Source organism: Moschus berezovskii, chromosome 2 (assembly GCF_049115385.1).
Source record: "Moschus berezovskii isolate FMDL1 chromosome 2, NW_MosBer_1.0, whole genome shotgun sequence".
Classification (NCBI taxonomy): domain Eukaryota; kingdom Metazoa; phylum Chordata; class Mammalia; order Artiodactyla; family Moschidae; genus Moschus; species Moschus berezovskii.
This window is the reverse complement of record NC_142461.1, coordinates 28,781,779-28,902,235: the sequence shown is the minus strand read 5'-3', so window position 1 is coordinate 28,902,235 and position 120,457 is coordinate 28,781,779. Positions and strand designations below refer to the sequence as shown.

Below are 120,457 nucleotides of genomic sequence, written 5' to 3'. Positions count from 1 at the left end.
TGATCTTGAGCTTCTCTCTCATCTCCATTGGAAATGGCATGTGAACTGCTTGTTCCAAACCCGGAGGAGCAAAGGTAATTTATGTCAGCAGAGCTGTGTCAAAACTGCTCTGATCAAAAGCTGACAGCGCTCCGCACCTGGGCAGGCAGTTACAGTGAAGGGAAGCAAAGCTTACCTAGTGCTCTGGCCTGGGTGGACTGGACTCCAGGCAAATCTCAGAGGAGTTAGCCCCCTCACCCCTGGTGGTCTGATGCCCCTATACACCAGTTTATGCCCAGGGAGGGAGCTTGGGCAGACCCAGAGTGTCAGAGTCAGCGCCAATCTCCAGGGACAGTGTAGCCCAGACAGACCCTACGATGTCACGTGGAGGGGAGTGTGGGAATGGGGCGGCAGGAGAGGATGCTGTTCTCAAAAATCCTTAAGGTCCCCTTCTAGGTTTATCTGTCTACCACCAGGAGGCACAGCATAGAAATGACAACCCTAGACTCCTGGGGTTGGGGGGAGTAAGGTGTTTCCAGATTGGTCCTGACTGCCACCATTGGTGGGCCTCTCATAATTGGCTAGCTGGACAGTGAAGCCCATTGCCACTCTGGCTTTATTCAAGGGCACCTCCACAAACACTCACACCCCTTGACTGACTGTGTCCAGGAACGATGTCTCTCCAGGGATTGACCTGAGTGTAAACTGTCCCAGCAGGGAGCTGAGTCTCCTGTCGACCTGAAGCCGTGCCTAGTTCTCCTAGGAGTGAGATGGATAGCCCCTGCTCTGGGAAGGGGATGGGGCCATGCCCAGCTGCCCAGCTCTCTGGGTGCTGAAGTGAGGTGCACCCCAGAGCTGCTCAGCTTTCCCCCGGGGGCTGACCCAGTGGCTGAGCTAGCATCCCAGGCATCCTCAGGCTAAATGACGAGACTGTGTGGGTCAGGGGATGGGGGCTGGGGTTCCCGGGGGCTTGGGGCAGCCATGCCAAAGAAGGCAAGGAGGGGAGCCATGTATAAAACCTGGGCCTGGGGCTGAACAGCTACCTGCACGCCCTGGCCCTGCTGTTTGGAAGGGCATGCCACCTGCCACCCAACTATTCGACCCACGTCCTGAAGTTGAGCCCTCACAGGGGCTAGATCCTCAGGTCAGCCTAGACACTCTCACATAGGGGGATGTTCTGAACCTACAGGGAAAAGGCTAAAATTCGGAATCTCTGTGTCAGCCTAGACCTCTTTGTTTCCTGCTCCCCAGATGTCCAAAGCAGCTCCCGCCAGAAAACCAGCAGCTGTGTTCAGCTCCGCTGCAGCCCCTCCCCCTGGAAGTACGCTGGATATCAACGACCCCCAGGTTCAGAAAGCAGCCATTGGCATCCAGGCCTCTTACCAGGACCACAGGTAAGGGGGAGCTCTGGAGAACCGCTGGAGGAAGGGAGCTGGAGCTGTAGAACGCTCACGACTGCATTTGGGGGATGGGGGTAGACTGAACACTGTATTTGGGGGGTGGGGGAAGACTGAAGCTGAAGCTGAGACTCCAATACTTTGGCCACCTGATGTGAAGACCTGACTCATTGGAAAAGACCCTGATGCTGGGAAAGATTGAAGGTGGGAGGAGATAGATGGATGGTTGGATGGCATCACCAACTCGATGGACAGGAGTTTGAGTAAGCTCCAGGAGTTGGTGATGGACAGGGAAGCCTGGCGTGCTGCAGTCCATGGGGTCGCAAAGAGTCAGACACGACTGAGTGACTGAACTGATACTGACTGAGCACAGTGTCATGTACCTGTAGGGTCACTGGACTGAGAGGAGAGCAGTTTCTGAGGGGTGGAGGGGTGGCTGCCGGAGTAGACAATTTTACTAACAATTCAGGAGCGACTGCCTTCCCTATGCACCCCCACACGTTGAAGGGTCTAGTGTGCTGAGGAGAAGGCAATGACAACCCGCTCCAGTACTCTTACCTGGAAAATCCCATGGACGGAGGAGCCTGGTGGGCTGCAGTCCATGGGGTCGCTGAGTCAGACACGACTGAGCGACTTCACTTTCACTTTTCACTTTCACACATTGGAGAAGGAAATGGCAACCCACTCCAGTGTTCTTGCCTGGAGAATCCCAGGGACGGGGGAGCCTGGTGGGCTGCCGTCTGTGGGGTCGCACAGAGTCGGACACGACTGAAGCGACTTAGCAGCAGCAGCAGCAGCATTGCTGAGGTGGGTGGGGGGGGAGCAAGGGATGCTGTACGGATGGACAGGGCTGCAGGCGGGCCCGGGGCCGTGTCATGAGAGCTTGCAGCCCTGACCTGGACTGTGCGGGTAGGTCCCGGAAGGAGCTGTGCGAGAAGCAGCAGCCGAGAGTGCTGGAGCCGCTGAGGGACGTGGTGCTGCTGATGGAGGGCAGCGCGGCGAAGCTGATTCGCCGCGTTTCGGCTTCCCCTGACCTATTCATCCGCTGGGGCAAGGACTGCCAGGAGCTGCGCGACGGGCCCAAATGTCGTTATGCCTTCAAGGACCCTGACGTAGAGGCACTGGTGGTGAGCGATGGCCAGCTGGCAGATCTGAGCCAGTACAGCATCAACGTAACCAACCCCTTTGGCCAGTGCTCCGACTCGCGCGCATCCTTGTGGAAGGTACTACGCGCCCTGGGGGCAGTGTCACCGCTCGGAGCAGCACCAGCTGGCGGGCGCCCACAGCCTGGTCTGGCTGCGCTTATCGTTGGGCCTCCCCGAGTCCGCATGGGGATGTGGCCCAGCCCCCGCACAGCCTGAGCTGCAGACCAGGGCGCAGCGCCGGCCGCGCGCCTATTCCTTCCCTACCCCCAGAATTCCATCCCATCCAGCCTAAGAAGTCCGCTAAGGGCTTCAGTCACGCTATTCCAGGGCCCCAAGGTCACTGCGAGCCAGAAGCAGAGGCAGGGTTAGAGCCCTGGTCTTCTGGCTCTCAGCCCAGGGCAATTTCCGAGGCACAGCTAGATGTGCGAACATTTCCAGATTTTCAGCCCTAGAATCTCTGTTGATCCTTCTTCATTAACCTCTGCGAAGGGCGGGATTAGTCCCGCTTGACAGTTGAGGAGATGATGCCCCAGCGAGGTTAAAGACCTGCCCAACGGGTATTAGCTGGGGAGGTGATGCCCTGCCTGCTTCATCTCTAGGTCCTTTACTGGGTGGCAGTCCCTCTCCCTTCCTCTAGTTCCAGCGAAGATTCAGAAGGGACCGGATAACAGTAAGGCGCGCAAAGGCGCCAAGGTAACGCTGATTGCCGAGATCCTGGGTGAGCCTGCGCCCGACGTGGGCTGGGCCAAGAACAGGGAAGACATCGAAGAAGACCACAGGTGAGGGCGGGGACTTGCGCAAGGACAGCACCTGGAGCGGGAGCTTGGGCGGGGCGGGGTCCAGAAACTGGCGAGAGTGGGACGGGGGCGGGGAACTGGGCGGCGAAGAATGGAGCTCAGTACCCCGGGCGGAACCCGCGTAAACTGACCCCAGGCCCTGCCCTCCCCTTCTTCCCACCTAGAATGTTCTTTGAGATAGGCAGTACCACCACGACGCTGACTATCCTCCAGGCCACACCTGAGGACAGCGGCAAGTACGAGGTCTACGTGGAGAACACCTCGATGGACCATCCATCGCTCGCGAGGATGTGGCCTGAAAGGAACCCTCAGACCCGTCGCCCTGGCCGGAGCCCCGGGTGGGTGGGTCAGACAACCCTCCTTCATCTTGCTTAATAAAGCTGCTCTCTGACCCTCGGCGTCTATTCTGTTCTTTTGAGACGCCATTTCCCCTGCACTTGCACCCACACTTATTCCAGATCAACACACCAAGGCCACAGAAAGTTGGGATCAGAATGTTTGGAGGGTGCCTAGTCCAGTGGTTCATTTTGCAGACAGTGAATCTGAGATATGACTTCTCTCACGGTCAAAAAGTTCCTGGACTACGAAGTCTATCACTCGTCTTCTCTTCGTTTGCATAGCTCAAGTCCCACCTTCTCCTGTGGGATTTGCACCCTGGCCCCTTCCATCTCAAGGCTGGCCACACTCCCTCAGGTCTCTAGCCTCGCTCTTCCCTGGCACCTAGCTCTCTGCTTTGGCTGATACCTCTGGGCCCTTTCCCAGACAGCTCAGGTTCTAATCTTAAATTCCAATCTCAGTTTCTCAGGCTCCATTCTTCTAATTTGGATCCGCCCCACTAGATTCCTTGGCTACGCCCGCGTGCTCTCCCATAAATCTCACCTCCGGGCTCTTGGTTAGAGAGCAAGAGGATAGTTAAGAACTACAATTCCCGGCAGACTCTGCGAAAGAGTTCTCGCGAGTTGCGAGAAGACACGTGCGCGGAAGAAGCAAGCAGTAGCGGGCGACAGATCTGGAGAAAGGGGACTAGTGGTAAAGGGAGCTGATGGAGGGGCGCCGAAAGGGTTAGAGGGCAGAGGTCTGTAGACCGAGAGCGGCTCGGAGGGCTCGACTGGGTCTCCGTCCTAACGCTGTTGTGTTGGTGCCACAATCTCTGGCTGCGCGAGGCTAGGATTTGTTCGAGTCAGTTGTGGGATTCAGAGGGTCAACAATCAGTTCTCCGAATCCAGAGATTCAGTACTTGTCAGTATCGGTGCTCAGGGCTTGGTAGGTTCGGTGTTTGGGACGCTAAAGGAATCTGTCTTTTGATTCAGGGTTCATCACCTAGAGGTTAGTTTTAGGATTCAGGTTCAGCTTATATAGGTTTATTTTAAATTGGATTTGGGATGCATTATATACGCATCATTGTTAGTTCAGTACTTGGGAGCCATTCTTAGGATTGTAGTTAGATATTTGGGACTCAGGGTCTGAGGTTCAATATTCAGGGTTCACTGTTGGGGTACAGAGCTTACGATCTAGAGTTAGGATGCAACAATTGGGAATTGATGGGTTTGGAGTTTAGGTTTCTTGAGGTTTGAGATCTGAGAAGGGTGTCTCTTGCTGAGTTTATGAGTTGGCTGAATCTGTGGCCAGAGGTGGAAGACTGTTAGGGGTCAAATTGTGGGGTGTGAATTTCAGAATTTGGGTGAATTCATTGTGGGGTTTGAAGGCCAGCTGGAGTCTGGGCTGGGATTTGAGTTGTGTGAAATATATGAGGTGTTGTGTGCCAGGCAGGTGCATATTGAACTTTGGATTTACATCCTTGGAGAGGGTTAAGTGTTGCTATTTGGGGTTTGGGGCCTCCTTGGGGTATGAGTCAGGTTCCTGGGTGGGGGTGTGAGATCTGAGCCTGACTTCTCTGTTGGGATTTGAGGTTTAGGTAGCAGTCGCCATCATGCTCAAAGCTGTGATCCTGATTGGAGGCCCTCAAAAGGGTGAGGAGCCAGGGGAATGAGGGGAGGAGGTTGGGCTGAAGTGGTTGACTGGGTGGGCGCAGAGGGAGGCAGGAAGCTGAAATGTGCTTCTTTATTCTCTCCCAGGGACTCGCTTCAGGCCTTTGTCATTTGAGGTGCCCAAACCCCTGTTTCCTGTGGCGGGGGTGCCTATGATCCAGCACCATATTGAGGCTTGTGCCCAGGTAACCCCATAGGCTCCCCTCTCCCACTTCACTTCCTGCTCATCTCCTTCATGCCATATTTCCCCCTTTTCCAACCATGACCTTCCCACAAGGCATAACTTCAGGGACCACCATTTACAAATGAAAATGTGGATGTTGCCCCCTGGAGTTGTTCTATACAGCTGCCCTCCTGTCTTCCCCTAACCTAGTCTCTCATCTGGCCTTGTGCTCAGATTCCGCTCCTATTTTTAAAGCATGGAATGTGAGATCAGGCAAAAATCTTAGAGACAATTTAATGCTGTAGCTGGGGGAACCTTAATGATAGCAAAGCACAGAACTCATACCTTTGCTCACTGAGGAGCTAGTTTATTGCTTTTGGTATTGAAGCAGGCAGGGTTTTATTTGAATCTAGTTTCTACCTGCTGTAAGGACATGAGCAAATTTCCCAGTCTTTCTGAGCCTTAGTTTCCTTATCTGTAAAAATGGAGATGATTAGACCTGCTTTGTGAGGTGGCAAAGCTTGCAGTCGTGTTTGTAAAGTGCCTTAGTATAGTATAGGCGCTTGATAAATTATATCCTCATCTCAGGCTTAGATTAACAGATGATATATATGGGGGGGATGAATGGGTTATTCTTTAACACAGCTTGGTAGGCAAAATCTTCCCTAGGGTGAGCCCCAATTCAGATGTGAGAGGGCAGGGGATAATAGAATAATAAAAGATGAAAACATCAGGGACTGAGGCTTTCTCCAAACTTCCTCATTGTCCAGAGGAGGAAACAGGCCAGAGTGGTAAAGTGAGTGCCCAGGGGCCTCACAACTGAGAAGGAAACTGTGGTCTCCAGACTTCGCAGCCAGCACCCGGGATTTCTCCCCGTTTTCATTCTTTCCTATCAGATATTTTTTTCTTCCAGCCTCTTCCTTTATCCCCAGGTCCCTGGGATGCAGGAAATTCTGCTCATTGGCTTCTACCAGCCTGACGAGCCCCTTGCCCGGTTCCTGGAAGCTGCCCAGCAGGAGTTTGGCCTCCCCATCAGGTGTCTGTGCACACGGGTGGTGTTGGGCTGGGGGCAGTGCCCTGACCTTCCAGTTCTCGGGAGTGGAGTCCATCTGCTGGGCTTCACCCTCACACACCAGGAGGATTCTTATTGGGGCATCTGTGAATCCCTGAGTTTATTGAGTGTCTCTGTGGATCTCAGGAAGGTGTACCTCTGGGAGCAGGAGGAGTCAGGTACCCAGGCTCCTCTTATCTGTCTCTTCTGATCTCATTGAGCTAGCCCTGGGGTCCCTGGGGACAGGTACCTGCAGGAATTTGCCCCCCTGGGCACAGGGGGCGGTCTCTACCATTTCCGGGACCAGATCCTGGCTGGAGGCCCTGAAGCCTTCTTCGTGCTCAATGCTGACGTCTGCTCCGACTTCCCTTTGAGCGCCATGTTGGATGTCCACAGACACCAGCCACACCCTTTCTTGCTCCTTGGCACCACGGTGAGGGGGCCCCGGGGGGCTGGAAGGTGCCGAGGGAGTGTGATCCAGAAATGTTTCTGGAATGCAGGGTGTTGGGGAGGCAGCCCAGGGGGTTGGACTGGAAACAGGCATCAGGAGGGAGGTGTGCCAGAAACCCCAGGAGCAGTGGAGGTGGCGATGGAGATCCCAAGCCCTTTGGCTGCTCAGCCACAGGGAGCGGGTGAGGGGGTGGCAGCAGCTGTCAGTTCTCACCCTTGCTGAAGCCCTGTCTGCGTGGAGGTGCGTGCCAGGCGCTATAGGAGAGGGAAAGAAAGACAGAGGAAACAGACCCTGCTGCTCTGGAGCTCACAGGTCACTGTCTCGGTGTGTCTGTCTTTCAGGCTAACAGGACACAGTCCCTCAACTATGGCTGCATTGTAGAGAATCCGCAGACACATGAGGTGAGAACAGAAGGGGCTGGCTGGGTGCTTGCTCTGGGAATGAGAAGATGGTGATGAGTGAATGAGGCATGAGATGGGAGATGGGCGTGGGAGGAGGGAGTGAAGGGCCTGTGTGTGTCATCATTCCCCAACCACTTCGCCTCTGGAAAGGCTGCACCACTTTGGGGTGGGCCCCACTCTTGTCAAACAGGTGGGGCATGTCCTTGGTCGTTCCTCTTGTATCCCTTCTAGGGAGATTGCAAGAGTGAAGGCGTCACAGTAGATAAATGATTAGGATGCTATGAGAGCACTAAAAGAGGCCCAACCCAGCCTTGCCTGGCTGGGGGAGGGGAGGGCTACCTGGAGAAGATCTGTTTAGATGAAGGAGACAAGAAGGCATTGCATGTAGAGGGACTGGCATGTGCAAAGGCCCGGAGGCAGGAAACCACATGCGTCTCCAGAATTACGGAAGTCAGAGCATAATCAGCAAGACGGAGAGTCTCTGTCCTTGTTTGTGAAGCTCCCTGAGCCTGACTTTCACGCACCCCTTTTTTTTGTTCCAGCTTTAGTATTAAAAATACATGTACACACATACATGCATGCATAAATTTTATTTTGAAGTTTTGAGCTAGGCGCTAGCTAGGTGTAAGAGAAGTAGAGCTGAAGGACAATCCCTGTTTCTAAGGATCTCAGACTAGTGGGAAACCCAGCCGTCACAAATGATACAAGTGCTGTGTGAGGTGTGGCCAGAGGTCAGGGCTGCCCGGATCTGAGAAGCCAGCTCTGGGGCAGAGTAGACTCACAGTGGGTTTTGAAAGCCTAGTTTTTCAGATGAAGAGACGGGAAGGGGCATTCCTGGAGCAGGTATGCGATAGCATGGAGTTGTGTTCCAGGAACTCTGGGAGGTGGGGGGAGAAAGGCATGTGGTTCAGACTTACCTTGAAGGTGAAGGCCAGTAGCCGGGGGCAGTCTGTGTTGCAGGAGGACCACTCTGGCAGCAGCGAGGACCTGGAGCTCAGGGGGTCTTAGAGGTGGTGGCAGTGGCCTCTCCTCCCCTAACCCCAGCCTACTGTGTCCTCAGGTCCTGCACTATGTGGAGAAGCCCAGCACGTTCGTCAGTGACATCATCAACTGCGGCATCTACCTCTTTTCCCCGGAAGCCCTGAAACCCCTCCGGGATGTCTTCCAGAGAAATCAGCAGGATGGGCAACTGTGAGGCAGGCCCCATGACCCTGTGACTCCCCCCGCCGCCTCCCCCCAGTCAGTGCAGGCTCCACATCCACCCGCTCACCTTCCGTGTCCTTCTTGTCTCCACTTGTCATCTCCAGCCGAGCCTCCCCATCCCTCCCTTCCTAACCTCATTCTGTCCCTCTTCCTTATCCATCTCCGTTCCTCTCTGTCACTGCCTGCCCACTCCCCTTCTGGTCCATTTCTCTCAAGCCCTGAGTGTCCCAGAGATGCCTTTCCGCACAGACGGCAACACACACACATGGGTGCACACAGGCTTGTGTCTGCACGCGCACGTGTACACCCGTACTCTCAGGCCCAGGCTCCCCCTGGCGCACACCTCGAGCCCTGCCCTAGAGCCCTGCTCACCGTCAGCCGCAGCCCGGGTCGTCCTAGGTTGGGCCTGCTCCTTCTGTGGTTCCTTGCCTTCGCTCCCTCCTCCCCGGCCCATCTCCCGTCTCCTGCCTCATTCACGCATCGCCGTCTTCTCACCCCCACCCATCTCTCTGCTTTTCTCTCCATCTCTCCTGGCCTCTCTTTCTGCTGAGCTGGCATCTCCACCATCTCTCTCCCCCTCTTTTCTGTGACTGTCTCTGCCCTCACCAGCTGCCTTCCTCTGGGGTGAGTCTGTCTGTGCTTCATTCCATCTAGTTGAGAGGGAGGGTGGATGGCGGGGAGAGTGGGAAAAGGGGGGGAGAACCTAGGTCTGGTCGAACTCCCTCTGGATGTAGGGCAGGATGGGCAGCAGGTCTGTGCCTGGGGACACAGCAACTCGGGGGGTGCGGGTGGGGAGAGGGGGTGATGTGTGTGAGGATGATGGGAGAGCTTCCTGAGATGTGAGCATCCCTCTGGAGCAGATCTGACCAGACCTGGAGAGGTGGTGGGGTTCACTCTGATCCCTGTCCCCAGGAGATTGTGTTGGCCCCCAGTCGGGCTCAGCTGGGGAACTGACATCAGCATCCCTCCCTCTGTGCCAGGGAGGACTCTTCAGGCCTATGGCCTGGGGCAGGTACCATCCGCCTGGAGCAGGACGTGTTCTCCGCCCTGGCCGGGCAGGGCCAGATCTATGTGCACCTCACTGACGGGATCTGGAGCCAGATCAAGTCCGCAGGGTATGGGAGCGGCCTCTGATGGGGTGGTTGGGTCATCTGAGACTTTGGGGCAGTGGGTGCAGGCCCTGCTGGCCCCTGAGCCCCCGTTCCACTTTCTGGCCCCCAGCTCAGCCCTCTATGCCTCCCGCCTCTATCTGAGCCAGTACCAGCTCACTCACCCAGAACGCCTAGCCACGCACACGCCAGGGGGTCCACGGATTCGAGGTACCCATCTTGCCCCAATCCCTAACCTTTGCTCCCCAGCCCATCCCCCCTCCCCTCTGAGCTGTGCCTCCTGGTCACAGATCCAGAGGTGAAGTCTCAGCCCCACACTCCCTGAACCAGGTGTGGTTTAGGGGCATTTGCCCCCAGTCCTTTCTTCTGCTTCTAGGAAATGTTTACATCCACCCGACGGCTAAGGTGGCCCCGTCAGCGGTGGTAAGCAGTGGCCCTGCCCAGAGGAAGGGAGGAAGGGAGGTGGCCATCAGGATGGGTGGGGCAGTACAGATTCTCCCGAGCTCAGGGTGGGGTCTCTCCTTCGTGCACGGTTTGTAGGGTGGCCTCAAGCAGGTCTCTTTCCCTTTATCTGTTCTGCGAGGGAACTGGATTTGGGGCCCTCCAAGGCCTATGGTTGTGCTTTTTTCCACAGCTGGGCCCCAACGTCTCCATCGGGGAGGGGGTAACCATAGGCGAGGGCGTGCGGCTCCGAGAGAGCATCGTCCTCCACGGAGCCACACTGCAGGTAGGCACCCAGGACCACGCTGCCCCCATGGCGCCCCCAGAGACCAAGCGGAGGGGTGCACCCCATGGGCTCTGCATCTGGCCTCTCACTCCTTTCATGCTGTTTGTCAGGAGCACACGTGTGTTCTGCACAGCATCGTGGGCTGGGGGAGCACCGTGGGGCGCTGGGCCCGTGTGGAGGGTACCCCCAATGACCCCAATCCCAACGACCCCCGAGCCCACATGGACAGTGAGAGCCTGTTCAAGGATGGGAAGCTGCTGCCCGCCATCACTATCCTAGGTATGCTTTCCGGGGCGCTAGGCTGCGAGAAACTTCCCGAGGTGATGGCCATGCCCGGTGGGAGCATTTGTGTGCTTGTGTGTCTGTGTGTGTGTATTTCTTGAGCAAACATTTACCCAGTGTCTGCTGTGTGTCAGGTCCTGTGTGAGTCACAGGGGGCACAGATGGGCAGGGAGGGGTCCCCCCCAACCCCCAGAGGGCGGTGGCCCCCAGCTCATTGCCCCTCCCCTCCCCTCCCCACGGCTTCCCCCTGGTGCCCTGGTCCACACTGCAGGCTGCCGCGTCCGGATCCCTGCTGAGGTGCTCATCCTGAACTCGATTGTTCTGCCACACAAGGAGCTGAGCCGCAGCTTCACCAACCAGATCATCCTCTGAGGGGGCCTGCCGGAAGGCCCCCCTGAACTCCGATCTGCTCCTCTGAGGCTCCTGCCTGCCTGCGTGGCCAGCCTCTGTCCAGGCAGGCTCTTCACACACGCACTTGCGGGGAGCAACGTGGGTGGTCGGAGGACTCGTGGCCTCCCTCTCCACTCCCTAATAAACCCGGGTGAACCCTGGAGCCAGCACGGACTCCGCTTGTGCCTGGGCTGGGGGTGATGGTGGAAGGGGGGCAGCTGAGTCAGGCCCCCCCACATTAGCATTTAAATTGGAGTCGTTGCTGCGGGTTCATGAATAATGAATCTGGAGCCCTGGTAAATTTCCCCCTCCTACTGCCTCAGCCTCTCTGCCGCTCTGGAGGAAGGCCCTCCAGGCTCCTAGCCCGCAGGCCCTGCCTTCACCCCAATGCTGCCTCGCTGTTCCCCTTCACTGGGCCTGGCTCAGGCTCCGGAGTGTAAGGGTTCCAAAGGGAAGGGGGAGGGATTTTGGTTGGCCAGTGGGGTGCAGGCGGCTGGCATGGGGATTGGGCCTGGGAGCCCAGGGCCCAAGGTTGGATCACCTGGTGTCAGGTCTCTTTGGTTCCTGCCCAGTCCCGGCCTGCTTTCCGCTTTGCCAGCTCCATCTGCTCCCAGCTTGGCTTTTGGTGGGATGGGGGGATTCTCCCCCGCCCGAGGCCGCGTCTCTTGTCTTCTAGTCCCTGGCAGGCAGGATGGGCCAGAGCTGCTGCCTTTCTCTCCAGAAGCACAGTGGGAGCTACTCCATTCTGGTAGGGGAGGAGCCCTGGCCACCTCCCACACCCTGGCTCTGCCCTCTTTGGCCGGTGGGTGGGTAGGTGGAGGGTCCTCAGTCTTCCTTCCACATTCCTGGAGCCCCAGAGAAACCCAGCTCTCTCTGGTGTTCACCCGTGACCCCCGTGTGCCCCTCCTGGTGCCCCCCCCTTTCCCCAGCTGTGGGTGCAGAGCTTAGTTGCCAGATGAGCTGGTAATGATCGTAATCTGCTAATTGAGAGGAATCTAATTACCCGAAGAGACTGGGGGGGGGCAGGGCGTGGGTGGGAGGGAGGAGGGGGTCCTGGCAGCCGGCAGGGGTGGCAGGCAGCAGGGTGCCAGGGCCTTTATCAAAGCCCAGGATTTCAGAGCTTCAGAGCTGGGCACTTAGAAAGATGTGCTTTGTCGGGAGCTGGGCTGAGGCTGACCTGGGGATTGGGCTAGGTGGGACCTTCCGGCCCCTGGAGGCCCCTGCAGGCCAAGTCAGAGCACCTGTGAAACAACCCAGGGGTTTCAGCACTCCTGATCTACAATACAGTCTGCCTTGACTCAGCCTCTTGCCTCCTTCCCACTCCTGGTCCCTCCAGTCTCTTGCCTCCAGCCCGGACCTTCTGTCGCCTCTGCGTGGGGTCCGCAGGGGGCTGCAGATGGCTCCTCTAGGCTGGGGTCAGCCCCTGAGGGAAGGGCTGGGAGAGGGGTGGGCCACGGGGCCAGGGCCCAGGTCCCTTCCTCTCCTCCCCCCAGTCCTGACCCTTCTGTTCCGAGTGGTTGGCAGAGGCCATGGCAGCTTCATCATAAATATGATAATTTAATTATTTTCTCAGCAAAACACCGTGAAATCCAATAAGTCTGTGTCAGGCCCTAGCCCCCAGGAACCCCCTCCTGGGCCCAGTGGGGGTGGGGGCAGGGGCAGGGTCAGTGTTAAAAGTGGAGGGGGCTAGTGAAGCTGAGGTCTCTGTGGTGTGCCCCCAACCCCCACCCCCCTGCCCCAGGCAGAGCAGGTCACTTTTGTCTGTGTGCTTGGGTGGAGAGGGACGTCTAAGGAGAGAAGTTCCATTGCTCTCCACCCTCTTCAAGCACAGTCTGTCTGGGAGGGGCCTAGTCCCCCTCCACCCCTAAGGGAACATCCCAGGACCCAGCACGTGGGAGTGTCTGGCCTCCTGAGGGGAGAGTGCTGGGGTCCCCCTTCACTACCTCCAGGACCTCACTGGCCCTGTAGGGGTAGGACGGTGCTGACCCCTGGGGAAAACGGAGGCAACTGGGGTGGGAAGTATGGGATGGGGGGAGGGATGCGGGGGAGGGGGTGCGCTCCTGCCATTAGCGCTTTTTTTTTTTTCTTCAGTTTCCATAAAAAGATTATTCTGTAAAATCAGCGAGGGGGAGCGAGCTGGGGGCCTGGGCGGGGGGCGGGGGGGACGGGTCCCTGGCACCAAGCTGGATGGGGTGACAGGAGAGCTGGGGATGGGGACTGAAGGGACTGAGCGTGGAGAGAAATTTGGATGGGCTTCAGGAGCCAGCCTGGGGGAAGAGGCCGAGCCAAGAACACAGATTGGGGGGAGGCTGGCCAGGGTGGGGTGTGGCGGGGACCGGGCCTCCTTCCCACCCCCGTCTCCATCCCCTCCCCCTGGCACTTAGCAGCCATTATCGGGGGAGCAGATTGCAGCCCCTCCCCCTCTCCGGGAAGCCGGCACAGCTGGGGCCCCGCCACATCTGCCGCATCAGCACGGAGCACAGCTGGGTGTGCCCAGAGCCGCGCTCTCCAAAACACGACGTGGGGGTGGGGGGGCCAGGGAGAGCCCAGACCCCCTGAGACAGACACACTGACACCTCTGCCAACAGACACAGACTCCTGGAGGCGAAGCTACACCCACCGCCACACAGGCTCCCTCGTGCGCAGAGACGGGAGAACTGACAAACATGCAATTACTCTGCCCCGCCCGCCGCCCTCGCCCCTTCCGCCTACTCCTCCCCTTCCTTCCCTCCAGGCTCCCCTCCGCCGACCGGGCCACCTCGGAACCGCCCTCGGCCCTCGTACATAGGGATCAGGGATTTCTCCCTCCCCAGGCACCCTTCAGGAAGGTTTGCAGAACAGGTGGGTTGCGGGTGGTAAGGGGCATCGAGTCTGAGGCTTGAGCTGAGGGAAGCCACTGCCCCTCTCCGTGCCCACGCCCCGACCCACAGAGAAATCCCCCCGGAACACTGGTCCTTGCACCCTGGACGTGAGTGGGGGTCTCCATCCCCCAGTGGGCTGGCGGGGCACACTTGATTGTGGTCAAGGTCCCTGTGACACGGTTTCCACCGGCCGCCTCAAGGAGGCGCTGCGTGTCCTGTCCAAGTTCTAATCAGCTCGCAGGCTCCCAGGGCCGGTCCCTGCCACCCGCCTCCCCGGCAGTCTCCAGTAGCCTCCCACTCCCAAGGAATGCCCCTCTCCGCTCAGCTCTGCTACCCCGACGGGCGCAGCGTACGGGGGCTCCATCAGTGACGGAAAAGTCCCCCACCTCGCAGAGATGAGCAGGAGGACTCCGTCCCCTCCGCACTCCTCAACCGGGCGACGACCACGTCTGGCCTCTGGCTAAATCCTGCCCCCTCGCAGCCCTCGTTTCCCCGCACTCATCTTCTCGGCCCCGGGGTCCGGCCCTCAGCCCTCTCCTCCCCGCCTCCCCCCACCCCGCCCCCGCCCCGGCTCGGGCCCCTCGGAGCTTTAATCCCTCCCGCTGCCGTACCGCCTTATCTGCTCCCAGCAGCTTTCACTGCTGCAAAGCCCTCTCCCCCCTCCTTCCCTGGATCTTCTTCCCCCTCCTTCCGCGTCCTCTCTTCTCTCTGACCACCCCCCACCCCCGGCCTGCCTCTGCCTCTCGGGCCCCTACGATGACTCCTGGCTGCCCCCAGATACGAACGCCAGTGCCCTTGGCCCGCTCTCCAGCCTCAGCTCCGAGGTCGCCAGCTGCCTACCCGGCCCCACATTGGCCTCTCCCCACCCCGGCCCTCCCCTGACAGGCTCCACAGACTTGGTCAGCTTCTGACCAGCCGAGATTTTGCATTTTTCTTCCCTCCCTTCGCTGTCCCCCGCCCCTTGTTCCTCCAACAGCCCCCTCGATCTCAGACGTGGTCCCCATCAACCCACCCCCGTCACCCACTGCCCCCGCTGCCTCGGCCTGGGCAGGACCCCAAACCGGATGCGGGGCTGTCGGTGCCAGCCACAGGAAAGGGGTCCAGAGTACTGGCCCGGCCCTCGGACAGAGCCGGGGGTACCCGGTGCTGGAGGCCGGTGGGGGCAGGGCCCGGCGGCGGGGCGCTAACCCTCTTCAGTTGCCTCAGATCACGTCCGGACCTCCCCACCCCCTTCGCTGGGACTCTCATTAACCGCTTCTCCTGCCTCGTCCGCGGCATAAATAACCCAGATAAATCAGCCGCCGTCCGCCCCCCGCCCCTCGGCCCCCGCACAACCCGTTTGTCACCGCTGCTCGCTCACCAGCCAGGACTGGCCCAGGCCCGGCCTCCGCCCCCCGATCCGTGTCCCTTTCCCACCCACGTCTGTCCCACACTGGCCGGTGCCCTGGGTCCCCAGCAGAGCCAGGCCTGGGACAGGTATCAGCTGGGCTGGGCAGGGTGGCAGGGGGGTGTACTCTGGCAGCTGAGGGTAGCTGGGGCCTGGCTCTAGGACCATTCTGTATAGGAGTTTGGGGGTCATGTCATTTACGAGTGGGGTCACCCAGGCTGGGAGCGTGAGACCCACGAAGGGGACGGCAAGGGGCAAATGCAGCTTAACTTGGGGGGTCCCGGTGGGGAGAAGAGGCAACCCAAGGCCTGGGGGCGCAGGGCTAGATAGCTAGGAACCCCCAAGCTGGATCCTGAGAGGCCTCCAGGTCTACCTTCTGGAGCACTTTGCCCAGATAAAACCTCCATGCCACCTACCAGGGGCTCTGAGTCAGAACCCTCTGGCCCTCCCTCACCTATCCGCCCCCCACATTCCCACGCCCTGCTTGGTCAGGCCGTACAGATGCTAATCTGATCACTGCCTCAGTCCATCCACTGGGCTCTCTCTGTGGGGAAGCCTGCTTCAGCTGGGTGGGGGTGGGTGGAGAACTGGACTGGGGAACAAGTCTGGGCAATGGGACCAGTGGGAGGGCGGGCAGAGGATGCCTGGCTAAGGCTTCACATCCTGACCCTGCCCTCCCCCCTCCCCCCAACTCCTCTCCCCCAACCTGCACCCACGTTCCCACCCCCAGAGTCCCAGGCAGCCCCTCCTCCCTTGCTCACACCCGGCCTGGGTCCCAGCTAGCCACACTTGGCCCTGATGCTCACTGCAGGGGGCAGCTGGTCCCCTGGGAGTGGGTCAGAGAAGCAGAGGGGAAAGGGAAGGGGGAGCTTGGGAGCAGGGCTGGGGGTGGGGGTGGGAAAGAAGCTGGGCTGGGCCCCAGGGACCAGCTGGGCAATGAGCCGGGGAAGCAGCCGGGAGGCTAAATGAGGGAGATTATCACCCAACTGCAGCCGGGCAGAGAGGGAGGCAGGCAGGGAAGCGGGGAGAGGGAGGGGAGAAGGGACGGAGGCCAGAGGGGAAGCGGGTGTAAAGGGGATGGGGGTGGGGGTGACAGGGGAGGCTGGAGGGATGGGCTGGAAGGACATGGAGGGGCTCCCACTGAGCACAGCCATATTCCTGGGATCTGGGAGACTGACTGGTGGGGACTTGGGAACAATTGGAGACAGCTGGCTGTGGGGCAGTGGGGAGGGGGCGCTTGCGGCTCACTGCTGCTCCACTTCGCAGTGGCCTGGAACTCCCCTCACCACCCTCCGCCCCCTGCCTCCCCCCGTACCTCCCCCCACACCGGGTTACCACCCAACTTCACTCCTGCTAGAGTCTGAAGGCTTCCTGACGCACCCTCAGGAGGAAAGGGGTGTGCTTTGGGCTCACGATGGAGACCAGTTATGTTGGGGAGCATGACCTGTGCTCACAGGACGATTTAGTAACACGCACGGAGTCCTGGGCGGCAACCCTGGGGGAGAGCTTGGGGGTAATTCCCCATTTTCTTGGCAGAGCCCCAGACTGAAGTAACTTTAAAAAAGCAATTAAATCACCTTAAAAAAAAAAAGCCAGTAAAGAAAAATCAATACCAGGAGAAAGGGGGAAAAGAGAGGCTGGGGAGGACAAGGAGGTGAGGGAGGAAGGCTGGGAGGGTCTGGTGGTCTACAGGGAGGGGTGAGCGAGGCAGGGGTTAGCGCTGGGGGCTGCCGGTGGTCACTTGGCAACTCTGAGTGCTAACTCAGCAGCTGCTCTCAGTACCAACCCCTGTCCCCTCTGGGACTTGGCCAGATGAAGCCCCTGGCTCCAGGAGTCTGGGCTTCTCAGAGTCAAGGAGCTGGCCCAGCCAAGGGGCCCCTGAGGAAGCTACTTTGATGAGAGGCTGGGGCCAACCCCTGCAGGGTGCCACACAGGGCTGGGGTTGGGGGGGGCTGTGTGTGTGTGTGTGTGTGTGCCATGCTTGGGTGACCTGCAATGGACACCGCCTGACCTGGGCTTGCAGCCAAGGGTGTGCAGAGCCATTCCCTGACCCCCTGGGGAGCCACCCCTGGGCCCCTTTCCGGGGCAGGGCAGGCCTGCCGCAGGGGAGGGGTGGCCGCTGGGCAGCGGGTGGACCTCAGGCTCTAATCCCTGGCTGCTGCCGTTTCCCTCAGATCGATTCCCTTCTCACTTTTTTTTTTCAGCTGCTGGTTCCGCGGCTCGGATCGATGGAGCCACCTTCCCCGCCCCTCTGAGCTTCCTCTCCCTGCTGCTCATTAGCGCCCCGATTAATCAGCCTCCTCCTTTCCTCTAGGGGACAAGTGCTTCCTCTCGATGAGGGCTCTCACTCTCACACAAGCCCCCCATCCCAGGGCACAGGCAGCTCACTGTGACTACCCCACCCTGGGGGTACCCCGGCATCATCCCTTCTGGGCCAGCCACCATGGGCCCCATCCTGCCTCTCCTCCGCAAGGCATGGCCACCCCAGCGCTCCCCTGCCCCTCTGCCTGGCACCCCCTGCGCCTGCTTCTTTAGGATTGCATTCCCTCCAATTCAAACCCAGCACATCTGGGCTCCCTCCAAAACCCCCCTTTGGGCTCTTGCTGACCTCCACGCCATACCCTCTGCCCCACATCATACCTCCTCTGCTCACTGGTCTGGCCACCCAACATGTTCCTTTGGGGAGGCAAAGTGGCCACGGATGCTTATTCCGGCCAGGGTGCCCTCTATCCCAGACACACAAGAGACTGAGTTGGAGATGAAGTGGGGGAGAGGGCGGCTGAAATCGGAGAGCGGGCAGGGGCGTGGTGGATGGATGTTAAGTCCAAAGCAAAGCTCTAAGGAAGTCAAGTATCTTGGTGGAGCCATCACTGACCCCTTGTCTGTCTTGCCTGCCCGTTCTCTCCCCTCCCCTCCCCTCCCTCATTCAAACAAGTGGCCTTCCCAAGGAGTTCCCTGGAAGGTGCTCTGAGTCGGGTAGCGAGGTCAGGTGGTGGTTGGGTGCTGGTGTTAGGAGTCAGGGAGGCCAGGAGGTGAGGGATGCAGTTGGCTGACCCTTCTAGGGGTGTGGTCCAGAAAAGTGGCAGAATAAGCTAAGGACTCTGGGTGCTATCCTCTTCCCTCGTGGCCTGGGAGTGGGGGCCAGGTGGGGACCCCACGTGTGACGAGGGTGTAGCAAGAGTTTGGGGGCCTCCCGATGAGGTCCCAGGCAGGGACCGGAGATCCCTGTCCTGGGCTGGGGGCTGCCCCCCTCCCCTGGCCTGGCTCCTGCCTCCCGTGCCGCCGGTGAAACGCTGTTGACATGTCCTGAATTATTAAGCATGGGGTGGGCTCCGGAGCACATGCTGAGCGGAGCGGCTGGGGCTGCACGGCGTGGCGGAGCAGTGCTCGCTCCCTCGCTCACTCGCTCGCTCGCAGGGACACACGCAGGGGCTGACAGCTGTGCTGGTGCTGATAAGGGAAGCCACAAGGAGACGATCGAGGAGAGAGACAAGCGGCAGCAGAGGCAGCAGAGGCAGAGGCATCATCAGGGCTGCGGAGCTGCTGGGAGTGGGAGTGACTCCCCCACCTCGGGCCCCCACCCTGTCCCCATCCTCTTCCTTGTTTGCCCTGAGTTTAGAAGAGCCGCTGCTGCCACCGTCGCCACTCCGGAGGGCACCGGGGGCTGCTGGCCAGGGAGGGACAGGGGCAGGAAGGCTCCGGCTGGTCCCAGCAGCTGGGGACAGATGCCGATCGAGATTGTGTGCAAAATCAAATTTGCAGAGGAGGATGCGAAACCCAAGGAGAAGGAGGCAGGGGATGAGCAGAGCCTCCTGGGGGCCGCTCAGGGGGCAGCAGCGCCCCGGGACCTGGCCACCTTCGCCAGCACCAGCACTCTGCATGGGCTGGGCCGGGCCTGTGGCCCAGGCCCCCATGGACTGCGGAGAACCTTCTGGGCACTGGCCCTCCTCACCTCTCTGGCTGCCTTCCTGTACCAGGCGGCCGGCCTGGCCCGGGGCTACCTGACCCGGCCTCACCTGGTGGTGATGGACCCCGCTGCCCCAGCCCCGGCGGCCGGCTTCCCCGCCGTCACCCTCTGCAACATCAACCGCTTCCGGCACTCGGCCCTCAGCGACGCCGACATCTTCCACCTGGCCAACCTGACCGGGCTGCCCCCCAAAGACCGGGACGGGCACCGTGCCGCCGGCCTGCGCTACCCGGAGCCCGACATGGTAGACATCCTTAACCGCACCGGCCACCAGCTCGCCGACATGCTCAAGAGCTGCAACTTCAGCGGGCACCACTGCTCTGCCAGCAACTTCTCCGTGGTGAGTCCTGCCAGGCGGCCCGGCCAGCCTGGGGTGGCCGGAGGCTGGCGGTGGGGGTGGCGGTGGCGCGCAGGGCATCCTCGACAGGGCTTCCCCTCCTTCTGCCGCCAGAGGCTGGCCTCATGTCACCCCCCAGCCCGGTGTTTCCCTCGGGGCTCCCCGGCAGGGAGCAGTGGACGCTCCTCGGGGCTTACCGGGCGGCTGCTGCTCCTCCACGGGCTCTCCTCCTGCTGCAGCGCCCAGGTCTGGGGGGCCGGGGGTCCTGGGATGGGCCTGGGGGAGCCCAGAAGCCAGTTGCCTTGCTGGGAAGGGATGCACCAGGCCATGGCCAGACCAACTGACCCCTGCTTTTCTCTTACTCCCCTTTTCTTCTGTGGCCGCTGGATTTTTCTCCCCCACCCCACCAGACAAGGGCAATGGGGAGAGCGTGTCTGGGGGCTCCAGCAAGGGAGGGACTCGGGGCTGCGTCTGGGGGAGCTGGCCCGGCCGGCAGACTGGAGAGGGCCGATCTTCGCGGACACTGGGTGCCAGTGTCTCCCGCTGTCTGTCTGCCTCTCACACACACCCCTTTCACGAACGCCCTCACACATCCCTCTTTCATGCTCCCCTCCAGCTTCTCCCGCTGCCCAGGCCCTCCCTCTGCTTCCTGGGTCTTACTGCTCCCTTGCCTGGCTCTGGCTCTTACACTGAGAATCACTCATTCACTCTTGCGAGCGTGGCTCACCCTCTCTGCTGCCCCCAGCACACACGTGCGTACAGCACACACACACACACGTCCACACACACACCTACTGCATGGGGACGTAGTTCCTGCACACTCTCTCTCACACACTCGGCTACACTCCTCTGCACACCTGCACACCCACGCACGCATCCAGAGAGCTAAGCATCCACGTGTCCACAGCCCAGCCCCTACTCAGCTGCCCAGGACAGGGTCACCCCCTGGATGCCGACCCATCTTGTGACCCCAGCTACCTCAGCCCCTGCTGCCTGTCTCACATATGTGTGAATGCACGCAGACATACACAGACTCTCACGTGGAGGCGTGGAGCTGCCCTCCCATGCACACCTCCCATAATCCAGGTGTGTGAGGTGTGTGTGTGTGTGGGGGGTGTCTTGTACGCTGTCTGTCTGTTGGTGTTCCATTCACCCACAGTCACAGGCTGTCTGTTATTCCTGGGGCTTGAGATGCTGTCCGCAGTCCAGTTTACTCCGGCATTATGTATGTGTGGAGTGTGGGGTGTGTGTTTTCATTCTTGTGACCGTGCCCAGCACATATGCAAATACATGGCATCAACATGGTGCCCATCCAGCCCAGGCTTTAAAGCCAGCCCCAAATGGGGGACTCTTCCTTGTCGTGACTGGGGGGCCCCCACCCAGGGTCTCCTTCACCCACTGCCTCAGTTGCACCAGGAAATATGCTCCAGTCATGTTCCTGCCCCCACCAAGCCTGCAGCCTCGGGGTCCTCCTGCCGTGGGGTGGGGGCAGTTGGGTAGAAATGGAGGAAAGGACGAGAAGGAGGATTGTGCTGAGAGAGGAATGGTGGGGTGGGCGCTAGTGTGGTCCAACCACACACCCCTTCTTCCAGGAAAAATCACTGCTCTCAAAGCGATTGTCCCAAAGGAGTGTGTGAATGTGGCCTCTCGGGTCCGAGGGGCTCCTCCTGCGACATCCCCACCCCTCCGGGTTGGTGGGGAGACAGAGCCCAGTGTCAGCAGGTGTTGTTGGGGCAGAAATCAATGGGGGCTTTGTGTCCCTGAGTGGGAGTTTGTGTCCCAGGCCCCAGTGCGGGGGTGGAAGGAAAAGGGGAAGAGTGATGAAACCTCAGTGGGGAGGGAGAGATGGGGGTCGAGGAAGCAAGGTGAGAGAGGCCAGAGGTTCCTGCCTGGAGGATATGGGAACACGGAGTCCCGGGATCAAAGCTGGTGAGTCCCTTTGAATGTGCGGATGGCCGGGCATGGGTGAGGGTGGATCTCCCACAGGCCCTTTGCGATGGAGAGAAAAGGACTGAAGACTGTGGTTCTCTGCTCTGGATGCAGCAGGGCAGTGCGGGGCAGAGGAGCAGAGCCAGCACTGGGGGAGAGGAATGTCCCTTGGACACACGTGTCCCCCCACCCAGCCTGGGTCCCGTAACCTTCTCCCAAACCCCAACCCCCGTCTGCCAAGTGGAACTCTTCCCTGGACCTGGCATTCTAGGGCTGAGTCCTTATTGCCAGTTTACCATGGTCTGGCATTATGGTTGGGACGGGAGGATCCATGGCAATGGGAAACTGGGGGTGTGCTGTGTGGGCAAGACTGGAGAAGGGGTCTGGAGAGACAAAGACATCAGGCTCTCTGATGGGGACGTGAGGTCACAGTAGACTCTATGGTGAGAATATGGAGCCCACAATGGGGATTTGGGATCCATGGAGGGGAGACGGGTACAGGGATCAGTGATGGGAACCTCCAGCCCACGGCTGCTGAGAAGGTCAATGACAGCGATAGATGGGGTGTGGGTAAGGGGCTGGTGTGTGTTTTCTGCTGCTTTCCCCGTTTTCTCCTTCCCACTCCCCACTCTGCTGTGACCTTTCCTCCGAATCCAAGTTAATAAATGTCACATTTTCCAGCCTATTTTTACTCTGGGTAATGCACCCTCCCCCAGTCCCCTCAGCTGCAGCTCTTGCTTCTGTTACCACTGCCATCGCTCTCACCCCCTGCTGCCTAATGTCCCCTCACCGACTCCCAATCAACACGGAGTTCTGAGCACCTACTATGTGCCAGGCTCTCTGCCAGGTGCTGTGGGGGCAAAGAACAAAGAACGGGGGAGCCCTGGTCCCCAGTCCCTGTCCTCAAGCAGCCTCCAGTCTCGTGGTGGGGCGGGGACGAGGAGACTTCAGAGCTTAACCAACCATGCAAGAGTTAACCAGCCATGCAAGCAGTGTCAGGAGGCGCCAGGATTAATTGCCAAACGAGGTACGCGGATAGTGAGAGCCAAGGTTCGGAGAGGCACTCTGCTGAAGAGGGCTGGGAAGGCTTAAAAGGGATGAGGCAGGCTGGGCTAGGTCTGGGGAGGAGGGGAGAGGGGTGAGAGATGGGAGAGGGCTCCTGGGTGGTGGGGGATGTTCCCACCTCTCCACCCCTACGCCCCTCCACCTAGCTCACCCCATCTCTTCTCTTTCCCGCCTCCCCCCGCTCCGCCTCTCCCAGTCTCATACCAACCCACTCCCACCTCCACCTCCTCCTTCCATCACCACCTATATACTCTACCTCCTCGATCGCTACCACCATCGGCTCCCCCACCCCAGTGTGCCAAGCCCCATCCATACTTTCCCAGGATGCGGTGTGCGCTGAGCCTGCCCACTTACTAGAAGGCAGAAATCACTCTTTCTCCCTGGGCTTCGTTTCTTCAGCTGTAAAATGCAGCTCTAAAACTCAGCATCTCCTCTCATCTGGGGATTGTATGGTGAAGCAATCAAGTGTGTGGGTTCTGGGGCCAGACCGCCTGGATTCGAACCTTGGCTGCGTGGCCTTGGAGAAGTCAGAAAGCTGCTGTGAGCATCCGCTTCTGTATTCGTTAAATACAATAGTAGAACCTAAAAAAAAATTGGGTAGTTGTGATAATCAAAAGAGATGGTTATAAAGGGCTTAGCCCACTGCCTGGCACACACACATGTAGTGAGGCACACCACCCCAGCTCCTGGCCCTCCTTAACCTGACTGCTCCCAGCACCACCTGCTGTTTGCCAACCCGTGTGCTGGCATCTTCGCTGTTCTCCATCACCGAGCCTTGCTCCTCTCCTGACCCTCGAGCCTGCACCCCCACTCTGTCATAGCATCCCTCTGCTCCCCACCCCTTCCCAAGATTCAGGCACGTGTGTGCATGCAAAGGAGTGCACACACTCACGATCTATGCTGACCCACAGAACACTCTGTGATGATGGAAACGTCCTGAATCTGTGCTGTCCACGGTGGTTGTCACTAGCCACATTGGCCAGGGAGCATCTGAGGTGTGATTAGCATGATGGAGGACCAACATTCCATTCAAACAGCTGAGTGTAGCCAGTGACGCGGTATCAGACCATGGGTCTCCAGGTGGTCAAGGGGATGGGGTTCAAGCTGCCAGGTTGGGGAGGGTAGGCTTTCCAACTGGCGTCAAAGGATATGAAGTGGTGGCGGTGGGCTGTGATCGGAAGTCTGGCTGTCTACTAAGGTCCCAGGTTGAGCCAAGGGTGGGGCCTGTGCCTGGGGACATCAAGATGTCTGCTCACCATGTGAGCAGGTACACCTTACTTCCCAGGTGTAGGATGTGACCTTGGTCTTTTCCATTCTGTTGTCTGGAAAACTGAGGCACGGGGAAGGTGGAGAATCCGTGAGGAGGTAGAGGGAGGCCAGCTCATCTCAGTTTGCCCTTTGGGGTCTGGGCAGCCCCCCGGAGGGGCAGATGACTAAGGACCTGTGTGAGCTTCCCTGTCTCTATCCCCTCTCAGACTTCCCTCCCCCTCCCAACCCCCCTTCCCCACGAGCTGGTGACTGCCATGACTATTAATCACTCGCCCTGTTCTCTTCCTCTCTACTAATCAGGCACAATTAGACAAGGCCTCTTCCAGCTGGGCAGTCCCCCTCCCTGCCCTCTTCCCTCCTCCCCCAGCCCCACCCCAGCTGCCATCAGGATGGCTCTGAGGCAGAGGGAGCAGCAAGTCGCCCTCGATCACTCTCTGGCTGCCCCAGCCCCCGGTTGGAGGCTCCTCCACCATCTCCTGCCTTTAGTCCAAGCTTCCACCTGAACCCGCCCCTTCCTCCGTATGGTCAAGTCCGTACCCCCTTCCCTGGTATGGTCAGGCCAGTACTGACAGTCTCTGCACCCGCTCCTTGATTGTGGCAGGGGCTCCTCCGCAGACATCCCAGCTCCATAACTTTGCCTGAAGGCCGCCCCTCCTCGCCCCCTTGACTCAGGAGGGGAGAGGGTTCCGGTTGAGCTTGGTCCAGGCCACTCATCTACTATATGAACTTGCCTCTGACCCTCACTGCCAGTCCAGCCCTCTGTGCCCTCCAGCCCCACCTTCTCCTGAGGCAAGAACCGGGAGAACATTTAACTCAACATCTAGTTCAGGGTTGGTCCTGCCTTTCACCCAGTAGGGAAGGGGGGCGGGTGAGAAGGGAAGGTCACTTACCTCTGAAGGGAGCAGCAGCTTCTCAGCCTCACCTAACTATTGCCCTCGGGTCAGGATGCCTGGTTTTGGGAGTGGGGGTGGGGGGGTCTTCCAGTTTGTCCAGAGAAGCCGAGAGCCTTGACTACTTTAATTAAAAATTTCTTGATTAAAAAAATAATTCCAGGGGCTACCTACAACTTGGACTGCAGAACTCAGTGAGCCTGCCCTCCCCACGGCGGGCCCCATCACTGGCTGCTGCCCCTCTGGCCCACCTGAAGGGGGCGCTCTCAGCCTGGGTACCTCCCATTGGCTAGTGGCGTTGCTGGGGGATTTGAGTGGCGTGGCCCAGGCACCGCGGGCAGGCACTGTTACTGTTACCCAGGGTTGGTCTGCAAGGGCAAAGGGGAGGGCCGGGAGGGCCGTGCCCCACCCGGCCCCACTCAGCAGCCCGGTGGCCTCTTTATTAATCAGGAATCAGCCCCGAGCTGGGCTCATTATTAGCTCAGCTTCTTGTGGCACTGCCGGAAGATGCTGATTAGCATTTGAAGAAATGGCCCCCGCATTTGTGTCTTCCCTCTGTCTCCCCTACCTGTGCTCCTTCCGGGACCCCCACCCCTGCCATTATGTTCCCTCTCCTGGCTGGTGGCAGGGCCGACTCCGCCGCCAAGCGCAGGCTAGGGGCAGAAGAGATCAGGGATTTGGGGCGGGGGGTTGGGGGTCGTGGGGCACGGAGGCAGGAAGACCTCAGGGAGCACTCGGAGTGCAGAGCTTCAGGGCTACTCAGTTTGGGGCCCCCGAGTCGAGAGTTCCACAGGAGGAGGAGGGGGAGTGAAGGCGGGGTGAAGACTCAGGGTGGTCTCGAGAGATGGATAGCCTCCCTGGAGGAGGGGGGTGAGAGGGCAGCTTCAGGCTGAGTTATCAGTGTTTCCCTGCCCTTCCAGGCTCTCCCAGTAATGCCACCTCCTTGGAGCAGTGGGCAGAGAGGGTGGGGACAGTCAGAACCGTGGACAGGAGGCATGAGAGGGTTTTTTTTGGGGGGGGGCGTAAATCCCTCAGGAGGCTTAGGGTCTTGGAGCCATCCCACATGAATGGGCGTGGGAGGACAGAGCCCCCCCCAGGGGTGGAGATCACAGGCTTCAGAGTGCAGTTTTCCAGAAAAGGGAGGGGTGCCTGCAGTTCTTCCCCGGATCCCAGACCCCAGGTCTGGGCTGGCAGCACTGAAAATCCAACCCACCCCCCAAATGTTCACTATGCCCTTGGGACACCCATTTTGAGTCAGAGGGGGAACAGTTCCAGAAAGACAGGCAGAGGCTGCAGCCGCCGAGGCAGCAGCGAGAGAGTTCAGAGAGGAGCCACGGGATGATTAAGGGGAAATGGAGGATTGATTTAGGAGGAAAGATTAAAGGAGCTAAATCCGTGGCGCTTGGCTCAGCGGTGACTAAGCGTGGACAGGATAATAGCTTACAAATGTGTGAAAGGTGTAAATACCAAACGGGGGGAGGGGAGGCGGCTCGGCGGCCAGGGGAGCGGGGCTGGGGGGCTGGGGAGGCCCCCGAAGGGCAGGGGCCCTTCGGGCGATGGCCCCGTGGAAGGCTGGCTCCTCTCCAGTGGGGGTGCAGCGCAAGCAAACGGGGGTGTCGGGGAGCCCGGGTTCCCAGTAGGGGTTCCATTTCGGGGGCACAGCTTCGCCGGCCTGTGCTACCTCCACGTCCCACTCTCGCCCCGCTGAGGATCTGAGGCCGCGGGTTCAAATCCCATCGGAGTCTTTCCGTGGCCCTGGGCACCCCTCCTTCCCCTCTGCAGCCCTCCGCTGGGGCCCCCGCCCGTCCCCGGCCGAGGAGCGCGGCGGGAGGCGGGGTCTCCCTCCGCGGTGGAAGCCTTTGGCGCGGCTGTGTGCGGAGGTCACTTTGCCGAGGAGCCGGGAGCCGGGGGAATGCAAATGAGGCAAACCCAGGAAGGAGAGCGGAGGAGCCCGGAGGAGACGGGAGGGAGGGCGCCCGGGTTCCGTGATGGATGCCTACCCCGCGGGAGGGACGAGGGAGGCGGCGAGGAGCGCCAGGCGGTGGGTGCGGCCCTCTGGGTGCGCGTGGGCCCGGCCTGGATGCTTCGGTGCACCCGCGGGTTTGGGGGCGATGGCACACCCATCGTCTCACCGCCGCTGCCACCTTCTCGTTCCCGGCTCCTGAACTCCCGCCGGGCTACGGGTGCGATTCACTGTGCAAGCAAACTCTTTTAACTACTAACTTTGCATCGAAGCCTGGAACATCAGGGAAGGACTTCGTTACAAATTAAAAATATTCCTGCCTGCAAGACTGGGGCTTCCCTAGTAGCTCAGACTCTAAAAAAAAAATCCTCCTGCAATGCAAGAGATCTGGGGGTTCGATCTCCTGGAGAAGCGAACGGTTACCCACTCCAGTATTCTTGCCTGGAGAATTCCAGGGACGGAGGAGCCTGGCAGGCCACAGTTGATGGGACTGAGCGACTTTTACTTATGCAAGACTGACTTTTTAGGGTTTAAGGCCTATGCGGTCGCTACTGGGAACAGGTCTGGCTGTTTACCTGGGTCCCGGGGGCCGCCCTCTCTCCTTCGCAGTGGAGACACGGCGCTCCCTGAAATTGCCCTGTTCTCCCACGGCCTCACGTGCTCCTGCTACCGGCTCCAGCTCGGCCTCAGCCTGGAGTCGCAAGGCCTTGACTGTCTCGTACTTCTCCACCCCTGCTCATGCATTTACACTTGAACAAACATCGTGCCCATTTCTTGCTAGACTCACAAGCACCTCTACCTTGGAGAAGAAGTCTCCTTGAAAAGTACCTGTAGGGCGGCTGGGGGCTGGGGTGTGCTCCGTCACGGTCCCTGCGGTAGGGGAGAGGGGCAGGTTCATGGGGTGGGGGGTCGTGCGTGCTAAGTCGCTTCAGTCCCCTCCCACTCTTTGCGACCAGGCTCCTCTGTCCTTGGGATTCTCCAAGCAAGAATACTGGAGTGGGTTGCCATGTCCTCCCCCAGGGGATCTTCCCTACCCAGGGATCTCTTATGTCTCCTGCATTGGCAGGTGAGTTCTTTACTACTAGTGCCCCTTAGGAATCCCTTAAGGGGGCGGGGTGGGGGGGTATGCTCCCTGGGTCTGACTGTTCTGTGATCAGATGCCCTTCCTGGGTGGGTGAGTGCTCTTGCTCTGGGAAGCTTGACTCTCCAACCCAAGTTCAATTCCTGTTCCACAGTCACAGAACTTGGATCTGCCCCCCATCACAGCCCACATCCCAGCTACTAACATTTGCTTGTCCCGGGGACTTGGTTTTGTGTGCTTTGTTCTCCACTGTTGTACACCTGGCTTCCAGCATTGGTGCTCAACCAACACTTTTGGAATGAATAAATGCCTCTGGGGCCAAACAGCCAACTCCTCAGGGGCAGAAGCCAGCGATTTTGTTCTCTGAATTATCCCCAACAGCACACACAGTGCCAGGCATACTGTATAGGCTCAAGGGACAGAGTAGGACAGTAAGCCTGATGTGAACGCCCACCACTTCATGAGCTCCTCCTAGTTTTTGGGGCTGTGCAAGGTGTGTATCAGTACACAGTGGCCTTGAGCAGAGTCCCATGCCCCTGACCCAGTCCCCTCCTCTGCTACCCCACCTGCCTCTGGCTTGCTCCTTACCCTCTCCGGTATTCCATTGTTTTGTCTGTAAAATGGAGATGTTAAGACATCTCCAGTAGAGGGTTTTTGTGAGAATTAAGGTCCCTGGGCGGAAAGATCCCCTGGAGGAGGGCATGGCAACCGATGCCAGTATTCTTGCCTGGAGAATCCCATGGACAGAGGAGCCCAGCAGTCCTATAGTCCATCAGTTCAGTCGCTCAGTCGTGTCTGACTCTTTGCGACCCCACAGACTGCTATAGTCCATAGGGTTGCACAGAGTCGGACACGACTGAAATGCCTTAGCATGCATGCACACAAGGAGTTAATTTATATAAAAGGCTTAGGACTGTGCTTGGCACAGAGTAAGCACTGAATAAATGTTAACTGTCGCTATTATTTATGTATTCAATACATTTTCTCTTTTTCATTACACCTCCGACGATGCCTATTATTATTCCCATTTTACAGAAAATAAATGGAGGGTCAGAGAGGTTAAATGACTGAACCCGCATCTCACAGACAGTTCAGGGCTGCTGGCCTGCACCCTCCTCTGGTAGGACAGCTAGATCTCAGAGCCTGGGGGTTTTGCTTTGACAGCATTTCATCCTCGCCCACAACTGCTGAGAGAGCCTTTACCAAGGGGCATTGTGCCCAGTGAGAATGGGCCCCGGAGGGATCCAAGGTCAAGTGGCTGCCCCAGTTGGGCTCCCCCACTTTCTTGAGCACCTTGCATGCATCTCTCTGGACTTACCTCTGATCCTCACTGTGAACCTCAGGAGGAGGAATTACCATTACCCCTTTTACAGAAGAGAAATCTGAGCCTCAGAGAGGTTAAATCACCACCCAAGGTTGTTTGTCCAAGGCTGGTGGCAGAGCCAGGATTTGAATCCTGTTCTGTTAGACTTCAAAATGTGCACCCATTTTTCTACCTTAGGAATCATATGTGGATCCTTTCCCAGCACCACATCCGCTGGCCAATCTCTACCCCAGTTTGGATCTTATTGGTCTCCACAACACCCTTATAACTAATATTGAGGCCTCATGTATGTGATTTTACCTTGCAAATGCCTGTCACCTACTTCATCTCTTTTGAGACTTATAACCAACCTGAGTTAAGGCGAGCAGGAATTTCTATCCCCACTTGACAGATGAGGAAACTGAGGACCAAAGAAGTCAGAAGTCACTTTACTAATCAAGTTACACAGCTGTCACTGGTGGAGCAAGGGCTGGGACCAGGGTCTACTGACCTCCAGGGTGCATAATGGAGGTTAGTGGACAATGCTGGGGCCCAGCGGGGGCTGGGGGCTGGGTACCAGTTCTGAATGTGCCCTCTTTTTTCTATATGCCCTTGGGTATGTCCCTTGCCATCTCTAGGCTTCAGATTTGGCCTTTGTACAATGAGGCTTTGGACTCGGTGACCTCCCAGTTCTGACTAATGCAGACACCCAGGCATTTTGAGTTGGCACTGTCTTCCCTGGCGAGGACAGAGAAGGAGAAGGCTTTGAACCTGGATGCTTGGGCTACCCCTGAGTGAAGCTGGGGTCGAAGAGCCATCTGACCTGGGATGCTAGTCACGGTTCATGGCAGATGAAAATATAACCCCTTCCACTGGCTACCCTGGGCCCCTGGGCACTGTAGGATTAAGGGGAGTTCGTTCCAGGGGCTGAAATGAGAGGCATGGGGCTGGACCACATCAGGGGAGGGCTGATGGAATTTGGAGGGATAAAGCTGCCGTGGAAAAGAGGGGTGGGGGAAGGTGCCAAGACCTTGGCAGAGGCAGGGTGCCCAGAAGGCACTGGAGATAAAGCCCAGGCCGCAGATTAGTGCTGGGATTAGCCCAGCCTCAGCTGCTCCTGGCTGCTTCTTATCTCCTGGAGGCCGGAGCCCTCTCCCCCACCACTCTGAGCCCTGGCCTTGCTAATTGCCTGTTAACCCCATGGGCTCCATGACTGCAGGGAGGATGAGGGGGTGGGAAGGGGTGAGGGCGGATACCAGCCAGCCAGCCAGGGAGAGCTTTTCAAGGCAACCAGAGCTGTGGACAGATGGAACTCAAGGGGCTGAGAGAGAAGCCATTGCTCAGAGGAGCACGCTCTGGACAGGTCTCTCCCAGTCTCTGGTTGTTGGTCGTCATCTGGGGCAGACCTGGAGAAGCGGGCAGGGAGAAGGAGGGAGGTGTGCCTGGGCAGGGACTCTTGGTCAGGGAGGTGGTTTCAGGCCCAGGGAAAAATCAAGAGGAGGAAGACAAGAGTCAGACACTGGATACCTAGTCTAGGGGATAGACAGGGAGAAAAGCAAACAGGTAGAGATGCAGTGGGCAAAAGAACAGAGAGGCAGCGGGGGGTGGGGGGGGTGTAGTCAGGCCAATGGGAAAAAGGCCAGGCCAGGGGGATGGACAGGTGGACAGAGGGCACGGAGCAGAGACACAGGCCAGATGAATAATTGATTAGATGCTGAGGACAGAGAAAGACTCAAGAGGATGCAGAGAGGCTTGAGAGACAAACTGAGATCAGGGGATGGGGAGGTTAGAGAGGCAGACAGACCCAGCCAACCCTGAAGGGGAGGTGGTCTGAGAGGGACAGGCAGAGGGCTGGCAGGAAGTAAGCTGGGGGAGGGGTCCAGGGGTCTGCCTGCAGTGCGGACACAGTCCTGTCTAGAAGCTGTCCAGCCCAGGCCCAGAGGGTCTCCGTGCACGTCCAGGAGGGCAGACCTAGGAATGAGGGTAGAGAGCAAGGGAGGGCCGAGAAGAGGGAGAGCCAGGTGGGAGAAGGAGGTGTTGCTGGGCTGGGAACAGGCTGAGGAGCTGAGGCTAGTGGTGGCAGGTCTGGAAATAGCCCCTCAGTCCATCAGGGCCCATCCTGGCCCAGGACACGCTTCTTTCCGCGGCCGGACTCTGGAGCCTCAACTCCCGTGCACACACCCTCCTCTGGGGCCAGTCCTTGGGGAGAGCGCAGTGGCCAGCCACTGGGACCCTGTGGCTGATCAGCCGTGCCGTCTCCATGGAAGAGGCTGTGAACTGTGCTGCCACCAGGGTTCTGCCACTTAGGAGCCGGCAGGCAGCTCCACCCGCTGCTGCCTGCCTGGCCCAGGGACCGTCTCCAGGGCAACGCTCTGCTCTGTCCAGCAGTGGGGCCTGACCCAGGCGGTGCAGGTGGCCTGGCCCTGCCAGTCTGGCCTGTCCACTCCCTGCAGAACATTGTCCATCAGACCCAGAGTCCTTCCACCCATCTTCCTTTGTCATCTTCTCTCTGCATAGTTGCCTCGAGGGCAGAGATACCAGGTAGCCACACCCATCTGAAGCCACTGGAGCCAAAGCCTTCCCCGGTGGCTCTGCCTGCACAAGGCTGGTCTCAGTGTCATGTAGTCTGTGTGTGTGTGGTGGAAGGATCGGGTAGGGAGGCGGCCCTGGCCCCACCCAGGTTGACTCAAGAGACACAGGTTCGATCCCTGGGTCAGGAAGATCCCCTGGAGGAGGGCATGGCAACCCACTCCAGTGCTCTTGCCTGAAGGATCCCATGTATGGAGGAGGAGGCTGGCAGTCTACAGTCCATGGGGTCGCAAAGAGTCAGACACAACTGAAGCAACTTAGCAGGCACTGAGGATACCAAGACGGTGAAATGGGGGCTCCCAGCCTCAAGGAGTCCAGGGTCCCATGGGAGAGATCATGACAGTGCCCAGGGGTCAGGGTCAGTCGCTGCATTCTTGGGGGCACTTGTGAGCAGCTCCCTACCAGGGTACCCCATGCAGCCCGGTACCTTGTTAAGCTGCCCCACTGGAGCTCACACTGACAAATGGCTGCAGCAGCAAAAGCTGATTCCAGCATCTGCTTGGCTCAAAATAGGACGGGGTGAGTGCTTTGAGAATTGGGGCAAATGCTTACATATTTGCCCCCCTCTGCCTTTCCCACACCACTGAGGATATAGCGATCTTGCCCCCAGCCCTGTTCAAAGCTCTCTTCCCTCTGAGGACATGTTGAGAAAACACAGATCTAGAGTTGGGCTGTCTTGCTGGACTCTGGTCCTTTTGTCTAGGGACTTTTGATCCACAGTGTGGTCTGCAGACCAGCGGGTTGTTAGAAATGCAGAATCTCAGTCCTGCTCCCCAACACACTTTGCTGACTCAGAACCTGCCTTTTAACAAGACCTCTAGGTGCTCGGCATGCACATTAGAGTTTAAGAAGCACTGATCTTGGAGACCTTGGCAAATCAGCCAACCTTGGGACCTCAGTTTCCTCATCTGTAGGATGTCGGGTGGCTGTGAGATTCGCTTGGAATTGGAAAGAGCATGTGAAGCATTGAGCGCAGTGCCTGGGGCAGAGCGAATGCTCTGGGACTGTCAGCCATGCCCACTCCTGCCCCACTGATGGACACACAGCAGGGAGCTGGGGCAGGGGTGTGTGATGGACAGGGTCAATGACGACTGGAACCCAGCAGCAGCTGGCATGGGTGCAGAAGGCGGAGGGGAGGGACAGGTGAGGGACTGAACTGGGAGGCAGCAGATATGGAAAAGAGAATAGGGAAGGTGTAGTTGAGAGTCCCTTGGACTGTAAGGAGATCCAACCAGTCCATTCTAAAGGAGATCAGCCCTGGGTGTTCATTGGAAGGACTGATGCTAAAGCTGAAACTCCAACACTCTGGCCACCTCATGCGAAGAGTTGACTCACTGGAAAAGACTCTGATGCTGGGAGGGATTGGGGGCAGGAGGAGAAGGGGACGAAGAGAATGAGATGGCTGGATGGCATCACCGACTCGATGGGCATGAGTTTGAGTGAACTCCGGGAGTTGGTGATGGACAGGGAGGCCTGGCGTGCTGTGATTCATGGGGTCGCAGAGTCGGACATGACTGAGCGACTGAACTGAACTGAGAGGAGTGAAGTGAATGGGAAGGTGGGATGGAAGAAAAGAGGTTGAGTGTTGAGACTCCAGTCTCATTTCGGCTGGATGGGGCTGGGACAGGGGCTGGGACTTGGGGCAGGGTAGGCTAGGGCTGGGGCAGTTGCCAGCACTGGATGGTGGGAACCCCTGCGTCCTGCATCTATCTAAGTCAGCTCCACCTCTCCCACTGACTAGTCGGGTGACCTTGGGCAACTCATATCACCTTTCTGAGCTGCGGCTTTCTCATCGGTAATCATCAGGCTAATTAAACCTACCTGATACCAGGGTGGCCGAGGAGATGCAACGGGCCAGCTGACGTTGCTGTGTTTTGTAAACTGCAGAGTGCTTGTTCCACGGGTCCTTTTGTTTTGAGAATCTGAGGCGGGGTGCTTGGGTGATAGAACTGTCTGAGAGGGAAGAATTAGCAGGATCATTAACCTAGTAGAGATGGGAGGGTGAGACAAGCCTGCCCCACGGGTGGGGGCACCCCAGGCCCCCAGTTCCTAGAACTCCTCACTCGCACTGCCCTCACCCAGCCTTCCCCTTTCCCTGGAGCGAGGCGTTTAGGAATCCTTTCCCTTACATTGCCTCCTCATGCCTCTGCTCGCGGCTCTCACCAGAGTGAAAATGTCCCCGAGGGGAGGGGGAGACAGATTGAGTGCGCTGACCTCCTTACCCCCAGGGAAGCTGCTGCCTGTGATGGGTTTGACCCGGGGGCTGGTCTCTGTGGGGTGAGCCCGGCAGGGGGGAACTTCCTTCTGCCTCCCTCCCTCAACCTCCCCCCTCCACCCGCCGCCGCTTGAAACTAACTCCCAACGCGCAGCTCTGTCCCCGCCGGAGCCTCGGCTTCCATCTCCGGGTCGCCAGCGCCATCTGGTGTCCATATGGGAAAACTCTCCGCAGAGGAAACCGGGGATGGGCTTCGTCCAGCGCGGGTCGTCTTTTCTTAAAGTATCTCTTGTGCCCTGCACTGGGGATGCTTAACTCACTGCCTCTGGGTAGCATGAAGTCGCGTGAGGGATGATGACCGCTGCTCAGGGTGACAAACAGATAAGCAAGGTTATCTCAGGTCTGGAGGAGTATTTTGAGCAAACCCACAAACACACTGATCAAGGAAGAGTGACACTATGAACATGGGTGTGGCCTATGAGTGTGCACCTGCAGAAGGGACACTTAAGCTCAGGTTTAAAAGATGAGCAGCTGGACCATGCCAGCTGGGTGGAAGGGAGCATTCCAGGAGAGGGAACTGCATGAACAAAGGCCCTGGGAGAGATGTTGCTCCGTAAGTTTGAAAATGTCATGGAGATCTCTTTGCAGGAGAGAGGCAAAGGTCACCTCTCATGGAGACTTTCAGGCAAGGAGGCAACTTGGCTTTATTCTCTGGGGAATGGGAAGCGGTTGTTGGGCTTTAAGATGGCAAGTGACTTGATTGGATCTCTGCAGTTTAGAATGAGCACTCTGGCTACCATGTTGTGAATGGCTTGGCAAAACAAACTTAAACACGCAGACACTCAGTCATGTCTGACTTGGAAGGGAGAGGCAAAGGCAGATGCAGGGACACTAGCTAGGAGCCTGCCGCCATGGCCAGAGGCAGATGATAGTGAAAGTGGGACATGAGATGGAAGGAAACTGGATGGATTCTAAAGAGATTTTGGAAGTAGAACTGCCCAAGATGGCTGCTGGATTAGATGCCTGGTCACCCCTGTTCTGTATCTCAGCAGCCAACTTACTGGGAGAAGGAGATTTCGGGGATTCTGACTCTAGAAACTAGGTTGAGAGCAGGGCCCTTTACTCAGAGGAGGAGGAATCAGGGACAGGATTTGGGAAAACATCAAGAGTTCTGCTATTGATATGTAAAGCTGAAAAAAGTGAAAGTGTTGGTCACTCAGCTGTGCAACCCCATGGACTGTAGCCCACCAGGCTCCTCTGTGCAGAGGATTTACCAGACAAGAATACTGGAATGGGTTTCAGTTTCCTTCTCCAGGGGATCTTCCTGACCCAGGGCAGATTCTTTACTGGCTGAGCCACCAGGGAAGCCCCATTAAGCTGAAGGTGCCTTTTAATCATTGAAGAGAGGATGTCAGTAGAAAAGATGGAACTTGAGGGAGCGGCTGGGCTGTAGTTTGGTTGCTGGGATATAGGACAGGGGTGACCAGGCAGGTCTGGTGGCCCTTATAGACCACCAAAGCTTAAGGGATTGTCTTTCATCCCGCCCCCCACCCCTCCTCTCTCTCACCCCAGGTCTATACTCGCTATGGAAAGTGTTATACCTTCAACGCAGATCCGCAGAGCTCGCTGCCCAGCCGGGCAGGGGGCATGGGCAGCGGCTTGGAGATCATGCTGGACATTCAGCAGGAGGAGTACCTGCCCATCTGGAGAGAGACAAGTACGCAGGCAGGAAAGGGACAGGGGCTCCAGCCGGGGTCCTCTGCCTGCGATGAAGGTTTCCTAAGGACCCCATCTTCACTGTGCAGATGAGACATCGTTTGAAGCAGGCATCCGAGTGCAGATCCACAGCCAGGAGGAGCCACCCTACATCCACCAGCTGGGCTTCGGCGTGTCCCCAGGCTTCCAGACCTTCGTGTCCTGCCAGGAACAGCGGGTGAGCACACCCAGCTGTGTCCTGGGTTGGTCATGGGGTGGGGCCTTTGGGCCCAGAGTGGAGGCTGACCCGATCTGCCCTCCAGGAGCTCACATCCCACCAGCCCTTCCACAGCCTTTGCTGGGGCTGTGGGTACTGGGGGCCAGGTGAGACTTCTGTGTGTGACTCCATTGTGCACTGCCTCTTCAGCTGACTTACCTGCCCCAGCCCTGGGGCAACTGCCGAGCGGAGAGTGGGCTCAAGGAGCCTGAGCTTCAGGGCTATTCAGCCTACAGTGTGTCTGCCTGCCGGCTGCGCTGTGAAAAGGAGGCCGTGCTTCAGCGCTGCCACTGCCGGATGGTGCACATGCCAGGTGGGCACCCCACCCCCACCAGCCCTCCGTGCCACCCTGCCAGGCTCCAGAACCTCTGAGGGCAGAACACTGCTTATGTGCATGGGGGCAGGTGCATGTGTATGACCACATGTGTGCATGTGTCTGCCCACGTGAGGGTACCTGGTATGTGTTTGGGATTTTGTGCATGTTTTCACATAAGCGTTTGTATCTATGCCTGTTACTATGTATCTCTGCATACACGTACTTGTGTAATCTGTACTTGTGTACTTGGACTGTGTGCACGTGCTTCATCACGTGCATGTAAATGCATGTGCACAGTCGTGTCCATGCAAGCGTGCATGGCTTGCACGCATATATGCACAAACACGTGCACATTCATGCAGGCACATATATGTGCAAACACCCACATATGTGCACGTGAACATGTGTGCCCACATTTGGGAATGTGCGCGGTGGAGAGTGGATGGAGCCATAGACTCCAGGAATAATCTTCTCTCCTTTCAGGCAATGAGACCATCTGCCCGCCAAATATCTACATCGAGTGTGCCGACCACACACTGGGTCCGTGCTGCCTTCTCGCCCTGCCTCTCCGCCCCACACCTCTTCATCTCTCTGTCCACCTTTCTCCTCACTGCCCTGGCTCCTCCCCTCCCAGTCCCCTCCTGGGGTTTTTCCTTGGGGCTGAGCCTTATCCTATACCTCCGGGGGTCTGAGGACCTTTGCAGGTGTGGTACTTGGGTAAGCGGAGGCAGCGGGGTGGGAGGGACCTGAGAGTGAGGGGCGGGGCTTCTCGTCTTGGCCCAGCAAACGAGCCTGCCTCCCTGGGAGAGGGAATGACTTCTCCCTCGGTGTGAGGAAAGGTGCGTTGCTGGCTGTCAGTGTGGGCAAGGCAACCGCGTCTGTCCTTAGAGCTCACCTGATCCACACTTCATTCATTCATTTATTCATTCTGCAGATGTTTACAGCCTGCGCTGGTGCCAGAGGTAAGAACGGGAAGGAGAGCCCTGCTCTGTGGTGCTTACTCCCCAGTAGGGGTGTGGACGGGCATCACAATACAGCCCGCCAGTCCTTGCGTAGGGGAACCTCAGCGATTCTGTGGGGCCCCAGCAAAGGCAGGCAGCCCCACCTGGGCAGGCAGGGAGGATTTCCAGAGGAAGTGACGTATGAGCTGAGGCTTGAAGGATGTGGACGAATCAGGCTGGTGAAGAGAGGGACACTTCTAGGCGGTGGGAGCAGCTCTTGCTAAGACTTGTGGCCAGAGAGAGCACGTGTGAGTCTGGGGCCCTGACAGGTCAGTGTGGCTGGAGGGCAGAGAACAAAGGAGGGCGTGGTAAGCGCAGAGGAGGCTCTGGGAAGCCAACAACGGCTTAAGGCCAGGCAAGAATGCCTTCTGCTTTTAAAAGGGGACTCTGATGAGATGCGAGGCTGGAAAGGCGAGGAGGAAGAGAGGAGGAAGACTAGACTCAGGGTGACTGCTCAGGAGCACACTGAGGAATCCAGATGCTGGCCACAGGGGCGGGCTTGAGATCCGGCGGCAGAGTCACACCCTCTCTGTCTTACAACTTCATCTGTCAAAGGGGTGACTGAAGAGTGTTTCATGAAGAAATGGATGTGAATGCGGTTAAGGGGACCACAAGGAGGGGTGAGACTCCACAGAACTGGGGGCACCCAGAGAGTGACCTGTGACTGTCCAAGATGGACAGGAGACAGGAGCCGGGGCCACGAGAGGAGAGATGCAAAGTCTGCCCAAAACCAGAGGGCAGGGAGTCTAGGTGATGCATTTGGCAGAGATCAGCGTCCTGGGACAGAGCAAGGTAGGGAGAGTGGATCTGAAGGGGCGAGCAGAGAAAACCCAGCACACTGAGCACAGGGATCTCGCCCACTGTTCCTCTGTTCGTTCAGTCATCTGCTCATCCATCCATCTGCTCACCCACAGGCATATGTAAAAACACGCATTAATTCCATTCATCCCAGCATCCTCTCCAAGCCCCTCCTGTGCCTGTGGCCTCACGTGATTGCTTTGCTCTGGTTGGTGGACTGAGCCCCTCCCTCTAAGCCACGAGGACCTCTCCGCCCCAGGGGGCTGGGCAGCAGAGGGAGAAGGAAGGTGCTGGGGGTTTTGCCTCTGCCCACTTTATTAGATGGTCTGAAAGTGGACCAGGAAGCCGGTCTCCTCCAGGCAGTGCCAGAGCTGGTCAGAACCGGCCCTCAGTGTGGGCGTGCATACCTCAGGACCACCCCGAGGCTTCCTTCCAACAGCTGGTGGGCCTCTGGGCCATCCTGCCCTCCCCCACTGCACTTGGTGCCTCTGTGTTGCAGACTCCCTGGGTGGGGGCTCCGGAGGCCCGTGTTTCTGTCCTACCCCGTGCAACCTGACCCGCTACGGGAAAGAGATCTCCATGGTCAGGATCCCCAACAGGGGCTCAGCCCGGTACCTGGCAAGAAAATACAATCGCAACGAGACCTACATACGGTATGTGTGTGTGTGTGTGTCTCTGTGTGTGTGATGGAGACCACCCTCAATAGATCTAGTATATGATGGAGGTTAGGAATGGATTGCAGCTTTGTTAATAATGAGCGTTCTGCCAGGAATGCCTTTCAGGACCTTGATCTGTTTTTTCTAACTGACCCCTGCCCACCCTCCAAGTCACATCCTTTGTCTCTGCTTCCAGGGAAGCCCTTCTGAGCCTAAATGCCTTTCATCTGAGCTCCCGCACCACGCTGTCCGTATCTCTATCACTGCATTAACCTGCTGTTTTAGAGCCCTCTGTTTGTGTGTCTTTCTGCCCCAGCAACCTGGGAACTGTTCAGTGCATATCCAGTTCTGTGCAGAGGGAGAGGAACTGGAAAGGATGGGGGAGGAGCCAGGTGGCCCACAGGTGGCCCCACTGAGCCCTGGATCTGGTACCCTGCAGCCAATCTACAAATGCTGAGCATCCTCTGAGTGCCAGGCCCAGCGCTGGGCCCTGTGGGGATAGAGATGATTATAACTCATGTCACAGTTTGTGGATGAGGCCTTGTTTCAAAGTGTTCTTAAGCCCTCAGGAGAGACGACTGCGGTGGGGTAAGGGGAGCAGGAGAGGCATGAGCTGAGCCTCTGTAGACCCCAGGTTTGGGTCCATGAGAAGAGGATGGAGGGGGGAATCTCAGTTAGAGATGTGTGGGATGCTGCGGATACCAGCCTGAGTGTCAGGAAAGCTGTGTGGAGAGAAGCAGATAAGAGCGCAGTTTGGACAAGAATGTACAGTGCAGCAGATCATGGGCAGGCTTGAAAGTCTGAAAGAGGAATTATGGAGTGAACTGCAGGGTAATAGGGAGCCACTGAAGGTTCTATGGGGCTTCTCAGGTGGCGCTAGGGGTAAAGAACCTGCCTGCCAATGCAGGAGACACAAGAGACTCAGGTTTGACCCCTGGGTCAGGAAGATCCCCTGGAGGAGGCCACGGCAACCCATTCCAGTATTCTTGCCTGGAGAATCCGTTGGACAGAGGAGCCTGGCAGGCTATAGTCCATAGGTTTGCAAAGAGTCAGACATGACTGAAGCAACTTAGCATGCACACACGCCCACATACACGAAGGTTCTACAGAGGTACGGGGATGAGGCAAAGTGAATGCTATTTGCTGCTTTAGAGAAGGGTGGAGGGAAGGCAGGCCTGGGAGTTTTGTTTTGTTTTCCCAGGCCTTTTGTTAGCCCTCAGAACACAAAGCTAACAGGAATCTGGGCCTGCTTCTCCTCACAGCCTTTGGGAGCCTGGGGGGTGATCATCAGTTTCTCCGTGTAGGGGCCTCAGATCTGGGTCTGCTGGGTCTGGGATGTCCCGCCAGCTGTCTCCTTGAGACGATGGCCCCTCAAGGATACCCTGCTTCCTGTCTCTGCAGAGAGAACTTCCTGGTTCTCGATGTCTTTTTTGAAGCCCTGACCTCTGAGGCCATGGAGCAGCGAGCAGCCTACGGCCTGTCAGCCCTGCTGGGTGAGCCTGGGCCCCGACTGCACGGGGATGGAGCAGCCCAGCCTCCTTCCTCTGACCCTGCTCTCCTGCTCCCCAGGAGACCTCGGGGGACAGATGGGACTGTTCATCGGGGCCAGCATCCTCACGTTGCTGGAGATCCTTGACTACATCTATGAGGCAAGGGATGGGGGCCTGGCGGGTAGAAGTAGGGGCTGGGGGAAAGCAGAGAGGCCTGGCAGGCTTTCTGGTACACCTGGACTGGCAGGAAGTCAGGCTCAGGGTTCTTTTCTAGCCCTCCCTCCTCCCTTGACTGGCCAGAAGGTCTGAGGGCAAGGAGGGGCAAAGAGAAGGGGGGTGAGGGAGGAGAGCTAGGGTGTCCCGGTGGGGGTTCGCTGGGGCAGCAAGTCCTATGTGGTGGGGCTGGTGAGGCCCGTCCTTCTCCTCTAGCAAGTTTCCTGAACCCACTGCTGTCCCCCCACCTTGAACCCCAAGGTGTCCTGGGACCGACTGAAGCGGGCGTGGCGTCGCCCCAAGACCCCTCTCCGGACCTCCACAGGGGGCATCTCCACTTTGGGGCTTCAGGAGCTGAAGGAGCAGGTGAGAATGAGGATGCAGCCAGCGCTTTCTCCCAGGACTGAATTCCCCCACAACCTCTGAACTAGCCCTCCAGGGTGGGGTTCCTGGAGCCTCCGACCCCACGGACAAGGGAAGGCTGGCTGTGAGAGGCCTGGGGGCTCCACTCCATCTCTCCCTGTCCCCCTCCCTCTTCACCTTGCAGAGTCCCTGCCCAAGCCGGGGCTGTGCTGAAGGCGGGGGTGCTAGCAGCCTGCTCCCCAACCACCACCACCCCCATGGTCCCCCAGGAGGCCTCTTTGAAGACTTTGCTTGCTAGGATGGTGCTGTGTCTGAAAGGACCCAGGAGTCTTGGACTCCTCCCTGGATCCCCACCATGGACTCCGGCTGCTGGGACAGGAGGCCTGGGGGGAGTGGTGGCCCAAGGCTGAGGGAGTGAGGGCGGTGCCCACTGGAAGGGTGGGGACTCTCACTCACCCTGGCGCCAGCTGCTTTGCACAAGGCTTCCTCTTGTGCACACCCGCCACCCCCAGGATGGTGACCAGGACAAACTGGAGACTAGGACATGGGCCCCTGTGGAGGAGAGAAGGGGTGGGGGATGAAAGAGGGAGGAGGAAAAAGGGGCCCACCCTAGCAGGAGTGGAACCCTCTGTACATTTGTATATATTCAGGGAGGACAGGGTGGGGGTAGGGTACTGATGTAGAAGGCGGGTGGGGCGATGGTGATAGGGGTGGGTAGTTTAGGGACAGCCAGGGTCCCAGCCCTGCAGTGTCAGCAAGAGAGGGCAAGGCCCCCAGGACTCAGGACAGCTGGGCTGGTCCTGCTTCCTGCCCGGCTCCAGACCCGGCTCCCCTTTTGGCAGGAGAGTGGGTGATCCAGCCTGCCTGGCCCAGCTCCCAGTTTCCCCTGCCCCAACTCCACTCCCCGAAGCCTGTGCCACAGGGAACAGCAGCTCTTCCAGACCTTGGCTGAGCTTGGGGGTGGGAAAGGGGGCTTCCTCAGGCCTCTCTGCTTCTGATCTGATTTTATAAAGTGCTGACAAAATTGGGAATAAAGAGGCATTAAGAATTCTCTGTGTATATGTGACTAAGCTGGGAGCTGGGGCGTGGCAGGGCACACGCATGACTCGGTCTCTTGGAAGAGGAAATCCTGGCCCCAGCCAGCACCAGGGAGCCTCCATCCTCAGTCCTCCCTGTCCCCACGCCCACCTTTCAAAGACTCAAGCACCACTAAGTCCACACTCAGCCAGTTTATTAAAGTCAGGGAGCTTCATCAGGAATGCAGAGGGGAGAAGATGGGAGATGCCCCACCCTCCTCTCTCAGCTACCCTTCTCCAACAACTCATCTGCAGCCCAGGCCCCCTGGGCTGACCCTAGGAGGTGGGGCTGGCGTCAGGCAGACTGCACTGCATAAATACTCGGAGGCCACAGCCTGAATCAGCAGCGTCAAGGGGCCAGGGAAACGGGATTTGGGGCAGAAAGAAGTGGCTCCAAGGGTACCTCTTCCCAGGCTTGCTTTGAGCACGACGGCGACCCCACGCCAGAGAGAGGCGCCTCTGGGGTCTGGGGCTGAGGCCAGCCCTATCTATCCTGCAAGTCTAGCAGGTGGCGCCGGGTGGCTGGGGGAGGAGCGGGGCGGGGCGCCGCCCTGCCCTGTTCAGGGGGCGCAGGGCGGGGTCAGGTGCTGTTGCCCTGCTCCTGCTCGAAGAGCAGCATGGCCAGCTGCGTGCGGGAGCCGAGGCTCTCGAGCGCACTCTGGCGGCAGCGGTGGTATAGGTCCTCGCTGAGCCGCGCGCTGCACGTTTGCGCCCGATAGCGCTGCAGCAACGCCGGCTCCACCGCCCGCAGCACGTGCAGGCTGGAGAAACGCAGGAACAGCTCGTACACATCCAGGCTCTCCATCAGCTCCTCCTCCTGGTCCGAGGACGCTGCCAGCCGTGCTCGGGCCGCCACGTAGTCGGAGTTGTAGAAGCAGGCCTCGGTGGCCGCCTGGCGATCGAAACGGCCTGTGTCGCGGCCCAGTTCGGGGGGTCCTGGGCCCTGGGGTGGGGCCACGGCTGGGTGGAAGGCCTGGAAGTGCATGGGAAAGAAGGCCTGCCAGCCAGAGATGGCATGCATGCGGCAGCGATTCAGGAAGTCAGGCGTAAGCACCGTGTCTGGCCCGGCCAGCAGGAACAGCGTGTCCAGCGGGTGCTTCTTGGAGAGGAGATCCATGAGGCGCAGCGGTGAGGGTGCGGCTGTCTGCACGCTGAGCCAGGGCACCCGGGCACCGGGGAAACGCCGCTCCAGCTCTGCCACATGGGCCTTGACGGGGGCAAAGACATCGGCATGGGCTGCCCGCTGGGCCTGTCGGGGCTCATACAGTAGCAGTAGGGTCAGGGCTGCGGCAGCATCGCCAGGCTCCAGTGCTGCTGTGGCAAAGGCCTCCAGGAAGGCAGGGGCCACGTCACGCTCGGCCGCAGCCAGTGGGAGTAACACAGTGAGACGCGAGGCCTCGGTGACGTAGGGCACGGGCAAGATCTCCACGCGACTCAGTGGCCGTAGCAGCTGCACCCGGCGGGTGAGGGGCCGGCGGCCCCCCTGGGGGGTCAGTGCCTCCAGCTGCAAGTCCAGCGTGTACTCCATCCCCCGGGCAGGATCGAAGCGTCGGTAGCCATTAACCAGTTGCTGTTTCTGGAGCCGCAGGGCCGGGTGGTATCGGCGGTTGAGCTCCTCCAGGGCTGCCCCTAGAACGTCCGCCACATCGGCCTGGTCAGCCCCACGCAGTGGGCAGCGTGGGGAGCCATCAGTGCAGGAGAAAGCATGTTGCTCTGTGAAATAGTCCCAGCGCAGCACCTCAAAGCGGGAGGCGGGGCGAGACGGTGCTGGAATGCCCACTGGCCAGGCGGCTGCCCGCTCCCCATCCGCTGCCAGGCGGCTGGTGTTCTGGATCTCCCACTGGGTTGGAGAAAGAGGCTATGAGCCAGGCGTGGACCACAGGAGCCAGCACGCAGCCGGGAGGCTGGGCAGGCAGCACGTGGCACTCAGCACAGGTCCCCAGTCCCTTGCCAACCTCGGCCCACTCAATGCTCCCACCTGTCCTTTCCCCAGATGGGAGGCAGCCTAAGAATTAAATTGGAGAGGCTCCTCAGAAAAGGAAGAAGCAGACAGGGACCAGAAAGCAGGGATGCTCTGATTCTTGTGCTAATTTTTTTATTTTCCTGGGATCTCTGAGACCTCTTAGGAAACCCCACTCTCCACTCCTCACCCGCTACCCCCATCCTCCACCTCCTACCCTCCACACCCCACCACTCCTAACTCCCCACCCCCCAGACTCCCTACCCCTTACCCCCAGCCCAGACCGTACCTGTAACTCCTGGATCTCCTGGTATGTGCGTTCCAGTTCAGCTCGAGCAAAAGCCTTGTGCAGCTGATACATGTGCACAGGGTCATGGACAGGGTGAGCAGTCAGGGCGCGACGGAAACGAGGGTCCCCCTCCTGCACGGGCTCCCCAGGGCTCAGCTCCAGGTAGCTATAGTGGACCCCCTGGGGAGAGGAAGGGAAGTGGGAAATATGAAGGGACAGTGCCCCCCGACCCCGCAATAGTGTGTGTCTCATCTCTCCATCCTATGACCTGTTGTGGACTTGGGGTCAGAATTCTGTGGGTGTCGGCCTACCTTGACCAGTTGTGAGCTTGTGTGACCTTGGGTAAGCCTCTGTCAGCTCACCTGTGAAACAGGCATGTGTCCTATCTCAGAGCTGTCCAGGGGCTCAAATAAAATAATAATGGCCAATACCAAACACCTACTATGTGCAAGCCTCCCTTATTTTTTCTAAGCCTGAGAAATAATTATTTCCATTGGTATGGATGAGGACACTCAGGACATTCAGTAACTTACCCAAGGTCACAGGGATAGAAAATGACAGAACCGCATAGAAACCCAGGCCTATATATCCAAACACCCCCTCTGCTTCTCAGGGGGACGTGCACACGCCCAGATGGAAGGCACCGGTGGGGCGGCTTCTCTTCCTACCTCGTGGTCGCCAGTGCAGCCCACCCCGGTGGCATCAAGGATGCAGCGGCCCAGCCACTCATCAGGGTGCGCACTGACGATGTCATTGCGGCAGGCTTCCAGGTGGGGGCGCAGCTGCTGCAGCAGTGTGCGCGACAGCAGCACCCCAAAGCCCCCGTGGCAGTAGCGGCCTGGGGCAGGCTCTCCACTGATGAAGTCCTGGGGCCGGCCCAGATAGAGGTGGGCAGCGGCTGCCAGGCTGAGGCGGCCGACTAGGCGCGCCAGTCCGTGCGCCTCGGTGTAGGTGGCATCGGGTACTAGGAAGAACCAGTCGAAGTCGTCGCCGTGCTGTTCCAGCAGGTGACGCAGTGCCAGGTGCAGGTGCCCAATGGGCCGCTCCTCGCCTAGTGTCACCACGGCCATACCTGGTGGTGCCCGGCGGCCCCTCGAGCCTGTCAGGAATACCACACGCTCTAGCCTGTGCCCCAGCGTGCGGTTCACGGCCACGCCCAGCGTAGGCAACGTGGCCTGTGAGGTCAGCACCGCCACGAGCAACTTCTGCCTGATGCCCAGCTCCGTGCTGATGTAGCGGGTCCTGGGGGTGGGGGAAAGATGGCACAAGGTTATCAAAAAGACAAGTAGGGCAGGCAGAGGGTAGCATACATAGGCTTCAGCAGGTCATGTCCTCCTTGGGCCTGTTTCCTCGTTTATGATAGAATAACTGTTCCAGGGGTCACGAGGATTTAAGGGAATTGTTGTCCTTACCTACCCAACTGCTTTTAAAAGGGAGATAGTATTATCCATGCAGATATGAGAGATATATTATGGGTCTGATGCTCTGTTTTGTTATTTAGTAGTTGAGTCTTTGAGCGAGTTATTTAACCCACCTAAACCTTGGGTAGACTCATCTGTAAAATGGGATGATTGTATCTCTTTAAAGCACTTAGCCAAATTCTTGGCAATAGGTACTGCACACATCACGTACATACTTATTTCTAAAGAATATGCCATTATACCACAAATACATCACAGAAATGATGTAAAGAGATAGATGACATTAAGGCATAGTGATGTGTTTGGGGGGCGGTCAGGGGTTCCAGAAACTTATCCTCATAATAGGAAGGTAAGTTGAATTAGAATTTGAACTCAGTGTTACTTAGGAGAAATTATTTCAACTCATAGGCAGAGGCATTAATGGGATGGGTGCATCATCCTTTCCCCACAAACTTCCCTCTTTCCCAGGTGCCCACTCAGGAACAGGAGATACAGGTAAATCCTTGTTGTTGTTTAGTCAGTAAGTCATATCTGACTCTTTATGACCCCATGGACTGTAGGCTGCCAGGCTCTTCTGCCCATGGGATTTCCCAGGCAAGAATACTGGAGTGGGTTGCCATTGCCTTCTCTAGGGGATCTTCCTGATCCAGGGATCAAATCCAGGTCTCCTGCATTGGCAGGCGAATTCTCTTACTGCTGAGCCACCAGGGAAGCCCCCACAGGTAAATCCTAGTTCTCTCTTTTCTCTTTCCCTCTCTCAATTCACCCACTCCATATACTAGTCATTTCTGTAAACCTAACACCCAGTCAGTGAGCTCTGAAGACCTTTGACGGTCCAGGGGGTCAAGCAGGTTTAGGTCAGAGGCGAGTGAGTTCTGCCCAGGTATGGATGGGGCCTCCAAACCTTCTCAGGGAGCAGGGCTATCGGAAACGATCGGGGCCCAAAGACTTCCTGGCCTGTCAGACCCTTCCTTCCGGGGCCAGCCCCAGCCCCAGGCGGCCTTCGCTGCGCACCCATCCCAGCCGGTTCCCAGGGGGTGGGGCTGGCGGGTCCAATCCCTACCTGACGGCCTTTTTGGCGGCCTGGCCAGGCTGTGCAGGATGGTAGGGCAAGACACGCGGCTCCCAGTTCTCCCCGGCGCCTTCACCGGCCCCGGGCCTCTCGCGCTCCGCTCCGGGCTGCACCGAGTTGGGCCGGCGCGCTGCATTGGTGTTGCCGCGCGGAGGCAGCTCAGAATCTCCGGGCTGGGGCGGCCCTGGGCCGCAAGGCTCCTCCACCCAGGTGACGCTGAGCAGGCTCAGAGTGAAGCCCAGAGAGATACCCACGGCCACGGGCCCCGCGGGCCTCAGCACCGACAACAGCAGCGATGCCCGCATGGCGCCCGGACCGCGGGCCCCCGGCCCTGGAGCAGCCCCAGAGCAGCAAGAGGAGGCTTCGAGGGGGCGGGACCGGGGAGGGGGCGGATCCGGAGGGCCCGAGCCAAGCGGGCGGGCCCCCTCCCTCCCCGCCGAGCAGGGCCAGCCGCCGGAGCGGAATCCCCTGCGCCGCGTTCCTGTGCCCCTCCAGCTGCCGCTCGGTACCGCGTAGGGTCCCGGCGCTGGGCGCCGGAGCCTCCGCCGAGGCCGCCGCTGTCCGACGTGTCACTGGAAGGGCCCCGCCTCCGGGGTGGGGTCTCGGGCTCCAGCTACCGGAGAGGGAGGAGAAGGGGGAGGTTAAAGGGGAAGGACCCCCGGAAGTGCCCCCTCCTCAGTGCGGGAGAGGCAGACGTCGGGGGCGGAGTCCCCTACCTCCCCCCGGCGTGGTTGGTGCGTCCCGTGTGACGTCAGAAGCAGCCCGCCCCTGCCTGGATGGTGCGCCCTGAGTGACGTAAGGAGCAGAGGCCGGAGCTGTCCATCAGCACCAAAGGCCGCGGGCGGGCTCAGGGCATGGGGCCGCGGCTCCGGGGCAGCCTGAGCCCCTGCTCCTGCTTCTTTCCCTTCCCCAGGCCCAGCCTAAGTCCCCGGACGTCGCGGGACTGGAGTGCCAGCCGGTGTTGGAGGCGGAGCGGCGTCGCCGCCGCGCAGGGACTGGTCCCTCCGGCCCAGCAGCCCTCTTCCCCTCACCGCGGACTTTTACCGGACCCCGGTCAGCTGGAGGCTCTGGCGCCCGGCGACCGCGGCCCCTCCGGTCCCTGCACAGCCTCTTTCGCTCAGAAGCTCAGGTCGCCTCCAGCCCAGGTAGATCTTGGATAATCCCAGATTTAGCCGCCCACAGACCAGTCTCCTGGCTGCCTTCTCACCGGCAACACGCTGCCCTCATCTCCCCCCAACTCAGTCCCCCTTTTAACTTCTTCATCCCAGATCCCTCTAGCCAGGCACTTTCCCCCTCTTTTGTCTTTTGTCCCTTACTTCAGGGATGCTTCCAGAGCTGTGTAATGTGGGCACCACTCCTTTGTCCACTGTGTCATTGCCTAATTCTCCGCTCCCATCTCACCCTCATCCTGGTGGAGACCCAGGACTCCTCCTTGACCCCCAACTTCCTCTCTGTCAGGCTGACGTGGGAGGGTGACTCCCTTCTGTTCCCAGCACTATGCCGGGCACTGTGGCAACACTTCGGTTCCAGCTGCTGCCCCCGGAGCCAGATGATGCCTTCTGGGGAGCACCCTGTGAACAGCCCCTGGAGCGCAGGTACGAGGCACTGCCGGCCCTCGTCTGCATCATGTGCTGTCTGTTTGGAGTCGTCTACTGCTTCTTCGGTAAGACCCCATCTCATTCCTCACTTGGGACCCCGCTGTTTACCCAAGTTATTTTTCTGAGGCACCCCAAACCGTCTTTGGAACTTTATGAACTGTCTTTTCTCCTTTTTCATCCCGTACGTGTTTGTAGATAATTTAGACTCTAGATTCTAGAGAACACAGGTTTTGAATTAGGCATGCTTGGATTTGAACCTGGTTCTGCACTTTACTAATTATGATGCCTTGGGCACATTAATCGTTCTAAGCCTCAGTTTTCTGTCTGAACAGTGGAAACAATGATATTTGTCCCACACGAGGTTGTTGTGAAAATTAATAAGCACTCAATAAATAATAGTTATTGTGGTGAAGATGTGTTTGGGTCATTATGCTAGGAAGGCACCAAAAACATTTAGAAGGGTGAGTTAACATGGTCCCTTACCAGGGGGCATAATGTCTAATGAGGGAGAGACTTCTGGCGCATTCATACCTGCGATACATATTAGAGGGAGCTAAATGGTGATCACATACATGGAGATATATATACAAGGCAGGCTCCAGTAATCAGTGCTGCTGCGATGGTTGTCCAGGACACAAGGGAGTTTGGTTGGATAGGCAAGTGGGGGCTGGAATCCAGTCCATGCTCCACTTGCCAAACTCTAGAGCTTGGTGCAAGGCTGCTTTGCCTAGAGGAAGGCACAACTTTTTCTAATTTGCACCAAAGTGCCAGATGGTCTAGTGGAGTAGGTGCCCAGTGACTCTACAGAAAGAAGTACAGAACTTCAGATAGGGAAGTGAGGTTTATTGGCTGAGCATCCAGGGAAAGCCTCCAGGCAGAGCATTACAGGTGGTTGGATGAAGTGCAAAGGAAGCTTGGAGGTCTGAGTTCCAGGTTGGGCAGAAATAGGGCAGGACTTATGCTCTGCAGCCTTTACACCTCCGCCTAGAATGGCTGGGTAGTAGGCAGGCATGGAAGCCAGATGGTCCCTCTCCTTCCACCTCCAAACTCTGGGCTGAACAATTGCAGAGTGGGCAGGAGGAAGAGCCCTTCTATAGGTTCAGGACACATTCTGGGTCTCCAAGGAGTCTGTGTCACCTCACCCCCTCCACTATTTATACCCAATCCCTCTACTGTTGCTCAGTGCAGCCTGCCAATCCTTCTCCCGGGCTTCCCTGCCCTGTGGGTCTTGGAGGCTCCCAGTCTCAGGCTCTTGGACCCTTTGAGCCATTGTGCATGTCCTACTCCTTTTCCTGATCTTAGAACCTCCTGGACTCCAGTGCTTCCTCTCATTCCTAGCACTGATTCTCCTTTTTATAACCTTTCTCTTTGGCTCTCCCTGATCATTTGACCCCCATCTCTGACTTCCATCTTCTCAGCTTTTCAGGGTCCCTCACACTTCCAGGTACCCTTACTGGGCCTAATGGCCCTGTAACCTCAATTTTTCTGAAACTCCACACCACTATTTGCCCTATAATCCTCTTTGGCTCCCTATGGCTCCTTGTGAACCTTATTGACACCCTCCACCAAGCTATCTCATTACCTTCCATCCCTCTGACTCTCTATTACTCCTAACACAGGGGAATCCCTATGACCCCGTTGTCTGTTTGTCCCCACCATGATCTCAATGATTCCATTTTTCTGGCTTCAGTATTATTACCTTCTCTCAAAAACCCTTTAATACACTCAATAATCCCACATCTGTCAATTCCCCTGACCTGAAAATACTTCATCTTTCTGAACCTGTGTGACCTCATCTCTCAAGTTCTTTCTGACTTCCAAATATCTCATCCCTCTGAACAATCCCACCCTAAGGACTCCAGGGATTTTATTGGTCATCTATCTGTGACTCCAGGGACCTCTCTCTCTGACCTCTATGATCCCAAAGACCCCAGTGACCCTGTAACTGATACAATGAACTATCTCTATCTCAAAAACCCAATATTCCTTTCAATGATTGTCTGTTTCCCAGAGATTCCCAGTGACCTATCTCTCCGACCTTCCTTGACGCCAGTGGTCCCTTCACTGTTGCCCTCAGGACCCCAGTGAACCCCAATTCTCTGAGCTTAGAGTCCTGCCTCTGGTTCCCCCATGATTCCTTGTTCTTGACCCCTCTGACCTCCTGCCTCCAGCCCTGTGACCTTGTTTTGGCCTCTCACTGCCTGTTTCCCTCTAGGTTACCGCTGCTTCAAGGCAGTACTCTTTCTCACCGGGCTGCTGTTTGGCTCGGTGGTCATCTTCCTGCTGTGCTACCGAGAGCGGGTGCTGGAGACGCAGCTGAGTGCCGGGGCAAGCGCGGGCATCGCGCTGGGCATCGGGCTGCTCTGCGGCCTTGTGGCCATGCTGGTGCGCAGTGTGGGCCTCTTCCTGGTGGGGCTGCTGCTTGGGCTTCTGCTCGCCGCTGCCGCCCTGCTGGGCTCCGCACCCTACTATCAGCCGGGCTCTGTCTGGGGCCCCCTGGGGCTGCTGCTGGGGGGCGGCCTGCTCTGCGCCCTGCTCACTCTGCGCTGGCCCCGCCCGCTCACCACCCTGGCCACCGCGGTGACCGGTGCCGCGCTCATCGCCACGGCCGCTGACTACTTTGCCGAGCTGCTGCTGTTGGCACGCTACGCGGTGGAGCGTCTGCGGGCCGCCCCTGTACCTGCCCTGTGTTGGCGGAGCTGGGCCCTGCTGGCACTGTGGCCCCTGCTCAGCCTCATGGGCGTTCTGGTGCAGTGGCGGGTGACGGCCGAGCGGGATTCCCACACGGAAGGTGAGAGGGTACATGCCAGGGTGGGCATGACAGAGATGGGTGGTTGGGTGGGGGGATCTGAGCTGTTGTGGATGGGGACGGAGCTGTAGGCACCAGCAGCAGAAGGCCTCAGTTGAGTTATGGAGAGCTGATTGGCTCAGGGTCTGGGAAAGCAGGACCTCAGTGCTACTGTCCCTGCCACAACAACAGATGGAACAGCGGCTCTGTGCCAAGCCCCTTCCAGGCATCTGGGGATGCAACAGAGATAAAAACGGAAAAGGCCCCCATCCTTCCAGGGTTACATTCAGGGTGAGGGAGACAGACAATAGACAGGCAGACTAACAAGATAATTCTCATTGTGTGGACTGATATGAAAGAAGTGTGCAGGGTAATGTGACATATGGACAGGGTGGCCAAGGAGGGGTGTCACATGGAGGAGGTGACATTTAAGCAGAGGCCTGAAGGATAAGGGACCAGCCATGCAAAGAGCTAGAGAAGAGGGAAGGGCAAGGGCGAGAGCCTGAGAGGGAATGAGCTTGGCCTGGTGAGGAGGTGGGGCGGGAGTGTGGGGTGAGGGGGGCGACTATGTGGCCACAGTGGGCCATGATGAGGACTCCGGATTTCACTAGAGGGCTGGTGAGATGCCATTGGAGGTTTAGCAGGAAGGATATAAACTAATTAGGCATCTTCTGGCTGCTGAGTGTAGAAAGCATCAGGGAAGGCAGGTGTAGAAGGGGAGCCAGTGGGGAGGCAGCTTAGTTGTCCAGTTTAGAGATGATGATGGCCAATCTAGGTGACTCACCTATGGCTCCAGACTGGGAGAGGGGTAGGGTAGCAGCCTGGAAGAGGTAGCTAGAGCCTAGGAATCTTCCCTAAAGACCTTTGGAAGAAAAGACCTGTGGAAAGCCCTATCTGGCAAGTGGGAGACCAGGAAGTAAAGTTGGAGAGGTTTCAGACCAGGGGAATCTGGGAGCCTGAAGTCCCCAGGTAGGAGGGGGCGGGGACGCTTGGGTGAGATGAGGTACGTGGGCCTCTGAGAACCTGCTCTTCCCCACCCTTCGCAGTGGTCATCAGCCGGCAGCGCCGACGTGTGCAGCTGATGCGGATTCGGCAGCAAGAAGAACGCAAGGAGAAGCGGCGCAAAAAGAGACCCCCAAAGGCTCTCCCCAGAGGCTCTCGGGCTCCTCCGAGGCCTGGACCCCCTGACCCTGCTTATCGGCGTAGGCCAGTGCCCATCAAGCGCTTCAATGGAGACATCCTTTCCCCAGTGAGCACCCTGAGCCCTTCCCTCCAGCCCGAGTTGGGAGAAGGGGGTGTTGGACTCTGTCCAAGCAGGACTGGGCCTTCCCCAGGGCCGGTCACTGTATAGAAGGCCTAGGGCTTGTCCACCACCATAACCCCCCTAGTTAGGGGCCTGATGGGTGGGGGAGAGGTGTCCTGGGTGTGGATTTTAATGAGGCATGGTACAGGGAAGGGTCTCAGGGTTGTGGACTCTGGGGGTGGTGAGGTCCCAAGCTGGCAGAGGATAGGGATGGGTCTCAGGCTTGTGATGGTGCAGGCTGAGGCCATCTGCCTGGGTGGCTTTCAGGGCAGGGGTCCACAGTGGCACTGTCACACCTGTGTTTCCTTTCCCACACAGAGTTACATCCAGAGCTTCCGGGATCGGCAGACCGGGAGCTCTCTGAGCTCCTTCATGGCCTCGCCCACTGATGCGGACTATGAGTACGGGTCCCGGGGCCCACTGACGGCCTGCTCTGGGCCTCCTGTGCGGGTATAGCAGTCCAGCTGCTCCTGCCCGCCTACACTCATCGGTCACCAGCTCTGCCGGCTTGGGGAGGCGTGCTGGGCCAAGACTCGGCCCACCTGGCCTTGTGCCCTTTGGCTGTTCCTTTCCCCACCCTGGAGAGGGATGGCTTGGCCACCAGATGGGAGGACCTGGCCCAGGCTTGGCCTGGCCTGAGGGGAGAGCCCCCTCCCAAGCTCCCCAGGAGTTCCTGAGGGACGCGAGTGTGAGCCCCGCTGGGCTGTGCTCAGGGTTGTGAGTGTGTCGCCTGTGTGTGCGCGTGTGGAGGGGTGGGCTTGGAGGAGACCCTGGGACCCTTGCCTTAGATTTCTGATTGGTAGGGCTTCTCCAAGGGTGGCCCCACCTCCTCGCCCACTGCTGGGGTCCCATGGGCCACTCTCTGCATGTCTAAGTGGAGGAGGTCTGCCTTCCTCCTCCATCGCCTCCACCCCTCAGCCAGACTCATCTAAGGCTTCTTGTCCTTGTCCATGGGGCAGAGTGCAGCGGTCCTCACTCTGGTCCCCTGTCCTCTGCAAGTCCCCAGCCCGAGGGTAGTGGCAGGGGATGGGATGGGGGGTGCTGCTCTGGGCTGGGTCTGGCAAGGGGGCTAGGAGGAGGGGGCTTAAGTGCACGGTGCATGTCTGGTGTCTGCAATGCCACTCTAGACACCTCATGCTTCTGTCTCCTCCCACCCCACCCTGTTTTACATCTTTTATAAATGTGCCAAACTGTGCGGCTTCTGCCAGTAGTGGTGGTCTTTGGTGGCTGGCACTTCCGGGGCCAAGATGGAAGCACTGCAGGCTTTGCTTCCCTGCGTCACTCACTCTGCGGGGGCTCCAGGCAAGTTCTGCCCTCCCATGTCACACAGAGAGCCAGGAAAGGAGCTGTACTTTTTTATTGTCTCCCAACACCTCGGGTCCCCTCCCTCCCTCCCCCCTCTCGAGGTAAGGGCATGTGCCCTCCAGGCTATCTGAGGGCACCTGCCTGGCCTGGTTCTGGCCTCCTAGCTACCTGCAGAGGAATGACTGTGAGTGGGGCTGGGGAGACAGTGGGTACCACACTCCTCTCCCCTGGCAGAGCCTCGGTACCCACACAGGAAGAACTGAGCCCTCACACTCTGACCCACCCCTTCTGGCCTGTCAGGGCTGGAACAGGAGAGTGGGGGTGGTCAGTCAGAGATGGGGCAAGGCAGGCATCTGAAGGGACCGCAGGAAATCAGGTGGAGAGTGGGGCATCTCCTATGTGGAAGAGGAAAGAGATGGGACTAGCTCAGAAGCCCTCTGCACAGGCCAAGGTGGAGCTCGCTGAGATGGGTGAGAGCAGCAGAGGATGAGGAACAGGTGGGGGGCACAGACCCAGGGCCAGCAGGTTGGAGGGAGAGGAACTTGGGTGCAAATGGGGGTGTTCGGAAGAGATGAATGTGGTCCAGAGGCGGGAGGGAGGGAGGAGAAGCTCAGACAGGCAGGGATGTAGCAAGGTGGGAACAGCTGCCCTGAACCAAGTGGTTCCTGTTGACACCACAGGGCTCCCTCCTCTTCTCAGCCCTGGCTGTGTGATCTCCTGCCTCCCCACTGCCCACCTCCAATACATCTCAGAACCAGCTTGCCATCCCAAGTCCTGGAAAACCTGCGGGAGGTGTGTCTCAGCCCACCAGCTCCTAGGAGACCCCTGGCCAGCCGGCTCGCCTCATTGGCCTGTGCCAAGTCAGCTTTACTCACCCTCTACCAGCAGCCGTGTGTAGGCGCTGTCTGGGCCGGCCTGGCAGCAGTAGGTGCCCTGATCCTCAGGTCGAACGTCATGGATGACCAGACTGTGGGTGGAGCCGTGGCTGCGCAGCTGATACTTGTCTCCCGGGCACAGCTCGGCCCCTTCCCGCAACCAGCACACTTGACCCCCCGGCCGGGACATTGTCACCTCCAGGACCGCCCGGCGACCGACCAGAACCGTCTTCTCGCGAGGGGGCCGGCGGCGCATCTGCAGAGGCAGTGCTGGGGGTGGAGAACGAGGGCTTATTAAGTTAATAGGGACACGAAGGACCCCAGGAGAGACGCATCTTCCCTCCCGCTCTGGCCTCCATTACTGATCTTAGATCTCGATGACACCAGCCCATTTCTCTCTACCTTCAACACAGTCTCCTCTGCCCCAGGAAACGCAATGCCCTCTGTGACCCGCCCCCGGAGAGTCTCTCGAGGAAGGGGTGGAGAGGCAGGATTCCTCGGACCAATCGCCAGCCTGCCAGTTCCGGTGGAAACCGTGTTCACTACTGGTCGTCCCTGCCCCAGGTCTTACCCTCCACCTCCAGTTGAGCCACGGACTGGGCTGGTCCCGCCTGGAAGCGGACCTCACCAGCATCCTCCGCGCGCAGTTCGCTCAGCACCAAAATGTGTTTCTTCCCTGGGGGTATAGGAGGCGCTAGCGAGGCCAGAGCCGCCTCTGGGGAGGGTGGGGGGATGAGGGTGGGGCCAGAGTAGGTCCCGGGTAGGAACTGGGATGCCGAGGAAGAACAGGGGCGGTCCAGGACCCAGGACTCAAGAGCTGGAGGTCAGAGAGAGGCGGAGAGACGGCTCCTGCGGCCGCGGGCCGGGACTCATCGGAGCTGGAGGTGGGCCTTAGGGCGGGGTCTGTCTGAGCCGGAGGGGTGGAGCAGCGAGGGGGCCAGAGTGGGTAGAGTCTGCAGACCTTCCTGTCGGATGCGGACGCGGCCTCCGGGTCTCAACGGGCGGCCTCCGAGCTCCCAGCTCCCGGCTATCTCGACCTCCGACACGGTGCACTCGAACGTGGCTCCGTCGCCTTCGCGGGCGCTCACGGACCGCAACTCAGAGAGGACAGACACCTTGCGCTCTGGGGCGGAGCCAGGGGGCGTGAGGAGGGCGGGGCTGAGGGGGCGGTCCCAGGTCCCGCCCGAGCCACGCCCCCTCCTCAGAGGCCGCTTAGGGAGTCCGGATGGCAAGTCCAGTCCGCAGCCCGGGCACCCACAGTAGCGCCCGCCCCGGGCAGCACCTGGTACCCACCGCGCACCACTAGGTGAACGGGCCCAGTTCGGGCCATCCCCACCACGCAGCTGTAGGTCCCTGCGTCAGAGGGGCTGCAGCGTCGCAGCTGGAGAAGGCGGCGCGTGCCGAGGGCCTGGAGCCTGAGCCTAGCGCTGGGGGTGAGCGGCTGCCCATCCTAGGGGCGGGGGTTGTAAAGGGTCGGGGTGAAAACTCGGCCGGGCACAAGCGGCCCCGGCCCTGGTAGGTGGCGGCGCCCTCTGTTGATACCAAACACTTTCGAGGCACGCTTATGCTACGGAGTAGGGCCCTCCCGCGCCTTCCGGGCCGCGCTAGGAGTCTCATTGGGACGGTGTCACCCTGTGGGGACATTTGGTCTAAGAAGAAGAACCACGGACGCGGGAAGCCGAGAGTCATATACCAATCATGTCAGCCGTGTGTGTGGATTCTGGAATCAGGAAACCTGGATTCAAATATGAACTCTATGTCTGCCCTGGGGCAATACTTCACCCCACTGAACATCAGTCTCCTTAGAGATAACAAGGAGATAATAAGACCTGCCTCATCGGGCTGCTATAAGGTTAGAAGCTTAAATGTAAAGTAAACCTTAGCCCATGCCAAGCACATGGCTTACTGAGTAGTAGTTCTTTCTGTTGGGGCATTGTTACTGCTCTCATGATGCTGAGGTGGGCTGGGTTGGGGCTGGGCTCTGACCTTCTCCCAGGTGACATCAGCCAAGGCCTGGGAAAGTGAGCACTCGAACGTAGCTGTGTCGCCCTCGGTCACTTCAAGGTCCTGGAGCCCCCGCACAATGGTCACTGGGGCCTCTGGGAGTGGGAGGAGGAGGACACACTTGGACACAGGGGTCACTGATGGGCACATTTAGACAAGGTGATCAACAGAGGCCACCGGTGAGTGGGGCGCATGCTGGGACAAGGGGTCCAAAGGGAATGCTGGTCAGTGGGGGACACAGTGAGAACAGAGGGGTCAACAGGGCAGGAATGGCCAGCCGGGGATGGGTCACATTTAAGGTGATCAGTGGGGGACATGGTGGGGCCAGAGGGGCATGGGAGAAACTGGAGCAGAGATGCCACCAGAGTCACCCATAGGCAGGCATGGTCACACTGGCTGGAATGGACAGGAGACACTGGCCAGTGAGGGACACCACGGGTTCAGAGGAGCAATGGGGGGACCCCACACCAGGGCTGCAAGCAAGAGAAGGGGTCACTGAAGCGGAGTTGCCCATGGAGTCACTCTTTGGCACTGTTGGGGCTTAGTGATTAGAGGACCACACTCAGGCAGACAGAGAGAGCTGCAGCAGGCGGTGGTGGCCAGTGGGCTCACACAGGCAGGGCAGTCACCAGGGCCACATGTGGTGAGTCAGGGCATCACACTCTGGTAGGGAGGTCAGTGGGGGCCACACGGGTAGTGGGGTCAGTAGAATCACACCAGAGCAGTCAGCAGGCAGGCAACAGTCCTAGAGGCCACACCTCTCACGGTGAGTCTGGCTGCACAGCGCAGTGTATCCGCAGTGAAGGAGATGCAGCCTGAGTCGGCCAGGCCCAGGCCGCTGAGGACCAGGTGGTGAGCGTGGCCCTCAGCCTGAATTTGGCACTTGGGCCCCGGCTGCAGCCGGACTCCACCCCGGGCCCATTCCCCAGTCACCCCTTCCTGGGACAGCTCCAGCTGGAAGGTGGCACTGCCCCCCTCAATGATGGTCACATCCTCCAGAGGTCGAAGCACCCTTAGCTGCTTTGCTAGTGGGAGGAGATGGGAAAAGAGGGGGAAATGAGGCCCTCCACATCTAGGCAGGGCTTTTGGGAGCCCCCCACACCCCTTTGCTCTGTCTGCCTCTAACCCCTAATCTAGTAAGGCCCTATGAACAAAGTTCAGAACCAGGGAGCAGGAAGAAGGGAGTGAAACCAGCCAGATATGGGTGGAGAGAGGGGCTTACTGGGGTTAGGAGAGGGGACACATGAAGGGGGTGATGTGTGGTTGGGGAGGGTGAGGAGTTGGGGTGAGGGGTTGCTGTGACACTGGAAGGAGCCCAGAATTTAAAGTCAGACACATCAGGACTAGACCCTAACTCTGCCACATAGTTTGCTAAGGAAACTTTGGCAAACTGCTTGAACTCCCTGGGCCTCAGTTTCCCCAACTGTACGAGGTTAATAGCCTTGAGACATGGGTTTGTTGTGACTGAATGAATGAAATAAATCAGAAGAGAATATACGTCACCAATAACCGTTTACCAAGTTCTGTGTGGGTATTTCTCATATTATCCCGATTAAGGTTCTCAAAGACCCTTTTTTAAAGAAAACTTGGCTCAGAGAGGTTAAGTAATTTGCCTGAGGTCATACAGTTGATAGAGGGCTCCATCTTGGGGGTGTGGGTGCTATTGCCAACCACCCCCGCTTCTCAGATGGGCTCGTGTATCCTGGGGCAGGTGACTGAAGGATAAATATGCCAAGTCTTTCTGGAGTATAATATTTATGTTTATAGCAAAGCCAACCTGGACATATGAAATGGAAACCAAAATCCACAGGGACTTCTACGGTAAATCAGAAAACAGTAGAAAAAGAAAAGTTGTTTTGGGCAGGCTGCTTCAGGTCATGGTCCTGGGGGTCAGCCAGGGCTGACCTGCCTTGCTGGCAAGGGGCACTTTGGTATGTGTGGGGGCGGTCTGAGGGGCCCTGGGTCAGCCAGGAGAGGCTGCACCGTGGGGAAAGGGAGGCATTAGGAGAGGACGGGGCACTCACGCCTCACGCTGAGCCGGGCCAGGGTGCGGTCGTGGTGGCTCTCACAGCCGTAGGTGCCCTGGTCGGCCAGCATGACGCCGTGGATGAACAGGCGGTAGACGTGGCCGTCCTGGGCTGTTTTCAGGCGGGAGTCAGGGGGCAGGGGCGCTCCACCTCGCACCCAGTGCACGGCGCCTGCTGCCCCGACGCGGCCGGTCTCCACTTCGAGGCACACGTCCTGGCCTTCCTCCGCCCGCACGTCCTGCAGCCGCCGCAGGAACAGCAGCTCCGTTTCTGGGCAGGAAGAGAGAGCGGACCATGGAGCCTGGTCGGCTGAACCCCGGCTCCCTCTTCTCAGGGACTGGTCTCCTGCCAGGGCCAGGGCTGGGAGAACAGGTTCTGAAACAGGACTTGTTTCGTCTCCATCAGGACCGAACCTCGAACGTGCAGCCGGGCACTCGTGGACGTGCCCCCAGCTCGGGCAGTCACGGTGCCCGCGTCCTCGAGCCGGCAGCTTCGCACGGTCAGCGTGCGGCTTGACCCATTCTGGGTCATCTCTAGCTGGGGCCTTGGAGTGACAACGACCCCGTTGCGCAGCCAAGTGATGTCCGCGTCTGGTGGGGAGACTTCACACCGGAACGTGGCGTCATCCCCCTCGTGGACAGTGAGCGGCGTCAGCTCCGAGACCAGCTTCACCAGCGGGGGTTCTGGGGGCGGGGGGGCAGGATCAGACAGTGAGGTGGGCTGGGTCTTTCCACTGCCCTCCTCCTCAGCCCCTCCTCAGCACCAGTATCAGGGCTTCATCCCCCAGTTATTAAACAGAATCTTCCCGAGGACCAGCTGTGTGTCAGTCATGAGCTGTTTTAAAGGACAAGATGTCAACTCCCTGCCTGCCACTCCTCACCACCTCGTCTTCATGCTGGCCGGGCACCCACCTCTCTGACTCCCTAATAATGACAGATCGTTTAGGACGGACCCTGTCAATCTCATTTAACTGTCACAACAGCCCTATAGGACAAACGGTATCCTCCCCCTTGGGACCCGGGGCTCAGACAGTGTAAGTGACTTGCCAGTGTCTCACAGAACTATGGCAAGGAGATTGGAGATTGGAACCCGGGGGGCTGACTTCAGGGCCCTCTGCCCCTCCTTTATGAGGATTCCTGGAAAGGGGAGCCCTGAGCCCTCATCCATGGGATAGCTGTGCATGCATTGCTGGGCAGCGAGGTGGGGGGGTGAATGGTGGGGGGGGGGGCGTGAGGCCCTTGGTGGGGGGGCCGGGGCTCCAGGAGAGTGAGGAGGGCACTGTTACCTTCCACACTGACGAGGAAGATGCGGCTGTCCTGGGGCGTGTCGCACAGGTACTCCCCAGCGTCCCTGCTGCGTGCCCCCCGCACCCGCAGCACCTGCCTCGCCCCGTCCTGCTCCAGCTGCACCCGCCCCTGGCTGGCCAGGCGCTCCCCGTCCTTGTACCAGCGCACAGGGCCCCCCGGCCCGGAGAGGCACACCGCCAGCTCTAGGTCCCCGCCTGGGGTGCTGCGAACCCTCGTCTGGGCTGCCTCGGGGGCCACCACCCGCACGGGGGGCTCTGTGGGGTCAGGGCTGGGGGTCACTGGGAGGGAATGACTCAAGGGCTGGGGAGGAGGGTGGTGGGAGGCCAGATGGGAGAGGGACTGAGAGCCGTGGGGCAGGGGCCAGGGGCTGGGTGCACGAGAGAGGGGTAAGACTCAAGGGTTTAGGGGCGAGACTCTTGGGTTTCCTGCCCGGGGCTATACTCACCAGCCACTTGGACGGTGAAGCTGAGGCTGGGGGCCCCCGGTGCTGCCCCACACTGGCAGGTGTAGAGGCCTGCATGGGCTGGGTCTGCAGCCGGGATGCAGAGGACGCGGCGGGGCCCTTCGGCTCGGAGCTCCAAGCCCTCGCCTGTCTGCACCGGCTTCCCGTTATGGCTCCAGAAGACCAGGGCACCAGCCCTGGACAGTTCACAGCTCAGCACCACCGGCTCCCCAGGGGCCACGCAGAGCGGGCCAGGGGCTGCCTCTGGGGCAAGGAACTGGACAGGGGGCTCTAGACAGAGAGTGGGTGTGTCAGCTCAGTGATGCCTCCAGCTCCCGCCTCCCAGACCCGGGCTGGCCAGGAGCACCCACCAGCCAGGCTGACGTTGAAGGTGACGGCTTCATCGCGAGTCTCACACACATACTCCCCGGCGTCCTCGGGCTGGGCGTGGGGCAGGGTCAGGGTGCGGGTGGGCCCCTCGGCACCCAGCTGCAGGGCATCCGATGCTTCCACCTCCAGCCCATCCTTGTACCAGCGCACCTGGGAGCCAGCTGGGGCCACCTCACAGCGCAGCTCCACGCGCCCTGGAGCTCTGAACTGCAGGTCCAGGGAGCGGGCTGCTGGGTGCACAATCCTCTCTGGAGGGGCTGGTGGGTGAACAGAGAGAGAAGCAGGTGGGCTCGGCCTCTACCTTCCTGACCACTGGCTTCTCAATCCTCTTCCTTTGCAGACCAGCTCTTGGGAAATGGTACCACTTACAATCCGTGGGCACTTACTGTGTGCCAGGTGTCATGCTAAGGGCACTACAGTTCTTTTCTCAGGTACTCCTGACACTCCCTATTGCTGGCTTCACTTTATAGATGAGGACCTGAAGCCTCTTTACAGGGAACTGACTTGCCCAGGGTTGCATGGACAGAAAGAAGTAGATCCACACTCACAGATCTATCTAACCCCAATGCACAGCCCTCCTTACCCCCCCATTTCCTGCCCCTTTTCCCTGCTTTGCCTCCAATGAACTGATCACCACCTGAAAAACCACCTGTTTCCCTTATTTGCTATCTGTCTGCTCTCACAAGAAGGCAAGCTCCATAAAGACAGGTTTTCTCTCCTTGGTTCATTACTGAATCCCTCAGCATCAGAACGGTGCTGAGATCAGTGTTTGTCGAATACGCGAATGAATGAGCACTCCTGATTGCTGGGCTCTCTCCACCAGGCCTCTGGCCACTGTCCCGACCTGATTTGGGCAACTCAGGGCTCTCTGATGGCTGAGAATGAGGAGGCTGGGAGAGGAGGGCAGGCTGGACAGGGGGAAAGTTGTGTGTGGCACGCGGGGCCCTTGAAGGTGCAGGAACTGGGAGGGGTGGGTGTCTGTCCCTCAGCCTCCTGCCTCTCTTCCTTCCCAGGGGGGTCTCAGAGACTGCCCACCTGTGACGGTGACAGTGAAGAAGGCCGAGTCGTCTCCGGCATCGCATACGAACTCGCCCCCGTCCTGGGGCTGGGCAGCGGGCAGCACCAGGCGACGGCAGGGCCCGTCGCTCTCCAGCACCAGGGCCTCGCTCTCCTCTACCTCCAGCCCATCCTTGTACCAGCGTACCGGGGCGTCCTCCCGAGACAGCTCACACATCAGCACCACACACTCCAAACTCACGGCTACCAAGGTCACCTCGTCCCGGGGGTATAAGATGCGCACTGGGGGTTCTGCAGAGTAGGGACAACCACAGGCTGTCACAGACTCACCGTCAGCCTCCCGGGAGCCGTCCAGCAGCATGAAATCCTGGCTGCCCAAATCGTTAAGAGTGATAAGGAGAGTAATAGGTCCCAAATCTGTTCTCTGAAATCCCCGGGGCCACAAGTGTTACAGAATCCAGAATGCTTCCAATTCTAGAAATGGTGCATTCATCATATAGCACATACTCCCCCTCAGCCCCTACTGTGGGGCCCCCATAATCAATCATATTTATGTCTCTGCAGCGTAACGTATGGAGATACACCCTAAGCAGGATAATTTAAAAGTGCAAATAGCTTCACAGTCAAGCTCAGTTTTCACGGAAATAACTTTTAATACCAAATGTACAAAAAGCCTTTGGATTTTAAGTGTTTTCTTTTTTTTGGTTTCAGGATTGTGGATTAGGGATGGCAGATCTGTAATAGTATTGGTAAGTACTTACATATTGCTTGCTAAAGTTGTAAGCACTTTACACCCTGATAGCAATCCTAGGGAGTAGGTACTGTTTTAAACTCATTTCCCAGATGAAGAAACGGAGGCACAGAGAGATTAAGCAACTTCCTTATGGCCACAGCTGGCTACACCAATCCTAGGGCAGGAGGAAAAACCACCATTTGATAAAGGGAAGCTCCTTATTGCAAAATTAAGGCTTAAATTGAAGAAAGTGGGGAAAACCTCTAAACCATTCAGGTATGACCTAAATCAAACCCTTATGATTACACAGTGGAAGTGAGAAATAGATTCAAGGGATTAGATCTGATAGACAGAATACCTGAAGAACTATGGACAGAGGTTTGCAACACTGTACAGGAGGCAGTGGTCAAGACCATCCCCAAGAAAAATGCAAAAAGGAAAAATGGCTGTCTGAGGAGGCCTTACAAATAGCTGAGAAAAGAAGAAATGCGAAAGGCAAAGGAGAAAAGGAAAGATATACCCATCTGAATACAGAGTTCCAAAGAAAAGCAAGGAGAGATAAGAAAGCCTTCCTCAGTGAACAGTGCAAAGAAATAGAGGAAAACAACAGAATGGGAAAGACTAGAGATCTCTTCAAGAAAATTAGATATACCAAGGGAACTTTTCATGCAAAGATGCGCACAATAAAGGACAGAAATGGTATGGACCTAACAGAAGCAGAAGATATTAAGAAAAGGTGAAATTTAGCATCTATATAATTATCTGTGTATTTACAATTTATATTCTGCATACCATATAATACCTCAAGTTTGGGTAAAATTCTAATAACATTTTAAACATATGGCATTATATAGATGCTAAATTTGACACAAAGGAGTTATGAATTTTATTACTATTTCACATAGCCTTTATTTACATACATATCTAATAAATATTAAAGTGATTTTTAGTTATTTGGAAATAATCATCAAAAGAAAATAGGTGACAAGAATACACAGAAGAAAAATCTTCATGACCCAGATAACCACAATGGTGTGATCATTCACCTAGAGCCAGACATCCTGGAATGCGAAGTCAAGTGGGCTTTAGGAAGCATCACTATGAACAAAGCTAGTAGAGGTGATGTAATTCCAGTTGAGCTGTTTCAAATCCTAAAAGATGATGCTATAAAAGTGCTGCACTCCATATGCCAGCAAACTTGGAAAACTCAGCAGTGGCCACAGGACTGGAAAAGGTCAATTTTCATTCCAATCCCAAAGAAAGGCAAAGCCAAAGAATGTTCAAACTACCCCACAATTGCACTCATCTCACACGCTAGCAAAGTAATGCTCAAAATTCTCCAAGCCAGGCCTCAACAGTACGTGCACTGTAAACTTCCAGATGTTCAAGCTGGATTTTGCAAAGGCAGAGGAACTAGAGCTCAAATTGCCAACATCTGTTGGATCATAGAAAAAGCAAGAGAGTTCCAGAAAATATATACCTCTGCTTTATTGACTACACCAAAGCCTTTGACTGTGTGGATCACAACAAACTGTGGAAAATTCTGAAAGAAATGGGTATACCAGACCACCTTACCTGCTTCCTGAGAAATCTGTCTGCAGGTCAAGAAGCAATAGTTAGAACTGGACATGAAACAACAGACTGGTTCCATATTGGGGAAGGAGTACATCAAGGCTGTATATTGTCACCCTGCTTATTTAACTTATATGCAGAGTACATCATGTGAAATGCCAGGCTGGATAAAGCACAAGCTGGAATCAAGATTGTGGGGAGAAATATCAATAACCTCAGATACACAGATAACATCACCCTGTGATGAAGAAGTTCTTCTCTAGTGAAGAAGAACTAGAGAGCCTCTTGATGAAAGTGAAAGAAGACAGTGAAAAAGTTGTCTTAAAACTCAACATTCAGAAAACTAAGATCATGGCATCTGGTCCCAACACTTCATGGCAAATAGATGGGGAAACAGTAGAAACAATGACAGATTTTATTTTCTTGGGCTTCAAAATCACTGCAGATAGATGGTGACTGCAGTCAGGAAATTAAAAGATGCTTGCTCCTAGGAAGAAAAGTTATGACCAACCTAGACAGCATATTAAAAAGCAGAGACATTACTTTGCCGACAAAGGTCTGTCTAGTCAAAGCTATGGTTTTTCCAGTAGTTATGTATGGATGTGAGAGTTGGACTACAAAGAAAGCTGAGCGCCAAAGAATTGATGTTTTTGAACTGTGGTGTTGGAGAAGACTCTTGAGAGTCCCTTGGACTGCAAGGAGATCCAACCAGTCCATCCTAAAGGAAATCAGTCGTGAATATTCATTGGAAGGACTGATGCTGAAGCTAAAACTCCAATACTTTGGCCACCTGATGTGAAGAACTGACTCATTTAAAAAGACCTTGATGCTGGGAAAGATTGAAGGCAGGAGGAGAAGAGAATGACAGAGGATGAGATGGTTGGATGGCATCACCGACTCGATGGACATGAGTTGCACCAGCTCTGGGAGTTGGTGATGGACCGGGAAGCCTGGCGTGCTGCGGTCCAGTTGTGCTCAGTCATGCACAACTGAGAGACTGAACTGACAGACTCTGCCAGCAGTGGTAGGGATTCCAAGCTAAGGCTGGTAGGAAACTCAGTAATGACTTTGCATCTGTGCCTGAGTCACCTGGAGATGTTAAATGCCGATTCGAGTTAATCTCTAACTCCTCTGGAGTGGTCAGCCTTTCAGAGAAAGGAGCCATGTCAGTGTGAGAGGTGACCAGGGCACTGAGCGATGGCCTGCCCAGGCATCTACGCACCATGGAGGTCTCCCAGAATGGTCTCCAAGACGCGGAAGTGCTCCTTCAGCATTCGGCCCCCTTGTGGCTGGCTGGGGAACTGCTAGCTTCCCGGTCTAGTCTTTGCAGTGGGGAGTATGGGCAGACGTGCCCAGCAGTTCACATCCAGCTCTTGCCTCTGCCTCCCTAACTGGGATTGTTCTAAGAGTCTGTAGGATGCAGGTTGGTTCTCTGGGCCTAGCAGCGCCATGAGATGTCGGAGTGTGGCTGCCTGAGTGGTGGGGAGGTGATGGAGGCAGTGGAGTGAGGATGGCGTGCAGCCATGGGACTGGGGAGCCTGCACGGCTGTGGGACCTCAGCTTGGCTCGGACCTGATTCTCTTGGTCCACAGCCAAGGTGGTGTGTTATGCGAACTTCCCAGGAAGAATCTGGTGTTTTGTGGGGAGGCCAATTATGGGCTGGAATGTGTGTGTCTGCAGCCACGATGTCTGGCCAGGGCTTGGGGCAGGAGAGGTTGAAGGGACCCACTACAGGACAGAATATGTGCAGAAAGGCCTTTTTGGCTTTTGTGTTTCAGGCTGTCCTATCTGGGATGCAAGGAGTTGGGGGCCCCCAAGTAGCTCAAATCTAGGCTGAAGCCTTGTTTCTAGAGCAGGGCAGTGGGGAGGGCAACCAGAAGGTGCCGGCATCGGGATGGGAGCTCCAGTAGAGCCAGTGGGTTCTTCAGTGCCACCCAGAGTTGCCTGGGTTTTACACTCCCCGCCCCGCTCAGGTACACACTGGGATTGGCGCTATGAGCTGCAGCCCCAAAGTTTCCGGCAATGAACCATCACTTCCATAATCATCCTGTGCCTTCCTGCTTTGAACATTCACCTCTGACCTTCAGGCAAAACCCAGACCCCCACTTAGCTAACTCAGTCCCTGCTCCAAATATCTGTTCTGAAGCCACTTCCTGCCTGCTAGTCAACCAGGTTAGCAGCCCCCAGCCCTGAGCTCTCACTGTACCTTACTGCGACACTCTCTCTAAGACTTAAGGTGTCTGGCTTTCCTCCCAGGCTAGGCACTCCTGCAGGGATGCATGTGTGTCTGCGAGCTACCGAGTGTGCAGAGCCTGGCCCAGGACAGGCTCCTGTGAGTGGCACGGTGACTCTCCCCAAGGCCCTCTCTGACCTCCTATCCGGCTCTCTTGAGCCCTCATCCCTCCACGGCACTTGTCAAGAAGTGTCACTGTACATTTATTTGTGTGTTTATTGGTTAAACACAGGGGTCGCAAACTCAAATGCCCACAGGGGCCAGGCTGAAGCAGTCTAGGAAGGGGAGCAAAAAAGAACAGTGGGGGCTGGGGGTGGGTGTGAGACAGAGGAATGTGGGCCCCGAATTATGGGGGCAGCTGCTACTCAGCGCCAGCTGTTCGTCGCCAAGGGGGGAAGCGGGACCAGAGGCGCCGGGTCTTCGGCTTTTTCAAGAGGATGCATAACTCCGGGTTGTTATTGGAACTGTCCTGACTTTGGTATGACTCTGCAGGCCAAACACAACACACCTGTGGGCTGTATGGGGCCTGAGGGACTGCCGGTTTGCGACCCCTGGTTAATGGCTGCACCCCCCACCCAGCTAGACCGGCAGCTGAAAGCAGGGACCTTATCTGCAATAATCATCAGCGACCCACAGCACCTAGCCCACTGCCTGACACATGTAAGTGAGCTGGTGGAGCACAGCTACTCCCAGCCTTGGGTGCTGGGGAAGAGCCTGTTTCCTCCAACAGTGACCCCGGGGTTTTCTGGGCAGGGACCACCCCCCCCACCAGTTCATGCACCTGCAGCCCCCCCGCCCCCTCCCCAATGTGCTAGCTATGGGCTATGTGGCCAGCTCCCCAAGGGCTCAGGGCCGTCCTCTGGTGACCCCGGGGGCAGGGGTGGGTCCACACCTGTGACAGTGACCGTGAACGAGGCGGATTCGTCATCGATTTCACACAAGTACTCGCCCGAGTCCTCCAGCTGAACGGCGGGCAGCACCAGGCGGCGCACTGTGTCCTCCTTCTGCAGGAGCAGCGCAGGACTCTCCACCACCTCCTCACCGTCCTTGGTCCAGCGCACCTCAGCCCAGGGCCGGCACAGCTCGCAGGTCAGCACCACGCGCTCCAGGCGCACGGCCGCCACGTACACTTTGCCGCTGGGGTACACGATCCACGATGAGACGTCTGCAGGACGCGACACAGCTGTGGCTGGGCGTGTGGGGCTGGGGCCGAGGTGCCCAGCCACCTTGCCTGGTTCAGGCCTGTTCCCTACTCCCAGAAAGTGGGCTGCATGTTGAAAAGGGTCTTCCCTTGGACCAGGGCTCACAGCGGCTCAGATGGTTACTCACAGCTAACCGTGACACGACCACAGTCAACAAAGCACAGCAGGGGTGTGGTGGCACAGCGGGGACCGTGGTGTCAGCCTCACTGTGGAGACTCTCTCCATTCTCTGGATGGGGACAGGGCTATACAAAGGGTGAGGTTGGGGAGAGGAGGGTTGGGTGCCCAGATGGAGCTGAGGTCTCCCATAGGAGACCTTTGACTCCTCTAGTGCTTGGGTCTCCTCACCCCACACTACCATCCCTAAGGCTCCCCTTGGAGGGTCTTCAGAACAGAGAAGGCGGGCTTCCCTGTGCCATGTAGCTATGACTAGTGCGCCTATGACAATTCATTTTCTGCAGTGGCTGAACCTCAGCGTGCAGACCATGGCTTGGGGGGAAAGGGTGGGGTGTGATTGGCTCGGGGGGTTGGGAATGGTGGCTCAGGAGTGTGCCGGCTGTTCAGGCGGGAGCAGGGCACAGCTGCCCCGTCCCGTGGCCTGCCTGGAGCCCCACCTGTGATGGTCACGGTGAAGTAGGCACGCTCGTCACCAGCGACGCACTGGAACTCGCCCCCGACGGAAGGCTGGGCAGAGGGCAGCACGAGGCGGCGGTGGGGCCCTTCACTCTCCAGCAGCACGAAGTCGCTCTCCTCCACCTCCTGCCCGTCCTTGTACCAGTGCACGGGGGCGTCCTCCCGGTCCACCTCACAGGTCAGCAGGACACACTCGGAGGTTATGGCGTGCACAAACACGTGCTCCCGGGGGGCCACGATGTGCACTGGGGGGTCTGGGGGGAGCAGAGACAGGGTCACACCGACACCCACACATGGAACGCCTGAGTCCATGGCGGCTGGGGGGAGGGTGGGTTCTGGGGCAATGACCCAGAACTAAGTACTAAGGGTGTGGTGGGTAAGGTGTCACAGGTCAGTATTGCCGATCCTGTGGACAGGCCTGTGAATCCCCAGAGGATCCGAGGGTGCTGGGTGGGGACACAGAGGGTCTTTATCTAGGCTGGGAGGAGGTCACTGCTTGCTGCTGCTTTTACCAGGAAGCCCCGGTGGGTTGGCCCCAGGACAGGGAGGAGGGGAGAGGTGGGAATGACTCAGTGCCATCACCTTGGGGCAACACCCTCTACAGGTAGTGAGTTCCCCATCACAGGGCACATTCACGCAGGGGCAGAGGGCCTTTTGGCAATGGGGCCGTAACAGGGTTTCCACTCAAAGTGAGAAGACTGAGCTGGTTCAATGGTTCCAGAGTTGTCCTCCTATAGTGGATCTCAAAGCTCTGTCCTGGATATTCGGGCTCTAGAGGCCTGGGGGTGGGGTGGGGGGCGGAGGGCTATCCACCAATAACAAGTTTCCTGTCATTAGTCTCTGAAACAGCCAGAACATGGACTGGCTTCCAAGAACCTCTGGACCACTGCACCTAAAGCTCTCCTTTGACCCTGACCTCCCGCGGCGTGGGATAAGCAGTCCTGGGTGTGAACCCAGCTAGTGTAGTTGCTGGCTGTGTGATTGTGAACAAGCTGCATAACCTCTCTGAGTCTCAGCTACCTCATCCGTGAATGGAGATATACTGGCTCTCATGTATCATGTAGCCTTGATTGTTGAATGAAACTGTACATTTCAAGTATCCAGCACAAGGCTTGGCTAGCAGGTGCCTAACAAATGTTAGCTCCCACCTCCCCTGCCCTTCATTGATTCGAGGTCCCCTCACAACCATCCCTCCCAGCAGAGGGTACATATGAGGGCCAAGTGTGCTGGGGGTAGTGTGGGGGCAGCGTGATCTGCAAACATGTCCTCTGGCCCCCTAGGCCCTCCCTGGAAGGGACCCTCAGGCGGGCAGAGCAGGGGGTGGGGTAGGACTGGCACAGCCCCCTGGGTCAGCCTCGGTTGGGGGAGCCTAGGCTGCCTCGGTCTCTGACCTCGGACGGCAACGCTGAAGAAGGCTGAGATGCCTTCCGTCCTGCACTCGAACTCGCCACTGTCCTGGACCTGTGCCTCGGGCAGGATCAGGCGGTGTTTGCGTCCGTCCATCTTCACCACCAGTGACTCGCTCTCCTCCACCTGCTGCCCATCCTTGTACCAGCTCGCTGGGAAGTCCACCCGGGAGAGCTCACAGGTCAGGACCACCCGATCTGAGGTCGTGAAGGTCAGCAACACCTTGTCCTGGGGGCTCAGGATGTGCACAGGGCTCTCTGCGTGGGGAGAGGTGTGGTCATGGGTAGCGCCGTGGTTGTGCTCTGCTTACCCAGTGAGCACCCCACAGCAGGGCACATGCTGGGGGAGGGGGCTGGGCACATCAGGCCAGATGACTGTCGTGATGCATTTGTTGGTTTTAAAAATTTGTTTTGCGCTTACACACCAACTCTCAAGAGCAGTGGTTTTAGTGTGCATAAGAATTCCCAGAGAGCCTACTGAAAATGCAGATTCCTAGGCTTTGCCCCACCCCCCCGCCCCAGCATGCAAGGGTCAAAGAATCTGCATTATAAACCAGCCCTCAGCATGAGTCTGACGGTGACAGTGTTAGTCACTCAGCCTTATCTGATTCTTTGCAACCCCATGGACTTCTCCAGGAAAGAATGCTGGAGTGGGTTGCCATTCCCTTCTCCAAGGGAGCTTCCAGACCCTTCCTGACCTGATGGAATCCAGGTCTCCAGCATTGCGGGCAGATTCTTTACCGCCTGAATCACCAGGGAAGCCCAATGTTAGTGAAAGAAAGTGACAGTGAAAGTATTAGTTGCTCAGTTGTGTGTCTGACTCTTTGAGACCCCAGGGACTGTAGCTTGCCAGGATAATCTGTCCATGGAATTCTCCAGGCAAGAAGGAGTGGGTTGCCATTTCTTTCTCCGGGAGTTCTTCCCACCCTAGGGATTGAACCCATGTCTCCTACATTGCAGGTAGATTCTTCATCATCTGAACCTGGGCTGTATTTTAGTAATGCTGCCCTTTGTGGTTATTTCTTATTTTGTCTTCCTCCTGGGCTGCTGCCGGCTAACTGCCTCCAGGCCCTGTGCGTGGACACTGAGGAATTCTGTGACTGGCCTTATAAATTCCAGCAGTGCAATAGCAAATGCCGGTGTGTTCCCTGAACTTTCAGACTCCTGCCAAGAACTGTCATCCTCAGGGAGGCCTCATCCCTTCTCCTCTCCTCTTTCCTCAGGGTGGCAGAGTGCGATACTGCAGCCAGACCGTCTGCCTTCATAATCCGGCTCTAGCACTCATCAGTTTTGTGACTTTGGGCAAGTCACTGAACCTGTGTCTGTTTCCCCATCTGTAAAATGGAATGACAAGAGAACACATCCTGTAGGGCTGTTGAGAGGTCTGTGCTAATTAATATACGTAAAGCAATTAGGATTGTGCCTAGCACAAAGGAAGTGACTCCAATAGTGTTAGCTATCACACAGTAGGGCAGGAAGTGGTCAGGGACTAGGGGCCAAGGTCTGTGTCTTTAAGATGACAAACATGACAGAATTCTGCAAACCACAAAGTACCCCTAGAGAATTTGGATATGATGCTGGTGAAGATAACAAGGGGTCTCCTATACAGGCTTCTCTGGTGGCTCAGACGGTAAATAATCTGCCTGCAATGCAGGAGACCTGGGTTTGATCCCTGGGTTGGGACGATCCCCTGGAGGAAAGAATGGCAGCTCACACCAGTATTCTTGCCTGGAGAATCCCCATGGACAGAGGAGCCTTTCAGGGTTGCAAAGAGTCGGACACGACTGAGCAACTACGCATGGGTTGAAACTGGACTTCTGGATTCCTGAGTGCTCTATCTGAGCTCACCTGGGATGCTTCTGACTCCTGGCCCAGATGTGAGAAGCACGAATGGCATGTGGCTCATTTTGCTAATGGGACTTCTATTTCTTGACACTATCTGCCCACCATGGTCCCCACCAGCACCAACCTTGGATGGTGAGGGCAGCTGAGTCCTGCACACCTGGGCAGCTGAAGCCGATCAGGGCCCCGCTGTCCTGATGCCGGACGGCCTGCAGGATGAGCCTGTGCTGCAGGCCGTGCTGTTCCATCCGGTACCGCAGGGGCCCGGGCCCCACCTGGCCCTCTGGCTCCTTACTCTTGAGCTCTTCCCCATTAAGGAACCAGGTGCCCTGGATGACGGTGGAGAGATCCAGGGAGAAGATGGCGTCTTCCCCATCATACACCTGCACGTCTTCCAGACCAGCCACCAGGCGAGCTGTGGGCACTGAGATGGGGACAGAGTACGGCCATCAGAACCAGGGGGCTGGCAGAGGGCAGAGACTGGCAGGTAGATGGCATATAACAAGAGAGAGGGGGGAGGGCAGGGGAAGGGAGGAAGGGTGATGGGGAGGGCACGACTTCAGCCGCTGACAGCTTGGGCTGACAGGACCAACTCACCCAGGTGAGCAGACCCGTGGAACACCACGTGGGGGCTGCGGCCGTGTTCGCTGACGGCGCAGACTCGGAAGCGGTAGTCGCCCTCGGTGGGCACGCAGTCCCCGGGCACCTCCACGGCCCCGGCTTTCTCAATGCTGAAGCACTGTACCCAGTCTTCCGAGCCCACCTCCTGCCGCTCCAGCCGGTAGATGAAGGGGGTCTCGGGGGTGGGGTCTGGAGGCTTCCAGGTGAGCAGGACCGTGTTCCTGTGGCCCTTGAACATCTCGGCCAACACCGGGGGTCCTGGGGGATTGTGCTTGACGCCTGAGACAGAGGCAGGGTTTGGATCCAAGCCCTGTTCCAGCCTCCCACAGCCCTGCGACCTGAAGTCAACTTTGCCAACCCAGACTGTCATCTGGTCACCCGCCTGCCAAGCCCTTGAGGAGGCTGCCTAGGGGCTTTGGGGCCCTCACATTTGACTCTAAGCAGAGTGGTGGTCCGGGAGTTGCCCAGACTGAAGGTGACCTCCCCGGCATCTTCTCGGGTGACCCCTGGAAGGACCAGGGCGTGCATGTGGCCCGAGCTGCTCTGGCAGGTGGCTGGCAGGTCCTCCCCGTCGCGACTCCAGCGTCCCTCCACCCCAGCCTCGCGAGTCTCCACCAGCAGCACCGCGTTTTCGCCCTCAAAAACGTCGAGCTTGCGGGGCAGCCGCTTCAGGATGGGCCCTGAGAGACGGATGGGAGATTATCAGCCCGTGGTCTGGGCACCGGCCTGCCCCGGTCTCGGCCTCTCCCCCGCCCCACGCCACCCGACCTTTCACCGTCACGTTGGCCACGGTGCGGACACGGCCGCGCATCTCGCACAGGTAGACGCCGTCGTCGTCCGCCTTCAGCCTGTGGATGATGAGGCGGCGGACCGTGCCCTCCTCGATCTGCTCGTACTTGCGGCAGGGCAGCAGCCGCTGGTCCTCGCGGAACCAGGCGGTGGGAATCCGCGAGTTGGGGACTTTACACTCCAGCACCGCAATTCCATGCTCCCGGCCCTCCACGTCCTGCAGCGGCCTCGAGAAGCGGAGGCGGGGCTCTGTAGAGAAGGGAGAGACCAGAGAAGGCTCTGGAGAGGGCCCTGACCGGGAGAAAGACCCTCCTCTGTCACCCACCACTTAAACCCACGGTAGCTCGGGCCATTTGCTCTTCTCCCAGAGCTAGCGGCCTCGTATAATCAGAGAAACCCTCAGAAGGGAAGTCAGACGACCCGAATTCTCGTTGACCCTAACACATCACCTTGACCACGGCCATTTTAAGGATGCTGGGCCGCAGTTTCTTGATTTGTAAAGCAGAGAAAGGGATGGAAGGGCTTGGGGCCGTTATCAGGGATTTTCAAAATGTTCTGTGGGGCCCGTCATGGGCACCACACACAATTCTGCAAGGGTTTAAGTTGAACTTCATTTTGAAAGTACTTCAACCACTTTCAAAACTGCATTTTACAAAAAGAAAGCACGATGACAGAAACGGTCAATGGGGTAACTTGGGCTGCTAGGGGAACATGTCTGTCTTGTCACTTGGCTCTGGGAATCTCGGCCTTCGTCCTGGGCTTTTCTGTCCTCAGGGGGTGAGAGTTCAGCTCCGCCTGGCGGGTTTGTGCACATCAAACTGTACCCAAGAGGCCACCACCCGTGGTACAGGTGCCACATGCTTGACTGCGTGCCAGGCCAGACTCGGGAGATTTGCCAACTATTTTTCTCTGAGGGAAAGAGTTGGGTAATAACTAGTGAAGGTATTATGCCATGAGTTGCGATGAACTCCTATTATGGGCAGCTTTAACTTCCAGTGTGAATTTGGTGTGTTTTTCACCCCTGACTTTTCTAGTTATGAGCAATGAATGTGTTTATTAAATACCGTTGGGGGCTCAACTTTGAAATATAAACTTTCTCTCCTTCACCTTCTTGCAAACCTGGAGAGCAGTCTAATGACGGAATAGTCAAAAATTGGGGGGCATCTTTTTGCCCTCAGGTTTTCTCCCTTTGGTGTGAGTTTGTTAGTATGACACCGAAGCTACACTTTCCCCATGGGGCTCAAAAGCTAGACCCAGTTATGAATGGTTAAAATGTGTGTGCTTAATAAGGCAGATCCCTTGTTCTCATTGACTGACTTTATAAATATATGTTACAAATTTGGATTTAGAAATTTACACCCATAAAATGATCCTTTTATATAATATACTGGGGCCCCAGTGCGGTTTCCATTGGGGAATGGGTGGTGAATTAACAAAGAGGCTGAAAATCACTGAACTACAAGAGTTGTAGGCCCCTCTGAGTCAATCATTCAATCATTCCTTAAAGCCCTTTATGGAAGATGGTTTTCCGCCATCTGCCTCAGAATCATTTGGAGAGCTTGCTAAGAAGTTCCTGGAGCAGGTACCTTGGAGACGTACTAAATCCGAATACCTGGGGGATGGGAGGGAGGGAGGTGGGAAGTGGCATTTTAATATTCAGCCTCCCTTACTCCTCGCTGTCTTCTAGGCACTGAGTGGGGCTGGAGTTAGGGGAGTCAGGGAGGGCGCTGGAGGCCCCTCCCCAGGCCCCGGCCGCCCGGGGGCGCAGTGGTACCTTTCACGTGCAGCTGCACGGCACTGAGCGTCTGGCCCGCCGAATTGCGCGCGGCGCACACGTAGAGCCCGCGGTCCTTGGCCTGGCAGTACAGCACCTTGAGCACAAAGCCGCCGTCTCGGTCGCGGTACATGAGGCGGCGGCGATCGGGGAGCAGCGGGCGGCCCTCCCAGTGCCATTCGATCTCGGGCTCCGGCTTGCCCATCACGTAGCAGCGGAACTTTGCGTGCTTGCCCTCGTTCACCCAGAAGGTCTTGGGCGCGCACTTGAGCGGTTCCACCACGGGCGTGGGGGCCTCGTCGGGGTCCTCGGGCGGACTCTCGGGGGGCTGCTGCACTTGCAGCAGCGCCCCGGCCCGCGCGTGGCCGTGCGCGTTGCGGGCGTGGCACACGTAGACGCCCGAGTCGGGCAGCCGAGCCGCCAGGATGCGAAGCGCCAGGCTCGCGCCCGCGCCCGCGCGGCCCTCGGCGCGGCCCGGCTCGAGGGAGAAGTGGCTGCTGTCCCACACTTCGTCCAGCGCCATTCCATCCTTCTCCCAGTAGAGCGTGGGCGCGGGGAGGCCCCCCACCTGGCACTCCAGCACCACCTCCGCCCCCCGCAGCACCCACTGGGACCGGGGCCCCGTCAGGAACACCGGGGCGCCCTCCCCGGCTCCGGGCGGCGGCAGCGGGCGCTCGGCGAGCTGGGGCTCGGGCTCGGGGGCCGGCGGCTCCAGTACGGTGACGGCGGCCGCCGCGTAGGCCTCTCCGGCCGAGTTGCGGGCGCGGCACACGTAGACCCCAGCGTCGGTGGGCAGCGCGCCGCTCAGCAGCAGGCAGTGCTCGGCGCCGTCCACCGGGAAGCTCAGGCGATCGGAGGCCGCCAGCTGCTGCCCGCCCTTCTCCCACACGACAATGGGCGGCGGCTCCCCCAGCACCACGCACTTGAGCTCGGCCTCCGCGCCACTTACCACCCGCACGGGCCGCGGGAAGCGCAGGAAGCACGGGGGGCTCCCCTGATCCCCCGAGCCCGCCTTCATCGCGGCGGCGCAAGGGCAGGCCGGGAGCGGCGGCTGGAGCCCGGGAGGCGGGGCGTGTCCGGGGACTGGGCGCCGGGACCTGCGGGGCTCTCTGCTGGCCGCCCGCTCCCGGCTCGCCTCCTTACCCTCCGCCAGGAGCTGTGGCTCTGTGGCGGCGGCGATTCCCGGGCCGGGGGCCCAGGGCTCAGGGGGCAGTCCTTCCTGTTTGCCTCTCCAGCTGGGGCCCCGCAGCCTCCCCTGCCTGCGGCCTGGCTTCCTGCTCCCGAGAGCCGGCCTTCCCAGCCCCCTCCCACAGCCAGGGCCTCTTTCCCCTCCTCCCTCCCACCTCCAGCCGCCAGGTCCCCAGCAGTCCGCCAGGATCGGGCCTGAGTGACAGAGAAGCCTGCAGCTGCCAATCCCAAAAATATTCTCTGATGACACAGCTGGAGGACAAGAGCCCAGACCGGCTCCTCCAGGCTAAGTTTAGAGCAAGCGGGACCCCTGCCCACCCACCACCCCCACCCCCCGCCCCAGCCCTAACCCCAGTTCTAGCCCCCGCCCCGGCCCTTCCCCCCAGGACTGGCCCAGCACTTGTTGGGTTGAAAGGGGCCCCAGAAGCTGTGAGGGGCTGGCGTGCTCTGTCTCCCTGACAAATAACGCTTTTTAGACTTGGCAGACCCCCAGTTAACAGGTTCCTGTCCCATCTGGTGTCACCTCTGTGCTCGGTGCTGGGTTGTGACTCTGTGTAAACTGTGTGTGTGGAGGGCAAGGGGTTGTATGTGTGGTTTAGGTCACTTGGGGTGAAAGCCCTCTCCAGCCCCTCCCCCACATTCCTGGCGGGAGTGGGAGATAAGGCTCAGGGCCACAGACATCTGCGTCAGAGATAGGAGGTCTCAATGCCATGGGCAGGGGCACCTCGACTGCGGGGCGTGGGAAGGGCTGGGGAAGACTGGGGTGAGAAGGGTAGAAGAGGGCGGTGGTGGGATGGGGAGGGTGGAGTGGGGAGGCCCTGGGCAGACCCTGGCAGAAGGGGCACAGGGCAGGGTGTGGGTTCCCGGTGGGCAGGGCCAGGTGAGCTATGTGGCTTCAGCTGCTCCTCTTGCTGCTGGCCCCTCAGGGCGGGCATGGCTGTCATGGGCCGGAGCTGGACCGGGAACTCGTCCTGGCCAAGGTGAGGGCCCTGTTCCTGGATGCTTTGGGGCCCCCGCCGGTGACTGGGGAAGTTGGAGATCCTGGAGTCAGGCGTATGCCCCGAAGGCATGCTGTGGGGGGCTCCATGCGCAGGGGTGCTGAGCCCGAGGACCAAGATGTCTCCCAGGCCATCCTTTTTCCAGCTGCAGGTAATGAGGGTGGGGTACAGGCACCTTGACTCTGACAAAGAGTTGGGTGTAGCCTGGGTTTGGGAGCTAGGTAGGTCTGGTGTTGAATCCCAAACCTGACACTCAACTGACTTTGCAATAATGGACCAGTTACTAAACCTTTGCGAGCCTCTTGTCTCCTCATCTGTGAAAAGTGCCATAATGCCTACCTCTCAGGATTGAGTGAGATGGTGTATCCAGAGTGCCCGGTTCATAGGGGCCATTTGGGAGATGGTCGTCTGGGAGGCCAAGGGTGTCTAGGCACAGAGATATCTGGGCGTATGCACCTTCCTGCCGTCTTTCCTCCTACCTTTGCTTTTGCTCCCTGCTCCAAACACTGTTTCTTTAGCCTCAGACAGCTGAGACTTGAGAAGATGTCAGGGATGCGGGAGAAGAGTCGGTTGGGAAACTAACCTACCTTCTCTTGAATTCTCTTCTCATCTCCCCAGTCAGTTGCACTGACTCGGTGAGTAAAGCCCTCCTCTGGCTGGACCTTCTTGTAACCTGGCTCACTTTTCTCTCAGAGAGGATGCTCTGCCTCCCTGTGCTTTGGGCCCCAGGCAGCACAGTGAGTGTGGCTTTAGGATCAGGCAGAATCCCAGCCCGGGCACTAAGTTTAATGGCTTTTCATCTTTCTAACCTTCAGTTTGCCCTGGTGGCTCAGATGGTTAAACATTTGTCTGCAATGTGGGAGACCCAGGTTCGATCCCTGGGTTGGGAGATCCCCTGCAGAAGGGAATGGCAACCCACTCCAGTATTCTTGCCTGGAGAATCCCATGGACAGAAGAGCCTGGTGGATGGGGTCACAAAGAGTCAGACATGACTGAGCGACTAACACTTCTCATCTGCAAAATGGATCAGTTGTGAGGTTTATAATGAGATGTTCCACGTAACAGTACAGCCCCGATTGCTAGTTCTTTAACTCATGCTGGTTCGTGACTGTTTGATGCAGTCTATATACTTGTTAGGGTAAGGATACCAACTGCATTTTCTTAGAAAGCACTGTCCTTGATTCTGAGCTGAATCCTTTCTCCTCCTCCCCATCCCCTTCCTCCTCCTTCTTCTTGGTGTTAACCTTTTTAAAGTGGAATTATTTTAAAGGATTTCTCATGCAGTATTTCTGACATGAGTAATATAACAAATGCCTGTGTACACAGCATTCAAGGTACCATTTCATAATATCAGATAAACAAAAATTTAAATAGAAACTAACAATTCTAAGCAATGGTGAAGGGAGAGAGTGCAAGGCATCTTACACATCACTGATGGGAATATTAATTGGTAAAACCACCTCAGAGAGAAGTTGGCAGTGACTGGCATTTTTGAAGTCTTTTGATGATGAAGTGGGCTTCCCTTGTAGCTCAGTCAGTAAAGAATCTGCCTGCACTGCAGGAGACCCGGGTTTGATCCCTGGATTGGGAAGATCCTCTGGAGAAGGAAATGGCAACCCACTCCAGTATCCTTGCCTGGAAAATCTCATGGACAGAGGAGCCTGGTGGACTGCAGTCCATGGGGTTGCAAAGAGTTGGGCACGACTGAGCGACTAACCCTTACTAACACTTAATGCTGAAGTAACACATGGGGATTTTCCTAAAGGAAATCAGTCCTGAATATTCATTGGAAGGACTGATGCTGAAGCCAAAACTCCAATACTTTGGCTACCTGATGTGAAAAACTGACTCATTTGAAAAGACCCTGATGCTGGGAAGGATCAAAGGTGGGAGGAGAAGGGGACGACAAGAGGATGAGATGGTTGGATAGCATCACTGATCCAATGGACATGAGTTTGAGTAAACTCCAGAAGTTGGTGATGGACAGGCAGGCCTGGTGTGCTGCAGTCCATGGGCTCACAAAGAGTCGGACATCACTGAGCGACGGAACTGAAGGGAACTGAACACATGAGGGGGCCTCTGTCAGTTCCCTGAAGATTGGGGAGGGTCCTGGCCTCTGGCAGAATACTCCACGTGGTGCCTGGCAGGCTCATGAGTGGCAGCCAGATCTCTCCTGCTGAGGGGGAGGGGTCCCAGGTTTTGCCGGTAGGGGCTGCCCTTTCCTTTCCCTCTGCCCCCTGCAGGTGCCAGCTGCGGGGATGAGCCAGATGCTGGAGAGGCTGAGGAGGGCCTCTTCACGTATGTGTTCCGGCCATCCCAGCACACACACAGCCGCCAGGTGACGTCGGCCCAGCTGTGGTTCCACACGGGACTAGACAGACAGGAGACTGCTGCCGCCAATAGCTCTGAGCCCTTGCTCGGCCTGCTGGTGCTGGCATCTGGGGGTCCCACGCCTGTGCCCATGTCGCTGGGCCGGGCTCCGCCTCGCTGGGCTGTCCTGCACCTGGCCACCTCCGCCTTCCCTCTGCTGACTCGTCCTGTCCTGGCACTCCTGCTGCGTTGTCCTCTCTGTTCCTGCTCCGCCCGGCCCGAGGCCACCCCCTTCTTGGTGGCCCACACACGGGCCAGGTCGCCCAGTGGAGGCGAGAGGGCCCGGCGCTCCACGCCCCCGCTGCCCTGGCCTTGGTCTCCCGCCGCGCTGCGCCTGCTGCAGAGGCCTCCAGAGGACCCTGCCGCCCATGCCGACTGCCACAGAGCCGCCCTCAATATCTCCTTCCAGGAGCTGGGCTGGGACCGGTGGATTGTGCACCCTCCCAGTTTCATCTTCCACTACTGTCACGGGGGGTGTGGGCTGCCCACCCCACAGGACCTGCCCCTGCCGGTCCCCGGGGTGCCCCCTACCCCTGTCCAGCCCCTCTCTCTGGTGCCAGGGGCCCAGCCCTGTTGCGCTGCCCTCCCGGGGACCATGAGGCCCCTACACGTCCGCACCACCTCAGATGGAGGTTACTCTTTTAAGTATGAGATGGTGCCCAACCTTCTCACCCAGCACTGTGCTTGCATCTAAGGGAATCCCGCTGATGCCCGAGCCCCCATGGTCACCAGCCTGGAGGAAGGGCAGGCTGCCCGCTCCCTTCCTCCTCTCTGCCCAGAGGCTCCCCTCTCCCCATTCCTGCCCCTATTTCACGAGGAATGTGACAATAAATGACATAGTGCATATGACTTGGCGTGTCTTCTCAGGCTTCTCTGATAAGTGTGTTTGTCGGGGTGAGGCCTAAGCCCCGGGAGCATGGGATTGTGGGGTCTCAGGTCACTCAGCCTCACCTGATCTAGGAGATGGGGGTTTGCCAGCTGTAATTGGATGTGAATCTGGTGGAAAGCTACCATGCTTGGGGAGGACAAATAGGTGCTGTCAGCTCAGGAAAACAACTCTGGAGCCAGAACTTGCCCTCGTACAAGTTGGCCCTGATGTGTCAACTGGGTGGTCTGCCATGCACACCTCATAGTGCCCACACTCAAGCGTCATAACCACCCCGACTCTGCCCTAGCTGATGAACACCTAGCTCAAGGTCAGGTGATTTATAGAATGGCCAGAGATCACGGCTTTTGGGGTCCCACTGAGACAGATGTTCAAACTGTCCAGGCGTTTCCTGTGCCAGGGATGTGGGTGACATTTGAGGGCTGGGGACACTCTACTGAGGGGCACAGGGTTCTCTACTAGGCCAGTTAGCAGATCGGTGTTGCTAGGGAAGTGTCACATATCTGAGACAGAGAGAGAGAACTGAGTGCCATAGTAACTTTCACAAAGCTAAGGGTATATTCTTTTTAAATGACTGCCCTGTATTCTAAAGTTATCCTTCATGTGTGTGTGTCAAAGTGTCATTTCTTTTATGATATCATGGTGACAGTGGATAGCAGTGTTGTTTTTTTTATGTGTTTGTTTTCAGATTTTTACTTAACAAAATTAAAACTTGACAATTGGAATTTGGATCCTAAGATTTTTCTTTGTAATTTTGCTGCTGAAATCTATGAAATCTCAAAATCTGTGAAATCCTAAAGTCTGGGAGTCACTGGTCTGGGCCTCCTCTTCCAGTCTCCAAGGCCTTTGATTCCAGTAGCTTAGCAAGTGAGGAAGAAATGTCCACTTCTGCCTAAGAGGGGCCAACGGTGACTAAGAAAATCTGTGTCCACTCCTGGCCATGAGAACAAGAGCAGGAGACTTCAGAGATTTCCCCTGCTCCCAGTGGTAATCATTAGAGACACTGAATAATCTTCATTTAGAGTCCATTTGAACAGAAAATTCAACTCAAACTGGCTTAGACCAAAAAAATAAAATTAAAAACCCCCAGTAGTCTATGAAAAGTCTACAAGCACAGTTGACTAAATTACAGCTCGATTCGGGGCTCAAAGATGCTCCCAGGATTCAAATATAGGCTCCAAACCCCTGGGTGGGCTCCATCTCAGGTCCACGGCCGTCTGGGGCAGACCCAGATGCCCAAGTGACACCACTTGGTCTCACAGGAGGGAGTCTGCTTACAGAAATCCCAGGTTGGGTCTTGGTGGCCTGACTGTCTTGATTAGCGTCATGTGCTCCTCCAGGATAAGCAGGAACAGAACAAGTTAACGATTCAGAGCATGAGTCCCACCCCTGGAGTCCAGAGCCTGAAGCATGGGTGAAGGTATTCCCTGCTTCCCCTCAGCAGAGTGCAGTTACCACACAAAGCGGGGGTTAGATGCTGAGAGAAAGCACTGTTGGTTTTTCTTCCCAGTTCTCAAATCTAGCCTTTTCCCTCTCTCTACATGAACACCATTTTGCCATTTAAGGGGCAGTTCCTTTTTTTTAAATTGAAGTATAAGTGATTTACAGTATTGTGTTAGTTTCAGATGCACAGCAAAGTGATTCAGTTATATACATATTTTTTTTCAGATAATTTTTCATTATAGGTTATTTCAAGGTATTGAATATAGCTCCCTGTGTTATACAGTAAATCCTTATTGCTTATCTAATTTACGTATATAGTAGTTTATATCTGTTAATCCCATACTCCTAATTTATCTCCTGCTTTCCCCTCTGGTAACCATAAGTTTGTTTTCTATGTCTATGAGTCTGTGTCTGCTTTGTACGTAGATTAATTTGCTCTATTTTTTTTTAGATTTCACATATAAATGATATAATATTCATTTTTCTCTGACTTTATTTAGTATGATATTCTCTAAGTCCAACCATGTTGCAGCAAATGGCATATTTCATTCTTTTTTATCACTAATATTCCATTTTATATATTTATATATACACACTACATCTTAAGGGCTTCCCAGGTGGTTCAATGGTAGAAGAACTTGCCAGCCAATGCACGAGATGAAAGAGACTCGGGTTCAACCCTTGGGTCAGGAAGATTCCCTGGAGGAGGGCATGGCAACCTGCTCCAGTATTCTTGCTGGAGAATCCCATGGACAGAGGAGCCTGGCAGTCCATGGGATCACAAAGAGTCAGACATGAATGAAGCAACCTAGCACAAAATACATCTTAAATCAATCACCTGTTGATGGGCACTTGGGTTGTTTCCATGTCTTGGCTACTGTAAATAGTGCTGCTATGAACATTGGGTAGATGTATCTTTTAGAATTAGAGTTTTTGTCTTTTCTGGACATATGCACAGGAGTGCGATTGCTAGACCATATGATAATTCTATTTTTAGTTTTAAAAGGACCGCTCATAGCGTTTTCCACAGTGGCTGCACCAGTTTCCATTCTAAAGGGCCATTCTTGATTGGGCAGCTCAGCAGTCTCCTTACTCCAGGCAGTCACTCTCTGCCTCTCCAGTTCATGTCCCACCTGGTGGCCAGAGGTAACTTCTTTGATAATATTATCCCTTGCTGCTGCTAAGTCACTTCAGTCGTGTCCGACTCTGCGTGACCCCATAGACAGAAGCCCACCAGGGTCCCCCGTCCCCGGGATTCTCCGGGCAAGAACACTGGAGTGGGTTGCCATTTCCTTCTCCAATGTGTGAAAGTGGAAAGTGAAAGTGAAGTCGTTCAGTCGTGTCCGACCCTTAGCGACCCCATGGACTGCAGCCTACCAGGCTCCTCCATCCATGGGATTTTCTAGGCAAGAGTACTGGAGTGGCTTGCCATTGCCTTCTCCGGATATTATCCCTTAGGTGACTTAAAAACTTGTCTATACAAAGTTTAACCTGCTTTGTGTGGTGTAACAGCCCTTTCCAATAGATCTTACACCTGTCACTGCAGCCTTGGAGTGATACAGCCATGAGCTAAGGGATGCCAGCAGGTGCCACAGGTTGGGAGAAGCTGAGAATAGATTCTCTCTGGAAGCCTCCGACAGAGCCTGTGATGTCTTACTTTACCTGGCAAAGTGGTCTTTGCAGATGTGATTAAGGGTACTACAGACCCTAAGATGTGGGGAGATAACTGTGGATTATCCTGTGAGCCCAATCTAATCACACAAGTCCTTAAAAACAGAGACTCTTTTCCAGCTGTTGTCAGAGAGATGTGATGACAGGATAGAGTCAGAGATGCAATGTTCCTAGCTTTGAAGGTAGAAGAAGGGGGCCAAAAGTCAAGGAGCAGAGACAGCTTCTAGAAGTTGGAAAGGCCAGGAACTGATTTTTTCCTTCAAGCCTCCTGAAAGGAACGCAGCCCTGCTGTCACCTTGATTTTAGCTCAGGGAGACCCATATCAGACTTCTAACCTAAGGAATTGTAGGATCATTAACCTGTGTTCTTTTAAGCCACCAAACTTGTGATGCTCTGTTATGGCAGTTAACAGAAGACTAACCAGAAATAGTCACAAAGATGAAGTGGCGTCTTCACTTTGAAGAAAAAGCTTTTCTCTGCTTCCTGATGTAGTCTGTCTCATCCAGGAAATACTTGGCTCCAGCAGAATTTCAAATATTTATGTAGATCATTCTTCAGATTTAGTATGTTTGATGAATAATACATCCCTGAATTTCTACACTGACTCAGAGGATAAAGCATCTGCCTGCAATGCAGGAGACCTAGGTTCGATCCCTGGGTTGGGAAGATCCCCTGGAGAAGGAAATAGCAACCCACTCCAGTATTCTTGCCTGGAGAATCCCATGGACAGAGGAGCCTGGCGGGCTACAGTCTACGGGGTCGCAAAGAGTCGGACACTATTGAGTGACTTCACTTCACTTTGTCTTGGAGTAGAGTATATTCTGGGTTGAACAGTTAGAATGGAAGTGAAGAAGTGAAAGTCAGTCATGTCCGACTCTTTGCGACCCCATGGACTATATAGTCCATGGAGTTCTCCAGCTCAGAATACTGGAGTGTGTAGCCTTCCACTTCTTCAGGGGATCTTCCCAACCCAGGGATCGAACCCAGGTCTCTCACATTGCAGGTGGATTCTTTACCTGCTGAGCCACCAGGGAAGCCCAATATATATGTGTGTCCTCTAGAAAAATGTGTTCAATGAATAAATGAGTGTGATCAAGACAGGCTCTGAAAGCGACTGTAATTACTTGATTTTCAAGTGCTGTTTAGGGACTTTCTTGGTGGTCCAGTGGTAAAGAATCGGTCCAGTGGTAAAGAATTGCTTTCTAATGCAGGGGATGTGGGTTTGATCCTTAGTTGGGAAACTAAGATCCCACATTGTGCAGGCAACAAAGCCTGTGTGCTATAACTAGAGAGCTCGCACACCACGAACAGCCCATGAGCCACAACAAAACCCCGCACAGCCATAAATAAATAAATAGAATGTTGTTTAACAGGTCTTTTCAAGGATTACTGACCTTAATGTCTTTGTGTTTCTAGTTTATGATGGTTGTAGCTTTACATGTAACAATGCCAAACTGTATTTTTTGATCTTGGTAATATATAGGTAAATCAATAAGTTAAAAGATGCATAGAGAAACTTCAATGCAAATTCTACTAAATGATTTATCAAAAGGGGTTTTGTTCATTTTTTGCCCCTGCAAACAAAAACTGTTACATTAACACTGAGCTTGTAACAAACTGGTTTGCCTGGATGTTTAAAAGTATCAACATAAACCAGCCCTGCAACTAAAATCTGGAACATATTTATCTCAAGACCTGTTCCTGGTCCAAATGTATCTATACTAAGGCTGGAAGATAGAATAACAATAAAACAAAAAGGCATCTGGAAAGTAATAAAAATAATTTGATTGTTTTTACACTGGAAGTATTTTTCTTATTAATATAGCACACCATCTTTCCGATCTGCTACTGCTTAGACAGGAATAGTATTATTTTAGTTGCTGGAGTACCATGGCATTAAGAATTATCTATTTCTTGTTGACTCTCTGGAAATGAAGGCCAAGAATAAGTAAAAAGTTGCAAATTCAGGACAGAGTGTACAATAAAGTCTGGAACATCCAGGATCCTGTGTGTAATGTTGAATCTTTGTATCAAATGACTCTGATTGACTAACCTGATTGGAATTTTTGTCATTGGCACTGAATTGTCAACAGGAACAACTGCATTAAGTACTGACTTCTTTTCTGGGGGGGAAGGTGTATTAATTATTTCAGGCGAAAGGCTTCCAAGTTTTTGCTTTATTTCCTTAAAGCCTTGAATCTTATTCTAGGTTATACGTATTATTGATCTTGCTACTCCTCTATCCAAGTTCATGTGGCCACTCTGAACCAGTTGCAGAAGCTCCAGAGGAATTTCTTTTGAAATCTGCCAGCAATGCCACTTTATACAGATGGCTAATAAACACACAAAAAGATGCTAAACATCACTTATTATTACAGAAATGCAAATCAAAACCACAATGAGGTATCACCCTCTTTTACACAGGTCAGAACCCATCATCAAAAAATCTACAAACAATAAATGCTGGAGAGGGTATGGAGAAAAGGGAATCCTCCTGTACTGTTGGTGGGAAAGTAAATTGATACAGCCCTATGGAGAATAATATGGAGATTCCTAAAGAAACTAGGAATAAAACTACCAGATGACTCTGCAATCCCGTTATTTGGCATATACCCTGAGAAAACCATAATCGAAGAAGACACAGGTATCCCATTGTTCATCACAGCACTATTTACAACATCCAGGACAGGTAAGCTGCCTAGATGCCCATCGACAGATGAATGGATAAGAAGTTGTGGTACATATATACAATGGAATATTACTCAGTCATAAAAAGGAACACAGCTGAGTCAGTTCTAATGAGGTGGATGAACCTAGAGCCCATTATACAGAGTGAAGCAAGTCAGAAAGAAAAATACAAATATCATATATTAAAGCATATATATGGAATCTACAGAGATGGTACTGATGAACCTATTTGCAGGGCAGCAGTGGAGACGCAGACATAGAGAACAGACTTGAGGACACATTGGGGGAAGGAGAGGCTGGACGAATTGAGAGAGTAGCATTGAAACATACATTGCTGCTGCTGCTAAGTTACTTCAGTCGTGTCCGACTCTGTGTGACCCCATAGACGGCCTCCTCCTAGGCTCCCCTGTCCCTGGGATTCTCCAGGCAAGAATACTGGAGTGGGTTGCCATTTCCTTCTCCAATGCATGAAAGTGAAAAGTGAAAGTGAAGTTGCTCAGTCGTGTCCAACTCTTAGCGACCCCTTATACTGCAGCCTACCTGGCTCCTCCATCCATGGGGTTTTCCAGGCAGGAGTACTGGAGTGGGGTGCCATTGCCTTCTCCAGAAACATACATTACCATATGAAAAATTATATACCCAGTGGAAATTTGCTGTATGACACAAGGAGCTCAAATCTGGTGCTCTGAGACAATCTAGAGGGGTGGGATGGGCTTGGAGGGGGGAAGGAGGTTCAAGAGGGAGGGGATATATGCTGATGTACGACGGAAACCAACACAATATTGTAAAGCAATTATCAGTCAATTAAAAATAAATGAATAAAATAACACCAGTTTAAAGGATTTATAATATTAGTTGCTGAATTACAGGCATACATGCAAAGACAGTTACCCTTAACAGACTTCAGAAATTGAACATTCGTTGGGTCATTGTAAGGTCTCAATTCCCCATCAAATAATTTGAAGCTGCTGCTTCAGTTTAAGCAGAATCTAACATCTGGCTGCTGATTTTCTCCATTGATGTATTCAGATCATTTACAAAAGGAATGACCCAATCTCTATCCTCCACCTGTAGATGACTTAGATTTCTCATGACCCAAAGCACCTGAAGCTTCACTCAGAGGTGCAGTCCCATGTTCCCTTGCCTCTTTAGCTTATTCACAATTTCCCCAGTAGAAGGTTGAATTATATGTAATCCCCTGTATCCATGTTCACTTGAATGGAACCTTAACGATGGAATGATGTGGTGACGGAATGACGTGGTCATCGGCTCCTTAAACAAGTGAATGTTTTCCCCAGTAGTGGGAAAACATCTGTGGGCTCTTAAAGACTAATTTTAGGTCTATCAGATTTTGAAGATTTCCATTTCACTTTGTCTTTATACAGTTCTGCTAATTTATTTCTTGATACATCATCGCTTTGGTTGTTTTCATGTCTGCTGGCTAGATCTTCATACTTATATTAAATTCTGTAAATCCTGTGCTTGTGTGGGCCACAGCTCTGAAGACTTCCTTTCCTACTCTTTGGCAAAGTGCTGCCTTCACCATCTGCCACCAACTCCTGGCTTCTTATGCTTTTAATGTTTTTCCCCACACACTGCCCCCCCTCCACACTTTGTCCTACTCTTTAGTTTGAGAGGGCTTCCCTGATAGCTCAGTTGGTAAAGAATCCATCTGCATGCAGGAGACCCTGGTTTGATTCCTGGGTTGGGAAGTTCTTTAGTTTGAATAAATTTACTGAAGTCTTTGCTGACCATTGCTTTTTGCCTTTTTCTTGGGCTCATTTTTCTTAGTACTGACCTACCTTCTTTTATTATTTATTTCAGAGTAAGTCTGTAGGTGATAAACTTTCTGAATCCTTTGCAACAGAAAAAGTCTTTTTCATTTTTGCACTTGAATGATGATGGTTGGGCTGTGAGTATAGAGTCAAATATTTTTTCCTCTGAATTTTGAAAAATTCCCTCTGCTTCTTGTATCCTGGTTTTCAATGAGATTTAATGCTCATATGATTCTCATACTTCTGTACTTCATCTATTTTTCCCCATCGGAAATTTTCAATATTTCCTCCTTACCATGCATCTGAAATTGTGTCACACTAAATCTCATATTAATTTGTAAAAGGGATCCTAATTGGCATTTGATGGGACCTTTCAAACTGAAGATTCATGTTTTTTTTCTTCATTGCTAGGATATTTTGTTCCTTTGTGTATAATTTCATTTCATATTCTGTTTTCTCCTTCAGAGCCTTATTATTAGCTGATGTTGAAAGTGTTAGATCAATCCTCTGGGTATCTTAGTTAAAAAAAAAATACTTTGTATATTTGGTGTCGAGCTATGTGCTGGAAAAACACATATTTGCTCAATCCTCCTGGTCACACACGTATCCTTTACCTGGGTTTACTCTGATCACTCTTTTGAGGATTTTTGTTGCTTCATAATCATGTTCAATTTTTCAGTTGATAAGAAAAAGTCAGTGTGATATCTTTTTCCACCCAAGAACGTTATAATTCTTCTAAAGTCTTGTTTTGGCTCTATGATTTATTTCACTGCATGAAAGTTCCTCTATGCACTGCTGTCTCTTTTAAGATGCTTTCTCCCAATGTTTGGTAATTATTAGTTGGAGGCTCCTCCTTTACCTCAGATTCCTGTGTGACTGTACACTCTTTAGCAAAAGGGGTATGAGATAATGTCATGGTATACATCATCGTCAGTTACTGTGGGCAGGGGGATATACTCAGAGGTAGGATGTTTTGGCAGCTCATCTTCCACAATCAGGTGCTCCCTTTTCCTCCTTTATGTCACCAGTCACCAAGAACACTGTCCTTTTTCTCCATCTGATGATCTTATATCCACTGCTCCCACCTGAAGGCATATACTCCTGTTGAAATTTCGTGGCCCCAGGAGACAAGAAGGGAGAGCATGTGTGGAGTGGCTGACAGGCTGCAGCACGCTGAATAATCAGTGAGCTGTTGATGACTCCTGAGGCCGGGAGCTCCCAGGGTCTGCCCTCTCTGGGCATGGCATGCTCTTGCGGCTATTTTCAACTCCTGCGGCAGTCTTTGGGGCTGTGATCTTCTTGTCTGTCCAGTTTCCATTTGCCATCCTTCTTTCAGGGACTCCTCATGGTTTCTGAACCACTAAGGGCTCTCCTTGTTATCCAGGGTGATTATGAATTTATTTACCTATTTTTATATGTTTTCTGTTATTTCTAACTATCTGGGATGAGAGTGGGAGGCTGCATCAGGAACTCAGTTTCCAGTCTGGGATGAGACCCATCTCCCATATCACTATCTCTACTATAACATGCATCACGCTTGTGATAGGCAGCATAATGGCCCCTCCCTCCAAAGAGGTCTATGTCCTAATTCCCAGAACTGGGCAAATGTTACACGTACACTCTAATAAATTTACACAATGTTATATGTCAAATTTATTCAATTAAAAATGTTATGTTATATGGCAAGGGAGAATTAAGATTGTAGATGGCACTCAAGTTGTAAATCAACTGAACACAAAATAAGTATTTTGGAGCACCCAGGTGAGTCCAATGTAATCAAAATGATCCTTTTTAAATGGAGAAGAGGGAATCAGAAGGGTCAGTGTCAAGAGTGATGTGATGTGAAAAAGACTCAGTCATTGCTGGCTGAGAAGATAGAAGGGGGCCGCCCACCAGGGATGCAGGCAGCTGGAAAAGAGGAGGAAACAGATTCTCCCCTGGAACCTCCAGAAAGAAACAAAGCCCCGAGGACACTTTAATTTTTAGCCCAGTGAGATCCATTTTGAACTCCTGATCGTCACAATTATAAGTTAATAAACATGTGTTGCTTCAAGCAACTGTTTGGTGTCATTTGTTACAGCAATGATAGGAAGCACATACAATGTTGAGACGTGATTGCTGGAGTCTCTTCCACCACACTGCCAGCTCTTGAGAACAAGAGCCGCACTGTTGTTGTCTCTATCTACCCGGAATGCAGCAAAGAATCTGGCACATAGTCAGGGCTCAGTAAATACTGGTCGAATGAGTGAAAGAGTGCTCGAAGTTTGAGGTTCTACACAAGCTCTGAGATTCCAAAGCAGGCTCTGCCTTTCCCCTTCCCTCAGTCCTGGAGACCCTAAGCTCTCTGATCTCACTTGTCTTTGTTTCACTTTGCAGGTTTTTATTGCTATTCTATTTGCACCTTCTTCCCGTGCTGTGCACCGTTTCTTTCCTTTCTCCAGCCTTGCATGTAGGCAGAACTGAGATGGCAGACACTTGTCACATATGTACCTGTCTTTGTCAACAGGTCTTGTATGGGTTATGCCTGAAACAGTGACTTTTGGCCGCTTTCTTCTCGTCTCCATAGCTGCCTCCACTCTCAGCTTCTATCAGGCTTTTGCTGTTTTCCCATGAGCTTGAACAGCGAATGTGGTTCTCATACCATCTTTCCCTTTTTGTGTTCTGAATTAAACCGAAGGTCAATCTTTTTATAGCCCTTCTTAGCCCTCTTCTCAGATTCCATGGGATGCCAGGATAGATAATGAAAAGAATTAAAGGCACTCTCAGGTGACCTCAGGTTTACTATAAAGCCACACAGGGAATCCCTCAGTGTGCTTTGTGCTGCTGCTGCTAAGTCGCTTCAGTCGTGTCCGACTCTGTGCGACCCCATAGACGGCAGCCCACCAGGCTCCACCATCCCTGAGATTCTCCAGGCAAGAACACTGGAGTGGGTTGCCATTTCCTTCTCCAGTGCAGAACTGCAATTCCTCCTGGGCTGGGTGACCATGGCTGCTGCTGGGTCACTGAAACATTATTTTGCAGCCTCTCAGCCAGCTGTTCGTTCTCCGACTTTCACTGATTTCGCACTGAACTTGGCTTTTGCCTCTCCAGCTTTCCCTCCGTGCCCCTAACATTCAGTCTGTCCTGTAACCAGGCAGGATGGGCTTGCCGAGTTGAGGTCCAACGCAGAGTTCTCAAGCCAGATCTCCTCCAATACTGCCGATGTGTCCCATGCGTTTGTGGTGCCTCGGTCAGTTCCTGGACCAGTCTTTTGTGGCTCAGTCTGGGAGTGGAGCCAAGAGACATGATATGTGGTTCTAACACAGACTGCCTCTGACCACTGAATTCCGGGGCTGTGGGTGCCAGGCACACAGACTAACTAGTACAAACTCTTTTACCAAAATCTACTTTTGGAGGTTAATATTTGCACTTCTTCATTCCATGTTCCCCCCAACCCTCGCCTTTCCACTCAACGAAGATACCCAGTTGATGAAACAAAGCATCCAATTTCACCCTTCCTACCCACAATGCAATTTCAAGTGTGAAATTTTCATTACGAAGGAATCCTTAGGTTTCGGTCATCTGATCTGCTGCAGGAGGCTGTTGCACCAGAGTGGTGAGGTCCAGGTCAGAGATGAGGCTCACGTCCTAAATATGAACTATTACTTCTGTTCCCCCATGTGCAATAGTCCAGGGGATTGCATGCTCCAAGGCTGCAGAAACAAACAAGCACTGGACCAGGATGCTGAGGTTTACATTCTCTGGTGGTTGATTTTGTCATTCTTGTATGAAGATACCTTTCCTTCCTTCTCTCCTTCCTTGCTGCCTAAGCTAGTCACCAGCACAGCTTCCTTCACCCCTTTACTAACAAGCATTTTGCGGATGCTACCCCAGGGAACTTGAGGTGTCAGGGAAGCTAGCAGTGACAGCTGCTTATAGCTCACTTTCCTCCTCACACAATAATATGGAGATGAAACCTGATGCACATTTCTGATTTTAGGTGGAGTGTGAGTCTTGTGGCATAAAACTCAGAAGGGTGTTTGTAAATTAAGAGCATAATGTCATAGCATTTCTTTGAGAAACATAATTTCATTCACGATAATATGGAAAAGTCCCTGATGCTGGGAAAGATTGAGAGCAAGAGAAGAATGGGGCTACAGAGGATGAGACAGTTAGATGGCATCACTAACTCAATGGACCTGAGTTTTGAGCAAACTCAGGAAGGTAGTGAAGGACAGGGGAACCTGGCATGCTGCAGCTCTTTGGAGTACAAAGAGTCAGACATGACTTATCAACTGAAAAATATGCAATTATGCAGTAGCAAGGCCTGTATATTATTTTCTAAGGATATTTTTTTTGAAATGACATGGCATGTTTTTAAAATTAAGATAATAATTCTTTAGGGGGTGAATTTGAACTTCAAACTTTAAAGAGTCCTTAGAGTTAATTTTTAAAACAATGTTCAGCTCTTTGATCCTCCTGGAATTTAATCTGTGTGATGTAAGGTTAGGAACTTAAGTTTTTTTCAGATGGAAAGCTAGTTGTTCCAAGACTATCCAAGACTATGGAACAACTCACTTTTTTATACCATTAAAGTCAATTGGAGAGGAAATGGCAACCCACTCCAGTATTCTTGCCTGGAGAATCCCATGGACAGAGCCTGGAAGGCTACATTCCATGTGATGGCAAGTTGGTAATGACTTAGTGACTAAAAAGAGAAAGTGAAATCGCTCAGTCGTGTCCGACTCTGCGACCCCATGGACAGAGGCGCCTGCACCAGGCTCCTCTGTCCATGGGATTTTCTAGGCAAGAGTACTGGAGTGGGTTGCCATTTCCTTCTCCAGGGAATCTTCCCGACCCAGGGATCGAACCCAGGTCTCCTGCATTGATAGACAGACGCTTTACCTTCTGAGCCGCCAGGGAAGTCCAAAAAGAGAGAGAGTAAAAAAAAAACCTGCCATGTAATCTTAGTTGTTTCTGTCGATATTTGTCTCTTTGTCAGTATCATGCTGCTTTGGTTACTGTGGCTTCATAGGTCACTCTGCTATCTGGTAGGGCATGGCCCCTCTAAGTGCCTCTTGTTCTATTTTCTCCTTGAAGTTTCTTGGCAGTGCTCGTATGTTTAGTCTTCCAGAGGAATTTTAGAATCAACTTGTCGAGTTCCAAAATCTTACCATTGAAATTTTGATGGAAATTACATTAAATTGACATCAGTATAATATTGAATCTTTTCATTAGAACATGTTATCTTTTCAATTACTTAGGTCATTTCTAATGTCCTTAAAATTCTCTGGTTTTCTTCATATAGATATTGCATTATTTCTCAAAATATAGGTATATGCTGTCTTTTCTTTGTTTCTGTTATGGTAAAAGGGTAATTTTTTTCCCTTTAAGACTTCTAAGTTTTTGCAAAGGTTTTGTCTTAATCCAGGTCCTTATGGCAGCACATTACAGAAATACACTAACTTAGAGGGAAGAAAGGGAGTGGGGTGGGGTGGGGAGAATTCATTGGAAGGTGGCCAAGGCCTCCCCTCCAGGCAAGGGCAGAAAGGGGAATGGGCCTCACCAAGGGCTGGAAAATAAAAGCTGCTTAGTCTCTTGTTGCTGCTCTCTCAGGAGCTATTTTCTTCTTCCAGTTAAGCTTTCTTTGCTGCTCTTTGTTCCCACTTTTACATTCAAGGGAATGCAAAACAAATCTGGCTAGGGGGTTGGGGGTGGCTTACCCCTATGAATGGTGAAAAACTCTGTGGGCTGGAGAGGCACCCCTGAAATTGATTTCAAAGCACTGCAATGTCAGAAACATCTGTCTCTTCTTGTCTAAAAAGGTTAGAATTAGCAGTAGTCCTATGGGAGAACCCACTCCCTAGTTCCAGGCCTCTGATAAACAGCGACTGATAATCATCACCTTTATGGGACTAATAATCAACAAAAATATACTGAGGTCCCACTGTTACTTTATATTTGTATACTGCTTTGCTGTTCATGATGTGCTGTTAGTCTGTTTCACTTCTTTTAGCCTCTGGGTTCAAGTCACACATAGTATGCCATAGTCGCCAAGTTGTGTGCTTTAGAGGCATAAGTTGCCATTTCAAATATTTTGTCTTCAGAAAAGAAGATCCTTCAAATTTTGTAACTCGGAATAAAAATGACTATGACCTTATTCCTACTCTCAACTGGCCTCAGTTCAGTTCAAATCAGAAGTTTGGGCATTAAAAAACAAACAACAAAAAAACCCTCCCTGAAAACAAATTCTGTTAAGAGGCATTACTCGTTAATTCTGTAGTCGACGTCTGTATTTGACCGGGACCAGGTGAAAGCTACAATGGGAACTCGACAGTCCCGGAGCTATCGGTTACTAATTGAATGACCTTCCCAAGCAACCTAGGCTTTTGTGAATCTATTTTCACATTTTCAAACTCGAAACAATAACTTTTAAATTTAAATGTTAGGAGTCGAAACAAAGGAAAAATAAAGGACGTGGTGCACATGGAGCGTTACGAAGCTAATGTGGGAGGCTGGGGTCGCAGAGTCGGACACGACTGAGCGACTAACTGACTGATGACTGATATTCACGAAGGAAAAAGAAAGCGAGTCTGGAGGAAGATGAAGGAAAAACGGTTGAAGGGACCCCAGAAACGGCACCTCCGCCAGCCCCAGCTCTTTCACACAGATGTGAAAAAACTGCCTCCCATGGCGGACACGTTCTCCTTTAACTGAAAAAGGAGTGTTTGGATGAGTCTTTTCCTCAGTACCAGAAAACTCCTTTTCTCTCAACTTTGCTTCCCCGCTCAGTCTGCAAACAAGGAGTCAGATTTCCCTCACTGACCCGGAGCGGCCCCAGCCGAGCTCAGTGGCTGTCTCAAGCCTTGCGGGGCCCACAGAGGGGAAGAGACGGTGGAGGCCCAGCTTGGGACTGGAGTCTGGACTCAGGAAGCTGAGACAGGAAAGGACCACCTTCTCCGGAACCAGCGGGGACCGCCCCCATTCGACACGTTCGCACTACTTACGACATGGTTTCCGGCAGCGCAGGCTTACTTTTCGGCCGTTCCCTTCCGAGCGTCTCTCTTCCGGGGCGGGACTTCCTGTCTATTATTGATAGGCGCCCGGCTGTAGAGCTGGTGGGAGGATCACACAGGAAGGTCAGTCTGGCTGGTCAGGCCTTATGCTCTTTGAAAGGGAACCAAAGAGCAGCTCTTTCTCGCCCACTTGTTTGCTTTTTTTTTCTCCGCGAGGCTTCGGTTTGCGCGGACGTCCTGGCGTTTTGGCACTGCTACCACCTGAAGCTCTTCCGCTTCCTCTTTTCTCTGGCTCCGCCCCCAGCGTCCTGTGGCCATGACGACCGCCCCGCGGGACTCTCTGGTGTGGAAGCTCGCGGGGCTTCTGCGCGAGTCCGGTGAGTGAACTTCCGGTTGGGCTGGGGCTGGGCGAGAGGGGCAACTTCCTACGTTCCAGAGACTTGCCTCGTTAGGAGTCGTGAGGTTACAGCTGTTTAGGGTCACGAGGGTTTGGGTGTCAAAGAATTAATTTCTCTACCCCTCCCAGAGTTTGTTCGCTCTGTCGCTCTTTGACTGTCTAAACCTTAGCCATCCTTCTTGGCCAAACTTGGGTGCCACTGTCTTCATGCGTTCTCTGATACTCATAGAGGGGAGTGATCGTTACTTGGCCGAAAGCCCTTCTAGACCAAGGACTAGTCATAATCGTTAATCTGTGGTGCTAACTTAAAAAAAGTGTTATTTGGGCAAAATGAGGACTATAGTCCATGAGCTGGCATCTCAGATGGCTCTGAGAAACTGCTCCTAAGAGGTAGGGAGTAAGGTCAGTATATATGTGATTTTGGTGAAGGGAGAGTAAATGCTATCAAGCACATATTTTTTTGCAGACCGTTTCTGCTAGTGATGAGCAGTAGTAATTGTCACCACGAAGGATTTTAGTGTTTTTATGAGAAGTGCTAGATGTGAAGAGATACAGGAATTGGGCTCATAATAAAATTGGCTCCTGAAAATATGTGACTATCCGAAGACCTGTGGTGCCAGGTTTTTTTTTTTGTTGTTCCAGAGCACCGAGTTCCTCATTTCTGCTCTCCACCCTAAACTCTTTTTGGGGGTATTGAGAATCAGCAGCTGCAGTAGCACATGATTTAATCCTTGTAGAGGTGGTGGATGACGAGTGCCAGTGGCAAGTGCCAATTTGTAGTTGACAGTGGCAAAGCATGAAGTATAGGATAATTAAAAGCCCCTGGGTTGGAATCCCAGCTCTTTCAAACATGACCAAATTGTTCAAGTTTTCTGAACCTTAGTTCTTCCTCATCAGCAAAATGGGATAATGATTGTACTTAACTGAAAGATTGCTATGGAGATTCATTTTAATTTACTTAAAGCATTTAGAACAATGATTGCATATATAGTAAGCACTCAAAATTGGTAGTAATTATTATAGTTTCTTTTGAGCCTAGGCTCAGTGGAGCCTTTGTAGTTGTTCAGTAATGGTTGGCCTTAGTTGTAGAAATTCTGGCTGGCTTTGAGAACAGTTGTAAGTAACAACTTCTTATCAGATTTATGATCTCAATTGAGATTCTTAATGTTTCTGCACTCCAGTTTCCATATTTGTAAGAAGGTATTAATAGTGCTTTTTCAGAGATTTTGGTGAAGTTTAAATGGAGTAACGTATGTCTGGCACATATTATTCAATGTTAGCTGCCTTTCCATCTCTCTGCACTCCTGTTGATGGTATCTGTATAGCATTTTTGCTTTCTGGCTTGTAGTATTAACTGTGCGCATGTCTTATCTCCTCTTCTAGACTGGGAGGCTCTTTCGGGGTAGGGAGAGTCCTTGAACCTTCTCTGTATTTATCCTTACAGTCTAGTACATAGAAAATTCTTCATACAAGGTTGTAGGATTTGATAACTTATTTAGAAAGAATCTGGCTTCGTTCCAGAGGTCAGGTCTGATGGGGGGAGTGTGTGTGTGAGTCCATGCGTACAGGCACACAAGTGACTAAAGGTGTAGCAGGAGGGAGAGTGTTGCAGTGATGGAATAGTTTTATATCTTGGTTGTGGGAGTAGATATAGGAACCTACGTGTAACAGAATGGCATAGAACTATATGTACACCTTGTCCACAATGCTAATTTCCTGATTTTGATATTGTACTCCATATAAAATAAAATCATTGGTGGTTATGTATAAGGGTATGGGGATCTCTCTGTATTATTTCTGCAAAATCCTTCTAGTCAATCCTTATTTTTTCCAAGAAACTTAAAAATCTCTGTACCTACCTTGTAATTTTACTTATTTTTATTGAAGTATAATTAATTTACAGTGTTGTGCCAAGCTCTGCTGTATAGCAAAGTGACTCAGTTATACACACATATACATTCTAAGTATCCTTTTCCACTGTGGTTTATCACAAGGTATTGAATATAGCTCCTTGCTCTATACAGTAGGACCTTGTAGCTGTATTTTTTAAGATGCAGTAATGAATACCACAAGATGCCCTCGAGGACCAGAGAAAGCAGTTTTAACGTGGAGAGCAGTAACAATACCTTAGTGCTTAAATGAGTGGTTACTTTTTTGACGTGCATTTTAGTGTTGTTTGAAAGTTTCTATAAGTGCACATGTTCGTTGTACAATGAGACAAAGAAATACAGATAAAACTTGTCGTTTGCTCTCATATAGAGTGAGTAATTATGAAAAGTTCAGCAGCGGTGCATGCTGGGAGAGATTCCTGGAGAAGGTGGGTCTTGAGCTGGGCGGAGTTTAGGGGGTGTGTCAGAAAATGAGGAAGCTGGGAACCAGTGCCATTGCCAGCACTGTGAGTACGCCAGGCTCTTTTGAGCAGAAGGCAAAGGGAAATTTAGAAAAGGCGGAGTCTTGTAGTGAAGCAGTCTATCAGGCAGAAAAGTTAGGACGTTTTGAAAGATAGAGGAGAAACATTGAAGACTTTTGAGCAAGGAAGATTGGTGAAGTTTGATCCTGTTGTGGAGAATGGGAATGGGTGTATGAATGGGAGTGGGTGTATCCTGGGGTCGTAAGTCTTAGAATAAATTGAAAGAGCCTTTTTTTATGTTCTTCTCTTGTCTGCCCCTCTCCCTGTAGGGGATGTGGTGCTGTCTGGCCGTAGCACTCTGACCCTGCTGACTGCCACATTGCAGCACCTGAGCCACGTATTTGAGCTGCATCTGGGGCCATGGGGCCCTGGCCAGACAGGCTTTGTGGCTCTGCCCTCCCACCCTGCCGACTCACCCATCATCCTCCAGCTTCAGTTCCTCTTTGACGTGCTGCAGAAAACGCTTTCACTCAAGGTTCTGGGGTGGGGACGGGGTCGGGGTACTGAGAGCACAAGAGAAGAGTGGAGGTGGGGCTGGGGGTGTGGCTTGCATGCCCAAAATCTACAGGGCCCAGACCCAGGTGAGGAGGGAGCTGTGCTTCGCAGTGCTGGGGAAGAGAGGCCAAGGAAACGGACGTGTGCCGGGCTTCAGTGACCTGAGTAGTTTTGTTTTTTTTTTAGCTGGTCCATGTCCCAGGTCTTGGCCTCTCAGGGCCCATCAAAATTTTTCCCTTCAAGTCTCTTCGGCAGCTGGAGGTATGGGGCACTGGGGGATGTTGGTGCACAAAACCTGGCTTGAGCAGACATTTGGGGCAGGGACAGGGAGGTGGCCTCTTGGTGGGGTGTGGGGGGGCAGACTGAAGTGTGCTTGTTGCTCTGCAGTGTTGCACCACCTACTCTTCCATTTAAGGCTGCCCTGAACCATAGGTGGCTTTGTCATCATTCCCCTCCTCCCCATTGGGAGGTGGGGATGAGACATCTGTCCTCTGTGCAGTTCAGTCTCCCTCCTTCCCTCCTTCCCTTCCCTTGCTCCAGCTCCGAGGTGTCCCCCTCCACTGCCTCCGTGGCCTCCGTGGCATCTATTCCCAGCTGGAGACCCTGATCTGCAGCAGGAGCCTCCAGGCATTAGAGGTAAGGAAGGTCAGGGGCAAGCCCGGCAGCCTTGTCCTGAGGGACGTGGAGGACCAAGCTCTGATGTTCCCCCTTCTCTGCAGCCTGCCCTGCCTCCTGCCAGACAGTGTCTTCACTCCCTCTGCTGTGTTCCCACAGCACTCTCTGCCCGTCTAGTTTACAGTCACACCTAGCATATCATGTTTGACATTCTCACGTCTACTGCCCCCTCTGCTCTGTCTGCTCACATTCCTTGGGAAGGGGGCCCTGGGCTTTCTTTAAGTCTGCGTTTCCAGACAGAGCTCAGTATATAGAGTGAACGCATGGGCAGGTGACAGAGCATGGCCTTGGCGTGGTGGGGGGCGGAGAGTGGAGGTAATAGCACCCTCCTGTCTGCGCAGGAGCTGCTGTCAGCCTGCGGTGGTGACCTCTGCTCTGCCCTGCCCTGGCTGGCTCTGCTGTCTGCCGACTTCAGCTACAATGCCCTGACTGCCTTAGACAGCTCCCTGGTGAGCGAGCCTCAGGAGGGGATTTGGAAAACTGGGGAACGACAGGGATGGACCCTTAGGGTGGAGGGTCAGTTGGCTGCCTGGGGACATCTGATTTTCTGCTTCCCGTCCTATCCACCCTCAGCGTCTCTTGTCAGCTCTTCGCTTCTTGAACTTGAGCCACAATCAAGTCCAGGATTGCAAGGGCTTCCTGATGGTGAGTATGAACAGCCTGGCTGGGCGGGTGCCACCTGGGCCTCCACTTGTTCTGCTCAGACCTTCTCTTCTAGACTCCTTTTGCTCCCACCTTGCTCTTGCCTCCCACCTGCCAACCCCCTCTTCCCCACCCCTACTCCCTATGGAGTCGCATCCTGGGAGGCAGTACTCTTTGGAGGCACAGACTCTGGCATAAGACAAACCAGTGTTCAAACCTCAACTCCTAATCTCCGTGGGACAAATTAGTTAACCTCTCACTTTTTTTATCTGTAAAGTACATGTCATAGGGGTACCTACTTTTATAGTATGAAAATGACTGTGAAGAGTATCTGATGTTACTTAGCTCAGGGTCTAGCTCACTAAAGGGTAGCTTTCATGGTGAACTTGAAGAACCCTTCTCCCATGTCTCCCTGTCAGAGATAAAGCTGGATTCTGGTTAAAATGGCAAAAAACTATTGGTGATATTTAATTAGTAGTTAAACTGTGTTAATCAGCCATAAGCTTTTCAGTGTGAATTGAACTCCAGAGGGGAGCATTTTCAAGGGAAAATTTTCAGGGGAAAAAGGCAGTGGGAAGTGGGACAGTGGGGGCTTGGGCAGATTCTCTCTTTGACCAAACCCTAGTCGGGTTCCTCTGAAGTGGAGTTGGGAAAGTGGACGTGTACTAAAAACAGGAAGGGGCGTTAGCCCAGTGAACCTGTCTGGTTTGCTAACTGGCTCTCGTCAAAGTCCCACGGAGGCAGAGAGCCGGGCCCTATCTTTCAGGTGTTGTCTGAAGCAAACTAAATCCTGCGGCCACCTTGAGTTTTCCTGGGCAGTGACCTCAGGGGACTGGGGTGATCATTCCGGAGCTGTGAGAAGCTGGTAGATTTGTTCGTCTTAATGTGGGGGTTGATAGATGGGCAGGTGGAATCATTTGTGCTGAGCATCTGTAGTCTCTGTAGGCCAAGTTTGAGGCTTAGTCAAGAAGGGATGCAGAGAAGCCTGGCTAGAGTGTGGTGAGGGAGAGACTCTCCGTCACTGCTCTCTCCGTCCCCTCCCAGGATTTGTCTGAGCTCTGTCACCTGGACATCTCTTACAACCATCTGCGTTTGGTGCCGAAAATGGGACCGTCGGGGGCTGCTCTGGGAACCCTGATTCTGCGGGGCAATGAGCTCCAGAGCCTACATGGTGAGTCGGGGAGTGTGCTGGGGTGCTGGGGGGGTGTCCAGCGTGAAAGGGAATGGGGGTGGTATGAGACTCAGAGTGGCCTGGGATCCGTGTGCCTGCCAGAGCCTCCTGCGGCCTTCAGACAGGTGTGGGGTGCCCAGGCTGGCCTTTCTGCCGTGCCTTCCCCCAGCACGCCCCCTCACTCCACCCCACCCCACGCCCCTCCACCCTTGCTCACCCACAGCCTTGCTCACAGCTCCCCTGTCATCTCTGCCCCAGGCCTGGAACAGCTACGGAACCTGCGGCACCTGGATGTGGCCTACAACCTGCTGGAGAGACACAGGGAGCTGGCGCCACTGTGGCTGCTGGCGGAGCTCCGCACGGTGAGACCTGGGGAGCCGGCTTCGTGCCCTCCCCCACCCCACCCCCACGCTGAGCTGGTCAGCTCCCTTCTTCATAAGGAGGCCCAAGGCCCACCTCAGTCTCCTCTTCCTGTGCCCAGCTCTACCTGGAGGGGAACCCTTTGTGGTTCCACCCTGAACACCGAGTGGCCACCGCCCGGTACTTGTCGCCCCGTGCCAGGGACTCTGCTGCTGGGGTGAGTGGTCTGCCTGTGTCCGCTTTGTGTTCCCTTTCCTGCCTTGGCCTCCCTCACCCCTGCATGCTCTTGCCTTTCCCCACATCCCTTGGTGAGGGACCGAGGCCTCAGAATGCTGGCTTATTATGCCTTTCCCCCTCACCGAACTTGCTGGTCCTTACAGGACTAGGAGGGCTCCCAGCCCTGGCTAGGGGCTCCCCAAAGTGTGTGCTCCCCACTGACACCACCCTCCCCTTTTATCTTTGCTTAGTTCCTTCTTGATGGAAGGACCTTGTCACTGACTGATTTACAGGTTTGTGTGGTGGGAGTGACGGGGCGGAATCAATTTGGGAGGAGGTGAAGGGAGGGCGCTAGCCGAGGGAAATGGAGGGGTGTTGAGGAAGGGTCTGTCCCATCAGCTGGAAGGTCGGCCCTGTCTCTCGGTGAGCGTGGGCAGTAGAGCGGTGTGCCCTGATCTGACCTCTGTCTCCTTCCTGTTGTCCCATGCCAGACCTCCACGTCCTCAGGGCTCAGCACCATGGTACCACCTCTGCCCTGGCCCGTGGGGAGTACGATCGAAACCTCTGGTGGCCCTGACTTGAGTGACAGCCCCTCGTCAGGGGGCGTTGTGGCCCAGCCCCCGCTCCGCAAGGTGAAGGTAAATGGGGTCCTAGGCTGCCTCGTGCCTGGGCATGGGTGTGTTTATGGGGGCTCTGGGCTACAGAGGTCCTGGGAGTGGTTAGGGCATGTCCTTGCCTGCGGGTGGGTGTTCCGGGTGGGTTGGGTGGGAGGCCACTGGCTTTCATAGAACGTGGGGTCCCTCTTCCAACCTCAGAGCCGAGTCCGCGTGAGGCGGGCGAGTATCTCAGAACCCAGTGACACCGACCCGGAACCCCGGACACTGGACCCCTCCCCGACTGGTGAGTCAGCCCGGCCCCAGCCCCCCGGCCTCAGTCCCACGCGCTCCAGTCTTCTAGTCGGGAGGACTTCTCTTTTTGGTGAAGTGGAGCATTGCGGGGACCTCGTCATCATTCCTGTTTCAGTTTGGGGAAAGGAGAAGAGACTGCTCCTGGGCAGCACTTTCCAAAGGGTTTTTCAGGGCACGTTATCTTTGTTGGATGTCAGCGGGTCGGATAATGAGAGGATTCCATGACCCCATCAGTTAGGGAAAAGCTGGGTTAAACTAGAGGCCGTCTCCAGACCTTAAATGCGCTGCCCTGTCTCTTGAATCTCTCTAAGCGGCAGGCGCTTTGTGCTTCTGAGTTGCACGTGACTTCAGTGTCGCATAGAACTTCGCTTCGGGACCTGCTGCCGAAAGGGCAGACTTCGGCTTCCCTCTGAACTGGCCGTCCCCTGCTGTCGGACCCCCTTTTTTATCTCAATCTGCGGAGCATGCCCAGAAGATGGGGCGGCTGGGGGTTGTGGTGGGGCCGGGCTTGCTAAGCCGCGTGCTCCCCCACCTGCCCAGGCTGGTTTGTGCAGCAGCATCGGGAGCTGGAACTCATGAGCAGCTTTCGGGAGCGGTTTGGCTGCGACTGGCTGCAGTACCGGAATCACCTGGAGGCCTCTGCCCTCAGCACGCTGTCCCCAGACGCCCTGAGCCCAGGGCCTGCGCCCAGCCCTCCACCCCCTGAGAAGCAGCCTCCACAGGAAGTGGCAGAGGAGGTCTGGCCAGAGCCGGAGCCTCAGGAGGAAGAGGAGCTGGAGAAGCAGGGAGAAGAGGAGCTGGAGAAGCAGGGAGAAGAGGGAGGAGAGGAGCAAAGTGAAGTGGAGGGTGAGCACTCGGTGGCCGCGAGGGAGCCCGGAGCCAGGTGGTGGTCGTGTGTCCGGGAGTTAGGAGAGCCCAAGTATGGGGCTGCGCGGCCGCCCCATAGCAGGGGCTGAGTCTTGGCTGCCTCTCCCTCCTCACGGTGTCCCACTCTCCGTCTCTCCTCAGTGGAGCTCTGCCGGCCCATGTTGGTGTGTCCCCTGGAGGGGCGCGAGGGCGTGGGGGGCAGGGAGTGCTTTCTCTGGGTCACTACGGGCCACCTGTTTGAGGTGGAACTCCAAGCAGCTCGAACCCTGCAACGGCTTGAGCTCCGGAGTCTGGAGGCAGCTGAGATAGAGGCAGAGACCCAGACCCAGAGCGAGCAGGTGCCTGAGGTGAGTGGTAAGGAGCAGGGCTTCTGCAAGGGGTGCTAGGCTCTTTTTCTGGAACTGACTCTTGGCAACCTGGGCAGGCGCTGGGCCGGGTGTTTCCCATGCTCTGTCACTGTGCTTGGAGCTGGGGAGGGGCAGTAAGGGGGCCGAGGCAGGCCCCAGGAGGCTTGGAGGCTGGGCTGACGGGCAGAGCTCCTGGGCGGCAGCATGGCTATCAGAGAAAGCATTGTTGCGGAGTCCAGAGCTATCGTTTCCGTCATGCTCTCAGCGTAACCCTAATTCCGCTGACTACTTCTTCCTGTGCAGGGCTCAGATCCACGACCCCAGGGCCCCGTCCTTGTTCTCCGCTTCTCCTACATTTGCCCCGACCGGCAGCTGCGTCGCTACGTGGTGCTGGAGCCGGATGCCCAGGCAGCTGTCCAGGTGACGGAACCTAGCGCGGGGCCCAGGCAGCTGGGGGAGGCTGGAAGCCTTAAGACGTGGGTCCTGCTCACGGCTGTGTCCGGCCCACCCTGTTTCAGGAGCTGCTAGCTGTGCTGACCCCAGCAGCCACCTCTCAGCATCAACTTGAGGAAGCGGGGGCCCCGCCCGGGGACAGACTCCAGTGTCTGCGCTGTGGCCGTGAATTCAAGCCAGAGGAGCCCAGGTTGGGGCTGGACGGTGAGGAAGGCTGGAGGCCGCTGTTCCGGAAGACAGGTACCAGCCCTGTTGTTGACCTCAGTGTCCATGTGCCTCCTGCTGCTTCAGGGAAAATGGCTTTGAGCTGGGAGTGTGGAGGGGAAGCCCTAGGGGAGAAAGGAGAGGGGGGCCAACTTTTCAGCCTGGAGGAAAAATTAATCCTGTCTGCCTGCCACATTTACAAAAAAAAAAAAAACTACATCTTTTCCTTTTAAGTCAGGAAGTACAATCTCTGTAACTGCTTAAAAATACCCATTATTTTTCCATAACTTGGAGCATTTCCCTTCTTTTTTTTGGCTACTATTTCAGAAGCCACACAAAACATATGAGCACTCCCTGCAGCGCCGGGCTGTCTGGCAGCCGTAGTGGGATGCTGTGTGAGGGGGCTTAGGTTGTCCTTCCCTGACTGACCCTGTGAGTCAATTGAGTAACACTTCATGGCATTTCTTCACACTCTGTTTGTTAAGATGACAGATTTTTCCACTGCAGAGCAGTCAAAAAGGTGTGTCTTTGAAGACACTGAAGAGGAAAAAAATATCCTTGGTAACACCTGCACTGAAATGTTTGATTTTTTTTAACCGTGTTTTTTTTTTTTTTTTTCCTGGCAGTAGCTGGAACAGGGGTTTAAATTTTATTCAGAAATTGAGTTCTCTTCATTCATTCTCCAACCTGAACTGGCCTGGGCAGCTGCAAGCCCAGCAGTACAGTGTGTATAACAGAAACAACCCTACCCTGTCCCAGACCCTGTCTGCACTCCATGGGTCATGTGGCCCTGGTGTCCCTTCAGTGGTGGCGTTAGTCTTGTGCATTCCTATGTGCTCCGTCTCTTTTGATCTGAGCCTCAGTCACCTCATCTGAGCAAAGAAGAGGATGGACTTGCCCCGTGACATGAGGAGATTTCAGTGTGACAGAACAGCACCAGGCATTGTGCCTGGCTCAGAACCGAGGTCTTCCACTCACGGTAGTTGCCACCTTGATCCCAGCTACATGGCCTTGGCAGGGCGCATCAGTGACTCCATCTTTGCTTTCCTCACTTGCATAGTAGGGTCAGGAGAGTTTCGGTACAGCTGTTCAAGGGTCTAGCACGTTCTAGCACGTCATAGCTGCTCAAAGAGTGTTTCCTGTCTCGTCGCTGATCTTTTTCCTGGTTTCTTTACCCAATTCCATTCACTCGTCCTGACAACCCTCTAGGATTGTCATCATCCCCATCTCACAGATGGGGAACCAAGCACAGGGAACCTGGAATTTGACCCTTATCTGTTGATTTCGGGCTCTCAGACCTCAAGTACGTGCCCAACCCAGGGCTGTGGAAGGGCCACACAGCAGGGCCTGGGTGGGTGTTGCCCTCTCTGAAACGGCCTCCTGAAATGAGAAGGCAGGTGTATTGAGGAGCTTGTGGGCCTGCTCATCTGTCACTGGGATGGGGAGTGATTGGTCAGCAGTTTGACCTGCTGAGGGCATCAGGTTGGGTGGGAGCATGGGGAGCGTGTGAAGCTGAGGATGGGGCCCAGGTGAGTCCTAGAGTGGGGAGGGAGTATTGTGAGCACGGCGGGGCGGGGTTGGGGGGAGGGATGTTATGTGTGCGTATGTGTGTGTGTATGTGTGTGGTTGATGAGCTGTGTCCATCCCCCCTCCAGAATCATCTGCTGTGTGTCCATACTGTGGTAGTGATCACGTGGTTCTTCTGGCCGTGTCCCCGGGAACCCCCAGTGAGGAGCGGGGACAGGAAGAGCAATCACTGGCCCCCTCGCAGTCCCCGAGTGCTGTCCACGACCCTCCTGGCCACAGTGACCCCAGCAGCAGGGCTGGCAGTGCCCCATCCCAGGCCCCAGCCTCCCACGACCACCACAGTTGGAGCCTCAGCCCGCGTGAGTCTAGGCAAACAGAGACAGGTGGTGTTGGGGAAGGGGTGCTGGGGTGGCCCAGGCAGGCTGACGGCCCACCACTCACCCCCAGCCCCTGAGCGCTGCGGCCTCCGCTCCGTGGACCACCGACTCCGGCTCTTCCTGGACGTCGAGGTGTTCACCGATGCCCAGGAGGAGTTCCAGTGCTGCCTCAAGGTCTGTGCCAGCCCGGCCCTGCCTTGTGCCCCCGCTGCCTGTTTCCAGTACAGCGAACAGTCTGGGCAGTCACTCTGGGGCCACCAGGCTTGGCTTCCAGTTTGAATGCCGGCAGTGACTCTTAGTGTGGCTCTGGACATGCTCCTTGGTATTTGAGCCTCCAAAGTCTCCCCTTTCCCATGGGGAGGACCCTGCTCCCCTCACAGGGTGTGGGGCACACCTGGGAGCCGGTGTCTGTGGGCTGTCTGGTGCAGCCTCTGGCCATGTTGCCACAGATCCCTCTGTGGATCTGTGCGCACTTCGGGACACTAAGGGCCTAGAGTACCACAGTCTTGCTCTCCAGCCTCCCTCCTGGTGTGAGGAACAGGCAGCCACAATGAGGTGTGCCCGTGCCAGAATCAAGCTCAGGTGCTTGATAGGCATCTGATCCAGCCTGTGGGGGCCTGGGAAGCCTCTCTTTCCTGCAGGATGAGTGATGGGAGGGAGAAAAAGAGTGTTCTAGGGAAAGGAGGCAGCAACTGCTCTGAGGCCTGAGAGGAGCTGGTGGGGAGAAGTGACTGTGAGCGGCGCAGCCAGGTTATGGGCGGGGCAGGTGTCCTGAGAGGAGCCTGGAAGCATCATCTGGTGTCTGCTGCGTAGCTCGGACTTGATCCCAAGGCCTGTGGAGCCTCTGAAGGCTGGGGAGCTGGGGAGTGGTGGTGGGTTTTGTATTTGGGGGCAGTCGTCTTCTCAGAGGGTGGGCTGGAGGGGGTGAGATGACGATCAGGGAGACCTGCTAAGAGCCTGACGTGGGTCTGAGTGCAGGCGGGGCTGTGGGCTAGAGAGCGAGGCTGACGGAGAGGCCGGCGGGGGGGTGGTGAGTGGCATCAGCGGGAGCTCGGCCCTCAATCTGCCGGCCGCCTCCTTAGTCCTCTGTTTCTTGCCCACCTCCTCTTCCCCTTAGGTGCCACTGGCATTGGCCGGCCACCCGGGGGAATGTCTGTGTCTCGTGGTTGTGTCTGACCAAAGATTCTACGTGTTGAAGGTGACGGGAGAGATCTGGTGAGTGGGCGGGGCCGCTGCCAGGGGAGGGCCGGGCCCCCACGCTCTGACTCTGCTCTCACTCTGTCCTGCCACTCTGCCCTCACCGTCTTCACAGCGGGCCCCCGGCTAGCTGGCTGCAGCTGGCCCTGGCCGTTCCCCTGCAGGATCTGCGGCACATAGAGCTGGGCCTGGCGGGCCAGAGCCTGCGGCTGGAGTGGGCAGCCGGGGCGGGGGCCTGTGTCCTGCTGCCCCGAGAGGCCAAGCGCTGCCGGGCCTTCCTGGAGGAGCTCACCGGTGAGAAGGGGCAGGGGGAGGAGGGAGGCTGGGGCGGGGGGGCTGTGGACCACAGTGCCAGGTGTGGCGCCTGCAGTCAAGACAGACGGGTAACAGGACCCATCCCTCTTGGAAGTTCTGCAGCGCGGAGGATGGGAAGGTATGGAGAGGTTGGGATGGAAGAGCTGGAGTCGTTGAGGGCTCCCTGTCCCCGGCTGGCTCTGTCCAGATGTCTTGCAGTCCCTGCCCCCCACGCGGAGGAGCAGTGCCAGTGCCACGGAGGAGGCGGTGACCCCGAAGCACAGGCTCTGGTGAGTTGAGGAGGGGGCCAAGGCCCGGACGGCTGCTCGTGGAGCGTGGCCCTCCCCTCACAAGCCCTGGGTGGAGTCTGAGCACCCGTGCCTCCTGACCTGGGCCTGGCCTTCTCCTCACTCCACCCCATTGTGGCTCTTCCCACCCCATGGCTGACCGTTCCTTCCTGGGCCTGCCGCCTTCTCCCCAGGCCACTGCTGAAGACAGACTCTTCCTTGGAGCCTCCCCGGTTCTTCTACCTTCGAGTGTTCCTGGTTGAAGGTGAGATCCGGCCCTGGACTTCCAGTCCTCCAGCCCCCTGGCACCTCTTCATGCCTTTGTAGTAATTTGCAGTGCCAGGATGTGGAGTTCCACCCATTAACAGTCTCAGTGTCCCGGTCTCTCTGAGGGTCCAGGCCATGCCGTGGGGTGTCTTGTTGCTCAGGGACCTTTGCTTTGGGGCCCAGGCTTTGTGGGAAGTGGAGCAGATCATCTCAGTCTGCCTTGTCCTACGCTTTTGGTGAAGGGGAAAGCGGGTGCATCTTTCAGATGTAGGGGTGGGAGTGGGGCAGGTTCCCTTTGACTTGGGCCTCAGAGGTTTTGGAGGCTAGAGATCCCTGGAGTTTGGGAAAGGGAGGACTGTGGCCCCCAGAGGCACAGGCCGTGCTGTGGCTGCCTCAGTGTGGTCACTCCTCTCTGGAGCAGCACTGGGACACTGGCCTGGGGGTCTGGGCTCTTCCATGGCCTTCTTCTCTGGGCCTCACTCTGTCTCTTATACCCTAGGACCCGCTACCTGTCCTGTGTCCCTGTTGCTGACTCTGTCCACCCTGTACCTGTTAGATGAGGACCCTGTAGGGTCCCAGGCAGAGCCCCCTCCTCCAGCAGCGTCTGGCGAAGCATCTGAGAAGGCCCCATCCCCCGGGCCAGGCCCGTCAGTGAGCGTCAGGGAGCAGCAGCCCCTCAGCAGCCTGAGCTCTGTGCTGCTGTATCGTGTGGCCCCGGAGGCCCTGCAGCTGGTCTTCTACGACGAGGTGTGGAGCAAGTGAGAGAGAGGGGTGGGGAGGGGGCGGTGGGGGCGGTGCAGCAAGTGGGTCTCGGAAGACTAGGATCTGGGCTCTAGGGAGCTTAACCACAGGCAGTCATGATGGGGGGCAACGCAGAGAACAGGGTGCCGGGACCTGGGAGGCTGTCATGGGGTGTGGACAGTGGTGAGGAAGCCGTTATGGGCAGTGGGAACACTGTGGACTTGAAGCCCGGCCTTGTGTTAGCTCAGAGGCCCTGATGAAGCAAGCACTACTTGGAGTTTGTGTCTCTTTGGGCCTGTGCGCCAGCCATATGATTTTTACAGCCTCTACGTGAGGAGGCAGTATGGTTTTTAGCTCAATTATAGTTGAGGACTCTGAGACTGGGGGGTGTTAACCAGCGGGCCCAGGTCGTAAATGACAGAGTGCCAGTGATTCCTTGAAGTTGACTGAAGTGACAGTCTGAAAGCAGGGAGGATTAAAGACACAAAGTGGTAAACAGGAAAGCCCTCTTGGGGGGTCATCGATCAGTGCCATTTGGGTTCTGTTTTAAAAGCTCAGAGTCAGGATCTTTTCCAGAGAGAGATAGGCCTGGGGTCGAGAAGAGGCCTTGAACCGGGAGGGGCAGTGGGTCCTCCTGAGACCCGCCCCGCTGCCCCCCTGCTTGGGCGAGGCCCTCGTGTGGCTCACCTCAGTGCTGCTTGTATGCCAGGTGTCCCGGCTGGAGAGCTTCTGGGCACTCCGAGTTGTGTGTCCGGAGCAGCTGACGGCCCTGCTGGCTTGGATCCGGAAGCCCTGGGAGGAGCTGTTTTCCATCGGACTCCGAACTGTGACCCAGGAGGCTCTGGACCTTGACCAGTGAGGCTGCCAGGCTGGCCCCGCCTCTGCCATAGAAGCCCCGGCTACAGATGTCCTCTTTCCAGACTCTGGCCGCTGACCTCTGGGCGCTGGCCAGCAAGGCCCCGGATGACCCCTGGCGCACGGGCAGGGTGAGAGGACTAGTCCAGCCTCTAGTTGACCTGGCCCCAGGGGATGGGCCGAGTGGTCAGAAGGAGTGTTTCTCCTGCACTTTCCTCAGGTATCAATAAAGCTGTTTCCATTCCAGATGCCATAGGGGCACCTGGATGTGTCACTCGTGAGGCCTGCTGTCCCCCCACTTCTAACAGAAACTGCCCCGCCCGTGGCTCTTCCATAGTGGACCAGCCAGGCAACCTCATTTGAACTGCGACACCAACCATCTTCCAACCCTGCTTTGGCTCCACCGATGGGATCACGTTGGACTCCTACCCATGGGCACTCGTCCTTAGCCAGTAGCGCCTGTCATGTGGCCTGGCGAGGAAATCCCTGCCCAACCAACAGCTGGGCCAGTTAGGTTCCCACTCTCTCGAGTTTCAGCTGGAGACTAACGAGCATCTCAGGCCACTGGTGGCGTGAGCTGGAAAGGAGTGTGACTGGGGAGCGAGTGTGTAGAGCCAGGCTGTGGAGGACAGGCAGGCATCTGGGGGTTTCCGTCCCTGCCTTCTTCTCTCCCGCACTGCTTCGTTCAGCCCAGGGCCTGGGTGGGTTGACCCCACTGCTTTACCTGTGTCTCCACAGCCGTGGTGAGTGGTTCAGGAATGCCCATGGTTTGGCCTACCAAGCCTCAGGCCTGGCTTTTTGCCAGAACAACCAAGAAAGAGGCAGGTTTCCCCCAGGAGGGCTGCTGCGAGAACAAACCTGAAGCTCCTGATCGTGAAAGGGGGTAACCAGGCTGAGAGAGGGAGTCGGGGCTGAGAGGTAGGTGGGGCAAATGAGGTCCAGTCTGGGTGGTGTCCATGGAGTCCTGGGGTCCGACTGTGCCCAGAGGCAGATATCCCTGGAATTTTAGGTTATGTGAGCCAAAGGAGACCTGTTCGTTTCTTTTTGGCTTTAGCTAATTTGAGCCAGATAAGAGGCACTGAAAGGGTCTTCACTGCATACGCCCCTACTCTGACTTGAGGCAGCCTGGGTAGGGATCTGTTTCCTGCATGCAAGAATAACCCAAGGGGAGTGGTGGTACCCATATTTTTGTGTACAGGGGTCCTGTGAGAAGAGAAGGGAGTGTTGGGGACTCCCTTTGAACTCCTGAGCCCGGCTCGGGCTGAGCGTGTGTGTGGTTTTGAGAACTCACAGATGGGTTTCATTTCGGGAGCACGTATGTGCCAGGCAGAGTTCAGTGCTATAGTCTGCTCCATGCAGAGGTCCTGGGAGACAGTGGCGCCTTGTTACAGGTGAGGAAACTGAGGCTGAGAGGAGGTGAATGACTGGCCGTGATCCCGTCAGTAAGTAGAGGACACCTGATGAGGTCCAGGCTCCTATGACTTCAAACCTGGGCTGTGAGCAAAGCAGTGTAAATGTCCTTTAACAGAAGAATGGATAAAGAAGATACGGTGCATATATACAGTGGAATATTGCCCAGCCATATAAAGGATGAAATAGCAGTATTTGCAGCAACGTGGATGGACCTGGAGATTGTCATAGTGAAGTAAGAGACAAATACTGTATGATATTACTTTTATATGGAATCTAAAAAATGGTACAAATGAGCTTACTTCCAAAACAGAAATAGAGTCACAGATGTAGAAAACAAATGTTCAGAGACCGGGGGAAAGCAGTGGGAGGGATAAATTGGAAGATTGAGACTGATACACACACTCCTATATACAAAACAGATAACTAATAAGGATCTACTGTATAGCAGAGGGAACTCAAACTGGAATGGCTTATATGGGAAAAGAATTTGAAAAATAATGGAGATATATATGTATATAACTGATGCACTTTACACCTGAAGCTAACCCAATACTGTAAATCAACTATACACCAATAAAGATGAAAAAAGAATAGGGCTGATGACACTTGCTCAGATAATCCTCGACTGGAGAAGGAAGCTGGCCCAGAAGATCCTGTGGGGCCCAGAGGCCAGCTGAGAGGGTGCTGGAGAGCGTGCAGGGGCCACTGCAGGAGAAAGGGATAGGCCTGGCCCCCATGTGGGGAAGTGACCAAGTTTAACTCGAACCGATTGTGTTTAAGTCACTGGACTGAGTTCACTGGAATGTTCGGCTAACTTTTCTATTGGTTAGAAGTGGGGACTCATTACAAAGATAAGTTGAGTTATAGAGGAAAAAGCACCGCCAGGTTCTCCTAGGGCTGGGGGGCAGGGAGGAGACAAATCCTTCTGGGGTCTGGTCCCACCCTTGACCCAGCCAACCCTCTGCAAACTCTGGGTCCTGGGAGAATGGAACTGTATGAGAAAGAATCAGTACTGCCAGGGACGGTCACTCGGCCTCAGGCCCTCCTCGTGAAAGGCTGAAAGTCCTGTCTCCAGATCCTTGGATTTTGAGGAGGGAGAAGAACTGCTGGGCCCCAACAGGGAGAAGGCATTTAGGGTAGTTAGGGTCACTCTTAGCAGCTCTGCCTTTCCTGACCTCTGTGTGGGTCAGCATTGTCTGTTGCCTGAAGCAAGTGCATTACATACTCATTCATAAATCCACTGAAGGGACACGTTCATTCATCCCTTCACTCAGCCGGGGTTAAAAGGACACAGGTTCTACCGCAGAGCCCATTAGAGCATACCTCAGGACAAGAGAGGTTCTCCAGTGCTCATAAATGACTCCCAGGAAACAGCTGCTCTCTGGGCCAGGACGGCAGGGTGGGCGTGGTGGGGCCAGGACTTACGGTTTGGAGATTTACAGAGGAACAATCCTCACCTGTAACAAGATGCCATGGCTCAGTGAGCCCTTACGTTCCATGCATTGCTTAAAGCATCTAATCTTCCCAGGCGTTTCTTATATTCCTTTGATCAAAAGATGCAGAGCTGATAAGCTCAAGAAAAGAGCCTTCAGTGTATAGACATGACCCAGACCTGAAGGCTGGTGCTGAGGCTCCAGAGACGGGTTTTTCCTGTTTCTTGGAGCCAGTTGGTTTCTCTCTTCCCTTCCTTGCAGGGCCCTAGTCTGGTCTGGCAGGAGAGTCGGGGTAATACCGTGTGAATCTGAGAACTGGCCAGTTGGGAAATGCTGGCCAGGGTGGAGGATCCCTCACTGACAGGCCTGCAGAGGGCTGGAGGGGCTCAGGGAAGACAGTACAGAGGTTCAGGAAATAAGTTCACCTACTTCTTTTTTGCTCAGAGCTGGCCTGAATTTTTAATTGATGCAAATTAAAACTTCCCAAAAATATTAGTCCACTTTCTTGGCAGTGAGCACACCCCCTTCCCCATCAGTGATTTGGCACCATCTGCAAACAAGAGTCTGTGCTGGTCCTGCCGAAGGCCTTCCCCAGCTACTGGCCCAGAGCCGTGTTTCAGGGAGGCCGGGTCCAGGGGCAAGCACATTCCTAGAAGCCCCACTGGGTCATGGTCCGGATGGGGTAGAATAATCTCCAGTCATCTCAGGGTGACCTGGAAAGCGGTATGAGGCTGGGGGACCTGAAAGAAAAGCTTAATCCATTTCCTCCTGCTTAAAATCGCTGGGCTTGTCTTTGTTTTCTGTAACAATTTAACAAGTCCTCTGCACTCTTTGTCCTGTGGATGCTGTTTGGTGAACCAGAGGACAGAGGTGCTGGTGTTGTCCCTCGAGGCCATCACACTCCTGGAAGTGTCTGACCTTTAGCGCTGCACCCCACCTGGAGGAGGCGCCGGGACATTACTCCTCTGACGGACCACAGCTTTGCCACCTGGCGCACATGCATAGATGTTAGCAGGGCTTGCCTTCTACACCCTGAACTGACCCCAGAGATCGATTTGGCCACTCAGCCTGGCCTTTCCCTTCCAACAAGTGCTTATTGATTGCCTGTTTGGCCTTGGGCTTGCCGGCAGAGGAGGCCCGAGGTGGTGGAGAGAACGGATTTGCTCCCTGAAATTGTACAAAACAACACTATGTCCACATTTTCTGTAGAAACAAGGTGAGAGAGGGTGAAATAGACATTCACGTTTGCTTCTGTTTGTATTAAATAGATTATGGAGGGAATAAAGGGATTTGGGGACTTCCCAGGTGGCGCTAGTGGTAAAGAACCCACCTGCCAAGGCAGGTTAGACATAAGAGACGCAGGTTCGATCCCTGGGTCCAGAAGATCCCCTGGAGGAGGGCACAGTAACCCACTCCAGCATTCTTGCCTGGAGAATCCCATGGACAGAGGAGCCTGGCAGGCTGCAGTCCATGGGGTCACACACAGTTGGACACAACTGAAGCGACTTAGCGCACACACACATTAAATATTAGATAAAAGGTGGGTGAAACGGGACAAGGTAGATGCAGGGGAGGGGTGGTACTGAGTGTTTTTTAAAATTTTTTATTTAAAAATATTTTAAAACTCAATGTATTATGATTCAAATGTTATATTAAACTTTTTTATGAGCTCTGGGATGGGGATCAGTGGCCAAACTGAGTGATGTAAACTTCGATTGTCAGGAAGGGGAACTCATGTACACCCGGGGCGGATTCATGTCAATGTATGGCAAAACCAACCAATATAATATTGTAAAATAATTAGCCTCCAATTAAAAAAAAAAGAAAACTTCGATTGTGAAGACTTTGGAAGAAGGGGAGCAGGTCAACTTGAAAACCTCTCCCTTCTAATGGGAGAGGTATTGTCTTTGCTGACGGGTCACAATCATATGGAGTGAGGGGTAGTGTCCTCCTTTGCCAAGACGCTGCAGTGGCTTCTAAGAAGCCCCTGTCCAGATTGGTTAGCTGTGGCTGGAACCTCAACTGCTGTTCTGTGTGGTTACTTTGCCTATCTCTGGGTGCGTGCAGTATTTTGCACCCACCTACTCAACAAACAAAGCTAGTAGAGGTGATGGAATTCCAGTTGAGCTATTTCAAATCCTGAAAGATGATGCTGTGAAAGTGCTGCACTCAATATGTCAGCAAATTTGGAAAACTCAGCAGTGGCCATAGGACTGGAAAAGGTCAGTTTTCGTTCCAATCCCAAAGAAAGGCAATGTCAAAGAATGCTCAAACTACCACACAATTGCACTTATCTCACACACTGTGGTTCAGATCATGAATTCCTTATTGACAAATTCAGACTTAAATTGAAGAAAGTAGGGAAAACCACTAGACCATTCAGATATGACTTAAATCAAATCCGTTATGATTATACAGTGGAAGTGAGGAATAGATTTAAGGGACTAGATCTGATAGATAGAGTGCCTGATGAACTCTGGATGGAGGTTTGTGACATTGTACAGGAGACAGGGACCAAGACCATCCCCATGAAAAAGAAATGCAAAAAAGCAAAATGGCTGTCTGAGGAGGCCTTACAAATAGCTGTGAAAAGAAGAGAAGCGAAAAGCAAAGGAGAAAAGGAAAGATATAAGCATCTGAATGCAGAGTTCCAAAGAATAGCAAGGAGAGATAAGAAAGCCTTCCTCAGTGATCAATGCAAAGAAATAGAGGAAATCAACAGAAAAGGAAAAACAAGAGATCTCTTCAAGAAAATTAGAGATTCCAAGGGAACATTTCATGCAAAGATGGGCTCGATAAAGGACAGAAATGGTATGGACCTAACAGAAGCAGAAGATATTAAGAAGAGGTGGCAAGAATACACAGAAGAACTATACAAAAAAGATCTTCCCGACCAAGATAGTCACGATAACGTGATCACTGACCTAGAGCCAGACATCTTGGAATGTGAAGTCAAGTGGGCCTTAGAAAGCATCACTACGAACAAAGCTAGTGGTGGTGATGGAATTCCAGTTGAGCTATTTCAAATCTTGAAAGATGATGCTGTGAAAGTGCTGCACTCAATATGCCAGCAAATTTGGAAAACTCAGCAGTGGCCACAGGACTGGAAGAGGTCAGTCTTCATTCCAATCCCAAAGAAAGGGAATGCCAAAGAATGCTCAAACTACTGCACAATTGTACTCATCTCACACGCTGGTAAAGTCATGCTCAAAATTCTCCAAGCCAGGCTTCAGCAATATGTGAACCGTAAACTCCCAGATGTTCAAGCAGGTTTTAGAAAAGGCAGAGGAACCAGAGATCAAATTGCCAACATCCGCTGGATCATGGAGAAAGCAAGAGAGTTCCAGAAGAGCATCTATTTCTGCTTCATTGACTATGCCAAAGCCTTTGACTGTGTGGATCACAATAAACTGTGGAACATTCTGAAAGAGATGGGAATCCCAGACCACCTGACATGCCTCTTGAGAAACCTGTATGCAGCTCAGGAAGCAACAGTCAGAACTGTACATGGAACAACAGACTGGTTCCAAATAGGAAAAGGAGTGCGTCAAGGCTGTATATTGTCACCTTGCTTATTTAACTTATATGCAGAGTACATCATGAGGAACGCTGGGCTGGAAGAAGCACAAGCTGGAATCAAGATTGCTGGGAGAAATATCAATAATCTCAGATATGCAGATGACACTACCCTTATGGCAGAAAGTGAAGAGGAACTCAAAAGCCTCTTGATGAAAGTGAAAGAGGAGAGTGAAAAGGTTGGCTTGAAGCTCAGCATTCAGAAAACTAAGATCATGGCATCTGGTCCCATCACTTCATGGGAAATAGATGGAAAAACAGTGGAAACAGTGTCAGACTTTATTTTTTTGGGCTCCAAAATCACTGCAGATGCTGATTGCAGCCATGAAATTAAAAGACGCTTACTCCTTGGAAGGAAAGTTATGACCAACCTTGATAGTATATTAAAAAGCAGAGACATTACTTTGCCAACCAAGGTCTGTCTAGTCAAGGCTATGGTTTTTCCCGTGGTCATGTATGGATGTGAGAGTTGGACTGTGAAGAAAGCTGATTGCTGAAGAATAGATGCTTTAGAACTGTGGTGTTGGAGAAGACTCTTGAGAATCCCTTGTACCGCAAGGAGATCCAACCAGTCCATTCTAAGGGAGATTGATCCTGGGTGTTCATTGGAAGAACTGATGCTAAAGCTGAAACTGCAATACTTTGGCCACCTCATGCGACGAGTTGACTCACTGGAAAAGACTCTGATGCTGGGAAAGGTTGGGGGCGGGAGGAGAAGGGGACGACCGAGAATGAGATGGCTGGATGGCATCACCGACTCTGTGGACATGAGTTTGAGTGAGCTCCGGGAGTTGGTGATGGACAGGGAGGCCTGGCGTGCTGTGATTCATGGGGTCGCGGAGAGTCGGACACGACTGAACGACTGAACTGAACTGAACACACACTAGTAAAGTCATGCTCAAAATTCTCTAAGCCAGGCTTCAGCAATATGTGAACCGTGAACTTCCAGATGTTCAAGCTGGTTTTAGAAAAGGCAGAGGAACCAGAGATCAAATTGCCAACATCCGCTGGATCATGGAAAAAGCAAGATAGTTCCAGAAAAACATCTATTTCTGCTTTATTGACTATGCCAAAGCCTTTGACTGTGTGGATCACTATAAACTGTGGAACATTCTGAAAGAGATGGGAATACCAGACCACCTGACCTGCCTCTTGAGAAACCTGTATGCAGGTCAGGAAGCAACAGTTAGAACTGGATATGGAACAATAGACTCGTTCCAAATAGGGAAAGGAGTACGTCAAGGCTGTATATTGTCACCCTGCTTATTTAACTTATATGCAGAGTACATCATGAGGAACGCTGGGCTGGAAGAAGCACAGGCTGGAATCAAGACTGCCGGGAGAAATATCAATAACCTCAGATATGCAGATGACCGGAGAAGGCAATGGCAAGCCACTCCAGTACTCTTGCCTAGATAATCCCATGGATGGAGGAGCCTGGTAGGCTGCAGTCCATGGGGTCACTAAGAGTCGGACACGACTGAGCAACTTCACTTTCACTTTTCACTTTGACACATTGGAGAAGGAAATGGCAACCCACTCCAGTGTTCTTGCCTGGAGAATCCCAGGGACGGGGGAGCCTGGTGGGCTTCCGTCTATGGGGTCACACAGAGTTGGACACGACTGAAGTGACTTAGCAGCAGCATGCAGATGACACCACCCTTATGGCAGAAAGTGAAGAGGAACTCAAAAGCCTCTTGATGAAAGTGAAAGAGGAGAGTGAAAAAGTTGACTTAAAGCTCAACATTCAGAAAACAAAGATCATGGCATCTGGTCCCAACATTTCATGGGAAATAGATGGGGAAACAGTGGAAACAGTGTCAGACTTTATTTTTGGGGGCTCCAAAATCACTGTGGATGCTGATTGAAGCCATGAAATTAAAAGAAGCTTACTCCTTGGAAGGAAAGTTATGACCAACCTAGATAGCATATTAAAAAGCAGAGACATTACTTTGCCAACCAAGGTCCGTCTAGTCAAGGCTATGGTTTCTCCAGTGGTCATGTATGGATGTGAGAGTTGGACTGTGAAGAAAGCTGATTGCCGAAGAATAGATGCTTTTGAACTGTGGTGCTGGAGAAGACTCTTGAGAGTCCCTTGAACTGCAAGGAGATCCAACCAGTCCATTCTAGAGGAGATCAGTCCTGGGTGTTCATTGGAAGGACTGATGCTAAAGCTGAAACTCCAATACTTTGGCCACCTCATGCGAAGAGTTGACTCAGTGGAAAAGAGTCTGATGCTGGGAGGGATTGGGGGCGGGAGGAGAAGGGGATGACAGAGAATCAGATGACTGGATGGCATCACCGACTCTGTGGACATGAGTTTGAGTGAACTCCGGGAGTTGGTGATGGACAGGGAGGACTGGCGTGCTGTGATTCATGGGGTCACAGAGTCGGACACGACTGAACTGCATTGAACTCAGGAGTCAGTGTGTGTGATGGTCGTACATGAAAAGGCACAGGGGATTTAGATCTGAAAGATCCAGGATTGTGTCTTGGTCTTGCATCTCACTGTATAATCATCGTAAGGCAACTTGCCCTTACTGCTCTGTGGCTCCTTCGTCTACAGTGAGGGGATAAGACGAATCAATAACTTACCCAGGTCACAAAATTGTCGAGTGTGGTGATACACATGGAAGCGCTAGGTGAACCATGAGGCAGTAAATAGATGCTGGTTTTAAAAAACCCTGCCTGTTAGTTAATACAATGTGCTTTGTTGCCTAGAAAAGCCCTTTGTAAGCAGAGAGGAAAGACTGCATCTTCTGTCTGGGTGTTCATGAGTGGCTGTCTCTCCAGGGTGCTTCAAAGGGGACGTCAGACACTGCCTGAGACAGGAGTAGGCCACGACATGCTTCTCTTGGTCCACACTTGGTCGTTTGGTCATCTTGAAACTAGTGACTTCTGTGCCCTCCACAAAAACATTCTTCAGTCTGTTAGTTACTATCATTACTTGTGCACTGGCCTTCAATGCCATGACACTATTGAACTCTTAGAAGTGTGCTAGGCTCTCTACGAGAAGAGGGTGGGACATAAGGCTCTGGCTCTCAAGGGGTTTACCTCCCAGGAGGGGACTGGGGAAGGGCGCCTTGGAGCTGGGTCATGAGGACGGGAAAGATTTTAGAAGGAGAATGTCATCGTAATGGCCATCTACTTTGTTCTACTTGGAGAAGGAAAAGGCAACCTACTCCAGTATTCTTGCCTGGGAAGTCAAATGGACAGAGGAGTCCATGGGGTCATAAAGAGTTGGACAAGACTGAAGTGACTAAGCTCTAGACCAGCACTTTGTTCAAATCATTTCATTGACATCACTGTATTCGGTACAAGCCTGAAGGAAAAGTGTGATACTAGTTTCCAGCGGAGGAAGCTGAGACTCAGGTTAAGAAAGGTGATTCTCACCAAGGGGATGCTGGATCCCAAACTCATACTCTCTTCCTCTTTCCATGAAACCGTATACCCTCATACCGTATACCGTTCCAGGATACCCACCCTCTAGTCCTTTTAAATCTGTCTCCTTCTGGCACCAGGTTCCCGGGCTGCCACATCCCACCACCATACAGATCCTCAGCACCTAAATCCCCACACCAATGCTGTTCTTTCCCACCACAGGGCTTTTCCAGAGCTCTTCCTTCTGCTGTGAGTGCTTCTCCTGCTTCCCCACCCCACCCCTCATTGCATGACTGATTCTCACCGTTCAGGTCTTTGCATAACTGTCTCCTCCTCACAGAGCACGTTTGTAACTACGCTACCTGAATGTTCCCCGTAAATGTGCCTTTCCCCCCGTGGCGCTTGCCCCATTTGATAATTATAAATTTATGCATTTGCTTGCTTATTATCTGTAAGGTGCCTAAGGGCAGTGGCCATGTCAGGTTTTCTTCACTGATGTGTACCCAACACCTGGTGTAGAGTGTAGAGTGAGTGTGTGGGTCTCAGTTTACACACTAGGGGGTGCAGGAAACATTACAACATTTTCAACACAAACTTTTATTTCAAGTCCCCATCCCATGGGGTTGGCAGGACTCACTGACCGTCTCCTCCTGGTCCCCCACCTTGGGTGTGGGGGAACCTCCTTCTTTGCTGATGGGGGAAGGCAAAGAGTAGCTCCTCTACCTCCCTCCTTGCCCCCAGCTTTTGGCCAAGACACTTCGGGTCTTGCCAACCTTTTCTTTTTCTTCCTCTTCAAACTTTCCTAGGTTTCCCAAGACTTTGGCTCTGAATGAACAAAAGGCAGAAAGGCTCGCTGGCTTTCTGTCTCACCCATTTCCCCCAAATAATGAAATATAAAGCAGGCTAGTTGTCTGGGGAAGGGGAGCGAAAGGACCTAGACTCATGTCAAAATGGCACCTCAGCGCAAATGACTCCGCACCTCTGGAGCTGAAAGGTGGACTCTGTAGGGTGAGAGCCCTGGGAGGGGTTTGTTTCAAAGCTGGGTCAGGTTTACTGAGGGACACATGGACTACTACAGGATAAACCACTGCAGAGTAACAATAGTAAATAAGAAGAATGACATTTATTGAGCACCTATCCTGTGCCAAGCATTGAACTGCCATTTATATACAACATCTCTAACTCCAGAGTCTGGGCTTTTTATCAAAGCCATGTTGCTTCTCTAGTTAAAAAAAAAAAGGTCTTGTTCACCATGAGGCTGGGGTTTCCCTGGTGGCTGAGATGGTAAAGAATCTTCCTGCAATGCAGGAGACCTGGTTTCGATCCCTGGGTTGGGAAGATCCCCTGAAGGGAATGGTTACCCACTTCAGTATTCTTGCCTGGAGAATTCCATGGACAGAGGAGCCTGGCGGGTATAGTCCATGGGGTCCCAAAGAGTCGGACATGACTGAGTGACTCACACACACACACACACACAATGAGGCCAGTCAACAGCCTTCAGCACTGGGTGGTCTGTTCTGGGGA

General features: G+C 54.9%; 8 protein-coding genes and 1 pseudogene across 19 annotated transcripts; 6 read left to right on the top strand and 3 right to left on the bottom strand.

Moving 5' to 3' along the window:
- The first annotated feature begins 1,230 nt into the window (after window positions 1-1,230).
- On the top strand, window positions 1,231-3,704 carry SPEGNB (SPEG neighbor). Its single transcript, XM_055398791.2, is given in 5 exon segments — window positions 1,231-1,373; window positions 2,290-2,576; window positions 2,579-2,599; window positions 3,159-3,300; window positions 3,483-3,704. Coding segments are annotated over 5 exon segments (804 nt in total). The 3' UTR covers window positions 3,694-3,704.
- Window positions 3,705-4,268: 564 nt separating this feature from the next.
- GMPPA (GDP-mannose pyrophosphorylase A) lies at window positions 4,269-11,251 on the top strand. Of its 4 annotated transcripts, none has more exons than XM_055398370.2 (13): window positions 4,269-4,347; window positions 5,228-5,288; window positions 5,394-5,491; window positions 6,402-6,505; window positions 6,767-6,953; window positions 7,313-7,372; window positions 8,433-8,563; window positions 9,556-9,690; window positions 9,797-9,894; window positions 10,061-10,107; window positions 10,319-10,411; window positions 10,522-10,690; window positions 10,965-11,251. In XM_055398370.2, exons 2-13 carry the CDS (start codon window positions 5,249-5,251, stop codon window positions 11,063-11,065), a joined length of 1,263 nt encoding a protein of 420 aa, XP_055254345.2. In that variant the 5' UTR covers window positions 4,269-4,347; window positions 5,228-5,248; the 3' UTR covers window positions 11,066-11,251. The 4 variants fall into 4 exon arrangements, with proteins under 4 accessions (XP_055254345.2, XP_055254346.2, XP_088701506.1 ...); XM_055398371.2 differs by having other exon boundaries at window positions 4,296-4,581; XM_088845380.1 differs by having other exon boundaries at window positions 4,296-4,644.
- A 7,152-nt stretch (window positions 11,252-18,403) lies between these two features.
- On the top strand, window positions 18,404-41,782 carry ASIC4 (acid sensing ion channel subunit family member 4). Of its 4 annotated transcripts, XM_088841940.1 has the most exons (11): window positions 18,404-19,638; window positions 35,512-35,656; window positions 35,745-35,872; window positions 36,062-36,224; window positions 36,711-36,771; window positions 37,116-37,189; window positions 38,526-38,679; window positions 40,084-40,175; window positions 40,252-40,331; window positions 40,647-40,751; window positions 40,933-41,782. In XM_088841940.1, exons 1-11 carry the CDS (start codon window positions 18,652-18,654, stop codon window positions 41,044-41,046), a joined length of 2,103 nt encoding a protein of 700 aa, XP_088698066.1. In that variant the 5' UTR covers window positions 18,404-18,651; the 3' UTR covers window positions 41,047-41,782. The 4 variants fall into 4 exon arrangements, 3 of the variants coding, with proteins under 3 accessions (XP_088698066.1, XP_088698062.1, XP_055253748.2); XM_088841936.1 differs by lacking the exon at window positions 36,062-36,224 and having other exon boundaries at window positions 36,711-36,767; window positions 37,162-37,189; XM_055397773.2 differs by lacking the exon at window positions 37,116-37,189 and having other exon boundaries at window positions 36,711-36,767.
- A 180-nt stretch (window positions 41,783-41,962) lies between these two features.
- Window positions 41,963-47,025, bottom strand: CHPF (chondroitin polymerizing factor). The gene is made up of 4 exons (XM_055397413.2): window positions 46,558-47,025; window positions 44,742-45,315; window positions 44,074-44,253; window positions 41,963-43,664 (listed from the first exon to the last, which is right to left on the bottom strand). The coding sequence occupies exons 1-4, from the start codon at window positions 46,869-46,871 to the stop codon at window positions 42,405-42,407; spliced, it is 2,328 nt and encodes a 775-aa protein (XP_055253388.2). The 5' UTR covers window positions 46,872-47,025; the 3' UTR covers window positions 41,963-42,404.
- A 10-nt stretch (window positions 47,026-47,035) lies between these two features.
- TMEM198 (transmembrane protein 198) lies at window positions 47,036-53,489 on the top strand. 2 transcript variants are annotated; one of them, XM_055397416.2, is made up of 6 exons: window positions 47,036-47,361; window positions 47,480-47,711; window positions 48,025-48,229; window positions 50,380-50,955; window positions 51,999-52,201; window positions 52,574-53,489. In XM_055397416.2, the coding sequence occupies exons 3-6, from the start codon at window positions 48,064-48,066 to the stop codon at window positions 52,709-52,711; spliced, it is 1,083 nt and encodes a 360-aa protein (XP_055253391.1). In that variant the 5' UTR covers window positions 47,036-47,361; window positions 47,480-47,711; window positions 48,025-48,063; the 3' UTR covers window positions 52,712-53,489. The 2 variants fall into 2 exon arrangements, with proteins under 2 accessions (XP_055253391.1, XP_055253392.1); XM_055397417.2 differs by lacking the exon at window positions 47,036-47,361 and having other exon boundaries at window positions 47,380-47,711; window positions 48,060-48,229.
- Window positions 53,490-53,736: 247 nt separating this feature from the next.
- On the bottom strand, window positions 53,737-75,765 carry OBSL1 (obscurin like cytoskeletal adaptor 1). Of its 4 annotated transcripts, XM_055397411.2 has the most exons (21): window positions 74,427-75,765; window positions 72,632-72,901; window positions 72,292-72,543; window positions 71,840-72,142; window positions 71,370-71,666; window positions 69,386-69,658; window positions 67,976-68,248; window positions 67,053-67,325; window positions 61,641-61,913; window positions 60,587-60,862; window positions 60,219-60,506; window positions 59,752-60,027; window positions 58,880-59,149; window positions 58,464-58,736; window positions 57,198-57,464; window positions 56,422-56,534; window positions 55,729-55,885; window positions 55,397-55,558; window positions 55,007-55,111; window positions 54,436-54,705; window positions 53,737-53,955 (listed from the first exon to the last, which is right to left on the bottom strand). In XM_055397411.2, exons 1-21 carry the CDS (start codon window positions 75,442-75,444, stop codon window positions 53,933-53,935), a joined length of 5,712 nt encoding a protein of 1,903 aa, XP_055253386.2. In that variant the 5' UTR covers window positions 75,445-75,765; the 3' UTR covers window positions 53,737-53,932. The 4 variants fall into 4 exon arrangements, with proteins under 4 accessions (XP_055253386.2, XP_055253387.2, XP_088701476.1 ...); XM_088845350.1 differs by lacking the exon at window positions 59,752-60,027 and having other exon boundaries at window positions 53,740-53,955; window positions 74,427-75,763; XM_055397412.2 differs by lacking the exons at window positions 55,729-55,885; window positions 56,422-56,534 and having other exon boundaries at window positions 53,739-53,955; window positions 74,427-75,764.
- Window positions 75,766-75,928: 163 nt separating this feature from the next.
- INHA (inhibin subunit alpha) lies at window positions 75,929-79,812 on the top strand. The gene is made up of 2 exons (XM_055397418.2): window positions 75,929-76,763; window positions 78,856-79,812. The coding sequence occupies exons 1-2, from the start codon at window positions 76,502-76,504 to the stop codon at window positions 79,674-79,676; spliced, it is 1,083 nt and encodes a 360-aa protein (XP_055253393.1). The 5' UTR covers window positions 75,929-76,501; the 3' UTR covers window positions 79,677-79,812.
- Window positions 79,813-86,513: 6,701 nt separating this feature from the next.
- Window positions 86,514-94,758, bottom strand: LOC129538568 (UBX domain-containing protein 2B-like; annotated as a pseudogene).
- STK11IP (serine/threonine kinase 11 interacting protein) lies at window positions 94,488-109,404 on the top strand. Of its 2 annotated transcripts, XM_055398055.2 has the most exons (25): window positions 94,488-94,563; window positions 94,745-94,817; window positions 97,517-97,722; window positions 97,929-98,003; window positions 98,283-98,378; window positions 98,759-98,866; window positions 98,991-99,062; window positions 100,104-100,230; window positions 100,489-100,592; window positions 100,712-100,807; window positions 101,058-101,099; window positions 101,298-101,444; window positions 101,622-101,706; window positions 102,255-102,560; window positions 102,723-102,928; window positions 103,232-103,348; window positions 103,447-103,621; window positions 105,241-105,471; window positions 105,560-105,663; window positions 106,607-106,704; window positions 106,802-106,980; window positions 107,189-107,270; window positions 107,462-107,532; window positions 108,034-108,281; window positions 108,985-109,404. In XM_055398055.2, exons 2-25 carry the CDS (start codon window positions 94,757-94,759, stop codon window positions 109,132-109,134), a joined length of 3,186 nt encoding a protein of 1,061 aa, XP_055254030.2. In that variant the 5' UTR covers window positions 94,488-94,563; window positions 94,745-94,756; the 3' UTR covers window positions 109,135-109,404. The 2 variants fall into 2 exon arrangements, 1 of the variants encoding a protein (XP_055254030.2); XR_008682157.2 differs by lacking the exons at window positions 94,488-94,563; window positions 108,034-108,281; window positions 108,985-109,404 and having other exon boundaries at window positions 94,570-94,817; window positions 107,096-107,270; window positions 107,462-107,528.
- The last annotated feature ends 11,053 nt before the right edge of the window (window positions 109,405-120,457 follow it).

Coding starts and splice junctions, on each gene's coding strand:
- GMPPA (XM_055398370.2), top strand. CDS start 5,249: ATGCTCAAAGCTGTGATCCTGATTGGAGGCCCTCAAAAGG. Junction 10,108..10,318: donor AGGTGGCCCCGTCAGCGGTG/GTAAGCAGTGGC, acceptor TTTTTTCCACAG/CTGGGCCCCAACGTCTCCAT. Junction 10,691..10,964: donor GCCCGCCATCACTATCCTAG/GTATGCTTTCCG, acceptor TCCACACTGCAG/GCTGCCGCGTCCGGATCCCT.
- ASIC4 (XM_088841940.1), top strand. CDS start 18,652: ATGGGGTGGGCTCCGGAGCACATGCTGAGCGGAGCGGCTGGGGCTGCA. Junction 19,639..35,511: donor CTGCCAGCAACTTCTCCGTG/GTGAGTCCTGCC, acceptor CTCTCACCCCAG/GTCTATACTCGCTATGGAAA. Junction 35,873..36,061: donor TGTCCTGCCAGGAACAGCGG/GTGAGCACACCC, acceptor CTGCCTCTTCAG/CTGACTTACCTGCCCCAGCC.
- CHPF (XM_055397413.2), bottom strand. CDS start 46,871: ATGCGGGCATCGCTGCTGTTGTCGGTGCTGAGGCCCGCGGGGCCCGTG. Junction 44,254..44,741: donor GCTGCACTGGCGACCACGAG/GTAGGAAGAGAA, acceptor TCCTCTCCCCAG/GGGGTCCACTATAGCTACCT. Junction 43,665..44,073: donor AGGAGATCCAGGAGTTACAG/GTACGGTCTGGG, acceptor TCTCCAACCCAG/TGGGAGATCCAGAACACCAG.
- TMEM198 (XM_055397416.2), top strand. CDS start 48,064: ATGCCGGGCACTGTGGCAACACTTCGGTTCCAGCTGCTGCCCCCGGAG. Junction 50,956..51,998: donor GCGGGATTCCCACACGGAAG/GTGAGAGGGTAC, acceptor CACCCTTCGCAG/TGGTCATCAGCCGGCAGCGC. Junction 52,202..52,573: donor ATGGAGACATCCTTTCCCCA/GTGAGCACCCTG, acceptor TTTCCCACACAG/AGTTACATCCAGAGCTTCCG.
- OBSL1 (XM_055397411.2), bottom strand. CDS start 75,444: ATGAAGGCGGGCTCGGGGGATCAGGGGAGCCCCCCGTGCTTCCTGCGC. Junction 71,667..71,839: donor CCACGGGTCTGCTCACCTGG/GTGAGTTGGTCC, acceptor TCCCCATCTCAG/TGCCCACAGCTCGCCTGGTG. Junction 68,249..69,385: donor CTTCAGCGTTGCCGTCCGAG/GTCAGAGACCGA, acceptor TGCTCCCCCCAG/ACCCCCCAGTGCACATCGTG.
- INHA (XM_055397418.2), top strand. CDS start 76,502: ATGTGGCTTCAGCTGCTCCTCTTGCTGCTGGCCCCTCAGGGCGGGCAT. Junction 76,764..78,855: donor CATCCTTTTTCCAGCTGCAG/GTAATGAGGGTG, acceptor TGCCCCCTGCAG/GTGCCAGCTGCGGGGATGAG.
- STK11IP (XM_055398055.2), top strand. CDS start 94,757: ATGACGACCGCCCCGCGGGACTCTCTGGTGTGGAAGCTCGCGGGGCTT. Junction 98,379..98,758: donor GGAGCCTCCAGGCATTAGAG/GTAAGGAAGGTC, acceptor CTGTCTGCGCAG/GAGCTGCTGTCAGCCTGCGG. Junction 103,349..103,446: donor ATGCCCAGGCAGCTGTCCAG/GTGACGGAACCT, acceptor ACCCTGTTTCAG/GAGCTGCTAGCTGTGCTGAC.